This window comes from Mirounga angustirostris, unplaced genomic scaffold (assembly GCF_029215605.1).
Source record: "Mirounga angustirostris isolate CCGP_5_RB_7025 unplaced genomic scaffold, mMirAng1.0.hap1 SCAF_13, whole genome shotgun sequence".
Taxonomy (NCBI): Eukaryota; Metazoa; Chordata; class Mammalia; order Carnivora; family Phocidae; genus Mirounga; species Mirounga angustirostris.
Window position 1 is genome coordinate 80,526,612 of NW_026991721.1, and position 121,896 is coordinate 80,648,507.

Sequence of the window (121,896 nt, forward strand, 5' to 3'; positions counted from 1 at the left end):
GATTTGAAAGAAGGAGGAAATGCATGGGTTGAGAAACCAAATTTCTATTCCCACCCCACCTGGCTTTGCTTCCTTAAGGAGTCTGAAGCATTGCCATCTGTCTCTCTTCTGTGTGTTCCCATCAGTGATGACGGCTGTTGCTAGCTCTCTCCTCATCCCTGTCCCCTATCTCCTTCTCTGAGTAGCCCTGGATCTACCCCCGGGTCCTTCTACAACTTAGTCACCTGACAAAGATTTCTGCCAGAACAACATGACCCAAACCCATGGCATCAGGGCTCTTCTTAGAGCCAGGGCTGGTGGGGTCTCAACAGTGGCCTCGGGGCTGGGACCTGTGCCTGTGACCTGGTACCCAGCCGAGGCCCCTCACACCGAGGATAGAAGGGAAAGCCTAGGAGACTCTCTCCCTGCAGGATCTGCTCTCTCACAGAGGCGGGGCTCTCCAACGGCTATGATGCCTCAGCAACTTTAAAAAATAATTATCTCTGTGCCACCTTCTCTCTCAGAGCTGCTGGGACCAAAAGAACATCTCTACTCGGGGGGAAAAAAACAAGGGACAGAAACTCTCAGGATAAATACAGCCAGCCAGACAGCATGACTCTGCTGAGCTAGAGTTTTGAGGGTTTTGTTTTATTTTTCTTTTCTCTTTGCGGAGATGCTTCATAAAGCTGCCGTGGGGCACAGACATCTCCTCTCACTAAGATGATCCACGGGAGAAGGGAGGGAAGAGCTGATGGCTCTGAAAAGTGTCTGAATAAGCCAGTTAGGTTGATAGCAGGCCCAGAGCTCAGACCCCTGTCTTAATGGGCAAGTCAGAGTAGTAAGTGGGGATTTCCAGCCAGTTAACCAGTTCTATGCCCCCTAGGATTGTTCGGGCATTTTGATCCCAATCCTAGTCCTGTCCGCAGTTGAATGTGTCCTATAGGCAGGCAGGCAGACAGGAAGCAGACCCAGACATCTGCTCCTGCCACCCGAGGCCCTCACAGGGCATGACGGACCTGCGTGGAAGTCATATTTCCCGTGGGGGAGCTTTGTAAGAGCACCTCGCCTGGGGACAGCAGTTGGACCCTAATCAGAGGACCCTCCGCCAGATGCAGACAAGGGTTGGATTTAAATCCGGCTGTCCTCTTTGGGGACTGCAAGGGTCTTCCTCTATGATCAGGAACAGCTTCAGAAGGAAGTCCTCCTTCAAGAGAGGGAAAGGGATCAAACACCTACATCATTCTGACAGACTTCTGTCAGGGATGGCAGTATTGACGTCAACACTAAAGTTATTGATATATATATATATATATATTGCAATTAATAAACATTTCGTATTCATTAATAAACATTTCGTATTCATTAAGCACCTGTTCTGTGCATAGTACTTCCTGCGCAATATAAACAAAAGCAGACCACGGCCAACCCATAACCTTTAACACGGTGAAAACAGCCCTCAAAAAGCACTCACTCATTTCCATTCATTCACTCACTGACTCAGCATTTAATTTCATCACCCGTGAGGCCCCAGCACTCAGGGGGGCACCTCAGGAAATCCTAGGATAAGCCAGATACACTTTCTAGCCTTACGAGGAATGTATTCTGTTGGATAAAAATGAATTCTGATTCACAAAGAAACAGAGAGGAAGCCCAGGGCGGTGGTGACTTTTGAGCTGGGCCTGGGAGCCGTTCAGTAGGAGTTCTGTAGCTGGCAAAGAGAACGATCACCTCTAAGTAAAGAGAACAGCATTACACATTGGAGAGGGGAGTGGCAAGCACAGTAACAAATAACGGGCAATAAGGGGCAGAATGTGATAAATGTCAAATGAGTGTCTCTGACAGTAAATGCCAGACAAGTTAGAGAAAAATGCCCATTTGAATTGGGGTGGTCAGGAAAGACTATACAGAGAGTGAAGTTTTTAACAGGATCTTACAAAACAAGCAGGCTTTGCTTGAACAGCTAGAGAAAGGGGAGCTCATTCCACATAGAGGATAAGGTCAACGAGGACCAGATATCAGGACATCTGGAACCCATGGCCACCGAGTCAGGAGCTTGTTCATGGACGTGGCAGGGGTGAAATGTGAAATCCAAGGGAGTGGCTTGAGGAGAGGAGCATTTTCCCCACTCAGAAGCAGAAGATCCTAGAGATACGGTGCTGTGATGTCTGGCAAACTGGGATAGGCGCACAGAAGGCAGGCCAACCACGGTCTCCAAGGCCTGCTCAGCCTACTCTTGGGGGTGTGCCCCTTGCCCCTCAGCCACTCAGAAGACAAGCACCCTTCCTCCAACATCACTCACACCATGTGGAGCATTTGCTGCTCGTTATACAGAAAGAGGTTTTTCTATCAAAAGCAAAATGGAAACATCAAGGTCTCCTGAACACAATTTATCTTGAAAATACAATTTTCCACTTTCTCTATGTGGGTGGTAAGAGCTCCCTTCTTCCCTTATTGCTCGGGCACTTTCTTTACAAGATCGCCATTTCTCCTGACGCCCTGGGAGCCCAGATGGCCACCTCTTGTCCTGGGTGCTACGGCAGCCAGCCGCCGGTGGCCAAGCCTGAGGACTCACCAGCAGTTACTGGGGGGAAACCTGGGAGGAGTAAGCAGAGTTTAAAACTCTGCAGCCTGACTTCCAAAGAGAGGAATAAGGCAGGATATGAAGATCATATATAATCCCACCAGCCACGGCTAACAGTTTAGTAAATTTCCTCCTAGTATGTTTTTACAGATTTTATACTGCCAATGTCCTGTTATACGTACAGTTGTGTATCCATTTTCTTAAGCACTTCCCAACATCTCTTTGTAACACAATTGTCTGCAGATCTCTTGACTGGCTCATTCTTGGAATCCCAGCTTAGATGGCATTTCTTCCAGGAAGACTTCTCCGACCACTCTCACCTCAGGTAATGGTCTCTCTTGTGGGCTATTTCAGTCCTGACTTCTTATGAGAATTGCCTTGTTATATGAGGGCCGTGACGGCAAGAAATGTGTCTGTTTTGATAATTTATGCCTCGTATAGTTCCTGATACATATTAGGTATTTAATAAATATTTGTTGGATGGGTGGAAGTCATTCTTTATATTTAGTGGTAACATAATATTTTGTCATAAGGATATACTATAATTATACCATAATTGTTAAACAATTCTGTTTTTCTTTTTTTTTCTTGCAGTTTTATTGAGATATAATTGACATATAAATTGTACTAGTTTTAGGTGTACCACCTAGTGATTTGGTGCATGGGTATATTGTGAAATTATCGCCACGGTAAGTTTACACAACATCCATCACTTCACATGTTAAAATGTTTTTTCTTGTGATGATGAACAGTCTCATTTGTCTCATTTGCTTCTTGCCTGCCCCACTAAATGGTAAGTCACAAAGTACAGGAGCCATGTCCTTTCTATTCACCAACATGTCCCCAACATCAAATATAGTATTTAGAACCTTACCGATCTTGAAATTTATTGAATAAATGATTTAAAGAAGAAATGAACATTTGGGTTGCTATTGTACTAAACAACACTGGGATAAACATCCTTGTGGGTGAATCTCAAACACAAAGGAGAAGTATTTACTCAGATTGTTTGGACATATATAAAGGCTTTTAATACGTGTGTCCACACTATCTCGTAAACGCAGAGCCGGCTATGCTTCTTTCGGCAGCCAGCATAAGAGAATGATGTTAGTATGTCCTCAACTCATTGCAGCACATCCAAAGTCTACCTTTTAAATCTCTGTAAATGTAGTTGGTGAAAACAGTATCTCATTTATGTCAGTGTGCATTTATTTGACTCCTAGGAAGAGTTAACATTTTTAAAACGTTTCTTAGGCATTGTTATTTTGACCCTTCCATGAATGATTTTTGCCCATCTTCCTACAGGGGTCTTAGGATTTTTCTTACTAATATAGGCATGAGCTCTTCAGGTCATTTATACTTTGTTTTTGATAGCTTTAACTTTTTCCATTACATTTGCCTTTTCATTGCCAAATACTTTTGATGCACAGAGTTTTTTAAAATGTAATCAAACCCATTGTTATTTATTTCATCACTTTTATGCCTAGAATACCCTTTTTCATTTAGAGGCAAGCATGGACTTAAACTTTCTTCTAATTTCAATATGGTTTGATTTTCTCCTCTTTTTTTTTATTTTCTCCTCTTAACATAGATCTCTTTTGATATACAGTATAAAGTGAAATTCTTAGCTGCTTACTTTTCCCAAAGAACAAGCCATTTTTTCCAACAGTGTTCAATCACTCACCCTTTCCCGTACTGAGATGTCATACTTCCTATATTGTATTAAGGGCCCTTACCTGGGTTATCCTGTGCTCTAAATCTCTCTCTTCTTCCTTAACTACTACACAGTCTTAGTTAGTGATGATTTATAATATGTGCTAATATATGGTTAAACAAACACCCTCACTCAACTTCTCTGTCATAATTCTTTGCTATTTTCACCTGTATATTTTTTCAAATGAACTTAAAAATTATTTTGTCAAGTCTTCCTCACCCCATGAAAAAACTCGGAGTTTGAGGAAAAATGAAACCTATAAGTTAATATTGGAAGAATTGATATATTTATGATGTCCAGGCTTCCCATTTTCCTTTTTTATTTGTTTGGGTGGGGCATGAGGGCAGGCCGTGGGGTGTGCCACAACTCTAGGGAGCACCCAGGCTTCCTGGCAGGGCTCCCTCCCCTGGAGGCAGAGGGCACAGGGCAGAGCTATGCCCATCCTGGTGTGGAGGGCTCTCTGAAAGAGCTATCGGTATGAGATCCATACAGCAATTATTCAGCTAATTTACAGCCCAAATGAACATTTTGATCTGAAATAATTTGGTAATTTGGGCCAAAATGAAGATAAGAAATAGGATGCAGAAAGTAGCAACATCATGGCATAATTACAAAAATTTTTTTTTTAAAAAAGCACTCGTAAACATGAATCCTATTCTTAGTTCTGCTGCTTACCAGCTGCATAACCAGGACATCACTTCCCCTCTCTGGGCTTGGTTTTTGCATCTGTGAAGTGAATAGGTTGGATTAGATAGTGTTGAAATTCTTTTTCTTCTCTGAGCTTCTACCAGCCAACTTGCAAACTACTGTACCTACATTTGTTTACTGATTAGAAAAATTTGGAAGATCCCATTCATTGGTCCCTAACTCCAACTATACAAAACACAGTTTAACTTCAGCATTATTATCTGTGACCTTTGCAATCAAAAAGGCATTGGACTGGATTCCTAGGGTGTTTGTCCCCATGCTGAGGCAGGGTATGGGGACAGGAGTCAGAGGATCAAGACTGGATAACAGTGATCTGGTCAGTCTCCTTTCCTCCATGACCAATGAAATGGGACCAGCATGGGGGCCACGGCCAAAGTGACAGGGCTTGGGAGGTTCTGAGAGAAGCGGGCACAGGGGACAGCAGTAGGTAGAGAGTGCTGAGTGCCATGGACACTGTAGTGGGCTCAAGGTCTTCAGGATAAGACTTCATACTTCTACAAAGTGTACAGTCAGATCCCCAGTGACTTCTAGTGACTTCTAGGGGAAGGACCCATTCCCCAGGTCCTCACTGCTGCAGAGGTGAGTTCTAATTCTGAAACACCCATCAACCCAAACAGACAAGGCTTTGCAGAGGCCCATCAAGTATAGCCCTGGCTAAAATAAATAGATAAAATAGCTGACTCCTCTGCAAAGCTCTATTGTACAGACCTAAGTGAGCTAACAGTGCCTGAACCCACAGTATTCATAGTGCCTGAATCACACAGAGGAGCAATTGATAAGGAACACAGCCCTGTTCCAGGGCTAGAAGTATCTGGGGACATCATAGGAAGAGTAATGATACAGTGAAGTTGGATCTGAAGCCAAATCTGAGCTAACCACTCAGCAGCTGTACAGCATTGGGTATATTGTTTAACTTCTTTGAGCCTCTGTCTCTTCACCTATAAAATGGGTATTATTCATTAAATGCGTTAGCATTGGTAAAGTGCCTTACACAGGAGAGGTAATCAATAAATGTTACTTTCTTCCTTTCCTCTTTATCAACCCAGAAGCAGAGATAAATTAGAAAGAAGTGTGGTCAAAAACATTTCACATACCAGCTCCCCCCGCTTCACAATGTAAATTGGATCCTCTGCTCAAGCTTCCCTTCCTCACCAGTGAAATGGGAATGATGATGCACACAGCAGACTGGAGATCAGTAGACAGATGTGAATGTTCTTTACCAAAAAGTGCCTTGAAAAGGTAAGGTAAGACTCCGGTTTTTAAAGAATGGAGAAGGGCACGTCTCTAATGACCCCACTGAACGTGCAGTTGATGCGTGGCTGCACACAGGGTTGCTTCATGGTAATTAGTGCTCAATTCCCATCATTAGACACATCCAGCAGGCAGCCTGCATCTCTGAGAGGAGCCTTCTGCCTGCTGAAGCTAATGATGATGTTGCCGTGTTAACCTTCCCCAGGGGTATTCTCCAGTGCTGGGCAGCCAGAAGATGAGCTATTTTCTGGCTTGGCTTTGCTCTCACAGCTGGACAGCTGCCTCTGGGCTAGAACCACGGGACTCTCCTACAATGCTTTTCCTTCACTGCAACATTATTTTCCAAGAAAATAGGATCAGAGGATTCAGATACACTCCCTAACTCTCTGAGAAAAATTAATGTAGATGATATGTCCCTCAGGTCACTGGGCATCTGCACATCCCCATGTGTGGAATGCCTTCTCCCAGTCCCTCTCCCGTAGGACTCCTCATCCCCCTTCAAGGCTCTGTTTGAAGTGCCCAGAACCTACCACATCATACTGTTTATCTAATTTCATTCCCGGGAGTGTAAGCTTCTCTAGGGCAGACTACATCTTATTCATGTTTGTGTCTCCAGTGCATGGCTCATAATAGGCACTCAGCAAAAGACAAATTTAAACAGACCTGAATTCCACCAAAAGTCCATGCACTGAGGACCTAGAGCTGCCTAACAGTTAACTTTGGGGAGCAGGGGCAGTGAGCATGAGGAAGCTTATGGGCACTAAGAAGGAGAGGGACTGCCAGGAAAGTGGGCACTTTGGCGGTGAAACACCCCTCTGACCCAGAAATACCACCCTACAATGGGAGCAGAAGGTCTGCTTTTCCCAAGAGACCCCTAAATTTTGAGTTCTACCTATAGCGACCATATTTTCTAAGCCAAAAATCTAGAAAATTAAGATGAAAATTAAATAGCATATGGTGACCCATTTAAGGAGTCTAATTACTGAAGTGAATATAATCATTAGAAGTCAATAGTTATAAAACCCAGTACCCAGAACTACCAGAAAAAAAGCTTCTTGGAGGAGGAGGTGAATTAACTTCACTATGCTTTGGGTTGGGATGTGACGAACCCATCCTAAGCAAAACTAATAAAGTACTTTGCAGGTTAATGCACTGACAGCTGATTCTGGCGCCCACGCGATCCTGAAGGAGAGGTCATGAAGGGCTATAGATTCCCCTTCCTAATGTCCAGGGAGAAGAAATTTCCCTGCAGAGAGAAGAAATTTCCTCAGATCCCATCTCACTTGGCCAGACATATTAATTTGACCCACTGAAGGACAGAGAGACCTGGGTCCTATTCAGAGCTCTCAGACACTCTGTGATGTTGGGCAAATCACCTGGAGCCTCAGTTTCCAAATCTAGAAAATGGGTGCATTGGGTCAGTCAATGGTTTCCAACATCTGGAGCTCCCCTGAGATACTTGGAACACCGTGGAGGTTCTCCAAGCCCTGCACCCACCCAACCCCATCTCACTCCCCCAGCTCACATGGCTTCACCTTCCTGAAGCAGAAACAGCAACTTTTTTAACTGTTTTTTTTTTTAACTTTTTCAATTCTGTTACTTTTTTTTTTTTTTAACAATTTGAACTTTCAATTCTATAAGGTTGGGAAATCATAGAAGGTTTATGATGAGAAAGATGGTTTTTGGAAATTATTGTTAACAGCTAACTTTTTGGGGGAAGGTATATATATATATATACTATTTCTTTTTTTATTATTATTATGTTCAGTTAACCAACATATAGTACATCATAAGTTTTTGTTGTAGTGTTCAACAATTCATTAGTTGCATATAACACCCAGTGCTCTTCACAACACGTGCCCTCCTTAATACCCATCACCCAGTTACCCCATCCCCCTACCCCCCTCCCTTCTGTAACCCTCAGTTTGTTTCCTGGAGTCCAGAGTCTGTTACGGTTTGTCTCCCTCTCTGATTTCTTCCCATTCAGTTTTCCTTCCCTTCCCCTGTGGTCCTCTACTCTATTCCTTATGTTCCACACATGAGTGAAATCATATGATAATTGTCTTCCTCTGCTTGACTTATTTAACTTAGCATAATCCCCTCCAGTTCCATCCATGTCAGTGTAAATGGTGGGTATCCATCCTTTCTGGTGGCTGAGTAATATTCCCTTGTATATATGTACCACATCTTCTTTATCCATTCATCAGTTGGAGGCCATCTTTTACCTGTTTTAAATAGCGGAGCATTTCATACAGTTTTGTTTGGAAGAATCAAGTATGTACACCACTGGACTGGATGATCTCTAAGAATATTTCTGGCTCTTGTTCCAGATCCGGTATCCTCAGTGGACCTGGAGAACAGAGCAGAGCCTGGCTAAAGTCAGTATCGTGGGCAGCCCCATGAGGGGACATCCTTGCAGAAGGAGGTGGAATGAAAGGACCAGGATGTCAGGTAACATTTTCCCCACAGAGCCAGACAGCTTGGACCAGAAAGACTTGGGTGTTATCATCCTCCTGCTATAGCTATGTGCCCTTGAGCAAGGGCTTTAGCCTCTCTGACATTTGGTTTCCTCATCTGTTGACTAAAAAGAAAATGCTTCCTTGAAAGGTCGATCTGACACATGGAAGCAGATGGGCAAGCCTTCCTGGGGGCAGATCTCCTTCCCTTCCTACTGGAAGGAAAGAACACTGGCTTGCTGCTTCTAAGAAATAGCATTCCTTTGTTCAGAACTCTGTTTTTGGTGTTTTTCTTTATAGAGGCTTAATTGGGAAGAAAAAATATATAATCTTCTTGCATTGTTATTAAAAGCATCAGTTAATCCTGCTGTGAAGAGCTGCAATTTACTTGGGAGGGGCTGAGGAACAGTGAGTCCTCCAGAACAGAGCCATCATTGGTTTATAAGCCCTCCAGGCTCCTGGCTTCTAGCTGGGCACTCCACTGTCCCTACTGATATGCCAGGTGCAAGGGAGGGCAGGGACGAGTATGACCCTACCCTGATAGACATCCAGGAAAGGGAAGGCGAGCTTGGTCCTCCCCTCACTTGGAGTGTGTCCCTCAGCTAAAGATACTTACACCCAACAAGCCGGCTTGGGTAGGGGTGTATTAGTACTTGTGGGCCCTGCGTATTGTATGCTCAGCAGCAGTTCAAGCCTCAGTCTCCTAGGTACATTCCTGTCTGTTCCCTGCTCAGCAGTTGCTTTCCTCTAGAGTCGGTACTCCCAACCTTTGCATGGACTAGAAACTTCAGTCCATACAGGAGGTCCCTTTCTACAGCCATCAGACCTTTCTGTATCAGTGTCTGATAGCCTGACCTTCTCCTGGGCTCCTCTGTGCCAAGCTCCCCTACCTGCCAGGCTTTTAGCCTACCTCAACTTTGCATTGCCTTTGTGAGCCATCTGGCTGGCTTCTCTGCGGCTAAAACCTGCTCTATTTGCTGCCCTGCACTGCCCTGCACTGCCCCATCTCTTGACCTCACCATTCCCAGATGTACTTGCTCTCAAGTAAAAGCCTCAGGTCTAGGAGACCTCGGTTCTAGAGTCTGCCCAGTTCCTTTTGAATATTGTCAAGCCCATCACCATGCCTCCTTTACCTGAGGATCAAGGTTCTTTATCATTGTGATGCTAAACTGACTATACCAGACTAATTTGCTGCAGAATTACTAAGAAGTACTTAGTTTAGACATAGCCATACATGCCATCAAAGACATTTAGAATTAGGAAGATTCTTAGACCCAGCTCATCTAGACCAACCATCCCATTTCAAGGTTAAAAAGACTCAAGCCCCAAGAAGGGAAGTGAGTGCTAGAAGTCACACAGCAAGCTAATCACTTATAAAGGTAATAACGATTCCTCTAGACACTACAGCATGATGGAGATGGGTTAGGTATCTCTTGCTTGGAGACAGGAGCAGGACTAAATGGTAGGGGTGGAGGCCAGGGCTCAATAGCAGGAAAATAGAAGCAACATTTCGCTAATGGTGAGCTTCTCTGGCCCCTTCAAGGTCAGTGTTGATAGAACTTGGGTCCCAAGAGATAAAAGGAAGTTTCTGAAAAACATTTGGTCCATCCACTCCCTCCAATCACCTCCGTGTGCTCACAGGCTCTCTTGCAAGCAAATTTGTTACCATTCTCTTTCCCTTATACTCAACTCAGCTAACATGCGCCAATGAAATGCACCCAATGGACCCGTGAACAAAGGTAAATGAGATCTGGGTTCCTGCATTCCTGAATGCTCATGGAATGTGGACATCAGGACAAGTGCAGGAAGGAGGGAGAATACACTCCTCTGGGTGACCCCCACTTTCCACCTGGTCCTTGATCCAGAGCTGCACTCCCAGGGAGTTAAGATGAGGGAGAACATCAAGCTTGACCAAAGGAACCGCATGTGCCTCTGGTCTTTTGTGTGTGTGTGAGGGGCTATAGGGCCCCAGTGCCTGATGGCTGTGTCGGTCTAACTGGGTTATAGAAGAGAGAAGGAATTTGAAGTCCCACATGCAGAAGAATCCAGCTCAGTCTGCAGCTTGTGCTCAAGAGCTAAATGACACGTAATTCAGTTAAAGGAGAAGGAAGCAAACCTCATCACAACAGTTGAAAACATGAAAACAACAAATAAACAGCTGCTTTGAGCCTTCTACAAGGAGGCCAATTTGATCTTTGCAGAAAGAAAAGTGCCATCTCGCATGTGCGTGTGTGTGCGCGCGCGCGTGTGTGTGTGTGTGTAGGGAGGGGCAGCTCTCTTCAAGAAGCTGCAGCTGTGAGCAGTTCAGAGCACAGCATTAACCAAGTTCCTGGAATAATTTGCTAGATTAGAACTACAGCATTCATAGCACACAGAGTAGGGTCCCGGGTTGCAATATTAATGTACTTGCTGTAATCCCCCCACCACACACACGCACACACATACCCCCTGCCATAGCTGGGCTAGAAGAGAAGATATCTGGAGTCTGAGAGCCAGCAGTCCTGGTCCCGAAAATGCACTCCCACACTCCTACCCCCCCCCCCCCCACTGCTGGTGAACTGAGACAAACTCTTCCCACTCAATGTGTACGAGGCGAATAGCCTGTCGCAGAACCATGAAGCACCAACTGAAAAGGCAGATTCCTGGGCCCCCTCCCAAATTAGTAAATCAGAATCTCCTAGGGTCCTATGAGTCTGTTTTCACAGGAACCTCAGTGATTCTTTTGTACACAAAAGTTGAAGGTATACTGAGTGATATATTGCCCCAAGAGCATCAGTTAGCTATTGCTATAATGATTCTACATAGTGAAAAGAGACCCACAAAACCTCAGTGGCTTAAAACAAGTCATTTGTCCTCACAGATGAGCAGGCCAACAGGGAGAACTCAGCTTTGAGCTATAGGTCTGCGAGTGCTGGGGTTCCACATGTAGTTATTCCAGGGCCAGGTCAAGGGGGCAGCAACTCATCTCGCAGCCATGGTAAAGGTAAAAAGGAGAAGAAGAAGGAGGAGAAGGAGGAGAAGGAGGAGGAGGAGGAGGAGAAGGAGGAGGAGGAGGAGGAGGAGGAGGAGGAGGAGGAGGAGGAGAAGAAGAAGAAGAAGAAGAAGAAGAAGAAGAAGAAGAAGAAGAAGAAGAAGAAGAAGAAGAAGAAGAAGCAGCAGCAGCAAAGATCTACAAGGCCTCTAAGGCCCTGCCTCAGAATGGCTTGCTGTCACTTCCACCCCATTCCAATGTCTGGATTAAGTTACACGGACAGGCCTAGAGTCCAATAGGAAACTACACACTGCCAACAGTAAGACTATGACTGGGGTATAGATTCAGGGAAGGGTGAAGAATCGGGGCCAACTGACCCTCACAGTGTCTTATTTTCCTCATCTACAAAAGAACCCCAGTTCTCAATTACCCTGTCTGTAAAATGGGTACATGGTAATCCCTGCCCCTACCTATCCAACGGAAACATCACAAGGCTATAACATAATCATAGTAAGGAGATAACATATCTGACAGTGATTTCTATGCTGTGTGAGATAATGTGTACATTAGCTAATATGACTATTATTGCTACACATGAGTCCAGGAAGGGAGAGGAGAGTGGCAAACGAGAGGACCTCTACCTCCTGCAGATTCTCCAAATCTATGCCACGAGGCTGGATTGTACGGTGCTGCCGGTGCTCATTTCTCTATTCCTCCATCTGCTGTCATTCTCTCAGTGCAGTATGGAACATGGCAGGAAGCCACCATTTGAGATACTCAGGCCACCAAGTCTAGGCTTGAACCCAGACACTAGTTCTTAACCACTTTCTTCATTGTACATCTAGGATTTGGCTCCTTATGTGTTTCCATGGATTCATGAATATCACAGCAGGTATGTAGCTTAAAGCCACTCCATTTCCCCCTCATCCCTTCATGGGAATGAGGAATGATGGGACCTGTTGAATCCCTCCCAAAGCTCCTCTCAGGGTCAGTATTAAGGGTGTCAATGTGCTTAGAGATACTCACCTCCCTAGAACTGAGGGAGATGTGGTGAAGATGAAGACACACGTTTTGCCTTTCCCCAGTAGATGCCTAGGTGGGAGATTTTTGTCAGTCTCACCTAGAACTCAGTGAGCTGTTATAATCTCCAGACCCAAGTTTTTTGACAAACCAAGACAATTTTTCTGTATTATTTCTTAATTTATTGCTTCTCCATCTGTTTGGTTTTCTCCTTCTGGAACTCCTGCTATTTCCATGTGAAGTCTCCAGAATTTGTTCTTCAGGTATCTCCTTTCTTTTCTCCTCATAATTTCCAGCTCTTTATTTTTTGCTTCATATTTGAGGCATTTCTGCCCCTTGATCTTCTAAACCACTAATCTACTTCTCAGGAGTTGCTGCCTTCTTCTTTAATTGAGCTACTGAATTTTTCAACTTGGAAAACATGAGTTTTCATCACAGAAAGTTTCCATTATGCTAGGTTTAATCTCACTCGTTACTCTGGTTTTGTAGTTAGTACGGTTAGATTTCCTCTATGTTCTCTAGTAGAGCCACCTGCTCTGGGCATTCTGATTGTTCTCTCTCATGCTGAAGAGCCCCCCTCAGTGTGCTTCAACATTCCATCGCTACCCCACATTTACCTCGTGGGCTTTGCCAAGCCACTGAAGTTCCCAGTTTGAGGTGACAAACCAGAATTCCTGTGAATCGCAGGGGTAAGTTGTCAGTCCTCTGTCTTTGAGGCTCCCGAAAGAAGGCTAACTCCTTCTACCCCTGTGTCAGCTGGAGTAGCACTTACAGCTTCATGGGTGGGGAGGGACTCAGACTATCCCTAGAACTTCCAGCAGCTTCTCTGGATCCAAGGAGATTAAATGTACCTAATTGACAACTCATAATCTTCCCTAAAGTACCTAATACTCATCTCAAACTTAATGACCAAAACAGAACTCTTGGTTTTTCCCAAGAAATCTGATTCCCTGCCCTCTAGTTCTTTGATCCACAAACCTTAATCCCTCCATTTCCCTCATCATGCATTTCTAAAACCTATCAAGTCTTCTTGGTTATCCTAGGTCTAATTAACAGATCGTCTTATCAAGATATTTTTCATATGTCTAAGGTAATTAGATTTTCTTTTTATGATGTACAGTCCTAGATTTTGACTTCCTGCTTCTAGTTCTTTATTCCAGCACTCATGCATTTAAAAATATGTATTTAATACCTACTATATGCCAGGCCCTGGGTTAGATGCTTGGAAAGTAATAGTGAACCAATCATGGTACTCACTTCCAAGATGCTTATTGTATATAGGCGGGGAAATGTATATGTAAACAGGAAATACTGCAGGGAGGGCTAAGTTCTATATAGGGATAAAGCACATATGCTGTGGGAATGAGAAGAATGGTACCAATTTTCCAATATATGTTAAGGGATCCAATCCTTTATTTCTTCCCTTCACCTTTAACATTTCTTCCTATTCAATAGGAGTCCCTAAGAGCCTTGCTTTCTTTCTGTCTCAGCTCTCCATGGTGTGTTTCCCCACCTCTCTTGACTGTTGCTTTCTTCCTCTCACATATCTCTCCTGTTACATCCTCTTTTCCCTGGTAGAAGCTAATGATATCAACTATTCTTACCCCCATGGAGGACCACTGAGAAGACCACCTCTTCTGTGCTTTTGCCTCCCACAGCAGCTCAGAGAACACATTTTATCACCTTCTCTTATCTGTTACTCTTATTTCTACTATCTGAAGGCTGCTCAGCTTAAGAGAAAAAGATCTTGGCTCAGAAAAACTTAATTCTATCTATTCTTGGCTCTGCCAGCATTATGATTTTAGGCAAGTTTTTGGACCTCAGTTTCCTCATTTGTAAAATGAAAAAATCAGGGAAGATCCCTTTTGGGGGAGAAGGTCTCTTCTAAACTTGACATTCTATGAGTTTACAAAACTTGTTTACTATGAATTTAATGGAATGTAGGACTTTTATCTTAGAGAAAAGAAATCAAAATATGGACATTATCACTGCCTTCAAACTTTTATCTTGTCTTGTACCCATGAGCGAGCCTTCACCACTCAAAGTGAACTTAGTGGACCCATGGCATCCCAGTATCAGTATCTGAATCAGAATCTATATTTTAATCAAATTCCAATTAGAATCGGGAGATTCCTATGTACTTTAAAGTCTGAGAGGCACTAACCTAAAGGACATGGCCCAAAGAGTTTTTAAAAAGGCAGATTTCAGTTTCAATAGGAAGAACTTTCTAATTTGGAGGCAGACTGAAGATGGAATAGGATGTCTTAAAGGGCAATGGGGCCTCTAGCATTGGGTTAACACAGAAACGAGAAAGACACCTCTCTGGGGTATTGTACAGAGGAAGGGAGTATCCTATAGAGGTTTAGATGGATGGCCTGTGATTTCTGCTAACTCTGAGGTATAAGGTTTTTAAGTTCAACCTCTGCCCATTGCCTTTGTTCTATCCGGGAGTACAGCCGGAATACAAGCTCACTACTCTACTTAGCTGGTTTTGAGATACCATTACTAAATACAGATGTAATGGTAGAAGACAGCAGAATGGGGCAGAGGAAAGTGACAGGAACCCATCCTGATTGTACATTATTTCTTTCCCTCCCAGAGACCCTTTCTTGGAAAGCTACTGGGCCTAAAAACCTTTTTACTGCCTGAAGTACATAAGACCTTTTCTCCCTTCCTGGTCAAGGGCTTGGATTCCTAATTTAGAAGCTAATTCTTGTTCAAATTAGTCCATCTCATAGATAGAATTAGAAGCTGGGTGATGATTTGGAAAATACAATCAATTTAGTTCAATTGTTCTTGCATGTCAGCTCCATCCAATAATGAAGAATTTGCTCCTCGGGCTCAATGGCTGACAGTGAGCCATTATCCATAGGAGTGAGGTTAGTCTGATAGAACACAGGAACCAAATAGGTTAAGGGCTGCCTTCTTCCCCCAACAGAGGCTCCCAGCCAGGACCAGAAGGGAGGTTAGTGATCAGATTCTACCCAAGGAAAAAAACTTGAGCACAGTGGGACAATTACCTCTATGAGGTCAGATCCCAAGACAGGGCCAGGTAAAGACAAGGCACCCATCTGTGCCTCAGTTTCCTTATATATAATTGGAGGGTAATGAGACCTACCCTACCCACCTCATGAGATTATACTTAGGAACAAACAACATAATTTATGTGAAATCTCATTTATTCATTCATTCATTTTTGATAAACATTTATAATATCTGATATTCGTTAGACATCTAGCATGTACCAAACACTGCTAGGTAAAAGAGCTGATTTAATAAATAAGTCACAGTCTGAACTTCCATGGAACTCATGTGAAATTATACACTTACCTAATAAATAGTAGGGATGGTGGTGATGATAATGATGACAACAATGATGATTAGGCATTCACCCCAGAAGACACTGCTAGCCAGGGCCTGATTATAATGTACAGTGAAAGATTTTTCCTTCCATTGTTCATCTTGGCTATGAGCTAAGAGAGATTAAAATGCTTTTATACAAAGCAAATAATATACATATTTTATGAAATACATTTCTCTGCCTGTTTAATTGTGGGATCTTCAAGAGAGGCAGACAGATTCACCATTCACCACTGAGATGACTGGATTAGGTTTTAGCTTTCAGCCTCAGGAGGGCCTCTGACCATTATAATGTCTTGGTTCTGCAGGCTTGCTGGGGGTCTGAGCATGCAGGAGGACCACTGACCATGCATGGCCTCAGTGTGCCTAGTTGTAAAGCGATGATGTCCACTTTCCCATTGCTCAAGTTTTCTTAGGCCTGATTTATTGCAAATAAACCTTCTGAAACTCAAAAAATGATAATAGTTTACCAGAGAACAAGGAAAATTTCATTAGAAATGGCCTATCCCACCATCTCTGGTGGTCTTCCTAATTTCTTTCACTGCCAAGACACTCCCATCCTTCCCCGTTATCCTTAATAAAGACATTCCAGTATCCTCCTTCCTCCCAAAATTTAGGAACTTTAAAAGTGGTTTCAAATTAGAGATATGCTGAGCCTTCTTGTATAGCAACTGTGGAGTTCTACTAGGTGGTCTGTGGGTGACCGTAGCTAGGCTAGGCCTAGGAGAGTACTCTGGGATTGCCCTAGCTACATCAATAGGCTAATGTCACATAACAGGTGGGTTTACCAGCAAACTGATGACCCATAGTTTGGGAGACCTCTTTTCTCAACCTCAGAGTTAAGTCATGGGAAGCCTCCTTTCGAATTCTGCCAGTTGGGCCACCAGGGTGTTGAAAGGAATGTAATTTGATTTGGGGGACCCACTGTGCCTGGACATCATCATACCTTCACGACACCAAAAACATGTCATTAATTCCATAGAATATTGTCTTTACCCACTATGCTGTATCTCCTTAGTTGTCCCTTTTCCCTATTAGACTGCAAGCTCACTGAAGGTAAGCAAAATGTACTGCCTGGAAACAAGCATCTAGCAGGCCCTCAGTAAATGTTAGTTGAATGGGTGAACAAATGAGTGGATTTTTTTTTAAAAAAAAAAAAGGAAAAACTGAAAGAAGAGAACACATGGAAACTGATTTTTAAAGACATATAATCCTAGAAGTCAAAAGGATTTTAGATATCACCTAGTTAGCAGAAATGGCCATCCCTATATCCTACCACCCACTCAAGTCAAAATCACTAATGGGTCATGGCACTCTGTCCTGCTTACCACAGATGTAGTTTCAGAACACTTCACACATTCACAACCAAGTCACTGAAATTGGCATGCAAAATAAAATTGATTTACCATCCCTGATCTAGGTTAGCACCCTCATTTGAAACATGGGCCCTGTTAACCTTTTCCAGCCAGTCCCCAAATATGTTGTTTCTAGTCTATGCCTTATCTACCCGTCATTTTAAAGAAGATTCTGTCTTTTTCAAAGAAACACAGTTACAGGGCCTGGAAACAGGGTTTTATGTGGATGTCAGCCTGGCTTCCACAATGTGATGCCCTCCTGCCAAGCCCAAGTTGGGCTTCCAGAGTCCTAATATTGCTTATGTCCAGATGCAAGAACATATGCCGCTCATGAGTGGCGCTGGCCTCGGTGCTGAAACATAGATATGTATATATGAGACAGTAAAACCTACATTATTGAGGATTTAGGGTGTTTGCTTTGCTGAATGAAGGATTAGAGACCAGAAAGCCCAAAATGACCATCCATTTGCAGAAAACGGAGCTGGAGAATTAGAACTATCAGATGTGTGCTCTAACCCAGAGGGCCCTATTAGAGCTCTCCCTAACTCCTCCCCCCCCCCCTTATCCATCAGTAGGCTATTCGAGGACAGATCACCAACTCCCCTACAGAGACCCTGAATGAATGCAGCCAGGAAGTAGCCATCAGATGAAAGGCAGTTTTCCCAGTTACAGGCCTGGGTGCAGGCATCTGTGGGTGGGCTACCTGGTGAGCAGCCACAGTGGCCTGAAGGCTAATCATCTGAGCAGGAGGTTCAAGACTGCCATCTTTGGGATCTCACTGAACAGCCTACTGCTGAGTAGTGTCCAGGCTTTCACGTGGTCTTGTCTCCATCATTTCTTCCTAAAGTCTGAGGAAAAGCTTGACCCTCAACATTCAGCACACTTTCCACTCATATGTCCATACCTTTTCCTTGCTGCCCAGAAATCCTGACAGATTCTTTGCTTGTTTGACAAAACCAGAAGGGATGTATTCCTCAGTCCCCTTGGCTTCCCATGATCAATGAGGCTGTCAGAGAGTGTTTAGTGTGAATTCTCTCTTTTCCTGTCTTCCATTACACATAGATCAGTCCACATGAAGTTTGGGCAAAGAGCATCAATGTCCACTGATTTTGAGTATCCCCTCCTCAACTCTGCCATTCTCATAGCTCCAGGGGAAAAAAAGGAAGAGAGAGAGGGGATAGAGAAATAAAGAAAGAAGAAAAGAAAGGAAAAGAAGAGAAGAGAAAAAGAAAATAAAAGAAAAGAAAAGAAATTCACAGGCCTAAGGAATCTAGAGAGGAAGGAGAGAGGTCTGCTTCTGACACACTAAGCACAAAAAATGATTTCTCAAACCTTTTAACACCAAACTTTTCTTTCAGAATATGCCTGATCAAAAATCACTACTTTAAGTCTGAATTTTACCTGCAACTGTTACAGCCTCCTATTCTTTCTCTCCTATCCAAAAGAAGCCATGATACCAAGCATCTTGGGCAAGAAAAAGTTTGGAGGTCATTGCCCAGTGCTTCCCCTCTCCTCCCCTCCTACATTTTGACTTGGGCAGCATCCTTGCCCAGGTCTCAGCCTGTCATTCAGACAATCCATTCCTCTTCTTTCTTTCAGAAGAATCCAGTGGTAGGGCACATGGGCAAAGCAGATGGCAAATTGAAACACTGAAACCCCAGGCTTGAGAGGACTGCCAGACTGAAAGCAGGAGCCAAATCTTTCATTTCCCTATTTTTCAGCACCTAGTAGAGGTCCTGGCACAGAGCAGCCTCCCAGAAACTGAGTTGAATGAACGAGTGAATGAAATCAAAGCACCCATAAGGGAAGACTCTTAGACCTCCTTTATGTCTTCCAAATTCCAAAAGAAGGTGAGAGCGGCTCAGGAGGAGGAAGTCACTTCTGCAGAAGCTCTGCTAACACTGGAGATCTAAGATGTCTGCCCATCACCCTGGCTGTGGAGGGGAGTCTAGGCAGAAAATTAAGCAACTACTTCATCATATTTATTGAACAGCTCCTCTCTAGAAGACATTTGTGCAGGAGGTCAGTCATGCACATGAATCCTCAAACTCTGAAAGGGAATGTTCTTCTCACTTCACATTGATCTGTGCTTGCTCTCCACACTCCAGCCTCACTTGCCTTGTTTTTGTTTCTCAAACACACTGAGCCTTTTCCTGCCTCCTAACTTTGCCTATTGCTGTTCTCTAGGACTGAGCCCCAGATCTCCAGCTCTGCATGCAACTGGCCCTTCCATCCTGCAAGTTACAGCTCAACTCTGACCTCCTGACAGAGGCTTTCCCTGATCCTCCCATGTAAAAAGCCCCTCCCAGGATTCTCTCTAGCTCTTTGCCCTGTGATTTCCTTCTTATAACTCATTCAACATCTGTGTTTATTCAGCGTGTTTGCTTGTCTATTATACCCCTGCCATATAAGCTCCTGAGCTATACTGGGATGATGAACAGCATGAGTTCTAGAATTAGACTGCCTGCATCAAATGCCAACTTTGTCACTCACTAAACATGTGACCTTGATTAAATTACCTAAATACTATGCCCTGGATTCCTGACCTATAAAATGGAATTTATAATAGAACCTTATCGTTAACAGTGCCTCATAAACAAATGTCATGAAATTTGTTAATGCACACGAAGAATTCAAACATTACCTGGTACGTATAAAGGGCCTAGCGAAAGTTAACTTTTCTCATTGCTGTTATTTACTGCCACATCCACTATTACTGCTCTATCCTGGTGCCTAGCACAGAGTGTAGCATAGAGGAGCTTATAATAGACTCAGAATATCTGCTGAACAAACGAAAGCATCCATGCATGAATAAGAACCTCCAGAGAAGCCCAGAGAAGATGTGACGCACTGAGAGGAAAGCAGCTTACTTCCTGAGGTGCCTCAGTCAGGAGAGGCTGCAGGATGAGGGCAGCGGGGCCAGAGCAGGCTCTTGGAGGAACTGAGGGAGCCCCTAGGTCTCACTGTGACTGACCCAGGCTTGGGTCATAAGGAGTTCTAAAGGGACTTGGGAGAAATGGATTCTGGGGAATAGTTAAAGAGTAGTTGGAGAGGTCAAGGGGCAACCCGGAGTGGTTTGTACTGCCCCAAGAGGACAGAGACTGTTCCCAAGTTTGCCTCAGAAAGATGCACCTCCAAGTCACAGGGCTCTGCTTCCATAGTCTCTCATGCCTCCCTCAGCCACAGGAAAAACAAAGCAAAACAAAACTGAAGTCACTTTGTGTTGGTGAGGATGTGGAGAAAAAGGAACCGTAGTACACTGTTGGTGGGAATGCAAACTGATGCAGCCACTCTGGAAAACAGTATGGAGGAAGTTCCTCAAAAAGTTAAAAATAGAACTACCCTACCAACAAGTATTTGCACTACTAGGTATTTACCCAAAGAATACAAAAACACTAATTCAAAAGGACATATGTACCCCTACGTTACTGCAACATTATTTACAATAGCCAAATTATGGAAGCAGCCCAAGTGTTCATCGATAGATGAATGGATAAAGATGTGGCATATATATTCAATGGAATATTACTCAGTTGTAAAAAAGAATGAAATCTTGCAACAACATAGATGGATCTAGAGAGTATAATGGTAAGTGAAATAAGTCAGTCAGAGAGAGACAAATACCATGATTTCACTCATATGTGGAATTTAAGAAAACCAACAAAGAAAAAAGAGATAAACCAAGAAACAGTCTCTTAACTATAAAGAACAAACAAATGGTTACCAGAGGGGAGGTGGAGCAGGAATAGGTGAAGTAGGTGAAGGGGATTAAGAGTACACTTATCCAGGGTCGCCTGGGTGGCTCAGATGGTTAAGTGTCTGCCTTTGGGTCAGGTCATGATCTCTGGGTCCTGGGATCGAGCTCATCAGGGAGTCTGTTTCTCCCTCTCCCTCTGCTTCTCCCCCTGCTCATTCTCTCTCTCTCCCTCTCTCTCTGTCTCAAATAAATAGATAAAATCTTAAAAAAAAAAAAGAGTACACTTATCCTGATGAGCACTGAGTAATGAATAGAATTGTTGAATCACTAAATTGTATACCTGAAACTAATATAAAACTATATGCTAACTATACTGGAATTTAAAAAACTGAGATCACTTTGGGGGTCTAAAGCCATGCAACTGCACCCTCCCCATGGATGCAGGGGTTTGAGAAGGGCAAGGTCAGCCTTGTCACTACAGCTCAGGAAGAATGCTGGCCCTGCTGGAGAAGAAGGGAGGGAGCAGGGTGGGAGGGCTGAGAGTCCTGGATGGCAAAGGACCATTTCCAATTTGTTATGGGGAAACGAGAATATTCAAAATCCAAAGCTCTGACCAGAGACCTCCTGATGAAGAAGAGCTTAAAGGTTTCCTCTCCTTTCTCTGGGCCATGAGCTCAACCACCCAAAACACATGCACACACATCCAGCGAGAGCCACTGCAGGAATAAGCCATGTGTGCCTGCCAGATACTTCTGGGGAAGTATACTGAATTCCCCAGATACTGGGGAATTCACCCTGACTACACTATCCTCTCAACTCCCACCACTGTGGTGAGGGAGAGGCTGCAATAATGGGTGAGCACATGCAGCGTGTGGTGGGTGGGTGGGGAGTCGTCCTGGACCAGTACATCCACATCAGCAAAATCACTGCTATAGACTCTGAGGTGGGGGGTGGCTCCCTAGAAATGGGGGCCCCAACAATTAGACAGCAAAGCCCAGCACTGGATCCCAAATAGGCAGAGAGCAGCTCAGCTGCCTTCTGTTACCTCTCTGGGGTGATTGGTTAGCTGAGGAGGAAGGATGGTCAGAAAAGGAAATACCATTACAAATCAGGAGAAGGCCAAAGCTCCTGCTGAAAAGAGAAGCCAGCAGAGGCAGAGGGAACCCACAAGGGGAACAATTAACTGATGAGAGTAAACTGTTATTCATATTAAATTAGGGCACAGGTGATTTCAAGAAAGACTACAGACCCTCCCAGATGTTTTTTGGGTTTTGCATTGCAGATGATGGTTTTATGGAATCCTTCTGGGAGTCAGATTGTAGGAGCTGGGCCAAGACCAGAGCAGGGACAGGGCTCCCATCCTGTTTAACTACACAATAAACACATAACGGCTTGTCCCAGAGGACAGATCCAGGCTCTGCATACTGAACATTTTGGTGGTAGGCTTTGGGGGCCTCTGAGCAGAGGAGCTCACTTACTCCTGGCAGGGAAGAGGGGGAAGGGGAAGATCAATCATTCAGGGAGATTCAGGGACTACTCCAGATGTTTGGAGCAAGGGCTAAATCGTGGGATGCACTAAATCCAGATGTGGACAGGAAGGATTTCCACAGATCTGCCGAGACCACGCAGGAAAACAGAGAAGGTAGAAGGCAATCATTATGGCCCCAACCACCTTGTGGAGACTGATGTGTGTGTGTGTGCACATACATGTCTATGTGTTTGGGTGTTCAGGTATACACATCTGCATGCACGCATAAACACACTCCAGGAATAGGAGACGTGTGTGTGTGCACGGGTATCTGCCTCTGTGCGCACATTTTGTATCTATATAGCTGTATGCGTATTTATGTGTTTCACGCCCTTGGGGTGTTGCCAAAACTTCCCACTGAAACTAATGGCAGACTGTTCTCTCTTCACTGAGGCTTATCATGCTAATTTTAATCCCACATTATTGTTTTAAGTTGGCTCTAAAAATTAATATTAAAAAATTCTGTAAAAAGAGCCTGGGGCAAATTTACAAGACAGGTCCCTAGAAAGGGGTTTTATTATCACTACTGTTCTTATAAGAATAGTGAGGGTGAAGCTTGTCACTCATCCTGTTCCATCTGGTTAGCTTACCCTTAGTAAAAGGGAGAGTACCGGAGAACACCTGCAGGAAGTGTCCAACTGGCCACAGCCTGTCAGGATCAGACAGGACTGGTGACCATTTAGTCTAACACCTAGTTTTATTACTGAAAAGAGTGGCTGTGAAAGACTGACCACGCAGTCACCCAGGTAGTGTCTTCACAATCAGCCTGAAGCTCTTCATTGCCTGAGCTTACCACAAGGAGGCTGTGCCCTGTCCTGGGGGAATTGATGGCGAAATGGGTGTAATGCCTGGCATATCCTCACGCATATAGTCCACACATTGCTGATGCTGACATCTTCTGTGGGTTTCAGTTCCCTTGTTGGTAAAACGAGGGACTTGAACTAGCAACTCTACAAGGGCATTTCTATCCTACCATTTGGTGATTGTATATCCAGAACCAGCAGGTTTAACTGGGGAGACAGGCAGTTTGTACTCCATGCAAACTCATGGTCGTGTCCCTCTGTGCTCTCTGGATCTGCCCTTTCCTGCTCCAGTTGGTGTGGTGGGCAAGCAGAATGTGGAGACAAGGAAAACATGGTCTCTGAAAAGTTTCTCTTAGCAGAGTCTAAGGAGCAAGGGTTACTCCAAGAGGGTAAGGAAAAAACAGAGTAGGGATTGCTATAATTCATGCTTCATTAAGAGAATGAGGAAACGATCCTGCACTGTAGCAGAAGGTACTCAGGCTAGATTTGGAAGAACTTCCTTGCTGGCAAGGAGGGCTGTTAAACACAGGAAAGGAAGAGGGAATGAGAGGATGGGACAGCTGTCCCCAGAGGCAGTAATTATATTTTCAAATATCTGTGAGATGATATGGATGATGAGGCCCCTTCCTCATCTCAAGATCTTGACCAAAGTAGCTGATTCTGAAGCCTCTGCCCCTACCCCCATCCTCCACTCACCATACATATTCAGGGAAGGAGCAGGGCAGGGCCTGCTGAGTAGTGACCAGGGAAGGTGGTAGGGGAAGGGGTCCTGTGCTTCTCAGCATCAGCCTAGGGTACATAGAAAAACAGTGCCTGGTGGTACGACTTTGATTCAGCAATGCCTACAGTGGGTCTAGAGTTGGTGGAAGAAAGAAGGCATCAGACCTTGTGGGAGAGTTTGAGCTTCTAAAAAACACTGACATCCTCTGGCCCTGCTATGACCAGAACCCCAGCTACAGAAGCTGGCCTCTCCTGGGGCTGTGAAGAGAACACGGGGTGGCCCTGACTACAGGTGTCCAGGAAGAGGACAAGCCTGGGGGTACAAACCCTTAAAACACGCATGACGATAGCCTCTAAGTCTCTGGCGACTTGACACAAGAGCATCTGGAAGTATCTCGACAGCTAGCTACCTGCCACGGCTATATCTGTACCCTGTACATACATGCACACACATGTGCCTACACAAGGACTCCCTGGTCACACACACCCTCAGCCCATCCAGCACACACAGGCAGGAAACATGCAGGCGCTTCTTTGCCCAAGGAGCCCTGGGAAATTACTGGATAGCCCACTAGCCCCCTTCTCTCCATCTCTGCTCCTTCCTGTTCCTTCCCAGCTCCCTCTCTACCCCACGCATTGCCTCCCTGCTTTCTCTTTGGAATGTCCAGGGCACTGTGGGAGGGGGAGTGGAGGCTAACAGCAGCTGGGCATGCCCTTTGACAAGGCAGCAGTGCCGACAGGTGGGGCCGTCCTGTTGGCCGGTGCCCGAGGACCCCCATCTCTACCCCACATAGGCAGCCTGTACCCCGCCCGGCAGGTACCACCCACCCCCACCGTATCTCCCACTCCTGGGTGCCTGAAGCCAAGGAGGGAGCCTCACCCTCCCCGCTCCCCAGCTCTGCCTCCCCGTCCCGGAGAACCGCCCCCCAACTGCCCAGCCCGGAAACAATCACCCTTTGAGAAAGACTGCCAAGCTGGGCGCCAGGAACAGCCAGGATGGAGGCGGGGTGGGATGGGGGTGCAGGCAACGGGCCGGGCGAGCTTTAACTCTAGAGAGCCGAGGCCCGGCATGGCTCGGCCCCCGCCCGCAGCCCCTGCTCCAGCGCCTCAAACCGGAGCCGCCTAGGCTGGGGAGGGCTTGTGTGTAGGGGGCGGGGGGGCGATACCAATCCCGGGGGGGCTCTCCACCTCCTCCCCGCGCCCCCCGCCTCAGCTGGCGAGGTTGGTACCGCCCATTAGCAGCGCGGGTCCCGCCGGCAGCTAGCGCGCGCTCGGGGGCGGGGGCGGGGGAGTGGGGGCGGGGAGCAAGGAGTGGGGGCGGGGCGGCAGGCGCTGTCAGAGCAGCGGCTGCACCGGCGCATCCGCTGCCGCCGACGGGACTCCGCACCGGCCGGGTCGGCTCGGCTCCGGCCGCCCCGCGCCTCCCCCTCGCCGCCCCCCGGGCCTGCCCCCCTCGCTTCCCCCACCCCATCCCCTGTGCCTCCCCCTCCCCTACTCCCCCCGCCCCCTGTCTCCCTGCCTGCGCCCTCCCTCGCGCTCCCAGGCTCCGGCTGCCGCCTCCCTGAGCCCAGAAGGAGCCGGGCCAGGGCGGCGGACGGGCGCGCGGACCCCGCGGCTATGAAGTGGCCCCCGGGGGCCCGGAGCCCGAGAGCCCCCGGGGAGGGAGGTGCGCGCGGCCCAGGGCAGCAGCCGAGGGGCGCCGGGGCTGGCGCGTAGGGGCCGCCGCCCGCCATGGACCGCGCCGGGGACGATCCGGACTCGCCGCCGCAGGTCAGTGCCCCCGCGCCCCCCGCGCGCCGCCGCGGGGCGCACAGAGTCCCTTTATGCGTCCCCATCGGTACCCACGCCTTGTTCTCCCGGGTGCGAGTGTGTGTGTGTGTGTGTGTGTGTGTGTGTGTGTGCGCGCGCGCGCGCGCGCAGCGGGGGCAGCTGGAAAGGGGCCGGGAACCGGGCCGGGGCTGGGAGGCGCTGCCGCCGAGGGGCTGCAAAACAAAACCCGGGCGATGCCTGCCCTCCTACGGCCGGCCTCCAGGGGAGAGCTGGTTCTCGGCAGCTTTCAACAACTGGCCCAGGCTCTTAGGTCTTGGGCGCCTTTCCACCTCAGCAGGTGGTTCCTGGTCGCCCGGAGGAGTCAGGGGCCAGCACACCCGCCGCACCCCTGCTCCCCAGCAGTCATTCCCAGTTGCTCTGAAGCTGCAGGCACTGGCAAGTTAACTCTCTTCAGGGGACCCAGCCTTTATCACTCTACTGGGGAGCCTGAAGGGCTGTGAGGTGACAAGGGTGGCAAAGGGCCTTTGTGCCCGTCAAGGTAGCCAGGAAGGAGACATGACCAAGTTCACCACCCACCTCTGCGCACCTGAGGTCCTGATTCTTTCGAAGTCAGAGCATACAACTTCAGAAAAGGAAGCTGAGAGGTGAGGCAGGATAGGAGAAAGGCGGAAGCCACAGGACCTAACAGTGCCAGAGAAAGGAGGTGACAGCACGGTACCAGGCAGCTAAAGTCAAGAGACATCCCCTCCCCCACACACATATGAATACATAAACAAACAGTTTTGATTAGCCTCCCCTTCCCCTGCCTCCACCCAGCGAGGCCTCCTGTCAGCCATGAACTATTTGGATGAATTCTCATAGAAGCTGGAGCTAAAGGATTCCAGGGATTTCCAATTCACAGGACTCTGAAGGGGACCTCTGCTGACAGTTGCTAGCCCTGTGCTGGTGGGGCAGCTCTATCTGCATGGGTACCAGTCTGGATGGAGGACCCACTGGGACCCGGTTGGGTTCTGTGACACGCACTGTAAAAGGATTGGGTGTGAATGTCTTTGTGCATAGCTCTCTGAAGTTATTCTGTGTTTGTGTGGAAATGGGAGGCACACAGCTTAAGTTACTGGGGTTGTGGGGGCGTGTGACTTCGCAGGACTGATGCTCTAGGGCTTTCTAAGATTTGTCTTCTGTGCCTCATGTCTCCCTACCTCTGCCAATAGCCACCACAGAGACCGAGACATTTCCTCCCAGAACTTGCTTAAATGGTGACCATTATTGGCTTACTGGGCCAAACAAGTTCTCCCTTCTTTCATATGGAATGAAGACCCTTCCCATGAGACGCTCTGAGAAACTGTCCACTCTCATGGCCAAGTCCATGCCCAGCATACCCAAAGGTTCTGGAGTTGCATGCCATTTCCCTCTGCCCCTTTAGGTGGGAACAAGAAAGCTTGCCAGGGTTAATGGAACAGGGAGGGTTAATGAATTTGTGCCCCATTCAGCACAGGAACCAGGTGGCTTGCTGTGCCCATTTCTCTACCTGATCTTAGACGCTTGGAAATCACTCTATTTTCAGGCATGTTGGAAGCTCATATGTGCTGGATTGAATATATGCATATAGGTTTCTGGATGAGCAGACCCGAACTGGCCCACCTAAAGCATGGGGCAGGTAAATCACTGAGGTGGGACAGCTCCCGTGACAGGATTGGAGCCTGCAGCAGAGACCAGGGGCTCCAGAGGAAGATTGCGGGTGGGGGGAGTTAGCTCAGTTCCCTACCTCAGGCATCTGGATAGACCTGGATTTACCCACAGTAGTTTTTGAGGGGTGAGGGGAACAAGTGGGCTGTACTTCTTGTTGTGAAGCATAGGGTGAGGAGGCAGGGCAGGAGCTTTACAAGTGTGAGAAGTGCAGAAGGATGAGCTGATTGGGAGTCAGGCTAAAGGATAGGGGAGCGCGTTGGTTCAGTTTGGCTAGGAAAGAGGAATGAGCAGGCATAGAGATGCCTGAGAGCTGTCTGCTGACACTGGTGAGGGAGGCAGGGCTCAGGAAGAGAAGGAATCCGGGAGTCTGAGGCAGGCAGTGGAGTCCGCCTGAAACAACAGACAAAGACACACAGGCACGCTCACAGAGCGATGGGGCGGGGGGCCCAGAGGCAGAGGTCTGGCTTGCCCAGCGGTGCTGTTGGGGCCAGTCCAGGGCCCTCCCAATCTCCACGGTATCAGCAGTCATCCACCAGGGCAGGGAGGGTGCAGGTCCTCAGGGGAGCAGTCGGACAGGCAGGCCCTTTCCATGCCTCTAATAAATGCGGGGGATGGTTCAGAGGGGCGCCCGAAGGCAGAGGGCTGGCTGTTGGATCAGGGGTCTTCAGGAAGACCTTCTGGCCCAAGCTCATCCCCCAGTGCTGAGGGCTTCCCCCATCTCCCTGCCCCTGCTCCACTACCCGTCCTGGGCCTGGGATGCAGTGGGGTGGGGAAGGGTGTGGACTCTGGAGAGACTGGCTCTGGAGAGAAGGAAAAGAAAAACCTCTTTCATGATGCCCCAGGCATGGAAGTAGTGCAGTGCAGAACACAGGTTCTCAGCCAGGCCTGGGGGACCCTCCATGACCAGTCGAGTGGACTTCAGGAAAAACTGAGCCCTCTAAGCCTTGGTTTCCTAAAGACCTAAACTGAGGAAGCCTCATCTCACCAGACTGTTTTTAGGTGAAGTGCCCAATGAATGTTAATTTATGTACTTATTTTATATACCCTCCCCCACATTCTTCCAGGATCTGGATGGCTCTAGAATTTGGAGTAGCAATTCTCTGGCCAACCCTGGAACCAATTACACCGGGATGGTTACAGTCTCTCCATCTCCCAAAGCCCCATCTGCTTTGCCACTCCTCCAGACTCTGGGCCTTCCCCAGGCCCACCTGTGATGTGCCTCTGTTGCAAGGACACTCTCATGTCTCCTTGGAACAACAGCAACTACAGTGTTTCCATGTCTAATTAGTGGTCAGTGTAATTGTTCCAGTTCATCAGCCAGTGACTGCCCAAAACAATTTATGCAACTTAAAAGAACTCTAGCTCTGTGACCTCTTATTATCCATGCTGAAAGAAGGCAAGGTGGACAGACATAACTCAAAATTCCTTTCATTTCCACAGACGTTGACTGAGCACCTACTGTGTTCCAGGCTCTGGGCCAGTGATGGGAACATAAGGCATCAAGTAATCCAAAATCAGGAGTTTTTATTTAGCCTTTGGAAGGGTTATATGGGTTGCTTTTTTTTTTTTTTTTTTTTTGCAGCTACAGCAAATTTACTTTTCTAATGAGGTTCAGCTCCAGCCAATATTAAAATGAGTCTGCGCTCCCTGCGCACACCAGCTGACAGCAGGGCAGGCAGCCTCCCAGCCAAGTGCCTGGCAGGGATTAGGGCTTTGCCACCAATAAGCCCTAAAGTGGAGAGTTTCAATCTAGATCACCAAGAGTTGACTGGATTCAGGGATAAACCTTGCCCATGGGGCTGTGTATCTCACCAAGTATTAGAGCCATGGTCAGGGCTTCTTCTTGTATGTGCGAACTGTGATCTGTTATTATCTCTTTATGAAGGGAAGAAGGCTGGAAGGAGCAGAGATAAGATAGTATGGCCTTGGTTTTTTGGAATGGAACTATAGGACCAGCCCTGAGGTTGGGGGCCTGGTGCTGCCAGTCCTCCCTGACTGGCTGTGTGTGGCCAAGCTCATCCCTTCTCCCTCCTTCACTTCTCTCCATCTTGCTTCTTTCCTTATGAGGCAGTTGGGCAATCTGGCCTCTGAAGCCATGAGTCTCTTTAGGCTCAAGACCCTGGGCTATTCATTTGACCATCACCCAGAAACCTCCATAGCCCAACACTAGATGTGGGGTGGGCTGCTTTCCTTCCCATGGTGGGCAGTCTCCCATTCACACCAGCCACATTTCGAGAGCTCAGTAACCACATGCAGCTAGTGGCCACCATATTGAACAGCACAGACACAGAACATTCCCAGCGTCACAGGAAGTTCTACTTAAAGTGCCATTCTAGACTCGACGTGGATGGTTTAGTGGTTAAGAGCATGCACTCTGGAGCCTGACTGGCTAAACTCAAATATGGCTTTGCTACTTAATAACTGTGTGGCCTTGGGACATTACTTATCCTTTCAGTGCCTCAGATTTCTCATCTCTAAAATGGGGATAATACTAGGATGTTTATGAGGAGAGAATGAGTCATTACAGTTAATCATGATAATCACTCAGAACATGCAATAGTGAGTGCTTTGCCTGGCAATTTCTATTATTCGTTTATTTAACAACTCACTTAACAAACACTTAGTGAACTACATACTTGATACCGGGCATGATGCCAGGCGCTGGGGCTGTCAGTCATCAGCATGTGACCTTGCTCCCTGAACCTCAATTTCCTCACCTGTGATGGGAATGTGCCAGGTGATAACCCCTGCACCTCTCCCCTGGTGAGATGCAATGAGATGAGGAATGTCTTCCTTTGCCCCTTCCTTTTATACTTCCGGATAAACAGGGGCTGACATTTTTGGAAGTGGATACAACTTAAATTCTCTTTTTATTGGAACTACTCTCACCAAAAAGCATTTCCTAAGCCTCCATAAGTTCAACATAAAAGGGGCAAATGAGGTCCCATCTACCTCCAGCATCCTGTTGAATGGGGAGGCAGCAGACTTGAGGGGCTCTTGCCTAGGCTCACCCCTTCCCCGGTCCTAAGGGAAAGAAAGCCAGGAGCCTGCTGCCCTGAGCTCAGCAGTAGGAAGAGGGAGAAGGGCCCTTGGCTGGGCAGGATGCCACCATCAGCTGGCTGACCCAGTGACTAGTCACAGCTGCGTCAGCAGCTCACTGTGTGACAATCTTGTAGAACCTCATCTTCCTTATCTAAAATATGAGGAGCAGGAACCATGTGAACATTGTTCTACCTGAATTACACCACTTGCTTTGGTAAAGGAAATGGGTCTGAGAAGCAAGAACATGCCATCTGTAGCCACAAACTGTTGGATGAACACTGAAAACTATCCGGCCTATAAGGCTTTGCGCAGAATTTGGGATTCTGTGACTCTGGGTTGCTTCCTTCTTTTTATAGATAAGAACACCAACTCCTGGAGGGGTTCTAGGCTTATCTCAGGTCACACCGCTCTGTAGTGCCTTGTCCTAGACTGTGACCTGAGTCTCCCAGCGCCCTGCTTCTCCCGCTCTGTCAGTCTGCCTGTCCTGCACCGCATGGAAGCAGGAGTTGCCTCACCCAGACGCAGGGTAAGACGCCGACGCTTGAAACCCCAGGGCCCCTTTCATCCAGGATGGAACAAGTCTTCTTTCCCCTCCTCTGACAACTGGCCCAAGAGGACCAACCTAAACTATCCTTGACAGGACCCCAGGGTAGGTCAGATCCTTCAGGCCACTGTCAACACATTAAAAATACATAGAAAACTTTAATTAAACCAATGAATCATTACCCTGCTACTGTATGTCCATGAACACTGTGACCAAAAGAATAAGTTCAGCCTGGAAATCATCAGGCTGAGTGAGCTATCAGGGGCCCTCCATAGCTTGACACTGAGGTTCTGGGGCTACCTGGCTCCAGCTCAGCCCAGACCTGAAGCCCTCTGGGTCCCTATTGGCTGATTGCGGGTTGCCTAGGGGATGTCTTCTGAAGCCTGAGGAAATCCGGGTATCCTTCTCAGCCCACCTCCCCCATCACCGGCATCCTAATGCCCTAAGACAGGTAAGTGCTGACTCCTAGAGATGTCAGCACCCTGTCCCCTGGAAGGTGTAGTTAATAGAATAATGCAGCCCAGGTGAGCAGGCCACACGAGGGTCTTTGAGGAGACGCCTCTTCCCTGTGGCCATCCTGGGCGTATATATATTTTTCCCACTCAGTACCTCGTGCTCTCTTCTCCTCTATCCCCTTCATGCACGGAGCACAGACCAGGAAGGACAACCCCGTGCTCCAAAGGAGTGGCTGGCCGGCACCGACCCCCCACCCAGGGCTCCAGGATCCCCGCTCCTGGGCAGCAGGTTGCTCATGCCCCAGCCTGCTTAGGTTGACATACAACCTCTGGGCATGTTATTTTCTTTTTCCATCAGAGCTTCTGAACTTAAGCTGAAGTATTACTAGCCTAACTCATCACTTGTCGATACTAACTTCTTCTCCCACTCATAGATCTCTCTCTGGAAACAAATGTCCCAGCTTCTCCGTCTCTGTTCCTCTCCAGACCCCATGACGGGGCGACCCAGCAGACTGCCGTGTGCGTGTGTGCGTGCGTGTGTGAGTGTGTGTGTATGTGCATTCATGTGTGCACACACTCCTCCACCACATCTTGCTCACTCCTAGCAGTATGCCTGGAACCTCTGCAGGGTGCTCTGTGCACGTTTCCTCACGGCAACACTCCCCCATGGCAGCCAGCAGGCAGGTGCACCCAGCAGCCCCACTTGGGCCTACACACAGGGGCCCGCCCACTGCAGCCCTGCTGCCAGGAAAGCCCTCTGACCTCCATCCCCTCACCCTGCCTAGTGTACAGGCCCTAAGGGAAGTGTCATTGTTGGCAGATCTAACCGGACCTTCTGGACAACCAGTTCTTTTTGGTGTGTGCAGTAAAACAAAACAAAACACACATAACATAAAATTTACCATCTTAACATTTCTCAGCGTTCAGTGGTATTAAGTACATTCATATTGTCATGCAACCGTCTACCTCCACAACTTTTTCATCTTGCAAATTGGAAAGCATATTCATTAAACAACAGCTCTCCACTTCTCCTTCCCTCGGCCCCGGGTGACCACTCTCCTACCTTCTGTTTCTGAGTTTGACTACTTTAGATATCTCATGTAAATGGTATCATACAGTATTGGTCCTTTTGTGACTGGCCTCTTTCACTTAGCGTGGTGTCCTCAGGGCTCATCCATATTACAGCATCGCTCAGGATTTCCTTCCTTTCTCAGGCCAAATAATATTCCAGTGTATGTATACGTGTGTTTATCTGGTCAGCCAGTTGACAGGTTCTTTGGTGCCAGGCAATGGAGCAAAAAGTGCCTGATAATGGTGGTTCTCCCCACTTAACCCTCCTTCCCATTCAGGGGGTGTCTCAATATAAGGGCCCAGCAGAGACCTCTGTGCTCTGAGTTCACCTACATGACAGGCATCTTAGGAGCAGAGAGGAGGGAGCCCCGTTTTATTTGAAGAGAATGGTGTTCTATTTTGGACCTCTGGTTGCTCCCTTCACTGCCCAGTGTTGACTGAGCATCCTCAGTGCCCAGCCCTTGTGCCGCATTCCCTAGAAGTGTACCTGGCCCAGTCCTTGAAGGTCAAGCAGGAGCTCAGCACATTTAGGAACAGTGAGGAGAAAAACATTCCAGGCAGAGATACCTGCCAGTGAAGTGATGCCAGCATCCTGTCCCAGATCCCTCCCTACCTGCCACCTTCTCAGGACCCTGAGAAAGAATCTGCCCCATACTCCCAGAGCTCTTCCCCGGGGACAGGAGCCCTCGGTGACCCCAGAGAGCCCCTGTGTGTGTGGCAGCCTGCCTTAGCACAGGCCTTTGCATTGTGCAGCTCCTTCTTCATTATCTGTAGCCACCGTGCTGCGCTAGCTGTAGAATACACAGCCTGTAAAACATAGAGATAGTGTCAGCATAATCTAACATCTGGGGGACTGAGATTTAGGGATCCTCCATTCATCACATTCATGCCTGCCTGCTCACAGGGGGAGCACATATTGCCTACTCTAGACTCCCAGGCCTGCTGAGGCTGGACTCGCCCCACCACACACACACACAAACCCCTTCAACATCTTCCCTTAACTATTCCTCATCCAGACAATAGGGTGAGCTGATGCCAAGAGGGATCTAAGGGATAAGGCAGAAGTAAGAGAGGAAGTTGGACAGCCTCCAAGGGGGGAGATGAAGCTTTCCAGGAACCTGGCCTGCTTCCAGGGGAGAAAGGGCGGGGAATGACAGGGCTCGGGTCAACGGCACTAGCCCCTGCTGATGGCCAACTCTCAGCCCCAAGGCTGCAAGAGTCTTGGTGTTCTGACAGCTCTGGAGGCAGGAGAGAGAAGGGGGGCACCAGACCTTCTTGAAATACCCAGTCCTTCCCTGAGTGCATGTCTCAGAGGGTTGGGCAGAGACGTGGGCTGAGTGTCCCAACACCAGGGCAGGCCCGGCTGTCTACCCATAGCACAGCCTTTCAGCTCTGCGCTCAGCTTCTCAATCTGTAAAAGAGGAACAGGAAAGCAGTGCCTTCCCAAGGGAGCTGTGCTGAGAGGCAGTGGTGGGCAACTGTATGCGAAAGAGCTTGCTAAACTACGAAGTGCCCGCGAGAGGGGTGAGCCCAGCCTGGAGGTCAGAGCAGGGCTGGGGAACCAGGGCCAGAGTGCCAGGTTTCCTAGGCATGGCCTCCCGCTGTGGCAAGTCTGCCTTCCCCAGGCCCTGGCATGTAGGCACCTCTGTTTATCACCCTGCTGCGTGCTGATCTGCCCGCTTTACATGAGGTCCAGTCTCAACACAGCCTCATCCTTGAAGGAAGGAATCTGCTAGAAAAGCTGCCCCAGAGGCTGGTCCGTGCTGACCTGGAAGGAAGGAACTGAGATGCTCCCTCTCTCTCCCTTTCTCTTTCAGACACTTGGATTCAGCTGAATCTTTTTTTTTTTTTTCTTAAGATTTTATTTATTTACTTGTCAGAGAGAGAGAGCACGAGCAGGGGGAGTGGCAGGCAGAGGGAGAAGCAGGCTCCCCACTGGGCAAGGAGCCCAATGTGGGACTCGATCCCAGGACCCTGGGATCATGACCTGAGCTGAAGGCAGATGCTTAACGACTGAGCCACCCAGGCACCCCGATTCAGCTGAATCTTAGAACAAGGTGGTGGTGGTGGTGGTGGTGGTGGTGATTGTAATTACTATTTTACTTTACATTATCTAACATTTTTAGTACTCATTGTTTGCAGGCCCCATGCTAGATGTTTTCCATGGATTCCCTCATTTGATCCAAAAAGAGCCCAGTAAGAGTTACAGATAAGGAAACTGAGTCACAGGGATATCGGTGCAGCTTCTGCTTTGTCTCAGGGCCTGGACCCTGTGGTGGGTTCCAGAGGTAAGTAAGGCCTGGTGCCCCCAGAGGAACCCATGGCCCAGGAGCTGGAGACAAACATAAAAACCAACAAACACACAGAAGGTTCCCGGGCTGGACCTTGGCTTCATGGACACTGAGTGCTCAGGCCTGGGGAAGAACATGGCCACGAAAGGCTTCAAAGCAGGAAGGGCAGGCTGAGGGCATAGGGCTCAGGATGGCCTCACCTAGTCAGTACCCTCACCCAGAACTGCACAGACATCAGCACTAAGGGAAACTGAGGCAGAGAGTGGCCTGGACAATATGAGGGCAGGAAGGACAGTACTATGGGGACAGATTAGCATTGGCTACTCACACCTTCTCCACAAGATGTCTGAATCCCAGCCTCACCCACAGTCTGAGAGGCTCTGCTTGGCTATCCCTGCCAACCCTCGCCATGGACCCTCAGTCCCTGGGCCAGACCCACAGGATTACCTGGCCTGCTTGGTTCCAGTCCCCAGGCCCTGGTCACATGCCCTGCCCACCAGTCTGCAGGGGTCTAGTGGGGGCCAAGTCAGTCATGACCTGTTCCCAGCTCCATGCTATGGACCCTCAATGCGACCCGTGCTTGGCCCCCACTAGCCCAGCATTGGACTTGTCTCATCCTCCCTGGGCTTCCTCTATAGTCAAGGGCCCAAGAGATGAGGGCTGTGCCCTCCTGGCAACCAGAGCCCAGGGCGCTAGGGCACTACAGTCTTCTGGGTTCTGGAGTGTGCCCTGACCTCAGCCTCAGCGGGTAGCAGGCTCCCCGCACTGCTCTTGCTAGGCAGCCTGGCAGAAAAGGGGGGTCGTACAGCAGCCTGCATGTCTCTTGGCACCACTGTTCCACTAGCAACTGTCGATTGGCTTGTCCTGCCCCACTAGCCCCTGCTGTTCGTCTTGTATCAGAATCTGCTGAGCCCTCCACTCTACTCCCCTCACTCCCACTCAGCCAGCTAGGTGCCCCTGGCGGCTTGACCCCGCGGGAGTGTGCCGCTTGAAGGCAAGGCCCCACCTTGCATGCTGAGCTGCCCCATACCTCTCCCAGAGCAAGTATTGCAGCAAGCTGAGCTGAAAGGCTAAAGAGCATTTTGCTAAAGCCACACGTGGAATCCAAGGCAGGACAATATCCTGGTGTGGCCTTGACCTGTGCTAGGGTAATACACATTGCCAGTTCTGCTTCCCTGTCTCCAGGGGGTTGAGGCGAGGCCAGGGCGGGCAGAGGATATGGGGAGGTGTTCCTAGCAGCAGTGAGAACCCCAGTGCTCCCAGAGCTCATAATGCAGAGGGCAGAGGAGCTGTTCTGGATTTGCTCACAGCACAAACCAAGTGTGTTGATTTGTGCTTTGGGCAGCCTTTGCAGGAATGAAGACCAGTTTTGGAAGTAGGCAGAGGGGAGAAGCACTCGGTCCACACTTGGCATTCATTCCCATAACTGGGTGCCACATACTGGGTGACAGTGGGCTCCAGTTAAGGGGACCGCTGCCCCCTGTGCCCAGACCAGCCCCTGAGCGTGCCTATGGCTGATGCATGGACTCCTGTTGTTTTCTTAACTCAGCACAGTCTGGAGGGCCCTGGTTTGGATAATAAATATATGGTCACACGCACTCTGATGGACAGGGCCAAGGGGGGTGACTTAAGCACAGATGCCCAGTATGGGCTCCAAGGCCAGGAGGAGGAGCCCTAGTTTCCACCCAGCCCAGCACAGAGGTGGGAGACTGCCCCCCAGAGGCAGCCTGCAGGGAGCTTGGACCAGGAGAGAGAAGGGCCGCACTTCCAGGACCCCTGGAAGGGCCACTGCCACCCAGAGAGCAGGTCTCAGGCAGGGGTGAGGCCGCTGTCTGACTGGACCCAGGATGCCTGGACACTCAACCCCTTTGTGCCTCAATTTCTTCATCTGCGAAGCATCAATAAAGCTTTGGAATTACAAGGGTTTATTGATTAAATGAGATGACCAATGTGAAATCATTTGGGAAGTTGCAAATCACTATTGAGTATGAGTTGCGCTCTCAGTAGTTTCTAGGGGAGGCTGCCCACTCCCCACAGCACCACAGAGAAAGCGAATTGGCCTGTCTAGATCTGTGTTCTAGGATCTGAGGCCATTGGAGGCCAAGGGCACATGAGGTAATCCTTCATTTGAACAGAGACCCAATCATGGGATTCTCCAGCAGGGCTCGGAGGCAATAACCAAACCAGCCAGGGGCGTGCTTGCATGTGCCAGTGAACACGCGTGTACCCGTTCAGATGGGGTGCTGGCCATGAACACAGAACTGCATGCACATGCGTGTGAAGTGAGCTGCTGCCCTGTGGAATAGCCCTGAAAGGGGGCTCTGGGGTTTGCCGGCACAGCCTTGGGACTTGTTAGAATGGAAGTTGCAGTTAGCAGGAGATACGAAAGGTTTTGAGTGGGAGCAAATCAGTAAGGGGGGAGGGGCCAGGCAGTGAGCTAGAATCTGAAGAAAGATCACAGTGGGTGGCTGGGGGAGGAGAGATATGACCCGGACCTGCATCAGAGGGATGCAGGCCAAGGCCAAGGGGCAGGCCAGGCCAAAGGTGCTGAGGCCCAGCTGATGCAAAGAGGCGGAGGGATCTAGGGCATTCCTGGAACAGGCTGAAGTTGAATGACAGAAGGAAAGGAGGGATGGGAAGCTAGTCTAGGAGGAAAGATGATACTCGAATCTTAGTCATGTTGTATTTAAGGTCACAGTGGGATATGCCAGACAATAAAAGAGGCAAAACAGCTGGAGATGGGGAACCTGAGGCTGGAGAAATCAAAGGTATTTATCAATGGCCTCACACTGTAGAAGGCCAAGGTCAGCCCTTGAGACAGGGAGGTGTCCCTTCTGTCTAGCCCAGCCACCCGTCCTCACTTCCTCCTCCTTCGGGGGTGATCGGGGCTTTCAGGCTCTGTGGCTTCCACCCTGCCTTCCAGCAGCTAGGAGTTCGGTTGGAGGGAGTTGGAGGGAAGCAAGGCCAAGCAGACCCATCTCCGGCCCTTTCCAGGGCTGCAAGTTTGGCAGTTGTAACAGCTGCTCTTATTGGCACCAACCATGTGTCAGATAGTTTATACTGATTTTGCCTAATCACCCTATCAACCCTAGTGAGGGAAGCGCTATTTTTATTCCCATTTTACAGGTGGGAAAACCAAGGCCCAGAGAGGTTACTTTGCCTAAGTCACACAGCCGAGGACGAGGGGCTCTAGTATTGTGCCCAGGGCCCTCGGACTCCGGGGCACAGGCCCTCCACTACTTCACTATCCACCTGCGTGCCACTTTTTGGGGCAGAGGAGAACAGACAAAGATGAAGGGAGGGAACAGAAGGCCGTGACTGTGGTTAGACCCTGCTGTCACCTTCCGCAGCTTTGGGGGCCAGACAGGAGCTGAGGGTCAGGAGGGGACCTGGCCTCCTTGTTTGGGTGGACAGACTCTAAGGTGTCCCTCCCATGACTCCTGACTCTGCTGTTCATGCCTTTGGATAGCTTCCTCCCCTTTGGTGTGTATGGCACCTGTGACCAGCCTCTCACCAGTAGAATGAGGCAGAAGTGATGGGCTATCACTCCCATCATTATGTTATATAGGACTCCGTCTTGTTAGCAGACTTGCTCTAGATCCTCCCCTTGCTGGCTTGATGGAGTAAGTAGCTCTATTGGAGAAACCTATGCGGCAAGAAACTTCGAGCAGCCTCTAGGAGCTGAGGGCAGCCCCCAGACAACAGCCAGTCGGAAGAGCAGCCCTCGGTCCTATGCCCGAAAGGCAGAGGACTCTGCCAACAGCCTGAGCTTGGAAGCAGGTTCCTCCACGGTTAGCCCTCCAGAGGAGAGTGCAGTTCAGCCAGAGTACACTTGTGAGCCCCTGGGCCATGCCTGGGCTCCCGTGCCACAGAAACTGAGGAGAATAGACGAGTGTCTTTTAGGTGGCTAAGTGTGTGATAGCTTGTTAGATAGCAGCAGAAAACGAAGGCGCTCCTCTCAGGAGCAGTGACCTTCCTTTCGAAAAGTCGGCATGGCTGCCAGAATGGGCTTGGGGTGAAGGTGGACAGATAGCAAGGACGAGGGCAAAGGAGGTGATGGCGGTGGCACTTTGCAGGCCCAGAGCCCTCCCCTGGCCCCAAGGCCCCAGCCGAATGCCGAAGGCCGTGCCAGAAACTGGGTTGCACGGCTCTTTGCAGGGACTGCCCCCCCGTCTGTAAACTCCACAGCTAGGCGTGACCCTCACTGCTTTCCCCCAGCATGCAGGCAAGGGCTGAGTGGCCGTGTGCCCTCACTGGGACTCTCCACTGTCCTGCCAGTGATCAGCATGTCACTGCTGACCGTCTTGCCCACCCAGCCCTCCGCAGTCAGCCCTCCCCACCCGCTGCATGCTAGCCCTGCACGGGGCTGCCCCGTGGGCCTGGTGGGCCGCTGCCCAGCTCTCCACAACCTCCATCAGGCCTGTGTCCTTCAGCTTGCTGTCTCCCTGGCCACTGCGCCCTCCCGAGCTGTGGTCATCTGTGTGCTTGGGCTCCAGCCTCTGCAGGTCCCAACTGAGCGTAGCAACCTATGTCCCCACAAAATGAAACATTGGGTTTTTTCTCTAAGGGCCTCCTGCCTGGAGGCTCTGGAATGAGTGGCTGCCTGTCTGCCTGAAGCCCACAAGCTACATGATTCAAGGAACTTCAGTGAAACCAGCTGGGGCCCATCTCTTGTTCTGTGTAAATTCCTACAGTGAACCAGAATGGACTTTGCCTTGCAGAGTACCACACAAAACCAAACCCCAGTTTTCATTTCTTACTGAATCCTAATCCAAATTGAATCCAAAGGCTGTTTCAGAAAAACCAAAAAGAAAAAAAACAAAGGAGCTACCTAAAACAAACAAACCATGAGTTGCATTTTCTGATACTGTTGGGCTGGAAGAAAACCAAAGCCTAAGAGTATGTTTTACACCAAGCCTGAACTGAAGGAACACTTCTTTCAGCCCAAGCCCTTGGATGGGTTTTCCTAGCTAGAAAGGAACAAGATGGTGGCAGATCGGGAATCCATGTCATCCTTCCTATCAGAAGTACCCAGGAGCGAAAGCCAGCGTTGGCCAGGCCCCAAGGCAGGAGGCAGACCTCTCCGCAGGGCCCAGGTCTTCCTCTCCTCAGCGCTGCACTGTGAAGACAGGGTGAGAGAGCCCCTCCCTGGGGCCCTCGGCCTGACCACCAGGAGGGCAGGCCAGTGGTGGGCCCCAGCCAGCTCAGGAAGCCGTGTCCCTGGGGCAGAAGTGCCGGCCGGGGGAGGCAGGAAGCAAGCACCAGTCTGAAGCGAGGGAAGCAGCATGGGCATGGGGGGCACGCTGATTCGGAGTCCAAAGGCCTGAGCATGCACTCTGCCAGTGGCCGACTCTGAGCCCTGGGCTAGTCACACAGCCCATCTAAGCCTTAGTTCCTTTGAAGATAAAATGGGGGTACGGTTTTCCTGCCTGCCTTGCAGGGCTGTTGTGAAGATCAAAGGAAGATGAATCCTGTTGGCCCAGCATTGCGCTGTTACAGGGAAGGCTTACAGTCCCAGCCAGGTGTCCCACAGGACCTCACTTTACTTCTTCTGAGGTCATGGGGGCAAGGGAGGACAAAGAGAAGCAGGAAGCCTGGGCAGTGCAGCTCCTTGGACACTCCCCCCATGAGTGTCCTGGGGAACGGTGGGCAGAGAGAGGCCCGTGCCTGTTGCTGCCATCCCAGCAGGAGCTGGTGGCTGGAAGCCAGGGCCAGGTTGGGGGGAATGGAGGGTCGGGGGGGGGGGCCAGGTGGCCGAAGACTGGGGCTGGGTTAATGAAGTATGGATTGACTGGCCCAGGCGCTGATTAGCTCTGGCAGTGGGCTTTTCCTGAGCAGCCGCAGCAGAATCAATACTAATCCCTTGATCCCATTAGGGGCTCCTGCGGGTCTCTGGGACAAATCTGTGCCTCTCTTTGAGAGGGGCGCTGTCTGGGGCTAAAGGGTAAAGCTGGAACCTTGACCAGCATCCCTCCCACTCTCTCCTTTTAAAATTTCCCCTCTTTCTGCCTCCTGTTGCCACATCCCTGCTCCCATGCTCAAAGGCCTGGTGCCTTCCCTAGCCACTCTGGCTGCTCCAGCTCTCTGCACCCACCCACCCCTCCTTCTGGGCCCGAACCACTGCAGCTGCTTATGCTTCTGCCTGAGGAGGCTTCAGCATCTGCCTCATCAGCCCCAGGGGTCTCAGGCTCCCAGATGACAGAGGACAGCTTTTTCCCTTCCCACGTACAAGCAGAAGCTCTCTTAACCAACCTTTCCTCGACTGACTGAGCGCACGACTGATGTTCACCCCATCTGTAAAGCACACTGCCTGTGCAAGCCTGCTGCTGGACCTCCCCTCTGGTGGCCCCCTCCCACTTGTACCAGCTGAGCCACGTGCTTGTGGAGAGGCCAGAATGTTTGCTCCCAGCCTGCTTACAATGGTCGTGCTTGCTATCACCATCATGGGATATTACAGGGACCATGAAACATGAGCTGGAAAGAAAGAAATGTGTTGTCTCTATGAAAACGAAGTTGAATACTCTCAAAAGACTCCCTAAGATGAGTCTAGGGAAAAAGTTCTCCAAATTAGGTGAAGATGGGTGGGAAATGTCATAAAAAATCTTAAAGGATGCAGCACTTGAATTGCTTACCAGGTGTCCTTCAGGTCCTGGAGCACTTCGAAGAAATCAGCCCTGGAGGCCACAGGCAGTGCGCTGGGGTGTGGATGATGTCGGCAAGGCAACATGGAACTCGCCTCAGCTGTCTGTCGGCCCTAGGAAAGGCTGAGGCCCTGTGTCAAAACAGAAGCGCTACAAGCTAGCCAGTGCTGAGTGGTTTGGATTTGGGGAAAATGACCACATATGGTGCAGTCCTGGAAAAACAGCACCTATTGAGCTCTTGGCTCTTTAAAAGCTACTTTAGTTGAAACATGTATCATATGTGTGCATTTTGAAGGACTCTTCACTTTAATGGATTCCTTTGACTAGCCAACTCCTGTTCCCAAACTTACTGGGTAACATGGCTTTATCATCCTCCAGAGACAAGGAGCTTGGATGGTTTCTGAGCTTGTTAGTAACTAACCTCCATCACACACACACACACACACACACACACACAAACACACGCCCTCTCTACAACAAGAGTACTCATCACACGTCACGCTGAGTGCTGATGTGGGGGCCTCACAGACACCTGTGTGAAGTCCCTCCCTCCCTCTGGGCTGCGAGATGCTGGAAGGAAGCCATTGCCTCCCTCTCCCATGCTGCTGCATTGCCCATAGAACTTAACACAGTGCCTGCCCACTACAGATGCTGAGTTAATATTTGTTAAATGTAATTAAATAACCCTCCTTTTCGGGGACTAGGGGCATTGATGAGGTTTCTGTTGGAACACCTGTAGGCTCAGGAGGACGCCTTTCCATGCATTTGGAATCATCCAGCCTTGAAACCAGTCTGGCATCCAGCTCTGCCTCCCCAGGCCCAGCATCTCTTGTCCGGCCTGATTGTCTCTGCCCCATTCTTGGGCACTTCCTTCAGGATGCCCCCTGGTTCTCACACACAGACCAAGACACCCTTAAACCCAGAGGCAGATTCCTATAAATAGGTCTTGGCAGACATGGCCAGTCTCCGTAGCTAATTGGTCCTTAAATCATGACTAAGTTCCATGCAAAGTTGTTAGTTTGGCTTCCTGCCTTGGATGCCCACCTGACCCCACTTTTCTCACACAGGACATTTCTTCATCGTCACAGAGGCCTAAACGTCTCAACCTTAGGTTGCTTAAAATGGCAGAACTGAAAATTCATTAGCACTCTCCCAACCCAGACTCTGTATTTTAAGATGAAGGTGGAGCCCAAGGAGGAGGGCAGGCAATGGGACCTGGTCCCCCAGTGAAGGGGGACACTGTCCACAACCCAGAACACTGTCCAGGCCACGCTGCCCTGTCTCCCTACCACAGCTGCCCAGCACCCTGCTCCTGTCACCAAATGACTGTCCCCACCCCCCTTGGCCCCACACCCTCTACCCACAGCACAGCCTTTGTCTGTGTCCTGTGGAGGCTCCTTGGAGCACCAGGGGGTTGGAAGGGCCTCCTCACGTCTGCACTTACTGGGGGACAATTGACAGTGGAGGCTGGTCACAGACACGAGTGACGAGGTTCAGGTGGGGAGTCATGGCCCCAGCAGGCCCCTGCACTTTCCTGTCAGCCACCCCTCACGGCTTCCTCAAACATCCCATTCTTCCTGACCTGGCCTCCTCCCCTCTGTTGGCCTCAGGGTATGGCCAATCCCCTGCTCCATCTTTGTGTTGATCCTTCTGCCCTAGCCAGTGAGGGCCCGAGTAATTCTGGGGCCTGAGCTGCGGCCACAGGTAAGCCACTGCCCTCCCTCCAAGGTGCAGGCTGTGGCCAGGTGGGCATCCTTGCACTCCCCTCTTACACACAAGCCCAGGTCTGGGGGTGGGGAGGGGGTTGCAGCTCCCAGGACTCTCCCCTGCCCCAGGTCCCATTTCCCACAAACCTGCCCCCTGCTGGCCAGCCAACTTTCTCCAAGGCTGGGTGCTCTCTCTGTGCTGTTTAATAACTGCCTGGTAATTAGCTCCACGATTTTGCTACTATGCTTATAATAGCCTCCATTAAAGTTATGGGGTTTTCAAGCCATAATGGCTTCCAGAGTAATTAATGCACAACTGGGTTTATTGCTAAGTTTATTTTTAGAGCTTTTCTCCCTCATCCCCTCCTCCCTTTCCTTTCATAGATGTTTTGACCAAGAAGACTAGATGGGCCCAGAACTCTCTCTCCAGAGCCCCCTTGCACCCTTGCCTACATCCTTCCTCCCCCAGAACCCGCTTCCTGCTCCCACCTTCAGGGAGGCGCTGGGACCCCACAGTGGAGGCAGCTTTCATGAAGAGGGTTGGCTCTGAAGCAGTGCTAGGCCACCGTCTGTGTAGACCTGTGCTCACTCTGCACCTGAGCCAGGTTCGAGGCTCCAGGACCTGGAACCTCTCCTCCCACGCTTCCGCAGACCACATAGAGCCAAACGGTCAGGACTTCTGTCTGGCTCCACCGAGACCTGATTGCAGCTTTGGACGAGCACTGATCCTCTCTAGCCTCAATGGCTTCCTCGTGAAGTGGGGTTACAATGGCACCTGTGGCCAGAGGCGTCTTGAAGATTGACCGAAGAGTTGAGCATCGTTTCTGAGCATCACCCAGTGCTGCCTAACAGCTTGTTTTTACTAATGACAGTCCAAACAGACAAGCAGGAGGTTGAGCAGGTGCCAGAGGTAGGAGGCTTGGGATAAGAGGCTGCCCAGAGGAAAAAGGTGTAAAAGCAGGCAAGTGCAGAGTGAGCAGGCTGGACGTGCATGCAGCAGATTGCCCTGGAGCTTGCCTCTCGATGCTTTCTCCACCCTGGAATTAACCCTCCCCAAGATGAAGGACATTTGGAAAAGCTCCTTTTTTGAGTCACTGAGAATCCAAAAGAGATCTCGCAGCCAGGCCTCCTAGAAGCTCCCCTGTCCTCCATCAAATGTGGCCTAAGATCACCCAGCCAAACCAAGGCCTTGACTCAGCCCTTTGCAGCCTTGTCAGTGGCCTTGGAGTGGGGGGATCGGGCTGGGGCTGGGGGTGGCGAGAGGCCACTCCGCTTCATCATACTGCACACACAAGAACCAGACAGGGCTCCTGGGGCAGGACACTGGGTACTGTCACCTGGGGGGAGGGGGGCATAAAAGAGGAGTTTGTAGACTTACTCTCCCTGCTCGGTGCCCACATCGTTTGTCCCTGCCTGTAACACTGCAGCCTGCTGGACCTTCCATTTCCCTGAGGAAAGCGGGGCAGCCTGTTTACCACCTGCCTACAAGGAGATGGTGGAGGCCGAGCAGGCCTCTGCTAGGTAGGTGGCTGGCTGGGGCATGCTGGCCGACCCTGGGAACCACGGTGCACCTTACGAGAAGGCACACCTGGCTCTTCCACAAGGTGACAAAACTATCCGGAGAGAGGACCAGACAAGGAGAGGAAAACACACTGTTTCCCAAGCTGGGGGGGTGGGGGGGAGCAGAAGTTCTCCTTGACCTTGGCTCTTGACGCTGCCAGAGGTAACGAGCATGTGCTCCCTGGTCTGGACAGGGCGGCTGGCCTCCCTGAGGCATGTCACTGCACAGTGCTGGCCAGCAGAGGTGGTGAGCACGCCAGGACCAGCCAGGGGCTGCCCGGATCCTGCATCCTACACAGGGCTCAGCGCAGAAGGGAAAGGGAGGCAGAGAACAGGATGCCACCGTTTCCATGGTGGTCGTGAGTGCACAAGATGACAAGGCCCAGAGAAGGATGCTGCTGACACACCCTCGGCAGGCATTTCCGAGGAGAAATTCTAGCCGGCCCACACTACTCACAGAAGGGGCATCTCTCCTGGAGCCCCTGTTGTTGCCACTGTGGGTGCCGTCTCCTCAGCATATGGCAGCCCCCACAGGGACACCTCTTCACCTTGCTGATGCCCAAGCCATGTAAAATTCACAAAAATTCCCGATTGACATTGACAAAGGGAAGGCACTTGCTGCATTTCCTCCCAGGGCCTATCCCTCAAAACATGTCTCGTTGGCCCTCACCCCAGTGTTGACCCCTTTATCTCGGCTTTGAAAGAAACCATCTGGACATACGTGGACAACTAGCCAACATGTCTTGAGATACACACACATACATACATGCCAAGCACCATTCTATGGCCTTTGTTGGTATGAACTGATTTAATTCTCAAAACCTTGTGAAGTAGGTAGTGATCGTACCCCATTTCGCAGATGAGAAAACAGAGAGGCACAGAGAGTGGCCATAACTTGGTAAAGGGCATATGGCTTGTTGGTGGCAGAGTTGGGGTTTAAAACAAGACACGTGTGTCTGAAGGTCGTGCCCTTAACTTCTGTGCCCTGCTGAATCACGTAACTGGGCAGCGCCACGTCCCCAAGCCTGTGGGGGACAGAGGCTCGTTTCATTCAGGCAGGCAAGCCGGAGCAGTCCTCAGAGAGATGGCAGTCCAGGCTCTGCTGTGAAAACCCCAGTGCTGTGAGCCCCACAGCAAGGCCCCAGGTCTCTGGCCATCCTGCTCTGCTCTCTCTTGCAGGTGTCCACTTCACAGGGTTCCTGATCATGCCCTTGGACAGCCACCCCTTCTCGGTCTCCGGTCTGGCCAGACTCTGCAAACCTGCTTCCGCAATGGGTGGGTTGTGAGTGCTGGTAAGATCTGCTAGCCAACATTCGGCTTCTCTGCTCTCCCTGTGCCTGGCCTGCCCGGCCCATTCCTGTTCTTTTCTCCCCTGTGCTCGCCACTGTCTGCCGCCATCGCCCCTGGGGCCGCCCTTCTCCTGACCTTGCCACCGCTCAGGTAACGAGGAGCTGTGGGCCCAGCCAGCCTTGGAGATGCCGAAAAGACGGGACATCCTTGCGATCGTCCTCATCGTACTGCCCTGGACGCTGCTAGTCACCGTGTGGCACCAGAGCACCGTTGCGCCTCTGCTCACCACGCACAAGGGTGAGCCCCCCAACCTCCGGCCCCAGCCCCGGCCAGGCTTCTGTCATAAGAATGCCCACACCAACACTGATGGAGTTCATATTTTCATTTATGAGGCAGCTGAGAGGAGCCATAGGATGGTCCAGGCCAATGACCTTACTTTTATGGAGGTCTTGGTGCTTTCGGGAATCTGGTGAAAGCCACCACACACATGTATGCCCAGAGACACACACATGCACAACTCTGCATCCAGTCTCAGGATGTGTGAGGACTGTTTGCTCTAAGCTGTGGGTAGTGAAGGATAAGGATGGACAGGGTTTCTGGCCTGTGTTTTAAAACCATTCAGGGAGAGCATATTGTTTCCTCCTTTTTCCTGTTTAGGAACCCTAACCTAGTCAATCCTACCTAGTGAAAATAGGCCCGGCTAGAGAAAAAGTCCCACAAAGCACTCATGGATGAACAGGCTGGAGCCAGGTTCTTCTGGCTCTGAGTCCGGAGTTTTCCCCTCCACCAGGCTGCCTTTCCTTCTCACACGGGGCTCCCCATACCCTGGCCCCTTCCATGTGCCCCATATATGGCCTACCCCCTCATTCTTTGGGCTCTCATCTGCCCTCCAATGTACTCCATGCACGTACAGACTCAGTACTCTAAGGCAGCAATTCTCCTATTGAAACGTGCATCATATTACAGGATAAAATACAAAAGCACCCAGGCCCATCCCAGAGAAAGAGAGGATGGGTCTGGAGTAGGGCCTGCAAATCCACATGTAGCTCGTAACCCCGAGTGATTTGGATGCTGGCAGTAGTCAAGAATCATAGTCAGAAGGCAGGCTGCTCCACAGTTATGCAGTGGGTCCTGCTCAGCCCCAGCAGTTTCTGAAGCTTCCATGAAGATTTTCCAGGCTGAAGATCAAGGAATTCCCACTGTCCAATGCTGGGCACTTAGAGCCTCTCCTGACATTTATCCTCCAACTTCTCTCTTTGGTGCTCTTCATTTTGGAATTGTTATCCTACAACTACATCATTCCAGAAGGGTTAAAGCTACCATATACCAAGTGACATAGTATCATGTGGATTCCATTCTTGGCAGAGCTCTAGGGTCAGAGGTGTCAGAATGTTTTACTAAGCACTGATGCTAGTGCCTGAGGATGGGGAGCTGGCGTTCTGTCTCCTCAGAGTATGCCAAGAGGGCTGAAGGAAAGCTGCAGTGAAATCATGTCAGGGTGGCCAGGAGGCCTTTGTGACTCAAAGGTTGCAGAAGCCCTGGAGCCAGCACAAAGAGCTAAGCTCACGCTGTGGCCAGGTCAGAAGGCATGGAGAACGTTCCCAGGGCCCAGACCCGCCTGTTTGGGAGGACTTGAATGGAAGAAAGGTGGGGAAGATGGCTCTGAATCTTTCTTCCCAGGCCTCAGTTTCACTGACTGCAGGATAAATAAACCCTTATATATATCTTGGTCAGAATCCCCATCATCCACCTCTCTTTCCTCAACTCTGTTACATTTTCCCAGTTTGACCCCAAAACCCCTCCAAAAAGTCACCTTTGATCAACAGAGGCTGAGCATTCACACCCCTGGGGGCAGTGTGTCTCCCTCCGTGGTGCAGACTCCTCACTATCGCTGTATGTCTTACTGTGCCATTGGCCTATGTGAACTCCCCAAGAGCCCAGAGCCGGTCTTCTGGGTTCATCTGTACCTCCTCCCAGAGCCCAGTGGCACACCTCATACGAACACCACACACACACACACACACACACACACACACCATCTGCAAAGAACAGCGATGGGAAGGAAGGGAGGTGACAGAATGGCTGATTCCCAGCATCCTCCCTGGAACCATACTTCTACCCAATGGTGAGAATGCTCTTCTCCGGCTGCATGAAGCCATGCAGATGTAGGGCTGGCAACTGTCTTCCCTAGCAGTGTTCTGGGTCCTTTACATCTATTGACTCAATCCATAGAGTAACTCAATAAAGTTAATTCTATTATTGGCTCCATATTGCAGTTGCTAACATTGAGGCACCAGAAGCTAAGTGACCTGCCCAAGGGCAATAGTAAGTGATAGAACTGGACAGGGTCTGAGCCTGGGCACTCACATTCCTAGGTATGTCCTCTGACCCGTACCACCTCCTGCTGAGATGCTGTAAGAGCAGTGAGGGCCACAGAGTTGTTCAAACAGAAAGACAGAACTTGAAGAGGAGGGGCTCATTAAAAACAAGAATACCAATGCTGTTGATTTCTCCTCTTGACAGAACTACTAGCGTCAGTAATGAGAAAGATGTCCAGGATCTAGAAAAAGCTTGGTTAGAGCTGCCCCAACCGAAACAGGTTGCCCTCAGGGAGGAATGGGTTCCCCAGGACTGTGAGTGTTTCACCAGAGGCCAGAACTCCACAACGTCCCACACACCGCCCCTCATGGTGTCTTGGGGAGTAATGCATAAACACTAGCTGGATGTTAGCACAGTTGGGGTCAGTGGTCGAGTTAGTCTCCCAAAAGGCTGGATGAGTCCAAAAGAACAGATCAGGAGATTGACATCGAAGCAACAGAAGAGCTAAAACAGGTTCCCGCTCTGTCTTCTTGTGTAGGCTAAAATTTAAGAACATCTAAAAGTACAAACAACGGGTTCAGGATTCAAAATTATCTTGACAACTATAGGCACGACCCTGGAAGAAAACGTGATAATTAAGTATGAAATTCTGCACCAAGACTCCTAAGACCAGGAAGGGAGAGGCCCCACTTAAGTAGAAACTTGTGAAAAATCGGGCTGAGCCACCCTCAGGCTCATGGGGTGCACAGTGTGCCGCGTCTAGGAAAGCCCCAACACTGCGCTTGGGCCCTGTGGCATCTACACCGGTATGGGTGGCAGTGCCGTGGTGCTGGGCAACCCCAGTCCTGGGCGGGGCCGCGGGGGTGGCAAGTGCAGGCAGATGGGGAGGGCTCTAGGGTGGGAAGCGTCAGGACACTTTGTCATATAAAACCCAACACATTTAGGAAGTGAGAAGGCAGCCTTGGAACTTGGCCAGCCACACTCAAATAGCTACAGAGCTGTCAAATGTGAGAAGGAGGGAGAGGTTATTTCTGTGTCATTTCGGGAGTCAGAACTAGGAAAATGCCCGAGAGCATTCCAGAGATGCGGCTTTCTGGGTGAGCTTACAAGCTAGAGCCCCAGGCAGGTTTCCCACGACAATCCTGCAGAAGGAGCGGAGCGGTTCGTCTTAGCAGGGTGGGTGGCCTCCGGCCCAGTACCTGAGGCCAGAGCCGGGCCTGCACGGCCGGTCCCCACACCGTGTGTCTCCCAACCCCACAGATGACGGCAGCGACCCCCGGCGCGATGCGCCCCCGGGCGCCGACCCCAGGGAGTACTGCATGTCGGACCGCGACATCGTGGAGGTGGTGCGCACGGAGTACGTGTACACGCGGCCCCCGCCGTGGTCGGACACGCTGCCCACCATCCACGTGGTGACGCCCACCTACAGCCGCCCGGTGCAGAAGGCCGAGCTGACGCGCATGGCCAACACGCTGCTGCACGTGCCCAACCTGCACTGGCTGGTGGTGGAGGACGCGCCGCGCCGGACGCCGCTCACCGCGCGCCTGCTGCGCGACACCGGCCTCAACTACACGCATCTGCACGTGGAGACGCCCCGCAACTACAAGCTGCGCGGCGACGCCCGCGACCCGCGCATCCCGCGGGGCACCATGCAGCGCAACCTGGCCCTGCGCTGGCTGCGCGAGACTTTCCCGCGCAACTCCAGCCAACCCGGCGTGGTGTACTTCGCCGACGACGACAACACCTACAGTCTGGAGCTCTTTGAGGAGGTGTGGGACCAGGCAGAAGGCGGGGAAGGGGCGGGAGGATGCCGGCGCAGGGCCTCTGGTGTGGGGCCCCTTGGAATGGGCACATAGAGAAACCATAGGGTTGGGGTGGGGGTGGGTGGGTGCCAACTGGGGTCAGTGTAGACTGCAGGGAACCAGGAAAGGGATGGAAAAGAACTCGCTGCAAGTTTCAGCAGTCATCCCTGGTTAAAGGGAAGAAAGTGGGTGGTGGAGCTCTTAGACCAAAGTCTTTGCCTTAGAGGTACTGTCTCAGCGAAGGCCTCGAGGGGGTCTAGATTCTATGTGGAACACGCTTTCTCCGTTCTTGGGGTTTGTGAGTCATGGGAGCCTGGGGCAGGGGAAGGAGTCATTTTAGATTCTAAATTGGGAAGATGGAGGTTTTGCAGGAGAGAAAGCTGGGCTGCCAAGTCTTGTGGAGAAGCAGCATGTCAGCTGGGTGAGAGGTCAGGCCTTGTCCACAGTGAGGCAGGTTACCCTGTAGATGCCCACCATGGAGAATGCATCTGGAGACAGGGCTGGGCTGGATCCCCTGGTACAGCTTCAGATGGCCTGTCTGCATAGAGCTCATCGATTTCCCCTTCTCTGGGGCCAGACTCCATTCCCCATCAGCAGTCCCACGTGTCCTGACTCTGGATCCCCTCTTGTAGATGCGCAGCACCAGGAGGGTGTCTGTGTGGCCCGTTGCCTTCGTTGGTGGCCTTCGGTACGAGGCCCCACGGGTCAATGGGGCAGGGAAGGTGGTCGGCTGGAAGACAGTGTTCGACCCGCACCGACCATTTGCAATAGACATGGCTGGATTTGCCGTCAACCTGAGGCTCATTCTACAGCGTAGCCAGGCCTACTTCAAGCTGCGTGGCGTGAAAGGAGGCTACCAGGAAAGCAGCCTCCTCCGAGAACTTGTTACCCTCAATGACCTGGAGCCCAAGGCAGCGAACTGCACCAAGGTAAGCCCTCCCAGAACTGACTATAATGCAAGCTTTTTCCAGCCCATCCAAATCCTCCTACAGATCAGAGGGAAGGAAATAAAGACCTCAAAACAGCCCTGCAAAGGACCAGCCTAGAGCCATGCCTTCCTCAGGAAGGTAGTTTATCCTGTCAGAGGCCATCACACTAAAGTCAGGCAGGGAAATACAGAGGGTGGTGGTCAGTGAGCAGGGCCAAGGGTTGCCTTCCCTCCCAAACCTCAAAAGAGCTAGGCTCCACGACCACCCTACCAGACAAGTGTTCACGTATGTACAAACACATGCTTGCCTGGGTGCATGCACACACAGCCGGGCACACACATGCATGCATGCACGCAGACACACACACACTGCTTCTAGTTTGGATTTCTCCAGCTAGGGCCTGAATTATCACTTGGCTGAGCCAAAGCCTCCTGAAAATTCCTCCCTCTCTAGAGAGACCTATGAAGAAACAGGGGAAGACGAAAAGCAAGAGGAGATCTTGGAACTGACTTGTCTATCTTCTGTAGCTACGCACTTTTTGTTTCCAACAGATATTTTGAATGCATCATTTATGTATAAACAGCAAGAATGGGGGGTTAGGTAAAAATAAAGAACAATGGAGAAAATCTTGATGGAACAAGGACAGGAGGGGCAGGAAAAATACTTGCGGAGCGTGGGAGTGAACAGGGAGGTGGCAGGCTGAGGTCAGGAGGGCCTGCCCCATGTTGTTTCATGTCTCTGGACACACAGATCCTGGTCTGGCACACACGGACGGAGAAGCCGGTGCTGGTGAATGAGGGGAAGAAAGGCTTCACTGACCCCACTGTGGAGATCTGAGCTCCAGGATACAGGTATGGCAGGGATGAGGGTAAACCATACACGAGGCAAGGGCACATCAAGTTGGGATGCAGAATAAATCTGCCGAGGCTTTTCCTCTTGGCTTTTAATTGTGGGAGGTCAGGGCAAAGGGGGGCAAGAGCGGAAAGGGCATAGCTGAAGTCCCCGTCCCATTGTGCCACCTGGAAGTTAACGGGAGCCAACTTGCCCCACATAGCTGGGTCCTTCTGCCACCAGCAACTTTGAAGGCCTCACCTTCTAGACATGGCCTCATGACAACCTCCTGTCACTACTGCTATTATCTTGGCCATGACACCGGTCCTGTTGCAAGGCATTGCCATGTGCACGCTTTCTCCTAGGCTCTGTCTTCCCGTGGTCTTCCGCCATGCTGCTGTGACAGGGACCCCTCACTCACTGCTTCTACCTCATCAAGCACGTCCATGTGTCTCTTAGTTGTAACCGTGTAGTGCAGGGGTGAAAGCACGGACCCCAGAGCCTAGTTCAGCCTCCAGGCCTACCACTTTTCACCCTTTAACTTTACTTTCTTCCTCTAGGTCTCAGTTTCTTGGTCTGTAAAACGGGCTGTTGGGGGCACCAGGAACAATCTTTGGTACACAAGGAGTCTTATATAAGTGTTGCTATTTTTAATTGAGTCTTTAATAAAAACTTTTGTAGTGTTCCATGATTCATACGCAAACAATGAATCATGGATCACTACATCAAAAACTAATGACGTACTGTATGGTGATTTACATAACATAATAAAAAATAAATAACTAAATAAATAAATAAATAAAACTTTCTATTGAAGTAGGCCACAGGACCTATCTACATTTTAGAGGTAAAGAAATGGTGTTCAGAAAAGCTAAACAAAGTGAATTGTGCCAGCGGGTTTTCCAAGTCAGGAATTGTCTATGGGCTTTTCTATAATGTCGTCACAGAGGTGGGAGCTCAGACAGTGGAATACGTATCTGTCTTCCGGCCCCAGAGTTAAGCTTCAGTGTCCCTATCATGTCTGCCACTGCCCTGCCCACAGGAGACCACAGGGTGTCCGTCGGCCTGCTTTGTGCCCTGAACCAGAAAATCAGCTTGACCAGTGCTGCTGAAAATACACCAGTACAGAGCCCCGTTCCCTGCCTCCTCACCTGGTCACTGGAAGAACCCAGCCGCCTCGCAATAAGGGATCCACAGAGGACCCTAGGGGTTGGGCTCTGCGGAGCTCCTGGGTGAACTCTGATGGGGGCTCAGGATTGGGCAGTTTGGCCAGACTGGCTGCCCCTCACCTGCCTCCCCTCTTCATGCCTCACCCATATTCCTCCTCTCCCCTTCACAGGAGCCTCCTTCTCAGACCCTGTTCCTGGCCTTCCATCCTCTTCCCATGGCTGATGGTCCCTCCGAGGCAAACTCCTAAGGAATCACCATCACCCTCCTTTCTATCCTGAGGGCTTCAGAGAGAGCCCAGCTTGATGCCAGGACAAAGGACGGAGAACCTAAAGCACAGAAATCCCAGACCTGTTGTTCTCTTCCATCCAGCACGACCAGGGGCCCAGCTGCTAGTCGAGCCATGCCAGCCAGCAAGCCGGTGCCCCAGCATGCCTCCCCAGAGCTTCCCACGCTGACAGGGCCTGCGGGAGCAGACACAGTGGGCACCGAAGCCCTGGAGTGATGCCAGGCTGGGAGAGAGGTGAAAAGACCCCGGATGTCCAGTGCAGTGTGGCCTTCCCTGGCTCCCTGCTCCTGGGGCCCAGCATGACCGCAAAGGCCATCCGGCCAGGGAATTCTGAAGACCAGAGAGCAGCCCCCTGCCCAGGCATCAGGAACACCCCCTCCCCTCCTCAGAGAGCTGTTCTCAAGTAGACATACCTCTCTGGCTTTCCTCTGGTTCCTATTTCCAGAGCATAAGGCTGTCTTTGATCCCAACAGGCGACCACCCTGCATGAGGGGAGCCTGGGCCTGCCATCAGGCTCCCCCATACCCCAGGCTGTGGTAGGAGTAGAGCCCCTTACTCTGGCCACACATCCCTCAAACCTGCTCCTTCCAGCACAGAGAAGGAGGTGGGCCCTCGAGCCAGCACAGGTCATGGACTGACCTGGACTAAGACCATGCAGGCCCCAATCTACACACTGCCTCCCCCCTGCCCACTGGGCCCCAGAGCCCTTTGCCTGGGCTGGGACTGGGGCGGCCAGGAGCCCTCTTTCCAGAGCTCTTGAGAACCACAGACCTCAGGGGCTGAAGTGAGCCCGGGGGGGCAAGGTGGAAAGAGGAGTGAGGCAGGGGCAGTTCCATACTCCTTTCTGCCCCTGGTTGCAGGGGATGGGGGCTTTGGGTTAACAGAGGGATTTGTGGAAAAGGGGCAGAGATCATTTGGACCCTGAGGGGAAAGGAGACCTGAGCACACACTACTTTGGAAATCATTCTATTTTAAACATAAAATGGGAATGAAAACCTCGGTTGTCCCTGAGTTGGGAGCACGAGGAACAAGGCTGCTGCTTGTCCCCTCTCCCCCTCCGCCCCCCCAGAGAAAGAACAGTGTGCATGTACTGCTTCCTGCACCAGGACAGGCCACTGACAGAGACAGCCCTCTTCTGATTCTCTCACTCATGCTCCTGAAAGTTGGAAGCACAATTTCCCTCCCAGGAAAAGGAAAGGCCCGAGCCTACTGAAGAGGTGTTTATTTTTTAAGGCTAACAGCCCCCACTCCGTTTAAACTCACAGAACCGGTCTGAGGACCGCTGAGAACCCATTCCTGGGTGGGTGGGTAGGATTCAGTCCAGCAACCTAACATTCAAAAAATAGCATTGGCTGCCAATTTTGAAATGGATTTAACTTCCCACGGCATTCGTGAAACCACCCGACGGGATCGCATCCCTGAGAACCCTGAGCCACCTTGCAGGACGTTCCCCAGCCTCTTACACTTTCAATGGTGGCTCTGGAATCAACCCCTCAGAACCAAGTGGGGTGGCGTGGGAGGGGAGGGAGGAGGTGTGCACAGGGCACCCCCCAAACGAGTGAATTTATGCCCAGGCACGGCACTGCCTCACTCACCAAAACCAGCCCTGAATGCTCAGGTCAGCCTGGCTGGTCTTAGGCCACCTTCTTAGCCAAAAACCCAGGGCTCATTTTTCAGGAAATCGATAATGAACAACAAAATGGGATATCCTCCCTCTCTCTGTTTTTGTTTTTGTTTTTTTGGCGGATGCTATTTCCGTTGTTTTCACCTAATAGCCTCTCTTAGCTGCATGTGTATTTATTTATAATTATAACCCTGGTGGACTGCAGCTTTCATCTTTGTTGGGAAAGAGTTTTTTCCAAATCAGAGTTGGGTCCATGACTACAAGTTGTTTCCCAGACCCAGTCTGTTCCTGCCCCCCACCGCAAAGGAGTGAGGCTGGGGGCTCAGAGCCCCGAGAACGGAGCCGAAGGAGCTGCACCATCTGGTCGGTTTTAATTTAACTGTATTTAATTTGTTTCCAAAATTAAAAGTCAGACATGGTTTTTAACAGCCCTAACCCTCCGTAGCCATGCCTTATTCTCATATACTGTTTTAACCATCCAACAAGTAGTTATTTGGCAGGCATGATTCTAGGAGCGAGGACAGAGCAGCAAAAAACCAGAGCACTGGCTTCATGGAACTTCCCTCCTTGGGAAACGAGACACACGGACACTAGGCAAATCTACAGTATTTCAGATGCGATCTGGTCTAAGGAGAAGTATGAAGCTGGATGCCGGTGTCAGAGTGGAGCTGAGGAGGAGCTGATCCCTGCCCCAGGACCGTAAGAAGAGCTTCCCTGATAAGGGGACAGAGTAGTGCAGCAGTTACTTTGGTCAGAGCTTTCCAGAAAAGAACTCGCTCCCATGCAGAGAGTATTTAGCATGTTTAAAGATCAGCAAAAAGGCCAGTGTGCCTGCAAGTGACTGGCAAGATGGGGGAGGTAGGATGGGAGGGGGGATGGACGCAGTTGGTGGAGGGTGCGGAATACGTTGGCCCTGGGAACCAGGGCAAAGCTTTCGGCTTCTCCCCCGAGGGAAAAGGGAATTGGAACCATGGGAGGGTTTGGAGCAAAGGACCAACACGATCTAACTGGCCTGTAAAGAAATCACTCCCCTTCCTGTGCTGACGATAAACAGAGAGCAGGGTAGGCTAGGGGAGGCCGCTCCTGCCATGATCCAGGCAGGAGAGGACAGTGAGTCAGAAGAGCAAACCTTGGGGCAGAGACAAGTGGTCAGGTTCTGGACGTGTCTGAGGTACAGCCAGGAGAATCACCTGATGGAGTGGCTATGCAATATGAAAGAGAGGAGCCAAAACGAATCTGAGACACAGAATAGAACTGCCATTTTGTGCTACAGGGCGGAGTGCAGGAGGGATCACGGGGGAGTCATCGGAGTTTGGTGTCACACGCAGGAGAGAAGGTGAGTGGACTGTGAGTGGGCCTGGAGCTTGGATGGAGAAAAACATCAGAGAGCATGAATGTTGAGGCTATTTACAAACCCCCCAGTCAGTGAGGCCCCCCCCACAGTGAGTGTGGACAGAGGGAAGAAAAGGCCCAAGGAGCAGGCCTGGAGACCTTCAGCGTTTAGAGGTAAGGGTTATGAGGAGTCTTCTAAAGACTCTGTGATGAGGCCATCCAGTAGGAAGGTCTGGACAAACCATGAATAAACTCTGGAAGACGAGCTCTGCCAAGGGGCTTTGACAGAAGCTGCAGGGTCAGCTGGCAGATAAGAAGGTCAAGAACAGTAAGTTGGTGCAAGAGGACCAATGCAGCCCTGCACAGATGTGGATGAAAGCAATTCAAGGGGATTCTTCACTTTGCAAAAGGATCACCGTAAGATTCATTTAAACACCAGTGCCCTATCACATTTTCCAACAGAAGCCAGCTTTTACGTACACCTTTGTAAAATCATGCTCAGGTGTAAAGTAAGGTGCGATGACACACTCCCCAGTGCCGGCCATGCCCGAGCCCTGGTCTCATCCGAGTGTCAGCTGTGTGCCTTCCGTTCCAAGGCAATTCAGGAACAGCAGAGGAGTTTGAGCAAGACTGGGGACTTACCTGTATCTGGCTCCCCAGCCCCCATCCATGAAACTCACTTTCCTAAGCTCCATTTCTCTGCCCCTAGTGGACCCTTGGGCCCAGCTGTCTGTCCTTGACCCAGGCTCAGCTCTTGGGCCCAGTGGCCACACACTACAAACGCCCCCTTCCTTAGGCAGGCCCTAGATGGGAGCCATAGGGCTGCTGGGAGCCTCCAAGGCCTGCTATTCCCCAAAGGTCTTTATGGGCTCCTAGCACAGGCAGTGTTCCGAGGAGGCGTTGGCTATCTAACTTCGATTACTACTGAAGAGAGTCTGTGGCAGTGCAATCCAGATGTTACATTGAGGAAAACTCACCCGCTACCTCACATGGAGAGCTCCTGGCTGTCCAGCAGATTCTTACCACCTGCCTACCAGCACCAGAACAGATCTGTATAGGACTTCTCCTCCCCAAGGGCACTGCCGATTCACGATGACATTTCAGGCAGAATGAAGGTCGGGAGGGAGGTGGTAAGGAGACAGGGGCTGGATCATCCACTAACTGGGTCAAGTCTGTCTAGACTCTGAGTGCCGGATGGGCTAAGTGGGTACCTGACCCCACGATGCCTTTGCCTGTGATAAACAGGGGCACAGACGGGACCAGGAAAGTATCACCAAAAAGGGTTTGATTCAACTCTGTTGCTTTATTGCAATTCAGGACAGGGAACCAGAGCTAACCCAGTGGATTCAATCCCCAGAACAAGCGCCTCAAATTTGGACAGACAACTGCAAAGGAAGGCTGCTTCTCCTCCCTGCTGCTTAGTTACAGGGAGTTGAGGGAGAGAGACTGAGCTGGAGGCAAGATCTGGACTAGGCCTGTGGGCCCCGTGGCTACACCAACATTCCGGGGAGACTACCTGCCCGTGCCCCCAGAGCTGGGCCTTCAGACCAGGGTGTGGTTCTTACTAGGGTCTGCATTCCCTCCTCAGCTGATGCTTCTTCTCATTGAGTTAAACTGGGAATACTCTCTAATTCAGGAAACTAAGTGGCTGAGTATTTCTGTTTCTCCTAAGCTTGGGTTGTCATCCTGTCAGATGCAATTAGAGTGGAAAATGAGAAGGAGAAAATGTGTGTGTCTCTCAGAGTTTCTTCCAGAATCCCAGAGAAGGCTTGGGGAGGGTTGAGAGGAACAAAGATGATTCAGGTGAGACACCCACCCGCTTCCCTATCCTCTACAAATGGTGACAAACCTTCTATTTCAGATGAAAAGGGGCCAGGAGGGGCGTGGTTGAGCACAGGCAAGAACATCATAGGAGCAAACCTGTGTCTAGAAGTTATGCCCAACTGAGGGCCCCAGGCATCATCACGTGGACATCTGATTAGACATTCCTACCCTAGAGAGGCATCCCTCTGTCCTCTCCCAGAAGAGAAGGGAAGTAGGACAGGTGCCAGCAACAAAGCCCAGTCAAGAAGCCACTTAGGACATCAAAAACTAATGATGTATGGTGATTAACATAACAATAATTTTTTTTTTTAAAGCCACTTAGGTAAGGAGGGCGTCCCACCCTCCTATCCCACTTTTCTTCTTCAGTTCTTCCAAGTTTAGGGTCTTGAACTGAACGAGTGGGCCTTGCTGTAGCCACATGGCTGCCTGAGGATGCTACTTAAGGAAACTCTCCTGCGTGGGAGGGTGTGAGGGAGCAGAGCACCAGGCTCCGGTCAGCTGAGGGGGACAGTGGTGCTCTCCTGCTTCCCGCCACCAGGGGGTGCGGGGCGGTGCTGCTCAATCAAGGTACTGGCTCCTGCCTAGGTGGGGTGTTTCAGTGAACTGTATCACAGGGCCTGCCATCTTCTCCTCGAAAACAATAACCTGGGGGAGAGAAGGGCTGGTGTATGACAGCAGCAAAGGTTGGTCTTGGAGCCAGATGAGGGTGCCTTAGGGGAAGGGATTGAGAGCCACACTGGAAGGAACAGGGACCCACAACTCCTCATCACCAAGGAGGAATGCAGAAGGGGCTGGCTAAGCCTTCTGCCCCATCTCCTACCGTAATGAGCCTAAATAGACTGTTACCTGAACCCCGCCCCCAGGAAAACATTGTGATACCAGGGAGGGCTGAGTCGAGGGAAGAAGCTGCAAGTGCTCCCACCTGGTTGGTGCCTTGGTCCAACCAGGCACCTGGGAGGTAGAGGGTCTCCTGGGGTCCAATGTTCCAGTAGCGTCCAAGGTTTTGGCCATTGATGAATACAACCCCCTTCTCCCAGCCCTTTAAGCAGAGTGGGAAAAGGATTAGTTGACCATGACAGCCACCGAATATAAAGTCACATCGGAAGACAGAGACAGACACATGCCATGAGTGCTTCTCTCAGCTTCCAAGATACCAGTGTGAATGAGTATTTCAACAGCCATGAGGTTAACACAAGGGTGTTCTATCTCCTGAATCCACTAGCTCTGAGCTCCCCAGCAAGGTACCCAAGAGCAGACCTGGACCCTGAGAATTACCACCAGGTGGTTCTTCTGATCTGAATCCACTCCCCCACCCCAGGGAGGCCCCAGGTGCCCTTCAGAGAGGGCAAAACAGAGAATCTCTGGGTGCAAGTGGTATAGAGGGCTCCAGCAAGGACAGGTACAGGGCTTGGGCTCAGAGCTCTCTGAGGGAAGACCGGAGAGCCCAGGCAGGGAGGGGACTACAAACCTCCAGCTTCATGAAGGTGTCAAAAGGGGAAAGGGAAATAGACAAGGCACCCAAAAAGAAAGCAGGGAACGTAGGTACTTCAGGGATAGGGCTCCATTTGTCGACGCTGAACCTATGAACAGAATGGAACACAAGAAAGAAAAGAGGGCACTTTCTCAGATTTGGACCTGTCCTGAATCTAATTACAAAGGCATTCCAAATACCCTCACCCACCCCCACCTGTTAACCAGGGTATCATGGAAATTCCCTAGTCTCTAGTGCTGGTACTGCCCCTCCTAACTTGGGCAAGTTTCTCTGGGTTCTGGGTCTGTTTACACTAGAGTGGGAGGGGCTAGGGCAGAGCAGTTCTCTGGGCCTTCCTGCCTCTTACTGCACCTTATCCATGGGTTCAAACACTTCATGCGGTGGGGACTCACCTCTGAAAGAAGCTCTTTTTCATATCCAGGCTGTAGATTCTGAATTTTTTCAGGGGAGAATCATTCAGATAGATATTTCCAATTAAACCTGTGGGAAGGAGTCAAGGAAAGATGAATGAGGTCAGAGGCAGGGGCAGAGCTGACCCAGCTAAGGCCCTGCACATACATGGAGAATTTCTGAAAAGTTTCAGTGAGGGTTCCTCCAGAAGTATATACTCCCTACAGAGCTCTTCATATGGCATAAAACCTTCTCTAGAAATCCCAAAGGAGAAAAGAATTAGTAACAGCAGTGTTTGCCAGGACCTCCCTAGGATTTGCATAGAAGACTACATCTGAGGGTAATGGGAGCTGAGAATGTCATTGGGTGAGAATAATCTCTGGCCTTTCTCTGAAGGGGAAGCTCCATTTTGGGGCCTAAAATGAGTCCCAAAGGGCAGATAATCAAGAGGTCACAGCAGTTCTAACTTAGCTTCAAGATCAGATTCAGTAGGGTCCCAGACTGAACAGACCTAATAATTCAGCCAGAAATCTTCTACATGACCTAGGAATAAAGATATATTAAGTATTTAAATTGTGAACAGATGGCAATATGACTTGGGTATGCAAGTCTGAGGACCCACACGCACTTGCATAGTGATTAGCTAGTGCCTTGGGGAAGGGGCCAGCAATGTTAGTCCTGGAGCAGCTCCCATGGCCCTCACAATCATGGAGCTGCTGAATTGCTAGAGAGGGAATCTGAATAGGCTGGGAAGTGCAAACAGGTTTCATAGAGCCTACAGACTCTTAAATTACAGGTACAGGTGTGGGGCGGGGGGAGCTCTTTGACTTATAAACACTGAACTGTTCTAGGGGATAAGTACTCCACAGTGAGAGTCCAGGGCACATCTTACTCAGGAACCTGGAGAGGCAAAGACTGAGAACGGGGTGAGCCTGGCAATCCCTTCCTGCCCACAAGAGAGCAAAGGAAGTGAAGATGGGCCTGGAGATGGAGCTCCTAGGGGAAGAAGCCAATATCCAGAGAGGAACACTGAGGGATTCTTTAGGAGAAAAGGAAGATAAGCCTGGACAGTACTAGAAGCTACCATGAGGCCTATCTGGAGAGGGCCAAACCCCAAGACCCAAGAAACCCCCAATGGCTGGGCTACAGCGTTTCCCAGGCAGGAAAGGAAGGGATGCACAAATTTCCTCATTACAAAGGCAAACACCCATGAGAGAGTTGGGAGGTCACCAGTATCCCTTACCATAGTAGGATTTATTTGTCTGAATTCTTATGTTATAACTTACATGAAACCACCGACATTTTGATAGATGAAAAGGAAGAGGCAAATTTAAGCAGAGAAGTTTTAGAAGGCCAGGAAAAATAAAATGAGTTGGTGGGATATTCCTAGGGGAGCATTCCATCAAGAGCATTTTGTTTACTGCAGGTACTACCTCTTCCTCCCCACCACAACTGAGATCATCAGTGGGTTTCCACAGTGGATCAAGAAAAGAAATTCTGGGACACTGGGGTGGCTCAGTCAGTTATGTGTCTAACTCTTGGTTTCGGCTCATGTCATAATCTCAGGGTTGTGAGATCAAGCCCTGTGTCAGGCTCCATGCTCAGCGCATAATCTGCTCAAGATTCTCTCCCTTTCTGCCCCTCCCCCTACTCACATGTGTACATGCTCTCTTTCTCTCCCTCTAAAATAAATAAATAAAAACTCTAAAAAAAAGAAAAGAAAACTTCAGTGTGGAGACCCAAGAAGGCAGGGGTCCCATGTATGCCCTTTTTGGCTTCCTGGGAATCCCCTTCCTCAAGCCTCACCACCCCAGCCCAGCCCCAGCAGATAGTTCCCTACTAAAGCAGACTACAACCCAGGGAGATCTGGAGAGGCTGGCTCAGTGTTCCCTGTGTGTTCACCATGGCCATGTGGACAACATGCATAACCATGTGGTCAGAACCCACATGGGCCTTTCAGGAAGGCCCACTTCCACCTCTCTTCAATAGGCTTCCATGAATTAGCTCCCTCCAATGGGCCTCTGCAATCCACCACTCTCCAGTGGGCCTCCATTACCCACCTCCCTCCAATGGGTTTCCATTACCCACCTCCCTCCAATGGGCCTCCACAAACCACCTCCCTCCAGTGGGCCTCCATGACCCACCTCCCTTCAATGGGTTCCCACAACCCAATTCCCTCCAATGGGCCACCATGACTCCACCTCACTACAGTCAGCCTCCATGACCAGCTGGTGCGCTGGTTTGAAGAAAAAATAGCCAGGCATTGCTGAGCACTAGAAGCTCTTCTCTCAGCACATGCTATGACCCACCTTTGCGCTGGTCATCAATGTTATCCCCGTAGTTGACTCGCCCGCGATTCTCCACCAAGATCCTCAGCCTGGTGTAACCCTGCCAGGAACATAGTGGTCGATGATGACCACCTGATTCCCCAGCCATAAGATCACAGCTGCACCTCACAGTTTCTTTGTGGAACCCCAGTTCTTCCCTGAACTCTGAGAATAGGGGTGAAAGAGTACCCACTGATCAGATAGCAATGTTTTGCCCCTCTTTCCATCAGCAGCTCTGTGGTTAAGGAGCTTCCTGTCTTCCAGGTCTTCCTCTTTGACTCCCACCAAACCTGCTCGGGAAGCAGCTTGGTGCTAGCCATCACCCAGCTCCCCAGGATAACAAACCTGGATCAAGGGAATAACAATCTTCTTCCTTTCATAGTCCAAGAATCCTACAGACACTGTGTTCACAAATACCTGCCAAATGAACAGACAGAAAGCATCCATGGGTCGACAGGAGGGAGGCATAAGAGGGATCTTTCATAAGCAAAGAAAGGGATAACATTATGTGTGTGCAGTGAAAATGAGGGTTAGCCAGGCATAGAGGAAAAATGAATGCCCATGACTGTAGCTGAAAAGGACAGCAGAGCTGATGGTGATGGGCCATTTCTACACACTGGTAACAGGCAGATATGTGAGCACTGAGGAGAGAGAGCCAGATGCATATGGTAGGGCCTGATGACCACAAAGTCACAGGAGATAAGATGCCCCAAGATTAGAGCACAAATCAACCGTATAGAAATCAAAAAAATAGTAGAACAGATCAAGGAAAATAGGAGCTGGTTTGTTGAAAGAATCAGTAAGATCAATAAACCCCTAGCCAGATTTATCAAAAATAAAAGAGAAAGGACCCAAATAAATAAAATCATGAATGAAAGAGAAAAGATCACAACCAACACTGAAGAAATACACACAATTCTAAGAGATATTATGAGCAATTATATGCCAACAAATTAAGGAATCTGGAAGAAATGGATGCATTCCTAGAAACATATAAACTACCAAAACTGCAACGGGAAGAAACAGAAAACCTGAACAGACCCATAACCAGCAAAGATATTGAATCAGTAATCAAAAATCTCCCAACAAACAAGAGTCCAGGGCCAGATGGCTTCCCAGTGGAATTCTACCAAACATTTAAAGAAGAACTAATACCTATTCTTCTGAAACTGTTCCAAAAATAGAAATGGAATGAAAATTTCCAGACTCAATTCTCTGAGGCCAGCATTACCTTGTTTCCAAAACCAGACAAAGATCCCACAAAAAAAGGAAATTACAAACCAATATCCCTGATGAACATGGATAAAAAAATTTTCACCAAGATACTAGCTAATAGGATCCAACAGTATATTCAAAGGATTATTCACCACGACCAAGTGGGATTTATTCCTGGGCTGCAAGGTTGGTTCAACATCCACAAATCAATCAATGTGATACACAGCATTAATAAAAGGACGGACAACAATCATATGATCCTTTCAACTGATGCAGAAAAAGCATTTGACAAAATAAAGCATCCTTTCTTGATTAAAATGCTCCACAGTGTAGGGATAGAGGGAACATACCGAATATCAAAAAGCCATATACGAAAAACCCACAGTGAATATCATCCTCAATGGGGAAAAACTGAAAGCTTTTCTCCTAAGGTTAGGAACATGACAGGGATGTCCACTATCACCACTATTATTCAACATAGTACTGGAAGTCCTAGCCTCAGCAATCAGACAACAAAAAGAAAGAAAAGGCATCCAAATCAGCAAAGAAGTCAAACTTTCACTCTTCACAGACAACATGATATTCTATGTAAAGAACACAAAAGACTCCACCCCAAAATTGCTAGAACTGATACAGGAATTCGGCAAAGTGACAGGATATAAAATAAATGCACAGAAGTCAGTTGCATTTCTATATACTAACAATGAAGCACAAGAAAGAGAAATCAAAGAATTCATCCCATTTACAATTACACCAAAAACAATAAGATATATAGGAATAAACCTAACCAAAGAGATGCAGGATCTATACTCTGAAAACTATAGAACACTTATGAAAGAAATTGAGGAAGACACAAAAAAATGGAAAAACATTCCATGCTCATGGCTTGGAAGAACAAATATTGTTAAAATGTATATGCTACCCAAAGCAATATAATTCCTATCAAAACACCATTAACATTTTTCACAGACCTGGAACAAATAATCCTAAAATTTGTATGGAACCAGAAAAGACCCCAAATAACCAAAGTAATGTTGAAGAAGAAAACCAAAGCTGATGACATCACAATTCTAGACTTCAAGCTGTATTACAAAGCTGTCATCATCAAGACAGTATGGTACTGGCACAAAAACAGACACACAGATCAACGGAACAGAATAGAGAACCCAGAAATGGACTCTCAACTCTAAGGCCAACTAATCTTTGACAAAGCAGGAAAGAATATTCAATGGAAAAAAAAGACAAGTCTCTTCAATAAATGGGGTTGGGAAAATTCGACAACCACATGCAGAAGAATGAAATAGGACCACTTTCTTACACCATACACAAAAATAAACTTAAAATGGATAAAAGACCTAATGTAAGACAGGAATCCATCAAAACCCTAGAGATGAATGCAGGCAGCAACCTCTTGACCTTGGCCACAGCAACTTCTTGCTAGACACATCCCCAAAAGCAAAAGAAACAAAACCAAAAATGAACTATTGGGACTTCATCATAATAAAAAGCTCTTGGACAGCAAACAGTCAACAAAACTAAAAGGCAACTATGAAATGGGAGAAGATATTTGCAAATGTCTTATCAGATAAAGGGCTAGTATCCAAAATCTATAAAGAACTTATCAAATTCAACACCCAAAAAACAAAAAAATCTGGTCAAGAAATGGGCAGAAGACATGAACAGACATTTCTCCAAATAAGACATACAAGTGGCCAACAGACTCATGAAAAAATGCTCAACATCAGGGAAATACAGATCAAAACCACAATGAGACACGACCTCACACTGGTCAGAATGGCTACAATTAACAACTCAAGAAACAACAGATGTTGGCGGGGATACAGAGAAAGGGGAACCCTCCTACACTGTTGGTGGGAATGCAAACTGGTGCAGCCACTCTGGAAAACAGTATGGAGGGTCTTCAAAAAGTTAAAAATAGAGCTACCCTATGACCCAGCAATTGCACTACTAGGTATTTTCCAAAGATACAAATGTAGTGATCTGAAGGGGCACATGCACCGCAATGTTTATAGCCGCAATGTCCACAATAGCCTATGAAAAGAGCCCAGATGTCCATCAGCAGATGAGTGGATAAAGATGTGGTGTATATGTACAATGGAATATTACTCAGCCATCAACTTGCCATTTGCAATGACATGGATGGAGCTGGAGTGTATTATGCTAAGCAAAACAAGTTAGAGTAAGACAAATACCATATGATTTCACTCATATGTGGAATTTAAGAAACAAAACATGAACATAAGGGAAGGGAAGGGAAGGGAAGGGAAAGAAAAATAAAGTAAGATGAAAACAGAGAGGGAGACAAACCATAAGAGATGCTGAACTCTAGGAAACAAACTGAGGGCTGCTAGAGGGGAGGTGGGGGGTGGGGGTGGGGGAGGGATAATTGGGTGATGGGCATAAAGGAGGGCACTTGATGTAGTGAGTACTGGGTGTTATATGCAACTAATGAATCACTAAATTCTACCTCTGAAACTAATAATATAGTATATGTTAATTAATTTGAATTTAAATAATTTTTGTAAAAAAGAGAAATCGCCCCTACCTGTCCCCGGTCACGCACAAGACCACTGAGGATGCCCGATGAATCAATGGTGGTCTCGTACAGAGTGTACCCAAAGGACTGTCCATTTCCATTGTTTATTGGCAGGTTCTCCATATTGACTGGTTTTTCAGAATTAACTGGCTGTATAGAGAAGAGTAGGGGGAGATACAGGCTAGGAAGAGGAGAAAACAGGCAGCAACCTCATCTTGAGCCTTCTGGGGGAGTGCAAGGTAGCAGACAGATCCCCACCTGGGACTGGGGATTTGGGGGAAGAGGCCCTCTAACCTTTTCTTCTAGTTTGACTTCTCACTATACAAACATAGGGAGCCAATCCAGCTGATTGGCTCTTCAAGCTCCAAAATTCTGATTTTGACTTCTCATCTTATTAGCCCTATGCTGTCCAGGGTCACAGGGAAGGCAGATGTGTGATAGCAATGGAATGAAGCCCAGAGATGTACCAGATTTGTAGACTTTCAATCCACCATCATTTCTGCATCACGGCACCCCACTAGGTCAGCTCCAGGGGTGCACCCTCTTCTCAGAGGGGGGATACATCCCATTCACGTGCCTCTTCACCTTCCTCCCTGTCCACCAAGGCTGGAGAGAGAGACTACCTACTGTGTTAACCAGTTTTTCCTCAAATTCTTTTTGTTCCTTCCCAGTTCATACTCTAGCACAAGTTTATGCTCTTTCCTCTGAGCTCTAAAGTCAGGGAATGGACCTCAAAGCTATCAAGCGTTGGTTTTTCTCCGTCTACAGCCCCACTGGCCCACCTAGCTACTGCTCCCGCTTCCCTGCCCCAAGGCACTCACCTCCTCCATGTACTGCAGGGCGTCCCACAGTGACAGGTATAAATTCGGTCTCAAGGGCTCATACGCAGTCTTGGGAAGGAGGTCAGGTTGGGGAGGAAGAGGGACACCTGCAACACAGACAACAGGGCCAACCCAAGAGGACCCAAAAAGTCACTGCCACCTCCAGCCTCCCCAGCCCCTGGCTCCTGTCCACGGCCCAATGTGCTCCTTTATCCTAGAGCCAAGAGGGAAACATTCTTAGACCGCCTGGCCCTGCTAGGAAGGCAACATGGGGGCGGGGGGGTGCAGGGGACTTTACTTTCTCATATCTTCAGGAGTCTTAATGCCCATAGAAAGGGAAAGCTGATGACACACAAACCATGATGAAAACAGTCTCCCAAACTTGCCTGTCCTTGTCTAGGGACATTCTTGTACATAGGTCAACTAGGGTTGAGATGGGGTAGTGAAGAAGTAATTCTTCAGGGGTCTCAGAGCAAAAGCAAGGGCCCAAGTTGGTGCTTGAGTCGGCTGTCTGTCAGGTACCTGAGATAGAGCCAAAGAAACCTCGGAGCTTGAAGTACTTGGCTGTGTAATCCCCAGCCTCTGTCAGCACAGCATCATAGTCTACAAGACACCAGGATGCTGTCATTGGTCACCTGTGTCACAGGACAGTGTCCACAGCAGCAAAAAGAGAAGGGAGAAGCTGGGGTATGGCAACAAGGTCCTCATCCCAGCAATTTGGGAGGCAGAACACTTCTGGTATGAGCCATCAATCAGAATACAATAAATACTAAATACTATAAAGTTCCACCAAAAGTGCCATGGCCATGGCATGACCCTCAATTTCCTGCATCTTGCCTACCTTCAGGGGACTCTCAACCTAAAGGGTTCAGGAGTTACACATCTCAAGGACCTGAGTAGGGAGGAGAGGCTGCCCTCATCAAAGGACCTTCCCTCATCCTGGCTGTACCTCTCATTTCCTCCAAAGACTTCCAAAGACTCACAGGCATGTGAGTGGGCTTCAGTCTCCTACTGCTCTAAAAGTTTAAAAGTAATAATCCGGGCAAAACCATCCCTTCCCCAGGCACTCTAGAACCAAATGCATTGAAGGTGCCAAACACTGCCCCTAAAGGACTCTGCATAAAAAGCCACAGACATGCTAATGTGGGATGTTCCAGGGAGGGTCAGCGTTGGGGAATACTTGCCGTAGCTGGTGACATCAGATTTATATTCATGAAAATGCATGGCTCCATTTATGAAGCCAAAGTTGGTACCTCCATGGAACATGTAGAGGTTGATGGAGGAGCCAGCATCGAGGATGGCAGACACTGTTTTTAGAACTTCTGCAGGAGGAGGGGAGAAAGGGGATGTGCAGAGCGAGTCAGAGCTTGGGACAAGTCACAACCTTGTTGGCCTCTCAGCTTTCCTGACCACCCCCCCCAATCCCATCAAATTCAACTCCATAGCTCTGCCCTTCAGCTTCCACTAGAACTGCAATCACAGAAGATGAGGTGTATGAAGAGAAAAGGGCCAGCACCACAGCCCCCGAGCTGCAGTCTTCCAGCTGTTGGTTCCATCATGGCCAAGTCTCCAATGACTATGATCTGAACAATGGCAGCCTTCCACCTCCACTGTTCTCAACACTTACACTTGGTAAGATGCAAAGAGTCACTGGACTCCTAATTGGAGATGTAATTTCTAACCACCTCCCCAGTCCCACCTCTATTAAAGAATTAGCCAAAGATGTGAAAAGATAACATCAAAAGAGAAATATAAAGTATTAATACATATACACACATACATACATATTGGCAATCAGATTGACAAATATTAAAAATTATTTTAATACTCAGTGTTGATGAATCTATGGAAAGTAGGTATTCTCATTTAATAAGAATTGTTATAATCTTCCCAGAGAGCAGTTTAGTACATATATATCAAAATTGAATTAATGTACCAATTCTATTGCTAGGAACTTATCCTAGGACAATAATATGCCAGATTTGCAAAACTGGATGTTCAAGAATGTTCACTGCAATGGTGTTCAATTAACAAAAACCACTGGAAACATCCAATTGTTCATCAGTAAGAGAGTGGCTAAATAAATTGTGGTTTCATCACCAATACAACAGGGTTCTTTGCACTCTTTAAAACAGTGATGGATGGTGGGCGCCTGGGTGGCTCAGTTGGTTGGGCAACTGCCTTCGGCTCAGGTCATGATCCTGGAGTCCCGGGATCGAGTCCCACATTGGGCTCCCTGCTCAGCAGGGGGTCTGCTTCTCCCTCTGCCCTCTTCCCTCTCGTGCTCTCTGTCTCTCATTCTCTCTCTCAAATAAATAAATAAAATCTTTAAAAAAAAAAAAAAACAGTGATGGAATCTCTAATAGTATAGAAGGCTGTTCATTCGTGTCAATCAGGGCACAAGCAGGTAACAAAGAGCAGCCGTGACTACGAGCATCCATATCTCTGTGTGCATGCAGGGCTGCAGACAAACACAGAACTGCCTGCACAATATACAGCTGACCCTCGAATGACATGGGTTTGAGCTGCACGGCTCCATTTACACATGATTTCTTACAGTGCAGTGCTGTAAAGTATTTTCTCCTCCTTACAGTTTTCTTCATTAACATTGTCTTTTCTCTAGCTGGTTTTATCGTAATAATACAGTACATGACACAGACAATATACAGAATATGTGTTAACCAGTTGCATGTTATCAGTAGGTTTCTGGTCAATAGTAGACTATTAATCATTAAGTTTGGGGGGAGTCAAAAGTTATACCCAGACTTCAAGCGTGCAGGGGGGTCAGCACCCCTAACTGCTGCACTGTTCAAAAGTCAACTGTTGGGGCACCTGGGTGGCTCAGTCGTTAAGCGTCTGCCTTCGGCTCAGGTCATGATCACAGGGTCCTGGGATCGAGCCCCGCATCGGGCTCCCTGCTCGGTGGGGGGCCTGCTTCTCCCTCTCCCACTCCCCCTGCTTGTGTTCCCTCTCTCGCTGTGTCTCTCTCTGTCAAATAAATAAATAAAATCTTAAAAAAAAAAAAAGTCAACTGTATGTGTTTTCTCTGGGCTCTGGTGTTTTTATTTCTTCTTCCTACATTTTCTGTATTTGCTGGATATTTGCAATAGGTGTGCATTGCCTATATAATTATCAAAACATAATAAAGCAGTGTTAAGAGTCCTACCATTCACTTCAAATGTCAAGACACATGAGTCTGGAATATCAAGAGCTGACTATGACATGCAGATAATCCCAGAAGCCTTGCACCCTACAGCTCATTTACATCAATTAGCACGTTATTTGGAACTGATTTTTACTTCATAGGTCACATGCTGGGTGTAGGTACTGCAAAGCACTTACCAGAAGAATCCAGGATGTTGTGTGGGCCTCCCCACGAGTCAAACCACCCTGTCCAGTACTCCATCACCATCTTCGGCTGAACCCTCTGGGCACCACAAAATGAGAAGTTAGCTGGCCAAAAGAGGCAGAGAGGAGTTCTTCTTTCAGGGAAATCCCAGCCCTTCTACCCTCTCAACTCCTCCCTGGCCACACACTCCTTGCTGTAAGGGCCATCAAAAGCAGAGCGCAGGTGAGGACCAAATGCACCTGCACCAGCTTATCCTCCACATGTGCCTCCCCCTGCAAGTAGAAAGTGGAATGAACCACCAAAGCTGATGCAGGAGACCCTCATGCCTTAACGTGGCTTCAATGTTGCATACGGAGCTAGCAAGAAAACACAGGGATGTGTTCAAAGTCAGTCTGCATCAGAAGGCAGCATGTGCTCTGGGAGTCTTTTCCTACGTGGGTTTGCTTTCTGGGTCAAGCCAAGCTTTGCCTATCCCCTCTCAGGGAAGGAGAATGTTCTATCAGGATAATTCCATTTCTGATGGGCACCCCATGGATGCAGACCCCTCAGTTGCTGTTTCCCTTTAGCTGCAAGAGTCAGAGGGCTGTAGAGTAGGCCCCTCTTTGAGGTCTAGTTTAAACATTAGTTTACAAAACTGGACGAGAAAATCAGGGAGTTATTTAGCACAGCTATTCCAGTGCAGGCCCTGCAGCCGCAGTATCTGGCTTCATACCTTGGCTAGGACGTTCGATAACAATTAAGTCTTTAATATTACTTCAGAATGCTGACTTTGGTGTGGGATTGCCCCAGGGATGCAGAAACCATTCCCAGAACCATGTTCTACTGTGCTGTGTTTGAAGAAGCACCAGAGCATCGAGGGGAGATAGAAGGACTAACACGCTGGTGTTTCAGGTTCCACACCAGAGAGCCGTCCTCATTCATCAAGTACTTTCTCTGTTAGCGGTGGCCTTACATTTAGAGGGCAACACATACAGAGCAACCAAATCTAGTCCACAGTGATGGGACAGATTTATTATCTGTTGAATAGAAGATACCAACCACGCCAGAGGAAAAGCCAAAGTAGTCACAATAATTTTTTTAGCAAGACTTGTGGCTTGGTTTTTGTTTTTTTTTTTTTACACCTGTCCACCTCCCAAGAAGGGGATACACTGTGCCATGTTTAAGTCACTAAGGGTGAAGTAGATTCTATGTGCCACATGTCAATAGTCTCCAGGGCTAGGAGGGGGCTCCCTGACTTAAGGGCGCCAGGGCCAAGGTACAGGGATGCCCACCAGTGGCCCAGGTCACTGCGCCGCACGATGTGGGTAAGAGCTGGAGCTCTGCCTCAGTCAGACAGTGCCGTACCCCCTCACCCGCCACTTACTGGGTGCTCTATTTGTTCTCCAATCGGTCTCCTTGACTGTACAACAGTAACCATGGTAGCCAGCTGACCTGGTTACTGGGAGAATTAAATGAGATAATGCACATAATGCCTTTCGCACACGGTGCCTAGCACTTGGGAAGTGCTCAAGAAACACCCACGTTAATTATCTTCATCACTGGACATGCACATGAGGGCCCAGCAGGGTGCTGTTGGACAGCCCAAAGTTGAGCAGAGCTGGGCCTGTCCTGTTTGAGCATTCAAAGCAGACTCTGATCTAAGTCCCCTTCCTTGAGGAAAACATCACTGAACGGAACTGCGGACAGAAAGGCCGTTAACGGTGCCAGTCTGTCAGCAGGATGACCCGGCCTGGGTGCACAGCTGTGGGGCCCCTATCTAAGGATGACCATAAAGGAGCCAACATGAAGCCTTGCTTTCCTGGGTGCTTTCCAAATATTACTTCATTTGATCCTCAAACAACCCCCTGAGCAGGACCTATCATTATCCCCACTTCACAGGAGAGGAAAGAGAAGCAGAGGGGTCACACTACCTAGTGGGCAAAGAGACAGCTCACGATATCCTATACCTGCCTTAGACAGCACTCAGGTACAATCCTCTTTAGTTGCTGGGCTATTGTTTATTTTTGTTTATTCCCCAGGTTGGTCACAAACCCATAAGGCAAAGACCTGCCATCTTAGTCACCACAGGGTAACAGGGCCTAGCCACATTCCACACACAGAGCAGGCACTCAGTCAACACTGGAAGGAAGGAAGGGAGAAAGGGGCTGGACCTGGGCCCACTGTCTCTCCCCTGCTCGGCCTAACAAAGTCTGCCTGGTGTCAGGTCCCATCCTGCCCCATTTCTTCCTGGTCACCTTCCCTGAGCATTCCGCCTGTCCCTCTAAACTCAGATAGTAGCCACATCATACACACAGGTGGCCCTCATCCTCCACAGCTTCACACTCCCCTGGGGACTTCATATGGATGTGCCTTTGGACCTACTTCTGCTCTCAGAAATGAACAGGTGGAATGGAGAACAGCCCCCACATCTCTGAAGCCATGTACTCACGGGGGATACTAATGTTCCAGTGGCTCCCCACTAGGCCCGGGAAATCAATGCCTACACCTAATAGGTGGTGACAGTCTGGGGCATTCACACCCTTCAGCAGGACACGGTGAGGGATGGGGCCCCAGCTCTGCGAATGGGCTGCCACTACCGTGGCCAGATCCCATCTGCCTCCTTAGGAGAGGCATGTGAACTCAAGAGAAAAGAATCAATCAGAATAGGATTTAACTGTAAATTCCCATCAACCTGAAGGATGTGAACTTATACTCGGAAACTCCTCTCCTCTCTCCTCTGACCAGGGATGGCCCAGGCTTCCCATCTTGCTGATGACAATAATCTTTCTAGGCCCAGAGGGACCTTACGGGTTAAAGTCAGACACACAGTAGAGGTCAGGAAAGCATTACTCCTCTCAATCCCAAGATGGGCATATCTGGGGCTAATGGAGTCCACAGAATTCTAGTCCAGAGCCTCTGTGAACAGCAGAAGTATGGCTGGGAGGTGAAAGGCTGAGCGAGCCCAGAGCCGTCCTCTCCCCATCCTGGAGCCCTGGGCAGAGCTGCAGGTACCTCACAGCAGTTCACACTTCCTGACAGAGGCTCCACTTGACTCTAGGACTTTCGACACTCACCCCAAGCAGAGCCGGAAGCTGCCCCTGGGCCAGACTTACCTGCACACTTAAGAGAAAGTTGGTTAATAACTGCAGTTCATGTTGTGACTGCAGGTTGATGGTGGCCAGCACTGTGAATGAAAAAGAGAAAGAGAAACAAAGCATTGTTTTAAAAGCCAGGGAGACTTTCTGAACTAACGCAGACCTTTCCCAATTTACCAGCAAAATAAATTAATCTTGACATTGTTTCCCACCTCCAATTAGAGTTTAGTTGCTCTGATGTCAGGAGATTTATCTTGTTCCTCTCAGAAACTCCACCACTCAGCTCAGAGCTTACAGGGCAATCACTCACTAGGCATCTGTTCTTGATTAATGTAATTTTTACAAGCAGAGTGTACATTTCTGGTAATTATTCTTTCATAGGAGCCCAGAGTCTGATCTTTGTTTTGCACCTCAAGCATTTAGTGCAAAGTAATGATCTAAATGAAGACTTCCCTTTTATTTCTTAAATGAGGGCTAATTTTCTATTTCATTCCATAATGTGTCCATTTTTTAGTTTAAAATTATATTTTAAATGGCATCAGTGAAAAGTATGCCCAAGAAAAATGTGCTACATTTGGCCTATATGGTCATGGACCTTTTAGCCTACCCCAGCTGCAGAACTTGGCTCTGAGGCTCCTTGCCTGCCTGTTGTCTGCTTGGACAGTAGGCCTCATATGCACTGGGCTTGGCCTGAGCTCCCGAAGGTCTGGGAATGCATGACAGAGACCAACCAGCCCGCCAAGCTGGCCACCCTGACACTCTCCTGGTAGACATAAGCCACTGATTACCAGTGATTAAAAATAAACAATAGCTGAGGCTCTATGAGGTTAAATAACTTGCTTCAAGGTCACACAACTGGTGAGCAGCAGAGTAGTGCTGCAACCCAGGCCCATCGGACACTGACCCATTGTCCTGTGATGTCACCATCCCCTAGCAAGCCACTGGATAAGACCCTACACATCCAGACACCTCCTCACCTAAAGGAGAAACCTTGAAGACAGGATGCCTGTCTGAAACTGAGCAGGTAGAAATCTCAGAAGTGAACAGGATTAGAATGGCTAAAAACATGGCATCTATTCCTAGCCTTCCTGACTCCTCACTAATATAAAAATAAAGGAATCCAAAGGTGGAAGTCCATAAAGAACAAGACCTAGAGAGTAGACAAAACAGAGAGGAAGTTTCAAGAAAATCTCAGGAGGCTGCAAAGGGCAGTGGGTCAGTAAACAGCCTAGAAGAGTGGAAGAAGCTTCAACCGACTCCCCACCCTCCAGCCCCAGTCCTTGTCTCACGTCCCAGGCACTGTGCAGCAGGGAACACACTTCCGTCCCCTGCCTCACACACTCCTCAAGCCTCTTCCCCACTGGTGCCCCACCCTGGAGGACCACATTCTCTAGGTAAGCTGAGTGTCTCCAGGCTGGGAGGGATCAGCGCAGCAGACTGTGAAGTAAGAGATCTGCAGCTGGTCAGTAAGGGCCATCTCAGCCAAAGGATTACTGCCCATTCCTCCTGTCTGCTCCCAGGATATCTGCAGCAACAGACCAAAGGATTCGTCTCTGGAAACACTTAATAGAGCTAAAGACAGTATCTCCAAACGCCGACATTTGGGCTTCCCTCCTGGAAATAGCACACCCCAGCCCAATCACCCTACAGGGGAGCACACCTGCCCCAGCCCCTCCTGGCACTCAGCTCCCAGCTGGCCGTTTAGTGCCTCCTCTCTAAACTGCTCAGTCCTCTTTAAACTGCTCATTCCAGAGCCAAACAATTGAGGAAATCCCCTCACATGAAGATTGAGCAGAACTGGTAAATCTTTAAAAAAAAAAAAAAAGTAAAATATCCTCAGAGCAAAGTAAGAAAGATAGTGTCCATTTAAAAAGTATGCCATGTGGGGCGCCTGGGTGGCTCAGTCGTTAAGCGTCTGCCTTCGGCTCAGGTCATGATCCCAGGGTCCTGGGATCGAGCCCCGCATCGGGCTCCCTGCTCCGCGGGAAGCCTGTTTCTCCCTCTCCCACTCCCTCTGCTTGTGTTCCCTCTCTCGCTGTGTCTCTCTGTCAAATAAATAAAATCTTTAAAAAATAAATAAATAAATAAAAAATAAAAAGTATGCCATGAGAAAAGAAATATATTCAAGAAAACAAGACCCAGGAAATATGAGGATTACAAGACAAATTGAGGATGTCACCCAGAAAGTGGAACTAATGGGCAGGGATACATCAAGAAGATAAGAAACTTAGAGAATAGATATGAGAGTCCAACCTACAAATAACAGGAGTGACCAAAAGATCAGAAAAAGGAAAGCATTTAAAAAAAAAAAATCCACTGACTGGATGTTCCACTGTTTCAATTCAAATGACGCCCGAAAGTTCCACAAAAGGAAAAAAATCCCACACCAAAGAACATCATTGTGAAATAGCAGAATACCGAGGACAAAGGGAAAATCCTGTAATTTTCTAGAAATGGGAAGGAAAAAAAACAGGAAGAACATATAAAAGGATCAGGAACCAGAGTGTCCTTGTACCTCAGCAGTGAGGTGGGTGCTAGAAAATCTGGGCACAGCGCAGAGAAGGGGGGATTGGGCAGGAGACCCAGAGTTCACCTCGGGTAAAGCCGGGTAGCCGGCTTCCATCAGGTCAGGGGCGGTGGGGTCTCAGGCCCATCGGACTTGACATAGAGTCTGATATGTGCAGGTATTTGAAACACACGTGACAGGAGTTTGGAAAACCTTTGGTAAAGCGTTTGTTTAAAAGAGAAGGGGGGCACACCTTAAACTAACGTAACGTGTGTCAACTATGTGCGTGTCAAGTCAAATTCAAAGAAAAAATAACGATGAAAAGAGAAAGGGGAGAGAAAAGAGAATTGAAAGACAAGAAAAGGAAACGGGACAGTTACACTGAAAGTGAAAACCAAGCCCAGCGAAAGCGAGTCAGCTCACCAGCAGCGCCCCGAATACCGCTCGTAGGGCAGGGCGGCGGGCAGGAGAGGCATCTCCACGCGCACAAGGCCGGCCCGTAAAGCCAGTCAGAATCACCGAGGAGCTACGGTGCCGCCGGGATGCCGCGGGCCAGTGTCACGTCTGGGGACCGGGAGGAGGCAGCAGCATTTCTGCGACCTTATGCTACACCTGTGCATGCCTTAACTCTAGTTACACTTTTAGGTAATGGCGAAAAGTCCTTCCGACAGCAGGCAGAGCTCCGGAGGTAAGGGTTGGGGTGCAGGGCACCGGGAGGGGCGGCGCGGGGGGCGGCGCGGAGGCGGGGGCAGAGAGGACGGGGTAGGGAGGGGGGCACAGGGGACGACGGCGGGGGAGAGGGGCACGGCGGGGCGGGGCGGGGCGGGGCATGGCGAGGGGCGGAGCGGGCCGTGGAGGAGGGCCTGGAGTCCCGCGGCCGGCCTCGTCGACTCCCTCCGTGCGTCGGCGGCGTTGCTCAGCGCGGTGCTCACGCGCTAACCCTGTGCACCCGCCTCCAAAGGGTCTTGCCTGGGGGCACTGGCCACAGCCCCTCCCAGGCCCCACCGGAAGTGATGGGCCGGCGGAGGCCGTGGAAGCAGCCACAAGAAGACAGTGCCATCGCGTGGAAGGAGCGGGAATCGCGGCTGGTCCCTGAGGAGCTCAGTGGGTCTGGGGAAAGGGCCTTCTCTTGCCCGTTCATCCAACGAGACACCCCCGAGTGCCCCCCGCAGGCCGGCGCTGGCCTAGGGCTGCGGAGATGAAAGGCCCTATCTGTTCAGTCTAGTAGAGGGGAGGGCGACGCAGAAGGAACGGGAAGCCCGGCGTGCTGCCGCAGAGGCAAGCGGGTGGTGGGAGCCCTTAGGAAGTATCTGGCAGCTGATAGGAGGCCCTTCAACGACCATCATCCTTGCGGAGCATGAACCGTGTCCAGGCACAGGGGCACCGCCAAGCAAGACGGAACCCAGGCCCTGGTGGATCTTACCGCCGCAGTCAAACAGGTGAATAAAACAAAGAAACTACCCAGAATGTTAGAAGGCAAAAATAAAGCAGGGCCCAAGGGCTGGGGGAGCTCCAGAAGGAGCTGCATTTCAAATGGGTGCTCAGAGGAAGCCTCACTTCGAGGTGACCTGGGAGAAAAGTGGGAGGAGAGGTCTCTGCAGGAAGGCTGGGGGTGTCCAGTATGTTCCAGAAACAGATAGGAGGCCAGGAGGAGGGGGGAACAGGATGGCAGGGGGAGGGGGGCCAGGAGACACCTAGCCAGGTCACAGAGGTCACAGGTCAAAGGAGGCCCTTCGAGGCCTTTCTCATAACTTGTGCTTCAGTGTGAGGAAGGCTGGGTGTACCTGGAGTTAAGGTGAGGCCTGAGGCAATCCAAATGACATTTGCAAATGCTGCTATGTTGAGAAAAAGTTGTGTCGGAGGCAGCAGTGAAGAAAGGAGATCAGTTCAGGGCCGCTGCAACAGCCCACATAAGAATGATGGTAATAGCGGACAGGGTAAAACTTACTTGGATCGGGATAAATTTGAAGATAAAGCTAAAGATAAAAAGGATTTGCTGTGTGTCCGGCATACACAAGGAGAGGCCTGAAAGTGCCTACAAAGTTTAGGTCTGGGCAACTGGGGGAAATGGAGTTGCAATTTACTGAGAAAAAGAAGACGGAAGGTGGGACAGGCTCTGGGAGGGAAACAGACAAGTTCAGTTCCCCGCGGGTTCCACTGAGATCGGCAGCCTTCCCGGGGTGCTGTGCCCAGTAGGCAGATGCACACGTGAGGCAGGAGTTCAGGAAGGTCGCTCATGGAGACGTGCACCTCACACTCATCAACACACAGGTCAGACCTAAAGGCACCTGGATGACATCACCAGGGTGGTGAGTGTGTGGAGAGGAACATTCATTCCAAGCAGTGAGAAGTAAAGAATTTAAACATCAGAACTCAGGAACAGAGAAGTGACCAGCAGGAGATACCAAGTAGGAGCAGCCTGTGAGGTCAGAGAAAAAACAGGAAATTGGGTCTCAGACACCAAGGGACGAAAGAGATTGATGGTTGCTGACAAAATCTGAGAGGTCAGAGGCGACAAGGACGAGCATTTAAATTTGTAGCACGGAGGTCACTGGCAACCCTGAAAAGAGCAGTGACAGTGGAATGGTGAGGGTGGTAACGTGACCCCGATGGTTTGAGAGAGATGGAGAGGAAATGGACTGGGGCGGCCATTGAGCATGGACATGGGGAGATTTCTTGAAGGGGAGCAGAGAAACACAGCAGCCTCTAGATAGGGAAATGAATCAAGAGATTTGTTTTACAAGCGAGAAATAACAACATGTTTACATGCCGATGGGAATGACCCATTAGAGAAAATCTGATGACCCAGGGCAGAAGCAGGAGTTGCTGGAGCAATGCCCTTGAGTAGCTGAGGGACAAGGGGCTTGGTGCGCAAGGGTGAAGCTGGCCAGAGCCTCTACAGTAACAGGAAGAGACGCAGAGTAAGGGAAACAGATGGCGCTGATGGAGGGCCGCCACGGTGATCTTCTGTTCACTTGCTGCCCAGCCAGCTGCCATCACCACAGGGGCTACATACCCCCTGGGTGGTGGTCACCCATCTCCATGATTTTGGCAGCGTTTGAGTAAGCCACCCTCCCAGGACAGCCCATAACGCTTCATCTGCTCTGCCCTCTCTGCAGACATTCAGAGAACTTCCGTCTAGGATGACTAACTCACCATTCCTGTCCTGCAGTCTGCAGAGCACTATTAGTGTCCTGAGTGAGTGCTCAGCCCAAGTGGGAGACCAGAGATCCGTCTGCCACAGATCCTCCAACCCTCTGAGGCCCAGAGCTTCGGGCCCAATGCCATGCAAATAGGAGAAGCCCAGACATCAGGGAAACTCCACTTGCGACCCAGGCCATTTGGGGAAGCATGCAGAGTGAGGCCAGGGTGCTGTCTCCCCCCCCCCACCCCGCCCCCGCACAGCATCCAGGCAGGCACCTCCATCCATGACTCCCTTTTGCAGGCCGTCCTTGTTGTCTGAAGTCAAGAGCAATTCCACAATACCTCGGTCCTCCAAGGCCTATGGGGGAAAAGAAAACAAGTCAATCTGTCGTTCCTCAGAGCTGGGAAGGTGGCAGCTAGAAGAGAAAGAGGGCAAGATTCAAAATAAAGCATTTACTTCCCCGCAAAAAGTGAACAGAAACCTATCCTGTCTGTGCCCAACATGGTCAACAAAGCTCCTATCGGCTGAAGTCCAGCTGTGGCAGGGGTAGGGCTGTCAGGCTCTGGCATCCCTTGGCTGCCTCAGATGTGGTGAGGTGCCAGATCTGGCTAGTGCGTGCGCTCTTCTTAGACAGCCCCACTCAGGCCGGCTTGCAGGGTCTCCACAAGCAGGCCAGGCCCTCCTGACCCTCCAGCTCCCCCTGCACCAGAAGCAAGCTGCCCATCCTTCCCCCACACTAGGCCAGGGAGGGCTCTGTCCAACACAGTCACATGCCCATGACACACTGCACGTGCCCAGTAGAACAGGAAGAGCTCCTTGAAAGTTGTCAAATGAAGAAGTGGAAGGAGCACACGCTGTGCTAAGAGGCAATAACCATTTTACTACTCAGAATAACTGCTACCATTTATGAACCACTTACAATCATGCTAGGCCTTCTGCTAAACACTTTACATAGACTGTCCTATTCACTCTTCACAATAACTGTACAGAGGAAGAGTCTCAGAGAGGTTGGATAAAGGGTTAAGGGATACAAAGCAAATTAGATAGTATGGACCTGAATCAAGAGTCTGTCCACCTTGGAAAGTCTGCTCTGGGGCTGTGGGCTCTAAAGGATCAGAAACCCCGGCAAGGGGGACTCTCCTCTAATTTTCCCTGCAGATATTTTGACAAGACTGCTTATTTCAACCAAATTCTTTGGGAAATAGGTGAGACAGAGAGAGAATCCAGTGGGTACATAATGTTCATGTCTAAAGCCTGATGCCAGTAAGGAAAGAGCAGAGGGGGCCCTAATTCTCAGAGACAACAGAAGCTGCAGAAGTTCAATCCATTAAGCAAGGTGAGATGTTTATTAAAAGCCCTGGACCCAGCACCTCGCAACTCTCTAGCCAGTCATTCGCCGATACGTAACAGGCTTTGCCTCAGTTCCTACCTTATGCAAATAACATCGTGGGGGTTGGGAGGGTATAAGCTTCTTTTACAGCTGTACTATTACACTTGACTTTTTACAGGCATTAATTTATTGACTGCACACTGGAAGGGGTAATTACTATTTCCTGAGCACCAGCGATCTGCCAAGCAGAGTTAGGGGTCTTGTGTCTATAATCTCACTTCATTCCCAGAGCAGCCTTAGAGAAAGGCATTCCTGTCTCCATTAAGCACATGATGAAGCTAAGGCTCAAAAAGGTGAGGTGATTTACCCAAGGTCATCCTGTGCTGATGATGTCCATATGTCTGCAACACCCAGGACAAGCTGCAAGACAGCTTAAGAGGGGATCCTCCCAAGAGGTCAGGATGACAGCGGGTGGGTGCTGCAGCTTCCCTTTGTCCATCTGTCTCACATATGGATACCTTTCCCAGACACAAAGGAAGTGTTGACTGAGCTGGAGAAGCCCCTTGAAGGGGTTGCCCTCTCCTCCCCACCCATTAGCAGAACTCTCCTTCTCTATAGCTCAGGACTCAGTAAACACCTGTTGGAGAAGCCCTAGCATTTGAGAGACAGTCCAAGGGAAGGAGTTATAGTGGGAGAAGCTCTCCTATCATGAGCCCTGGATGGGATCTTTCTAGCTAATTCAAAGGCAAAGATGGAGCTGGAGGTATGGTCTAAACAGGCTGCAGTTGGGCTTGACTATCAGGATGCCTGGGAATGCCTCTTCCTAGATAAAGGCTTATTCCCTACACAGGGCTTTCTGCAGGTGATAAGAAGGGGGCAAGAGTAGATAAGAACCTATAAGCTAGAGTGCTTGAACTTGGTCTGCCTGTGTGCAGGGAATGAGGTAATTTCCAGATGGAAAATGAATCTGCCTATGACAGCAGAAGAGATGCTGACATCAAGGGCCAAAGCTAAAGCAGCTTTAATTAGGTGGATTCCCTGAGGCCACTTAACATTTCCTCAACCCACACCATGGCCCGTCCTTCTAAGTACCCTAAAACCATTGCCAATAATCTATCAAAGTGTTATTTATTCACTACTTACTACATGCCTAGAACAGTCCTGAGCCAAGTGATCTCACACACATGCACAATTCAGAGAGGCAAATTCTCTCACTAGTCCCACTTCAAAGAAGAGAAAATGGAGGTTTAGAAAAATTAAGGAATTTGCTCAAGGACTTAGCTACAAAAGGATAGAAACCAGATCTAAAAAAACAGGCCTGTTTTTTTAAGTATCATCTAGCCCTGCCATATACTGGTCTGCCATACATTCAATCAGTGGTTCTCAAACTAACCTACACATTGGAATCAGATGTCTGAGGACCACCCCAGCGATTCTTATTTGATTGGTATGGTATATGGCCTGGGCATAGGGATTTTTAAAGTGTATGTTCAGATGAAGCTGGGAACCCTTGCTTTAGATGCTAGAATGAGAGCAGCCTCTACAGAGAGACTTCACTAATCATCACACTCAATGAAGCCCATCCCTTTATTCTCAGCCATTGCAATTCCATGTATGTACTGCAATCCCCAATTAGACTCAATCTATAGAGGGTAAATAAGTGATGACCCCACTGAAATAAAAGTATGGTGAAAGGATTCACTAATTAATAAATGATGCTAGGAAATGTGGTATTAATATGAGAAAAGAATTAGGCCAACATGTCACATCATAGCCCATACTACATTTCAGAGGAAGGAATATGAAGAAATAAACCAAGCTGACTCTTACTTTCTTGATGTAAGGCATATAGGCAGGGTCTCTGTTATAGGAACCATATTCATTCTCCACCTGCACAGCAATGATGGGGCCTCCGTGCTTGTACTGGGGAAAGAGACAAACAAAAGCTGAGTTTGTAGTGGAAACTGTACTAATTTCACCACATTTATCACCAATTACCAGCAAAATATTCCATTTGAAAGCAAAAGTCTCAAAAGATTTGGTTATATAATTGAGAATGATGTCAGTAAGACAGAGTAGGTAGGGAGCTCCAGGTCCTTGCTCTCTTATGGAAACATCAAATAAACAGTTACAAACTGACTAAAATAACTTATAAGAGCTCTGGAAACCAGTTAAATGTTTAAGCAAATCAAGGAAAACACATGTTTAAAATGGTAAGAAATCAGGCGCCTGGGTGGCTCAGTTGGTTAAGTGACTGCCTTCAGCTCAGGTCATGATCCTGGAGTCCTGGGATCGAGTCCCACATCGGGCTCCCTGCTCAGCAGGGAGTCTGCTTCTCCCTCTGACCCTCCTCCCTCTCATGCTCTCTGTCTCTCATTCTCTCTCTCGCAAATAAATAAAATCTTAAAAAAAATTTAAAAAAATAAAATAAAAAAATGATAAGAAATCTCATGGTGTCTTTGCTCACTCTCGCCCTACCCCCTCTCCGGCATAGCATGGCATAGTCAGAAAAAAGCAACCCAATTCCCAGTTCCCTCCCTCAAGACAGAAGGAGCAAAATGGAACTTGTTTGCAATATTCTGGGCTGTCTGTAGGTTGCCCAGTAGACTAGTTTCAGTCTCATCTTACTTGGAACTCAGACAGGAAATGGCATAGCTTGGACCTCAGGTTGGAAGCTACATAAGGCAATTAAGATCACAGCATGTGAAAATTTCAGGGGGTCTACAGACCCATGTATGCCAGGGTGCAAGGGATTATAGGCAGAGGAATATGATAGAACATCTAAGGCCACAAAAAGAAGCTGGCGTGAGACTCTTTCGGAAATTAAGACATGTAAAACCAGCCAGGGAAAGTTGGGAGGAAAAAAAAGGTGGTGCACACACAGGACAGACTAAATGTGTGCCCAGAAAACATCTGAGAAGATCTAAAGCCATCACCCCATGCTGATCTTAATGCTTAGGTGCCCACCAAATAATGAAGGTGTTCCCCACCAGTCTGCAAAGACTGAGAGAGGTGACTGTTGTTTCAAATGCCCAATTTTCTTTTTCTTTTTTTTTAAAGATTTTATTTATTTATTTGAGAGAGAATGAGATAGAGAGAGAGCATGAGAGGGGGGAGGGTCAGAGGGAGAAGCAGACTCCCTGCTGAGCAAGGAGCCTGATGCGGGACTCGATCCTGGGACTCCAGGATCATGACCTGAGCTGAAGGCAGTCGCTTAACCAACTGAGCCACCCAGGCGCCCATCAAATGCCCAATATTCAACAACAACAACAACAAACACAAGGCAAAGAAACAGGGTAACACAGCTCATTCAAAAGGATAAACTAAATCTCTAGAAAAAGTCTCTAAAGAACACATGCTGGATTTACTAGACAAAGATTTTAAAACAACTGCCATATATATGCTCAAAGAGCTAAAGAAAACATGGACAAAGAAACCAGGAAGAGGCTATATCAGCAAAGTGAAAATATCAATAAAGAGAAAGTATAAAAAAACTAAACAGGATTTCTGGAGCTGAAAAATATAATATCTGAATAGAAAAATTCACCATAGAAGATCAACAGCAGATTCAAACAGAAAGAAGAAAGAATGGGATAACTTGAAGACAAGTCATTTTAATTATTCAGTCTGTAGAGCAAAAAGAGACCGAGAACGGGGAAAAGTGAATAGAACCTGAGGGACATACACAACATCAGTAAGCAGACAAATACACTCATTGCAGAAATCCCAAAAAGAAGAAAGAAAAGGGGCAGAGAGATTATTTGAAGAATTAATTGGCTGGAAACCTCTCAAATTTGAGGAGACATGGATATACAAATCCAAGAATCTTCAGTGAACTCCAAGTAGCATTAACCAAGAGCCTAAACCAAGACACATTACAATCAAACTGTCAGAGCCAAAGACAAAAAGAGATTCTTGACAGGAGCAAGAGAAAAGCAACTTGACATGTATGAATGATCCCCAATAAGACCATCAGTGGCTATCTCACCATGAATTTGCAGGGCAGTGACAGAAGGATGATACATTCAAAGTGCTGAAGGAAAAAAAAAAAAAAAAAAAAACGAACTATCAACCAAGAATTCTACATCCAGCATAACTGTCCTTCAAAAAATGAGGGAGAAATTAAGACATTCTCAGACAAATAAAAGTTGAGGGAGTTTGATACCACTAGACTTGACTTATGAGAAATACTATATGGAGTCCCTCAAGTTAAAATGAAAAGATGCTAGACAGTGACTTGAAACCATAGGAAAATACAAAGTTCTCCAGTAAAGGTAAATGTCAAAAAGAATGAAATCTTGCCATTCTCAACAATGTGGATATAACTAGAGGGTATTATGCTGAGCAAAATAAGTCAGTCAGAGAAAGACAAATACCATATGATTCACTGATATGTGGTATTTAAGAAACAAAACAAATGAACATAGGGAAAGGGAAGGAAAAATAAAATAAGATGAAAATTGAGAGAGAAGCAAACCATAAGAGATGCTGTACTCTAGGAAACAAAGTGAGAGTTGCTGGAGGGGAGGTGGGTGGGGGTAAGGGGTAATTGGGTGATGGGCATTAAGGAGGACACTTGATGTAATGAGCACTGGGTATTATATGCAAGTGATGAATCATTAAATACTACCTCTTGAAACTAATTTTTAAAAAAAAGAAAATTGTAGGGGTGCCTGGGTGGCTCAGATGGTTGAGTGTCTGCCTTCGGCTCAGGTCGTGATCCCAGAGTCCTGGGATCGAGCCCCATGTAGGCTCCCTGCTCAGTGGGGAGCCTGCTTCTCCCTCTCCCTCTGCCATTCCCTCCACTTGTGTTCTCTGGCTCTATTTCTCTGTCAAATAAATAAGTAAAATCTTTTTTAAAAATATAAAAACCAGTATTATTCTAATTTTAATTTATAAATCTACTTCTTTTTTACAGGACTCAAAAGACAAATGCATGAAAATAATTACTAATCTATATTAATGAGGACACAACATATAAAGATTTGACTTGTGACATCAATAACATACAGAGAGGTGGAGCTATAAAGGAGTAGTTTTTGTGTGTGATTGAAGTTTAGTTGGCACCAATATAAAATAGAATGTCATAACTTTAGGACAGTATTTGTAATCTCCATGGTAACCACAATGAAAATATTTATAGAATATACACACAAAAAAATGAAAAGGGAATTAAAACTTGTCACTATAAAAAATCAACTAAATACAAAGGAAAATAGTAACGGAGGAAATATGGGAGAAAAAAGCTACAAAACATAGAGAAAATAACAAAATGACCAAAGTAAATGTTTCCCCATCAGTAATTCCTTTAAATGTAAATGGATTAAACTCCCCAATGAAAAGACCTAGATTTAGAATTGAACAACACTATAGATCAAATGAACCTAACAAATATATAGAGAACAGTCCATCCAATAACACAATACACATTTTTCTCAAATGTATACACATGGGATATTCTCCAGGACAGATCATATGTTAAGCCACAACACAAATTTTAATAATTTTAAAGACGGAAATCATACAATGTATCTTTTCCAATCACAATAGAATGAAACTAGAAACCAACAGCAGAAAGAACACTGAAAAATTCACATTTCAAATTCCAGAAATATGTGAAAATTAACACACTCTTAAAAACAACTAATGATTAAAAGAAGAAATAACAGGGAAATCAGGAAATATCTTGAGACAAATGAAAATAAAAATTCAACATAAACTTATGGGATGCAGCAAAAGCAATGCTAAGAGGGAAATTTATAGCTGTAAACACATTAAAAAGGAAGAAAGGTCTTAAGTCAACACCTAACTTTTCACCTTAGGGAACTAGAAAAAAGAAACAAACTAAACTGAAGGGTAGCAGAAGGAAGGAAATATTAAAGATTAGAATGGAAATAAAAAGAGATAATAAAAAAATAGAGAAAAAGCAACAAAACCAAGAGTTAGTTCTTTGGAAAGATTAACAAAATTGACAAACCTTTAGTAAGATTAATTAGCATAGCAGCATTATTCACAACAGGCAGAAGCAACCTAGGTGTCCTTGATGAATGAATGGATGAACAAAATATGATACATACAAAGGATTATTATTCAGTCTTAGAAAGGAAGGAAATTCTGACACCTGCTACACGTGCTACAATGCGGATGAACCTTGAAGACATGCTAAGTGAAAGAAGCCAGTCATAACAGGACAAATACTGTATGATTCCACTTATATGAAGTACCTAAAATGGTCTATTTCATAGCAACAGAAAGTAAAATGGTGGTGGCCAGAGATTATGGAGAGGGGAGATAGGAAGTTAATGTTTAATAGATATAGAGTTTCAGTTTGGGAAGACGAAAAAGTTCAGGAAATGGATGGTAGTAATGTTTGCACAATGATGTGAATGGATGTAAGGCCAGTGAAATCTACACTTAAAAATGGTAAGAGTAGTAAATTTTATGTTATGTATATTTTGCCACAACGAAAAACAAAATAATTATGTTATACCCAGATTTTTTTTTAAATATTTAAGAATGCTTCTGAGCCATATTCCTGGCATGACCATCCCTACAACCCCACCTCTACCTCCAGCACCCAATCTACTACAACCTGCTGGATCATCTCAGTAATCCCAGCTTCCTTACAAAAATCTAGGCTAATAATTTCCTGGCTTCTTACTTCTTTCATGATTAGGGCTTCTAGGCTTAAGAAATAAAAATACAAGATAGCCAGTTAAACTTGAATTTACCAGGTGGAGGAGCAAGATGGTGGAGTAGTAGGAGACCTAAATTTCGTCTGGTCCCAGGAATTCAGCTAGATAGGGATCAAACCATTCTGAACACCTACGAATTCAACAAGAGATCGAAGAAAAGAATAGAAACAACTCTCTGAACAGAAAAGCGACCACTTTCTGGAAGGTGTCTTCTGATTTGTTTAGTGTATATTTTCTGGGGACATTGTTACCCTGTTAGCATTTTGTTCTCTCATTCATCTATTCTCCTCTGGACAAAATGAAAAGATGGAAAAAATCACCTCAACAAAAAGAACAAGAGGCAGTACCAACTGCCAGGGACCTAATCAATACGGACATTAGTAAGATGTCAGAACTAGAGTTCAGAATGATGGTTTTAAAGATACTAGCTGGGCTTGAAAAAAGCATGGAAGTTATTAGAGAAACCCTTTCTGGAGAAATAAAAGAACTAAATCTAAGCAAGTCAAAATCAAAAAGGCTATTAATGAGGTGCAATAAAAAATGGAGGCTCTAATTGCTATGATAAATGAGGCAGAAGAGAGAATTCGTGATATACAAGACCAAATGATGGAAAATAAAGAATCTGAGAAAAAAAGAGATAAACAACTACTGGATCACGAGGGCAGAATTTGAGAGATAAGTGATACCATAAGATGAAACAATATTAGAATAATTGGGATCCCAGAAGAAGAAGAAAAAGAGAGAGGGGCAGAAGGTATAATGGAGCAAATTATAGCAGAGAACTTCCCTAATTTGGGGAGGGAAACAGGCATCAAAATCCAGGAGGCACAGAGAACCCCTCTCAAAATCAATAAAAATAGGTCAACACCCCGACATCTAATAGTAAAATTTAGGAGTCTCAGAGACAAAGAGAAAATCCTGAAAGCAGCTCGGGACAAGAGATCTGTAACCTACAATGGTAGAAACATTAGATTGGCAACAGACCTATCCACAGAAACCTGGCAGGCCAAAAAGGACTGGCATGATATAATCAGAGCACTGAATGAGAAAAATATGCAGCCAAGAATACTATATCCAGCTAGGCTGTCACTGAAAATGGAAGGAGAGATAAAAAGCTTCCAGGACAAACAAAAACTAAAGGAACTTGCAAACACGAAACCAGCCCTACAAGAAATATTGAAAGGGGTACTCTAAGCAAAGAGAGAGCCTAAAAGCAACATAAACCAGAAAGGAACACAGACAATATACAGTAACAGTCACCTTACAGGCAACACAATGGCACTAAATTCATATCTTTCAATAGTTACCCTGAATGTAAATGGGCTAAATGTCCCAATCAAAAGACACAGGCTATCAGATTGGATTAAAAAACAAGACCCATCAATATGCTGTCTGCAAGAGACTCATTTTAGACCCAAAGAAACCCCCAGATTGAAAGTGAGGGGGTGGAAAACCATTTACCATGCTAATGGACACCAAAAGAAAGCTGGGGTGGCAATCCTTATATCAGACAAATTAGATTTTAAACCAAAGACTGTAATAAGAGATGAGGAAGGACACTATATCCTACTTAAAGGGTCTATCCAACGAGAAGGTCTAACAATCGTAAATATCTATGTCCCTAACATGGGAGCAGCCAATCATATAAGCCAATTAATAACAAAAGCAAAGAAACACATCGACAGCAATACAATAATATTGGGGGACTTTAACACACCCCTCACTGAAATGGACAGATCATCTAAGCAAATGATCAACAAGGAAATAAAGACCTTAAATGACACACTGGACCAAATAGACTTCACAGATATACTCAGAACATTCCATCCCAAAGCAACAGAATACACATTTTTCTCTTGTGCCCATGGAACATTCTCCAGAATAGATCACATCCTAGGTCACAAATCAGGTCTCAACAGGTACCAAAAGACTGGGATCATTCCCTGCATATTTTCAGACCACAGTGCTTTGAAACTAGAACTCAATCACAAGAGGAAAGTCAGAAAGAACTCAAATAAATGGAAGCTAAAGAGCATCCTACTAAAGAATGAATGGGCCAACCAGGAAATTAAAGAAGAATTAAAAAATTCATGGGAACAAATGAAAATGAAAACACAACTGTTCAAAATCTTTGGGATGCAGCAAAGGCAGTCCTAAGAGAAAAGTATATAGCAATACAAACCTTTCTCAAGAAACAAGAAAGGTCTCAAATACACAACCTAACCCTACACGTAAAGGAGCTGGAGAAAGAACAGCAAATAAAGCCTAAACCCAGCAGGAGAAGAGAAATAATAAAGATCAGAGCAGAAATCAATGAAATAGAAACCAAAAGAACAGTGGAACAGATCAATGAAACTAGGAGCTGGTTCTTTGAAAGAATTAACAGGATTGATAAACCCCTGGCCAGACTTATCAAAAAGAAAAGAGAAATGACCCAAATAAATAAAATCACAAATGAAAGAGGAGAGATCACAACAAACACCAAAGAAATACAAACAATTAGAAGAACATATTATGAGCAACTCTATGCCAGCAAATTAGATAACCTGGAAGAGATGGATGCATTCCTAGAGATGGATCAACTACCAAAACTGAACCAGGAAGAAATAGAAAACCTAAACAGACCTATAACCACTAAGGAAATTGAAGCAGTCACCAAAAATCTCCCAACAAACAAAAGCCCAGGGCCAGATGGCTTCCCAGGGGAATTCTACCAAACATTTAAAGAAGAATTTATACCTATTCTTCTGAAACTCTTCGACAAAATAGAAATGGAAGGAAAACTTCCAAGCTCGTTTTATGAGGCCACCATTAGCTTGATCCCAAAACCAGACAAAGACCCCATCAAAAAGGAGAATGACAGACCAATATCCTTGATGAACACGGATGCAAAAATTCTTACCAAAATACTAGCCAATAGGATCCAACAGTCCATTAAAAGGATTATTCACCACGACCAAGTGGGATTTATCCCTGGGCTGCAAGTTTGGTTCAACATCCGCAAATCAATCAGTATGATACAATACATTAATAAAAGAAAGAACAAGAACCATATGATCCTCTCAATAGATGCAGAAAAAGCATTTGACAAAGTACAGCATCCTTTCTTGATCAAAACTTTTCAGAGTATAGGGATAGAGGGTACATACCTCAATATTATAAAAGTCATCTATGAAAAACCCACAGCGAATATCATTCTCAATGGGGAAAAACTGAAAGCTTTCCCCCTAAGGTCAGGAACGCGGCAGGGATGTCCACTATCACCACTGCTATTCAACACAGCATTAGAAGTCTTAGCCACAGCAATCCGACAACAAAAAGAAATAAAAGGCATCCAAATCGGCAAGGAAGAAGTCAAACTCTCACTCTTTGCAGATGATATGATACTTTATGTGGAAAACCCAAAGCACTCCACCCCAAAACTGCTAGAACTCATACAGGAATTCAGTAAAGTGGCAGGATATAAAATCAATGCACAGAAATCAGTGGCATTCCTATACACCAACAACAAGACAGAAGAAAGTGAAATTAGGGAGTCAATCCCATTTACAATTGCACCCAAAATTATAAGATACCTAGCAATAAATCTAACCAAAGAGGCAAAGAATCTGTACTCAGAAAACTATAAAATACTCACGAAAGAAATTGAGGAAGACACAAAGAAATGGAAAAACATTCCATGCTCATGGATTGGAAGAACAAATATTGTGAAGATGTCTATGCCACCTAGAGCAATCTACACATTCAATGCAATCCCTATCAAAATACCATCCACTTTTTTCAAAGAAATGGAACAAATAATCCTAAAATTTGTATGGAACCAGAGAAGACCCCAAATAGCCAGAGGAATGTTGAAAAAGAAAAGCAAAGCTGGTGGCATCACAATTCCAGACTTCAAGCTCTATTACAAAGCTGTCATCATCAAGACAGTATGGGACTGGCACAAAAACAGACACATAGATCAACAGAACAGAATAGAAAGCCCAGAAATGGACCCTCAACTCTAGGGTCAACTAATCTTCGACAAAGCTGGAAAGAATGTCCAATGGAAAAAAGACAGTCTCTTCAACAAATGGTGTTGGGAAAATTGGACAGCCACATGCAGAAGAATGAAACTGGACCATTTCCTTACACCACACACAAAAATAGACTCAAAGTTGTTGAAAGACCTCAATGTGAGACAGGAGTCCATCCAAATCCTAAAGGAGAACACAGGCAGCAACCTCTTCGACCTCAGCTGCAGCAACTTCTTCCTAGAAACATCACCAAAGGCAAGGGAAGGGCAAAAATGACCTATTGGGACTTCAGCAAGACTAAAAGCTTTGACACAGCAAAAGAAACAGTCAACAAAACCAAAAGACAACCGACAGAATGGGAGAAGATATTTGCAAATGACATATCAGATAAAGAGCTAGTATCCAAAATCTCTAAAGAACTTCTTAAACTCAACACGCAAAGAACAAATGATCCAATCAAGAAATGGGCAGAAAACAAGAACAGACATTTTTCCAAAGAAGACATCCAAATGGCCAACAGACACATGAAAAAGTGTTCAACATCACTTGGCATCAGGGAAATCCAAATCAAAACCTCAATGAGACACCACCTCACACCAGTCAGAATGGCTAAAATTAACAAGTCAGGAAATGACAGCTGTTGCACGGATATGGAGAAAGAGGAACCCTCCTACACTGTTGGTGGGAATGCAAGCTGGTGCAGCCACTCTGGAAAACAGTATGGAGGTTCCTCAAAAAGTTGAAAATAGAGCTACCATATGATCCAGCAATTGCACTACTGGGTATTTACCCCAAAGATACAAATGTAGGGATCCGAAGGGGTATGTTCACCCCAATGTTTATCGCAGCAATGTCCACAATAGCCAAACTGTGGAAAGAGCCAAGATGTCCATCGGCAGATGACTGGATAAAGAAGAGGTGGTATATATATACAATGGAATATTATGCAGCCATCAAAAGGAATGAAATCTTGCCATTTGCAACGACGTGGATGGAACCGGAGGGTATTATGCTGAGTGAAATAAGTCAATCAGAGAAAGACATGTATCATATGACCTCACTGATATGAGGTATTCTTAATCTCAGGAAACAAACTGAGGGTTGCTGGAGTGGTGGGGGGTGGGAGGGATGGGGTGGCTGGGTGATAGACATTGGGGAAGGTATGTGCTATGGTGAGTGCTGTGAATTGTGTAAGACTGTTGAATCACAGACCTGTGCCTCTGAAACAAAGTATATATTGTATGTTTTAAAAAAAAAAGAAGAAGAAGAAGATAGCAGGAAGGGAAGAATGAAGGGGGGAAATTGGAGGGGGAAACGAACCATAAGAGACTATGGACTCTCAGAAACAAACTGAGGGTTCTAGAGGGGAGGGTGGTGGGGGGATGGGTTAGCCTGGTGATGGGTATTAAAGAGGGCACGTACTGCATGGAGCACTGCGTGTTATACTCAAACAATGAATCATGGAACACTATATCAAAAACAAATGATGTAATGTATGGTGATTAACATAACATAATAATAAAAAAAAATCTGGGGGCGCCTGGGTGGCTCAGTTGGTTAAGCGACTGCCTTCGGCTCAGGTCATGATCCTGGAGTCCCAGGATCAAGTCCCGCATCGGGCTCCCTGCTCAGCAGGGAGTCTGCTTCTCCCTCTGACCCTCCCCCTCTCATGCTGTCTCTCTATCTCATTCTCTCTCTCAAATAAATAAATAAAATCTTTAAAAAAAATCTGAAAAAACCTTGAATTTACAATGAATAAATTTTTATATAAATTATGAATATTTTTAATGTAGGTATGTTCCATGCAATATTTAAGACATATTTATACTAAAAAACATATTCCTTGTTTATCTGAAATTCAAATTTAACTGAATACCCTGTGTTTTATTTGCCTACCCTACAAATGGTCAAGTAATTCCTTTGATCTATATGTGCTGTGAACATTCCAAACCACTGACTCAAGAGCAATTTTTATAGAGGTACTAATTTTTTATAAATGTACTAATTTCTCAGCATGACTCTTCTAATTTTTATATAAGCTATTGGATTGATTATTCCTATTCCTGCCTTTTTATTGCTTCCAAATATTACATGCAATGATAAGATACTTTCTCCCCAAAATTCATTTTTATCACCTATGTTTTGAATAAAATGTATACCATACACAGCCCCTTTTTGGTAGGTAGCAAAAGATGTACCATGAAAAATCATCAACTGTTATAACTACAAAAAGTCCTGCTGTCTTACAGGTAAGGGCCCATCCACTTACGCTCCTCTCCATGTAGGACTGAGCCGGTTAGTACACTATTGGGACACCAGTTGGTGGGTTTTTCAGTTACCAACACACCACATGTGGCAGCTCTGACACTGTCTGGATAAACGTAGGTCCTTGCGCCTGTCTATCCCTTCAGCACTATACCACCTAAGACAACACCGAAATACATCTTTTAAAAGACAACTATTACAAACCCGTCCAATTATAGATCTCAGGCAGTGGGGAAGAATGCACTCCTGTGTTGGAAGGAACTGTGAGCCCCTGGTCTGAGAGCTCCCCTAGGACTATTTACTCCCAGTAGGAAGACAGTTGAAGATCAAAGAGGATGCTCCTCGCTTTTACCTGGAGTGGCACCACCCTGGACATCAGGTGATCAAAATAAAGGTCCACTGCTTCGGTGAAGCCCTTGTAAGTTGTTCTCAGCCTCATGCCAGAGTCTTGGAGTAACCAGCTTGAATAAAAGGGGGGGTGGGAATTAGTTGCACTGTTTGTGGGTTTGTCCTGGGCAGGATGATGGTGGGGAGAAAAGAAGCAGCTTCAGAGTCCTGGGGGGAGCGGGACCATTCCCACGCCACTACCTCCTCAGCCAGAAAGGCAGGAGATTGTGCAAATAGATCCAGAGGCAAACTCTGCCACAGCTCCAGCCCCACACTCTGCACTGCTTCCCTACAAAAAGACAACCTGCACTGCAAGGGATTTTATTTCCAGCTTTGTGGCTATTGGTCTGGCTGCCAGTCAGAGTGAGAAAAGCTTTCCACTGAACTCAAGCCCAGTGTTGAAGCATTTATTCTAACATCTCATTACAAAGGGGTGAAGCCAAAGGGGTTAAGGAATCACTGGGGCCAGATGTAACCTTCCAGTGTCACCCAGAAAACCAGGCCTGACACAGAGGCCATGAGAGGCTAATCCCACTTCTCCCCACTTCTCTCTAGGCTGACCCGGGGGGGCTCATTAGCATCAGCCTCCTCAGCTCTTCAGAGCTCAGCTCAGGGGAGTTGCTGATGAGCAAGAAAAGGTGAATGCTTCCCACAACCTGTCCATTGTGATCGTATTCCCCAGGTGTACACAGATCATTCCTCCAGAGCTGGAGTCAGGAACTTTTCCTTCTCACTTGAAATTCTGAGAAAACACTTATATTTTCTTATAAAGGCTCTGATGCTTCTTGTCCTAATTTGGAAGTCCTGAACAGGGTCAGGAAATTATCAGTTTATGTTAGGTAAAAATGTTTAAGGAGAGAGCAGCTTCCTCTAGATACCTCCACCCTCTATGTCACCTAAAAGGGTCTAGCTTCTCATCAACACTGGGCCTCTGCTAGTTTGGGCCTCCCTGGGGTGTGCCCTAGTGCCAGGACCTGAATGGATAGTGCTGCCCAGGAGGAGGGCTGAGTGCTGGAGCTCCCGCTGCTTCTGAGCTAACACTTAAATCCTGTCCTCCTCCTGGCAGCTCCGGCTGAGCCAGAGGACATCGCTGACACACAGATTTCTAATCCCTAGGTGCAGGGGGAGGGCACTCTGGCTGTGTGCACAGCCTTGTCAAGGGCACAGAGACAGAGAAGTGATCCTAGAGAGCGAAGGAGATGGAGGTAGAGCCTGCTTGGGATCCCTAGGGAAGGGATGGGTCACGCTGGAGACGAGAGAGAAAACAAGGCCTGGCCTGGTGGCTGTGCTGTGGGGAGAGGCCATTCCCGAAGGAGACCACAAGGCAAACAGGACCAGCCTTCTCCCCCCTTGGGGCTGCATGGGGTAGGGAGAAAGTGGATCTAACCATCTGGAACACCCTGAGGATGGGAAAGATTATGCCTATTAAAAGAAAGTCTTTTTGCTGAAAATTAACAGTAATGATGAGGACAAGGAATGAATGTGGTACCAGGTGATTACCGTCCATATTTCTACTCCATAATTCATTAAAGCCTGAGATTTGAAGATAAGACAAAACAAAAACAATAATTTGTTTCTCTTATACTTTATCAAATAAAGTGACATCATTTAAAATGGGCTCCTTTGGGCATCACTTATTCTGAAAAGGAATTTCAGTACAGAATGAAGAATATACTTTAGTAGCAAAATTAAACCTCCATTTGTGATTACCGTTTTTCAGAAGCACAGAGGTCCAACTCAAGCCACAGCTGAAGCCCCTCACAGCCCCACTCACCTGGGCAAGCCCCCGAGGTCAATCTCACTGCAGATGTAGGGGCCTGGACGCAGAATCACCCACAACCCGATCTCCGCAGCCATCAGCACAAAGGCCCTAGGGAGGTCAGTGTCAGCAGCTCTCAAGACACAGAGGGGATGGTGGGGACAAGCCCAGCATCACAAGGTGGTGGAGCTGCCCAGCTCCTCTCCTCCCTCCCTTCACAGGCCCTGGGAGCTGGGTTCACACTTGCTCCCAGCCCAGGACCTTCTGCACAGCCCCACTGGGGGCATAAGGAGGAAGGGCATCAAACAGGGTATGGGGGGGTCCTAACAGTGAACCTGACCCCAACAGCCTTGCTACCATAGAGGGGCAACCCCTGTCCCAGCACAGATGGCTGGCCCACACTGCAAAGCAGGGCAGACACTGGGGATTAGGCACCTCTGGGCTGCAGTGAAGAGGTCTGGGCTCAGAGGAGGCAGACCCAGACCCCCAGGAGTAACAGGTTCATGGAGAGCATGTGGGTCCCATGAATAAGGCTCCCGACCTGCCTCTCTCTGGCTCTCAAAGCAGAACCAAGATGGTCCCATGGTTCCTGATCAACCCCAAGGGGCCACCTCTCTGCCTCCCCACCCCAGGCCAGGCCATAGAAGAAGCAAGAGCACTTACTCCAGGTCCAGGTTCCCAGAGAAGTCAAATTTGCCTCTTTCTGGCTCATGGAGATTCCATGGAACATAGCTGTAATATAAGATAATTACAGGAATGAGCTTTCATTTATTCCACTTTGTCTTCTAGATTACCTTCTTTACCCCTAAAACCCATTATGATGGTTGAAGATGTATTTCTTAGATACATGTCTTAATGGTGTCAGGATTGGAACCAAGAACTAAGTGAAGAGACTTAGGGACCTTAGAGTATCCAGAGCTGGTCCCTGGGGAGCTAATACCTCATCTCCTTAGGAGAAGGGAGAGAAGGCCAGTAAGATTTGGGTGAAGCATAAGATGTGACCACAGGTGAGCTTGAGCATGCACTCCCCCCACTTCCTCCCTCCCTCCCCATCTCTCCCACTTTTTCTTCATCAGAGAAAAAAAAAAGTAACTTCTTAAGAGAAAAAGTTAAAAGTAAGATAAGAGGAAACCTCAGTGGTCAGTCCTATTTTTACTGAAGCAACCAAAATTCTGAAGAATTCTTTCCTTATCTTCTCTTTAGAAGATAAGGAAATAAAATAAATTCTTTAAGGGGCCCAACTCAAGAGGCAGAGGTAACACAGCAGCTCCTCCCCTGGACTCCCACCCACCCTTAGCTTCCAGTGGAGCCCTTTCCAACTGTAAAGAATGTGCACAGGTAAAGGGGGAGGAGGTTTGCTTGCTTCCAATTCAGACTCAGGAGTTCCCTGTTTAAGAAAATACAGATTACCTAGCTTTTATAAGGTAAAATGCTTAGCCTGCAATATTCCCACAAGCTTTAGGAGTCCTGTGATGTGTGAATGTACCCCCAGGACCAGAATTTACATATGCAAATAAATGGATCCTTTTAAGTAAACCTTCTGGAAAATCATACATTTGTTTCATCTATGCTGTGATGGCCCAGAACATTCTTATAATTCTTCTTAGAAATTGTCTTCAAAGCTAGCTCATGAACCACTCAAGAAAATCCACATGCTTGATCTGTAATCATATATTTTTGCCTGAAAACAGCTTTCCCAAGGAAGCTATTTTGAAAAAGATCACATTCATTTGCTGAATAAATTGGGGGCTGGAGTGCTTGTTTAAAAAAAAAAAAATTGGAGGGCGCCTGGGTGGCTCAGTTGGTTAAGCGACTGCCTTCGGCTCAGGTCATGATCCTGGAGTCCCGGGATCGAGTCCCGCATCGGGCTCCCTGCTCAATGGGGAGTCTGCTTTGTCCTCCGACCCTCCCCCCTCTCATGTGCTCTCTCTCTCATTCTCTCTCTCTCAAATAAATAAATAATAAAATCTTTAAAAAAAAAAAATTGGATAATTTAATCACCTCCTACACCTACACTCACCTCCTTCACTGTATTCCTTTGTACGCCATTGCTCTTCCTATTCCTCTAAAGCTTATACATCCATCCTGTCTTCTCATCCGCACTAATGGGGAGTGCTGTGCAGGTGAGGGAAGGAGGCTGTCGAACCCGGCAGACTTATCCAGAGGGGTGGGCTCCTCCTATATTTTTCCCCACAAAGGTCAGCCTAAAGATTCTCTTCAGGGACAGCTCACGTGCAGGATCTGGCAGGGCTCCCCCCATCCTGACACAATGGAGACCTACAGTCTGGGGTGCCTTGAAGAAGCCCAGGACACAGATGCGACAGATGCCAATGCTTGGTGGTGGGGTGAGCCAGCACTCACGTGGTGAGGGTATTCAAGCCACAAGCTTTCATCTTCAGCAAACGGTCCTTCCAGTATTCCTTGGGCACCCGGAAATAGTGCATGGAGCCCCCGAAGATCCAGAAAGTGGAGTCCTCCAGCATGAAGTATTGGCCATTGGCCTGCAGCCCTGACTGCCGGTGTCTTAGCCACGCAGGGAGCAGATTATACCAATCCAATCTGCAAAGAGAAAAGGCAGCCGAGAAGCTTGGCTCATCCTCACCAGTAAGCAGGGGTACAGAGTCTTAGGAGAGAGGCTTTTTCTCCTCCTCCACAGGCCCTCTGCGTTTCTAAGAGCTCCTGCTTCTGAGTCCTTCAGAAAAGGTTCCCCACCCTCCGATTTAGCCACACCTTAGAAGGAGTCTTTCTTCAGTACACTCATCTGCATCCCACTGCAGGGGAAGAGCAAGCTGAGGCCATAGTCAGGAACAAGACAAACACAAAGGTCAACATGAAAACTGTGCTAACAGGAGAGAGGACGAGGTGGGGGCACACAGCACGGAAAGGGTATTCTCAGGGGCGTGCGGGGTGCCTAGGGCAGGTTCCTACAATGGCCAGCTTGTCCAGGCCATTTGACTAAGCATCAAAGAAGCAGCTATTTCAAATAGTACCTCTGAGCCGCCTCATGGTCATAGCTGCCCAGCCTGAGATGCAAATACCTAGAAGGAGGTATCTGGGTTAGAAACAGCATCTGTTCATTGACCAACATTCCAAGTATTAATTATTATCTAAAGATCAAGTTCAAGAGATAATCCAGCACAACAGAGAGCCCCACCTGGGAGGGCTGTTGGAAAGTGCTAGTCCCTAAAAAAGTAGGTCTTGGGGAGTCCCCTCAAACTGATCCCCATGACTAGAATTCCTTCCCTCTCTTTCCTCCCCCGTCTCCAAAGACCATGAGAGAAACCCAGCAAGAGATGCTGGGGGAGCCAAAAAATTTAGGAGTTTGGAGTCAGAAAACGGTGAGTAGCTCTGAGGGGAAAGCAAATTTCCGTTGGTGCCTTTTCTGCACCCACTTTTCATTACAGTTCCTGACACTAGAGGGCGTATTGCCCCTCAGGGCTCTTCTGCATCAGAAAGCTCCCTAAACTGCTGCCTATCGGTCTTTCCATTCATTTTGTAACACTAGCTAAAACTGTGCCACTGAGAGACATGCTCTGCTTAAGGCCCAAATTGCTCCACGCAATCCATATCGATACACACTGACGGTGGACTGTCATCTCTTAGAAGAAACAGAGATGCAGGAGCCAAAATTAGGCTAAGAGCTTCAATCTTGATTCTGGATTCAACAGTTCTGTGTCCTTCAAAGGGGCAGCTCCTTCACAGAGCTTTGGCCTCCATGGGGTCCAGGAGTGGAGATCATGGGGGCAGAGGGCACATGCATGTCGCACATCCCATTGCTGACTCTCCTAGTATGCTTATGGGATGAGCCATCCCTTCCACTCTCTCTCCATCTCCGCACAGCCCTGTCCTCCTGCTGCGTCCTTTTCCTACATGCCAACCAGCTTCTCCTCCGCTTACAGTGCCAAGTGCTTCAGCTCGGAACATAAACGTGCATACCCTACACTGTAAAGCAGCCAGAGCCCTGCTATTGGTGGGAAAATTTTTAATGGCATTTAGTGAAAATCCACTGCAGGCGTGCATGCTCCTCAGGAAGCCGGCTCCCATCCTACCAAAGTTCCTCCAAGCCACAGACTTCACGGTCCCTATAAGGCATCCTGACACATACAGTCTTCTCCACCTCCATGCACACTCAGATAATTACAAGTCGGTGTCATGCTGTGCTGTAAGGCAAGCACAAAGATAAGGCCAGGGCTGGCCTCTGGGGCATGTGATCCATGCAGTCCACACAGGGCCCCAAGCTCAGAAGGCTCCCTTGCAACAAGTAGTTAAATAAGCCACAGAGATCTAATCCACAGTATATTGAATATAGACTATATACTATAATTATGTCATGTGATAAATTGTTAGAGTGGCAATCACATTACGATATATAAATGTATCAGAGCACACACTACACATGATTTCAGACACACTATCCCCATCCTGAAATTCTCAATGTTTTTTAGACAAAGGCCCCACATTTTCATTATGCACCGGGCTCCACAAATTAGGTAGTCCTAGCAATGGCAGAGGACAGTAGCTGAAACACACACACACACACACACACACACACACGTAATTGTCAAATGAAGAAATTATCTGTATCATCCAGGTGGAGTCAGAGAAAGCTTCATCCAGAAGATGACATATTCACAGGTTTGAAGGCAGAGAATATAAGAAACCCGAGGGAACTAGGGGCAAAAGCATTAAAAAGTGAAAGCGTATCTACTCAGGGAATGGCAAGCAGACAGGTGAAGAGGCTGTGTGAGCAGGCACCCCAGCCCGGGCCCCTCCGCAGCGTGGGCCTGGCGTGGGCACGCACCGCTGCCAACCACCTGCTAGTCTACAACTGGTACAGAAACGGAGATAATTTTAGAGCAATGAGGGTCATGTCTGTTGAAGCTCATCATAAAAGACTGGGGCATGTACTTTGTGGATCTCTTCATTTCCTTTTTCTAGTAATGCGTTTTCAATGTCTTTGATAAAGTAACATTGGGGGGAAAAAAACTTTTAAAGAAGAAAAGGAAAATGATTCTTCAGCACCGAGAGATTGAGAAATATTGCTCGAGACCAGAAACAACAGTCTGGCCTCGGGCAGTTGTGATCAGAGCTGGGAGGACAAACATATTGACCAGTTCGGTTTAACAGGCTTAGTAACCAAATGGGATGCAGGACGCGTGAGACCAAAACAGCGTGAAATTGCTTCATCAGCAGCCTTCCCAGCACTTGGCTGAAGTCGACTACACGACTAGAAGGGAGGTTTGGGTTTAGCCACCACGGTGGTTCTCAAAGCTGGCCCCCTATCTGAATCACCTGGGAAGCTTAAAACTAAGGAATGTGCAGGCCCCACCCCTGACCAATTAATGACGGTGGAGATGGACCACAGGGATTGGTAGTTTTTACAAGCTCCTCCACAGATCTGGGTGAGACTGAGCTCCTGGAAGGTGTTACAGGAGGGCTTGGTGGCAAATCAGGGACCCTGATGGCCAGAGATGGGAGAGCAGGAGGCCAAGAAGACAGAAGTGCCACAGACATCACTGACCGCTTGGAAATTTTGTCAATGGCCACTCATGGGCAAAAAAAATTAATTTGACCCCTCCTTCCTACTTCTCACAGCCCCCAGGACCCAGAACTCCTGGTGCTCTGCGGACTGTAGTTGTATTATAGTACGGTTGAAATGGTCATTTGTGGATAACCTGGGGACCTAATTATTGTTTTCTTTCTCTAAAGAGAAAAGTTCCATGTTCCAAGTGACTTAGAAAGGATATTTCAGAATATAGTTCTAGGGGCACCTGAGTGGCTCAGTCGGTTAGGCCCTGGGATCAAGATCTCAGGGTCATGAGTTCAAGCCCCGTGTTGGGCTCCACACTGGGCATGGCACCTACTTAAAAAATAGTAATAATACAGTTCTTCCAAAGGACCATCTATATGGGGAAGCAAAAACAAGAACAGTATCTGTAAGAGGAGGATCTGGACATGAATCCCGGCCCCACCCTTGTAGCACGGCCACCTTGGGTCAGTGACCCTAGCTCTGTGGACATGAGTTTCTTCCTCTGTGAAATGGGGTGCATGCCTGTCCTAACTGCTGTGAAGGTCAGATATTAACGGAATACTCTGTAATGTGCTATAAAAGAATTTTGTCACTATTTGAAATAAGTTTATTTTTGCATGTTTTGCATATTAGAAAGAACAACCTCAGTGGGGTTTTTTTATGTCCTTAATATGGAATCATCCCAATTTTTCCATTCTTAACCATTTAATTTATTGTCTAATCATATTTTATATGCAAGATTTTGTGCCATCTTATTACAATTTCTAAAATTTTGCAGTGAAAGGTCTATCCACCAGGATGCTGTCAAACCAATCCAGCAAACCCCAGGTGTGGGCCAAAGCCACCCTGCCTCCTGTCTTTGTGCAGCCAGCAAGCTATGGATGTCTTCCACATTTTTAAGTGGTTGGAAAGAAACCCAAAAAACAAGATTTGGGGGCACAAAAAATTATATCAACTTCACATTTCACATTTCAATGTCCATAAATGGTTTTACTGACACCCCTCCATGCCCACTCCTTTCAGTCCTGACTGTGGCTACTTTGGGGCACAGTGACGTTGCTGGGATAGACACTGCAAAGCTGAACACATTTACTATGTGGCCCTTTACAGGAAACTTTGCCAACGCTGCCCTAAAGGATGAGGCCTGGGATACTCAAAGGAGGCTGCAGGCCCCCCATGACCACTGTCGGGGCCTCCTAGCCACCTCCTTGGTCTGGCTCTTCTCACTACCCCCCCACCTCCCCACCCCGACTCTTTCCTTTGGCCACAGGCTCCTGGTATGCCGGCTGTGTCTGAAGTCTCTCATACTGCAGGCACAGGAGAGTTTGGTCTCCCTTAGTTTTCACCATATCTGCTCCAAAGAACACACTCTGCCTTCTTGCCTCATGGACTCACTAGGCTTTACATACTCTCCCCACCTGACACCCCCAGGCATTCCCTCAGGTGCCCCACCCTCCAGGCTAGCCCCAGGCTAGAATGAGGAAGAACTGATGGACAGATTCTCTTCTTAAACACAGGGGTATATACTGACAGTCCAGTGGTAAAAATACACACATGCACACACAAAATCTCATTATTTTTAAAGACAGTGAAAATACAATTTAGCAATCACTCCACTGGGCAGCACTCCTTATTCACTGGCCAGAACTTCAAAACAACAATCTCCAACTCACCAAGCTCATATCACGGACCTTAGCTTTTGTTTAAGGTGTCTCCCAAATGCTGTGAGAGCCTCCCTCTCCGCACCCACTCAGTGAAGAGGTGTAGACACGGTTGGAAACGCACTCTGCGACCCCTTGTTCCAACATACTCCCTGCTAGTAACACACTCTCCCTAATCTGTCCCCTAGCAGGTACCTAGTCATTAGGAAACCTCCTTCTGGGTTTATGTCTCCAGCTGTGGTCTGCACCTGCAAAGTATCTTCATCTGGAGTTTGCTACAAATGCAGAAACTCGGGCCTTAACTGAGACCTGAATCAGAATCTGCATTTCAACCAGAACCCAAGGTAAAGTTTGAGAAGCACTAATCTGTATCTTGTCCTTTGATATATGTGTATATATAATCTCTTCCTGGATAGAGCTTCTATTTGCTACTGTCTTTATGTGCTCTTATTTTCTAGATTTTTTAAAAAATATTTCCTCTCAGTGCTTATTACGAAGCATGAAGCTAACACTGCAAACAACAAAAGCTAGCCCATATCAAATTCTAAATTCTGGAGAATTCAACTGTTTTCTTTCTGAAAATCTTCTGGTAGGTTACTGAGTTTTTAATATATTAATGAAAAGGATGAATTCACTGAGAAAATGGGGATGATAAATGTGGGGTTTCTCCAAGGAATTCACTGTGAGAAAATGAGATAATTACACATTAGAGCTTCATAAATGAGAAAGCACCATGCAAATAGTTGTTAATACTGATAACAGTCATTAGTACTAGTGATCATAAATTAATAATAACCCCATGCTTCCTCAGTAATTAACTCAGTAATAACAAAATAAAGAAAGTGGAAACTAGGTGGTTACACCAGGTCAGAGAGACTTTCCTTCTAAATTAGGAGCTGTGATAACCAAATCCTTAGGAAACCCTCGTTTCTGTTGCTTTTCCCAGTGAGCAAGCAATTCATGTTAAAACTTTTTTTTCTTTAGATTGTAGAAAGTTTTAATTGGAAAGCTTTTATTTATTTATTTAGATTGTGGAAAGCTTTTTTTTTTTTTAAGTAATGTCCGCCCAATGTGAGACTCGAACTCAAAACCCCGAGATCAAGAGTCCCATGTTCCACCAGCCAGCGAGGCGCCCCTTGTTGAAACATTTTTTGTTGAGACCAGGGCATCTGCCTTCTTTCTGGCTGGAGCATATATTACTTTTTCCTGGAAATTTTGTTGCCTTTGTATCTTTGCTTCATTGTAGGCTAAGTAAATTTTCAGTCTGAGAATAAACTGAAGAGCAGGCCTTGGTCACTGACCTGACCCATCCTCAGGTTTGCTCTGCTCAGAGCCACACTCTGTCCACAGTCCACAGTGAGGTTCCTGGAAGAAGGCACATGTGTCACAACTTCTGACAGGGCCTCACACCATGTAACAAGACCTCTGTATTCTGGTCACTACCATCCTTTTCGGCAGATGATATTAGGTTGTGCAAGCCAGAGACACAACAACAGGTGACAGCGGAAACCATAGGCAGAGGACTTGGGGCCTGAGTTCCCTATGGTCAGGAGTTGCCATCAGGCAGTGACTGGGAGGATGCTGAGGGTAGAGGAACGAATCCTTCTTATACTTTATCACTGTCGTGGATCATGATGACAAAGGACACAGTGCAGGCTCCACACAGGCCGGATGTCATTAGACATGGTCAAAAGTGCTGGGTTAGTATGCTTGAATATGGAAAAAAGGCAGATGAGCTGGTGACAAGCTTACAACCTCTTTCATGTGAAATGGGCTCCTGAATTGATTCTCAGCTCTCAGAGACGGTCTTCCAGGTGCGGTGGGAGAAGAGCCAGATCCAGTCACCTACTTGAACGATCTCCTTGAACAGAGTGTGCTAAAGATCAAGGCAGGTCTGAAATGACTCTTGCCCTGCCAGAAGTCATCCCTGTGTCACCTGTAAATCCTGCAAATATTGATCAGTAATGGGGGCCATTGCAGGACTGGGAGGCTTCACTTGGAGTCACAGCCGTCTCCTTCAGCCTTCTGTCATACCACACAATCTGACCAGATTCAGACAAGGTAGTATCCACCCAACCAGATGGGGCAGAGAGAGCATCATCAACTTCTGAGGCATATTGGCCCCCAGCAGAGACCAGGCAATGCCCATGCAATTTTAGGCTGGCCAAGGGTGTGGACAAGCTCAGTACATAAGGTAGGAATCTGCAGAAATAGTCCTCCAGTTCACAGAGCATAAGTCTTCGCTGATCCTAGGGATTGGTTATTTTGTCACTATACATAATGTATACTTGAGAGATAACTTACAAATCCAATTTCCAGGTGCACTGTGATCCTACTAGGGCTACCCTAAGCAGAGGTTCACCTGCATCTGAGTCCAATGCATCATATTAAAGACCAAGAAAACACTCACCTCTTCATTCATTCAAGTGGTCATGCCCAGAGACAATTACTTAGATGGCAGTTATGTTAAACTGCCCAAAAGACACCATTATGCATAGAAATCTCCTTACTTGGATCTAAAATACAAATTTCTAGTCATCACTCCAAGATTCTGATATGGTTACAGGTTCCCATGAGGTCCCATTGCCTTGGGCATTCCATTCCCTACAACTGCCCACTTGAGGATATTTCGGCCTTACCAGTCTTTAGCTGTACACTCCTCCCTCAGCAGGGGAGCTTGAGGGCCTAAGGAAGGCGCTGCCCACTCTGCGGCCCAGGCCAGTGCCCTTAATGCCTCTAATCCAGAATAACGGCTCTTGGATCAATCCTGGAACCCCAAGGACTTCAACCCCAGCAAAATGGAACTCTGTCTTTGTAGCTGATCCAGCTTCCTGAATGTGATCCTTGGCCTGGGCTCAATGCTTTAGGCTCCTGCTTTGCTGGAACAGCATTAAATATTTCCAAAGGGCTTGAACCTTCCATTCCAAAAGCTAGTATACTCATTTTGCAGAGATGCGAGGTCATTTTGCAGCATTTTGCAGGTCAACGGCACTACTGCAACCTTAGTACCTCTGTCCTTCCCTCTGAAAAGGCTTCTTGGTAAGCCAGGAAATGGCCTAGCACCCAGGCTCCAGCAAGTCAGGCCAAGTGGCTGTCTACATGATCCAGGGACATGCTGCTGGTTCAGAGGGCAATGTCTACCAAATACTGCAGGAAGTTTAATGAACACTTATTAGACCAAAACCTTGAGACCCATTGGTGAAGCAACAAATATGCTCAACTACATATTAACAATAGTAATCAACCACATATTAATAATAAAAAGTATCCTGATGTTATATGACAGAAATTTTTCATTTGGGGGAAAATTTCCATTATGGCATCATAAATAAAAAAGGGTTATATCCCAACCTAGAAAGGGGTGAAAATTCTGTTAGATAGCCTAAAAGACTCTATTGATAGCAAGACTCTGCTCTTAGACTATGGACTCTGAGAAACAAACTGACGGTTCTAGAGGGGAGGGGGGTGGGGGGATGGGCTGGTGATGGGTATTAAAGAGGGCACGTTCTGCATGGAGCACTGGGTGTTATACGCAAAAAAATGAATCATGGAACGCTACATCAAAAACTAATGATGTAATGTATGGTGATTAACATAACATAAAAAAAAGACTCTGCTCTTAGAGATGCTTGTGGAATCAGAATAGAATGATTTGTGAAACAGAGGAAACATAAATATGTGCAATATTTTTTTAAAATCCACCACATGAGGCTTATGTACATAGATATGTAAGAGATGGACTAGTTCTTAAAGATACAAAGAACCTATACACATGAAAAATAAACAGAATTTCCCCTTCAGACTATAGAGCTCAGAATCTCCCTCACATTGATCCAACAGAAATAGAATGTGCTATTTTACTTATTTTAACTTATTTTTACTTACTTATTTTAAATGTCTATCAGGATTAGGGGCACCTGGGTGGCTCAGTCGGTTAAGTGTCCGCCTTCAGCTCAGGTCATGATCCAGGGTCCTGGGATCAAGCCCTGCATTGGGCTTCCTGCTTAGCGAGGAGTCTGCTTCGCCCTCTGTCCTTACCCCCTCACTCGTGGGCTCTAGCTATCTCTCTCTCTCTCCAATAAATAAATAAAAATCTTTAAAAAAAAAAAAAAAGTCTACCAGGATTTAAAATGAATACCTCGTATGGTCAGCAATGCTAGGGACAGAAATATACCCAACAGATATTCATTGCAATTTGGGGGTTTTTTTTGTTGTTGTTTTTACTTTATAGTATTTTAATTCCAGTGTAGTTAACATACATTGCAACTTTGCAGTAGCTAAAAAAATTGCAAACAATCGATGCCCATCCACAGGGAACTGTTTGAATAAATTATACCCCTAACGGACAAATAGGGTAATACATATAGCTGCCTTCTTATATGCACAGAATATCCCTGGGAGAAACCATTATTAGTAATCACCTCTGGTGGGGCGGAGAGGAGTGCCTAAGGGCCAGGAGTGGGGGCTTTATTCTCCTCCTTATATTATTTGAATATTTAATCCTTTACATAGATTACTTACTCGCAAAATAAACTTTGCAGGAAAACATGTTTTTGAAAGGAAAAATGCCACTATCTGTCTTGCTGAGTGTGTGACTATGAAAGCAGCATCACCAACTAAGAGTCTCTACCTAGTAGACCCCGTCAAGAGTTATTTGCTTCATTACCATTAGCCTCTAAAAATACCCTTGCCCTTCTTTCCCAGAAGTCTCACACAATGGGAACTCTTTTTCAACATGGCCTTTAATATCCAGAGCAAAAGACTTAAGCAACAAATAAAACTGAGTGGGGAGGAAGCAGCAAATGTCCCTATACCAGAAGAACTGTGCTGGATGATGGGGGAGGGACCAGGGAGATGGGGGCTGGCCTCCAGAGTCTTTTTCAGGTGCTAAATGCTCTGAAAAGACCTCTCTGAACTCCAGCATCTCCTGAATCTTCATTAGAAGAGCATTCAAGGTGATATAATGGAACTCTGAGTCATTTCATCAAAGATTAAGTGCTTTTATTTCACTTGCTACTTCCTTGACCCAAGGTACAGAGAACTCTTTGGCCAACCTTCTGATACTTCTTCTGCCAAGGCTGTGCAGCTTTTTCCCTGAATCTCCTGGGTATCCCAGTCCCTTTAATCACAAATACAGTAATAATGTCCATGCTCTTGCTCTAAGACACTCTAGTCCCCTTCAGTTGGCTAGTATGGCAGTGAAAGAATCCCAATGCCAACTCTATCTTCCCAGAACAGTGTGGTTCAGACATCCTACCTCTCTCTCTCTTTCTCTCTCTCTCTGACTGAGCCACTGCCCAGGTAGCCATGTTTCTCCACTTGTGTCAGATAAATGACTACCTGCTGAAAGAGACACTTCCCAGATGCTGAAAACTTCACTATTAGAAGATGAAAGGAACAGTGTTCAAAGAGTTCCAACATTCCAGGGAATATGACTCAGGCTTCACAGGGTAGAGTCCTAGAACAGGCAAAGCTCATAAAATCAGTGACCGCACAGAAGCCCAGGAAAGGAGGCACAATTTGCCCACACATCCTTGGAAGGCAGGACTGGCCATGATTTGGATCAAAGGTGACCAGGTCATGTTGCTAAGTCATCCACCTTCTCTAAAAAGAAGATTTTGATAGGCTCTTCTTCTTTCCTTCAGGAAGAGTTTGGGGTCTAGAATCCAGATAATGCCACTGTAGGAGCACTGAGTGAGGTAGAGCTGAGCAAACAGATGAACTTGCCTTTAAGAAGGCATGATGCAGGGTACCTACCTGGCCAATTTCCTCTCCTGACTTTTGCCAGCTAATATATCAGGTATAAGAGATGCAGAGTTCATTGTATTATTGCTCAGTGATGTATTTATATTAAGGAAAAGAGTCATGAGTGGGAACCATGCCTTGATCATATCAAGCAGGCATTCTTGCGTTCATGGAGTGGGAGGAGGAAAGACAAGGAAAGGCAACTAACTCAGACATGGTTCCCACTGATATGCATCAAAGATTTCCAAATAATATACTGAGTGAAAGAAGCCAAATCAAAACAGAGTGCATACTTTAGGACTACATTTCCATAAAACTCTAGAAAATGCAAACTAATATATGGTGGCAGAAAGCAACAGATCAGTGTCCTTAGGAGTGGGGGAGCAGAGAAGGGCAGGAGAGAGAGATGCACAAGGGCACAAGGAAATTTCTAGGGCTGATGGATATTTTCACTCTCTTAATTGTGGTGGTATTTTCACAGATGGATATGTGCACCAACACTTATCAAACTGTACAAGCTAAACATGTACAGCTTATTGCATGAAAATTATACTGCAATAAAGGTAAATTTCAGAACATCATTCAAGCTAAAAAATATCAAAGGTTGAAATCATCCTCAAAAGTCATCTTGGTCCTCCGATTTCTTGGATGTGATATAGTCAAACAGCTATGAAACCCAGCCCAAGGTAAAGTTCATGGGAAAAAACAAAAGCTGGAGCCCAGCAGACACCCGCTACCCAAATACCTGCCTTCTGAGGTACAGGAAAAGGCTGATTCTGACAGCTCAGTTCCACAAAGCTGCCAGCTGAGTAGCCAATTCCCATGTGACCTATATTCCACTGGCCATATCCACATTACCAGCAACAGCTGGGAGGGGTCCCCACCTCCCACTCAGTTAATGATCCAGTCAAAGCTAGAGCAAGGCAAAAAGAGGAAGCAACAAAGAGTGTATTCTCCTCTGTCCTCCAGAGGTAATCCTTGGTGTCCAGCCCATGGCAAAAAGCCCAATACCATGAGGGTAATAAAATTAAAAAGATGCCCAAAAGACATATTCTGAAGGACCCTAAGAGATGGCCCTGAATTTGGGTCAGAGCTTCTCTGGCCTCTGTCTTACCTGCTGAGAAAGGAGGGATATCAGGAATAACAATGACTTTACTGAGCATTTCAAATTATTTCCTCAGGCTTGAGTTGTAGCTATTCCCAGGTACCTCCATCAGCCCCTGACTGACTCCTGCTATGGCCACGCCAACCCAGGTAGGGACATGGTTAACTCACCTATGAGAAGCTCAGGCTTCTTCACCGCCAGTCAGCTACCTGACACCTCATCTTCTTTCCTGCCAGACACCAACAAACACCCAGCCTCCTTCCCACACCTTTTCCTGTGGACTATTAGGATGCACTACCTGGCCCAACTCAAGCCCCTCAGAGCTGCCCCTCAATGCCCCTGCATGGATTGCCATATCCTTGACCTCCAACAATGGGCAAACCACATGCTACTTGCACACCTCTGGCCTTTCTCTCTGGGGTGTGGGCTCCTTGATACCCTGCTGCATGCTGGAGGCTCCTGTTGCCTCTGCTTTGAGTAATCCTTCTGGGCTTTGCATCAGCCTTGCGTCAGGAGGAAGGCTGAGCATCCTACAAGAGCCAGGATCAGCCTTCAGAGAGGAATGGATTATAGATCACTGACAAGATGGAAAAAAGTCTTGGGAACAACTCGGAAAACAAAATGCCTCTTAAGTTTTCTGGGCCCCAGAGTGAGAAGAGCACCATTTCTTTCTCTCAAACAATATTATGACATCCTCACCAACTCCAAAGCCAAGAAGATGTAAAACAAAGACACATGTCTTAAAAAGGTGGAAATAGTTTCTGAATGTGTTCTGTGGCAGCAAAAACATTCAAATATTCATCTCCATCAAAAACTTCCCTATCTCCCAGAGGAGAGTCAGAGAAACTAACAAAGGGGATTGGAAGAAGCAAAAGATAAAGCTGAAGGGGTGGTGTGTCTGCCCCCACATCACCTGCTTCAAACTTAACTTTCAGTGCCAAAGCATTTGATACTGCTGGTCTGCTTTCCCAGCAACACTGGAGGTTTTGAATATGGAAAGTGCCAGCCATCGATCTGAAAGACATGGTCAGGACTGTAGAATCCTATAAATAGATAACAGTTTACAAAAGTTCTGGGCTAGGGCACCCACACAGGCTGTGGGTAGGTCCTTCTACCACTAAACACAACCACCTGTCAAACATAACACTTTGTAAAAGGGGGTTGGGAAAGAGTGAGCTGATGACTGACCAACGTGGGCAAGTGGAGAGAGAAGACATCAATCCTAAAGTGGGGCTAGTAAATCCAGGGTTGAGGATCTTGATGGACCCAAAGGACAGCGATCTCATGACTGCGCTGGGCAGGTGAGATCGACCATAGCTGTGAGCCCTGGAGCTCTGGCTTCTGATGAATAGAGAAGCCTCTCAGCAGGCTTGGTAGGAAATGTGGGGACCCGGGAGAACAGGAGAAGCGGGCTCCCCAAGGAGGACTAGGGGCGGAGCAGTGATCGGGGGACATCTGAAAGAGACCTGATGGCTAGCTCTGCTGGCCTTCCCAGAGAGCTGGAGTATCCACGAAGAAAGCAGAGCCCGGGCATCACAAGCTTCGAGAAAGTGGGGAAGCTCGACACAGACGCTAGGGATTGAGAGAACAGCACCTAGTGTCACCCGTAAGCCTGGATCTCGAGGCAAGAAGCAGAGTGTCTAGTGGTGGAGAGGGACGCCAGACCCAACAAAGAAGAGGCCGGATACCCATTCCCGGTGGGGAATCGCGATTCGCGGGACGCGGACTCCCGGGGTTGCCTCCCTCAGGTGAGAGGGGAGACGCAAACTGCGGGTGTGGAAGGCTGAGGTGTCTGGAGTCCGGCAGGTGCCGGGCGGGGATCTCTCACCTGCAGAGCACCAGGAAACTCAAGATCACCAGCAGCAGGAGTCCGAGTGTGCGGCCCGGCTTTCGCCCGATGCTCCACTTGCCCATCGCGCGATCGCGCAGCGCGCAGGGACCGCAGCTCGCACTGTAGCCGGGACTCAGCCGCGCGCGGGAAGCTCGGGACGGGGGGGCGGGGCCGCACTCTGGTCGCCCGGGCGACCGGACCGCGTCCCGCCCGGCTCGCAGGCGCTCATTGGCTGAGGCCTTAGGCCCCGCCCCATTCGTCACCGCCTAGCGTAGCGGGGGCGGAGCCTGCAACGGAGGCGGGGCGGGCTGCCTCCCGGAGCAGTTTCCAGGTCCCGGAAGGTTCCCGGGAGGCTCTGGGGGTCTCCCCCGCCCACCTGCCCCTAGTCTCAGGGAGGCGCTGGCTGTTTCTATTTTACTTCACGAGATATGCAAACAGGTGCAAAAATACTGGGCCAGTGTTGCCCAGTCCTTGCGCATCGTAGAGCACACCCCCCACCTCGCTACATTAGCAAGCATGTATTAAAGGCGCCTGCAAAGCCAACACGATGTTTTAAAACAATTCAGATTTTGAAGAAAAAAAAATTTGAAGTAGTGAAGTATCATATGAAAAGTCAGAACATTGTAGAATTTCCTTTAGACATATTTTATGACTTAGTGTAGCATGAGGGGTGGTGAGGTGGCCAAGAAGGAGCACCAAAATATTTCGTGCCTTTAGTTTCTTATTCTGGTCCTGACTCCCAGCACTTTCAATTTTTTATCTTTAAAAAAAGTCCAGATAAAACCCTCAAATTTTATGCCCTCAAATTCTTACGGGTACAGAATTATGTCACAAAGGATACTGTGTAATATTTGGGCAAACTTATGCTTTCTAAAAATCATATACCCAATTCATCCCAAGAACAAAATTCAGGTTTTACTGCAAAAAATCTGAAACATTTTCTAGGAAGGCTAAAGTTTTTTCAGAGCATCCGAGTTTCTAGAAAATATCCCCTGTTGCATGTTTCAAAACCACTTCCTACACTTGTACATAGTTTTGAACTTGTAAAGCTGATAGGAACAAAATGAGATTTTACTTCTCAGAACAAAGACATGCAGAGTTTGGTGTGAAGGTTCCTTTGACTAGCATTAGGCAAATATTTAGTATGGAGCAGAAGTTAAACCAAGGAGAGGAAAAAACAACCAAACAAGTTGCGGGGGGGGGGGGGGGGGGGCGGGCGCGGATAGCAGGGCCAGAAACAATCCTGGAGACATTTAGAGAGAGAAGTAGCTCCTCTTTCACACTCTACAAAATCAGTACTTTTTCCTCATTTTTTTTTTTTTTTGGTAATTAGGCAGCCATTTATTTTTTTAATAATTATTTTATTTTATTATGTATGTTAATCACCATACATTACATCATTAGTTTTTGATGTAGTGTTCCATGATTTATTGTTTGCATATAACACCCAGTGCTCCATTCAATACATACCCTCTTTAATACCCATCACCAGGCTAACCCATCCCCCCACCTCCCTCCCCTCTAGAATCCTCAGTTTGTTTCTCAGAGTCCATAGTCTCTCATGGTTCATCTCCCCCTCCAATTTCCCCCCCTTCATTTTTCCCTTCCTACTATCTTCTTCTTCTTTTTAACATATAATGTATACTTTGTTTCAGAGGTACAGGTCTGTGATTCAACAGTCTTACACAATTCACAGCGCTCACCATAGCACATACCCTCCCCAATGTCTATACCCAGCCACCCCATCCCTCCCACCCCCCACCACTCCAGCAACCCTCAGTCCATTTTTTAAAGACATATAATTGCTTCATAGTATTTTGGACTATGATGAAAATATTCTGATATAATTGGGATAAAAGCTAGCCCATGAGACATGGAGAAAGTGTCAAAGGTTAGCCCCCTTTTTACCTTTGGAGACCTATTCCTGGCACATACCCAACACTCACCCCTCAAACCTTGTGTATTGCTGGGCAGTAGTACAATCTATTACACATGAGGGTATCCTGAAATTAATAACCAATACGAGCATCTCCATATTTTTTCAGATATTAGTAAAAACCTGTTAACATGAGCTATAAAACCTCTGAAATTCTTAGCCCATCCTTGTATCCCTCGTTTTTATTTATGAAAGAAAACATAAATAGCTCTTTTAAAAAAATCATTAGCCCTTAACTTTCTGGGAAGCTCAGAACTATAGATACAGCTACCCACAATTTAGGAACAATTTCACTTTATCTGGCTTTAATGATACCACAGAGAGTGTTACAAAGATAGCATTAATCTGAGAGGTGTTTTGCTGAGGAGTCAAGATTTTTGGTTTTTAAAATATTAGCAAGATACTCCTTCAAAATACTCCTTTCCAAAATGTGTAATGAGTTTAACCCAAAGCAGACAATGAAATACTCAAATCCTGGGAACAGAAGCTACAGTTAAATGAACTGACCTGGTGGAGATGTAAAAACGTGGTCTGGCAAGGCTCATGGATGGAAACAAATCCCTGATGCTCAGGAATCAATCTTCATAGGCTACCTTTCTGGTGTCAGGGTTTTGGTTTAGAAAACATACAAAACATTTTTTTTTTTAAATAAAATCCTGTTGACATCCTCAGCCCACGACTCTGAGTTAGAGCTCCAACAGACCCAGAGAGCACAGTTCCTTCTTTGAGAAGTCACCTCTCCCACATAGTATACAAAGAACCCTGGGCGGGGGGGGTAATAAAAGCTACAGTCATTCAGAATCAGTACAGTGGGGGCTCTCAAGAAAGATAATCATATCAAACTAACCTTATTGGCTGTTTTATTTTTATTTTTAATAGGTAACAAACAGGTTTATAGATCAATTATTCATTTATTCACGTCTTATTTTTTAGTGCACTGTGCTAATGCCTTAAGTATAATGTGTCTGAATTTTCGAAAAACATTTGATGAAGTCTTTCCTAAAGTCATGAGAAAAAGATGCAAAATGTGGCTTCTGTAGAGCAGCTATTTGGGTCCCTGGCCCATGATACAACCAGCTCTTCTTCACCCTCCTCCTTATAGACAGACACCTGGACCTGCCCTCCCCACCCACCCTCTCCAGCTCTTTTGCTCCATGTTATGTGACAAGACCTGTTATGATGTCAAGTTGTGAAAGAGTCTTGAGCAAAGAAATTAAGAACATGGGGGAGGGCGCCTGGGTGGCTCAGTTGGTTAAGGGACTGCCTTTAGCTCAGGTCATGATCCCAGGGTCCTGGGATCGAGTCCCGCATCGGGCTCCCTGCTCTGCGGGGAGCCTGCTTCTCCCTCTCCCACTCCCCCTGTTTGTGTTCCCTCTCTCGCTGTGTCTCTCTCTGTCAAATAAATAAATAAAATCTTTTAAAAAATAAAGAAAGAAAGAAAGAAAGAAAGAAAGAACATGGAATTTCTGGGAATAAATGAGGGCAATTTCAACCATAGACAAAAAGAAAATAGAAAGTCCCAGGAAGGTGATTTTGGCTTTGGAAAAAGAAATAGGAAGCAGATCCAAGTTAAGATAAGTAGTCAAGGCTTCTCACTCCAAGAGATGTGTCAGTGGGACTGGAAGGGACCTGTATCCACTGGGGAGGGATGCACTGAACTTCATCATTGGCCTTTGTAATCCAAAAATATCACTTTTCAGCCTCAGCCTTTGGAAGGCAGAAAAGCCAAAGACCTAATTCAATATTTCATTCGTTAAGAAGTAAGCAACCAATGTTTAATGACTACTATGTGCTGAACAGTTTTAGGTGCTTACAGTACATCAGTGGACAAAACAGATGAGGGTCCTTCCCTTTGAAATTTATACTTTAGCTGAGGAAGAAAGACAACAAAAATTAAGAAATGAATAAGTAAATTGTAGAGTATGTCCACCAGTAATAAATTGCACTGCAAAAAGAAAGTAGATAAAAGAAGGGGATTGTGAGCGTTGGGGGGAGGGGTGTGCACAGAGGAAGCCACTGAAACAATGTTAACTGAGCAAAGATCTGAAAGAGGTGAGAGTTAACCATGCATGCAAATATCTGGAGGAAGGGCTATGCAAGCAGAGAGAACCCACAGTGCAAAGGCTCTCAAGCAGGAGCATGACAGGGTGTTCTGGGAACTGCAAGATCCCCATGGGAAGTGAAAGGGAGGTGGAGAACTACAGACAGTGAGGTCAGAGAAGTACAGGGGCCTAATGATGGAAGGCCTTTCAGAGGAGGACTCTGACTCCAAATGAAATGGGAGCCATTGCAGGCTTTGGACGTCAATTATGCTTTGAAAGACTCCTCTGGTTGCTGTGCTGAGGTTCACCAGAAGTGGGCAAGAGCAGGAGAAAGGAGACCCGCTCTGAGGCAGCAATCCCAGTGAGAGATGATGCTGGCCCGCACATGGGTGGTAGGAAGGAGGTGGTGGGAAGTGTTGGATTTCTGGAAAGAGTTTGAAAGCAGAGACTGGCGGATTGTCGTGATTCCAGGATCATTTGTCGGGTGAGAGAAATAAGGAGGATTCAAGAATGACTCCAACATATCAGAAGCACAACTTGGGCTGGTTGAGTTTGAGACATCTGTGAACGTGCTAGTAGAAATATCACGTAAGCTATTGAATGCACAAGCCTGAAGTTCAAGAGAGAGGTCTGGCATGGAGATATAAATTTACACATTGATATATAGTTGGTATTTAAAGGCATGAGCCTGGGTGAGATCACCAATGAAGTAAGTGCAGGCAGAGAAAGAGGACCAAGGATGAGCCCTGAGGCACCTGACACTGAGAAAAGAGGAGAAACCAGCAAAGTTGAACTAGAAGGAGCTGCCATAAGGCAGGAAGAACACCCAGAAAAGATGGCATCCTGAACACCAAGAAAGAGAAGTTACCAAGGAGGAAGCAGTAATGACCTATGTTACATGGTGCTGACAGGTCAAGTTAAGGAAAGGCTGATAAGAATCAGTGGATTCAGTACATGGAGGGTTTTGGTGACTAGGATGCAGGCAGCTTAGGTGGAGGTGGGAGTTAGGGTCAGAGAAGCTGACTGGAATGGGTTTAGAGAGGATGAAGAATCTAAGAGTGAAAGGGGAATCAATAATTGGAACAGTAGCTGGTGGTTTTTAACTCGGAGTCAGGGGTAGTATTCTATCTTCATTTCTATTTTAGATAGAAACTACCACATACTTGCACGCTGATAGTGATCATGATCAAAAGAGAGTGAAAACTGTGAAGTAGCAGAGCCCTTGCAGAATCTCTGGAGCAATATCCTTTATCCTTGAGTAGGTGAAGTGGATAGGGGCTGGTGACCGAGTCAGCATATATAGGATCATTTAAGGTATCACTGCATTCTCTGTGATAGAATGATCACTTAGGTTAATTTCAAATACAGACAGTGCAACATTGTCAGAAATGAGAACTGGATTCATCATATGAATTTGTTGTTAATATCTGATTATTAACTTTAAAATGTAGGTATACATTTCAGACGTGACATGAAGTAAAACATTAAAATTTTATTGATAAGTTTAAGCAAAATAAAATAATGATTAATGATTATTATGAAAACTATTACCATAATGTACAGAAGTAATTTTTTTGCATGTTCATAATTTTTTATTCAGATATAATTGACATATAACATTATATTCATTTTAGATGTATAAGATAATGCTTAAAAGTATGTACATATTGCAAAATGATCACGACCGTAAGTCTAGTTAATATCTATCACCACGTACAGTTACAAATTTGTTTTTATTGTGATGAGAACATTTAAGATTTACTATCTTAGCAACATTCAAATATACAATACAGTATTATTAGCTATAGTCAACATGCTGTACATTATATCCCCATGACATATTTATTTTATAACTGGAAGTTTGTACCTTTGACCTCCTTCACCCATTTCACCCACCACCCATTCCCTGCCTCTGGCAACTACCAATCTGTTCTCTGTAGCTGAGTTCAGTATTTGTTTGTTTTTTAGATTTCACATATAAGTGAGATCATACAGTATTTGTCTTTTTGCCTGACTTATTTCATTTAGCATAATGCCCTCAAGGTCCATCCATGTTGTTGCAAGTGGCTTAATAATATTCTGGGATATGTGTGTCCATAATGTACAGAAGTAATTATTAAGAACTTTCAAATTCTTAAGCACCTGGAGAAATACATTAATAGCCAGTAAGAATATTAAGAGAGTACATTAGCTTTATAAGTTCTAAGAAAGAATATGATATCTTCTCTGAGCCAACAAATGTATGTAAATAGATGATCTTTAAAAAATAAAGAAGATAGGGGTGCCTGGGTGGCTCATTCAGTTAAGCATCCGACTCTTGGTTTCAGCTCAGGTCATGATCTCAGGGTTATGAGATCGAGCCCCGCGTTGGGCTCCGCGATCAGCAGGGAGTCTGCTTAACATTCCCTCTCTTCCTCTTCCCTCCCCCTACATGCACTCTCTCTCTCCTCTCTCTCTCTAAAATAAATAAATAAACCTTAAAAAAATAAAGAAGATAGACATATATTTATATAGCATAAAATTAAAAATATACATAATAATTAAGAGCTATCAATATTGTTATATCACGGGGTGCCTGGGTGGCTCAGTTGGTTGAGCGACTGCCTTCGGCTCAGGTCATGATCCTGGAGTCCCGGGATCGAGTCCTGCATCGGGCTCCCTGCTCAGCGGGGGGTCTGCTTCTCCCTCTGACCCTCCCCCCTCTCCTGCTCTCTCTCTCTCATTCTCTCTCAAATAAATAAATAAAATCTTTAAAAAAATATATTGTTATATCACAATTTTATCACTTTAGAACTGTTTGATGTCTACCATTCATAACATTAAACAGCATACTTTTTGTAAGCTGAATTTAATTGTATCACATAATTTCATTGCAGCTGTGAGTCTTGGAAAAAGGTCTTCTTTGGGAATTCTTGCCACCTTGAAATTTCATGAGGAGGAAAAGTTACAACATGATATACAGCTACATCTATGATAAATCATGTTCAATCCAGATAGAACAAAGAATGGACAACATGTGAAAAAAGGATGAAAGCATTAAACAAAAATTAGGCACACTTTGTTCTCACTACCAAACTTCAAAAAGACAGACTTATAATATTTTAAGAAGACAATTTCTTATAGATTTGAGTCTAGTGAGGCTAAAAATAAAGTCTCAAAATAATTGCTCTATCTTGCTATTTTCAGTCATTTCCAACTGCCAAAAGATTTTTTTAAATCTGCCCAACTTATGGTTCCCAGGTGTGAAGTTCCTTCTACAATACATGTCACTGAAAACCTTTTTCCCAAATTATATTTTACTATGCACCAGTTAGTGATATGAAATATCCATATTTTGTATATCAGATATCTGGACATATAGGAACAAACAGAAATTTTCTTAAAGCTTGACAGCATAATAAATTAATGATGAATTTAACTATGCTTCTCCTTTACTTTGTTACCATGATTAAGAAATAAGTCTAGCACAGCAAACTAAGAAATATTTATAAAATGAAAAATTAGGAAATACAGGTGCTATGTATTTGTCATTGGCAAAGGACAAACGTGGCTAAAGCCATAAATGATTTAGGAATTACAAATGTGTAGCTTCATTTATGACCTTCAGCTCCATATTTAGAAAGTAATTTCAGCATAGTATAAAGTAAGCATTTGTCAACCAAAAACAAATTCTTTGACACCCAAGATATTTTGAAAATCTCTTGTCCTTTTACTTTATGCAAGATGTTCAGAAAGATTGAGTAGCAGCTAATGCATGTTTAAAAAAAAAATTAAGCTTTAGCAAAAGAAAGCCTTAATACTATACTTTACAGAAAATAATAGCAACATAGGAGGCCATACAAACAGCAAATGATTTATTTTCTTGAACCTGCTGAAGAAGAAACACATTGATATGCTTTGAGAGGAAAATTTATCCTAACATAACACTTGCTGAGGAATACTAATACCCTGTGAAAATGAAAGCTGAAATGCAGATGAAATTTCAGAGGTTATTTTTGTTATCTCAAAGTATAGTTACATTACTCCATTGCTACATTTTTACATTCAGTATTTAAAAGGATACATGTTTAGGGGAATGCAAATCAAAGCGACAATGAGACAGCATTTCACACCCACTAGGATGGCTATAGTAGTAAAAAAAAAAAAAAAGATTAAAGCAAGTGTTAGTGAGGATGTGGACAAATTAGAACCCTCATTCATTGTTGGTGGGAACATAAAGTGGTGCAGCAACTTAGGAAAACAGTTTGGTGTTTCCCCAAAAAATTAAGCATAGTGTTACCATATGTCCCATCAATTCCACTCCTAAGTATATACCCAAGAGAACTGAAAAGATACGTTCACACATAAACTTGAGTGTGAATGTTCATGGTAGCATTATTCACAATAGCCAAAAAGTAGAAAGAACTCAAATGTCCACTCATTGATGAATGGATATTCACAATATCCATACCAAATGTGGTATCCAGATAACAGATTTTAATTCATCCCTAAAAAGGAATGAAGTACTGATGTATGCTTCATGAATGAATCTACAGACATTATGCAAAGTGAAAGAAGCCAGTCACAAAGGGCCACATATTGTATGATTCCATCTACATGAAATGTCCAGAATAGGTGAATACATAGAGATGAAAAGTAGATTAATGTTGCCAGGAGCTGGGGAGGGGTGCAGGGGAGTGACTGTTAATGGGTACAGGATTTCTTTTCAGAGTGATGAAAATGTTCTGGATTTAGAAGATGGTTACAACAATTTTATGAATATACTACACTAAAAACTACTGAATTGTAAATTTTAAAAGGGTAGATTTTCTCATATATGAACCATATCTCAATTTCAAAAACTTTTCTCAAATGTAAAGTACTTCTATTTGTCTTTTTCTATATATAGAACAAGAAATATTTGCTTTATATATTGAGGCTAAATGTTTAGGAACATACAACTCTAGAATTATATCTTTTCATGAGTTGAATCTTTTATCCTATCAGTAATTCTCTATATCTAGTAACACCTATTATCATTCAGTCTACTTGCCTGATATTAATATGGTCACTCCAGCTTTTTTTATAAGAATTTGCATGGTATGTATATATTTATATTTTTAATTGAGGTATAATTGACATATTTTATATTAGTTTCAGGTGGACAACACAGTGATTCAACAATTATATACATTACAAAATGCTCACTACAATAAGTGTAGCTACCATCCATCACCATACAAAGTTATTGCAATATTATTGACTATATTCCCTATGCTGTAATTTCATCCCTATGATTTATTTTGTAACTGGAAGTTTGTACTTCTTTTTTTTTAAAGATTTTATTTATTCATTTGAGACACAGAGATACAGAGAGAGAGAGAGAGAATGAGCAGGGGGAGAGGCAGAGGGAGAGGGAGAAGCAGGCTCCCCGCTGAGCCAGGAGCCCGATGTGGGGCTCGATCTGATCGTGACCTGAGCCGAAGGCAGATGCTTAACGATCTGAGCCACCTAGGAGCCCCAAATTTGTACCTCTTAATCCCCTTTATCTATCTCACCCCATACCCTCATCCCCTCTGGCAACCATCAGTTTGTTCTCTGTATTTATGAGTCTGTTTCTGTTTGTGCATTTGTTTTTTTAGATTCCACATATAAGTGAAAAATCACAGTATTAGACTTTCTTTGACTTACTTCACTTAGCATCATACCCTCTAGGTCTATCCATATTGTCATGAATGGCAAGATTTCAGTCTTTTTATGGCTGAGTAATACTTGAATATAGAGATACTTTTTCTATGTGTGATATATATATATATATCAGAACTTCTTTATCCATTCATTTATCCATGGATATTTGAACTGCTTCTATATCCTGGCTATCGTAAGTAATGCTGCAATAAACACAAAGGTGCACATATTTTTTTGAATTAGTGTTTTTGTTTTTTTCAGGTAAATACCAAGTAGTGAAATTACTGGATCATATGGTATTTCTATTTTACATTTTTTAAGAAACCTCCATACTGATTCCCATAGTGGCTGCAAGAAATTTACCTTCCCACCAACAATGCATAAATGTTCCCTTTTATCCACATCCTCGCTGACACTTGTTATTTCTTATTTTTTTGATACTAACCATTCTGACTGGTGTAAAGTGATATCTCATTGTGGTTTTGATTTGCATTTCCCTTGTGATTAGTGACATTGAGCATCTTTTCGTGTGTCTGTTGACCATATCTGTATGTCTTCTTTGGAAAAACGTTTATTCATGGTCCTCTGCCCATTTTTAAATCAGATCATTTGGGTTTTTGGTGTTAAGTTGTATGAGTTATTTATATATCTTGGAAATTAACTCCTTTATCAGCTGTATCATTTGCAAATACTTTCTCCCATTCAGTAGGTTGCCTTTCCACTTTTTGGTGG

General features: G+C 47.0%; 2 protein-coding genes across 2 annotated transcripts; one reads left to right on the plus strand and one right to left on the minus strand.

Annotated features, from left to right (window-relative positions):
• Positions 1 to 45,947: 45,947 nt before the first annotated feature.
• On the plus strand, positions 45,948 to 52,468 carry B3GAT1 (beta-1,3-glucuronyltransferase 1). The gene is made up of 4 exons (XM_045892837.3): positions 45,948 to 46,499; positions 49,782 to 50,290; positions 50,956 to 51,252; positions 52,003 to 52,468. The coding sequence occupies exons 1-4, from the start codon at positions 46,388 to 46,390 to the stop codon at positions 52,087 to 52,089; spliced, it is 1,005 nt and encodes a 334-aa protein (XP_045748793.1). The 5' UTR covers positions 45,948 to 46,387; the 3' UTR covers positions 52,090 to 52,468.
• A 4,149-nt stretch (positions 52,469 to 56,617) lies between these two features.
• LOC123856552 (beta-galactosidase-1-like protein 2) lies at positions 56,618 to 111,602 on the minus strand. The gene is made up of 19 exons (XM_045892719.3): positions 111,517 to 111,602; positions 98,009 to 98,206; positions 96,311 to 96,379; positions 95,663 to 95,758; positions 93,854 to 93,962; positions 82,356 to 82,448; positions 79,471 to 79,552; positions 73,563 to 73,633; positions 70,464 to 70,548; positions 68,306 to 68,443; positions 67,644 to 67,724; positions 67,122 to 67,228; positions 66,310 to 66,450; positions 62,874 to 62,945; positions 62,511 to 62,589; positions 60,204 to 60,291; positions 59,788 to 59,899; positions 59,242 to 59,358; positions 56,618 to 58,964 (listed from the first exon to the last, which is right to left on the minus strand). The coding sequence occupies exons 1-19, from the start codon at positions 111,600 to 111,602 to the stop codon at positions 58,878 to 58,880; spliced, it is 1,911 nt and encodes a 636-aa protein (XP_045748675.1). The 3' UTR covers positions 56,618 to 58,877.
• Positions 111,603 to 121,896: the final 10,294 nt, after the last annotated feature.

Bases quoted from the DNA above. Each gene is read 5' to 3' on its own strand.
- B3GAT1 (XM_045892837.3), top strand. From the start codon at position 46,388: ATGCCGAAAAGACGGGACATCCTTGCGATCGTCCTCATCGTACTGCCC. The intron at 46,500-49,781 runs GTGAGCCCCCCA...CCAACCCCACAG, and splicing joins TCTGCTCACCACGCACAAGG to ATGACGGCAGCGACCCCCGG. The intron at 51,253-52,002 runs GTAAGCCCTCCC...CTGGACACACAG, and splicing joins AGGCAGCGAACTGCACCAAG to ATCCTGGTCTGGCACACACG.
- LOC123856552 (XM_045892719.3), bottom strand. From the start codon at position 111,602: ATGGGCAAGTGGAGCATCGGGCGAAAGCCGGGCCGCACACTCGGACTC. The intron at 98,207-111,516 runs GTGAGAGATCCC...TTCTCTTTGCAG, and splicing joins AGTTTCCTGGTGCTCTGCAG to ATTGGATTGGTATAATCTGC. The intron at 60,292-62,510 runs GTGGGTCATAGC...TCCTTCCCACAG, and splicing joins CATTGATGACCAGCGCAAAG to GTTTAATTGGAAATATCTAT.